The sequence below is a fragment of the Vanellus vanellus genome (genome assembly GCF_965231255.1).
Source record: "Vanellus vanellus genome assembly, chromosome: 4".
Classification (NCBI taxonomy): domain Eukaryota; kingdom Metazoa; phylum Chordata; class Aves; order Charadriiformes; family Charadriidae; genus Vanellus; species Vanellus vanellus.
Genome location: NC_138909.1, coordinates 13,074,353 through 13,216,803, shown reverse-complemented (window position 1 = coordinate 13,216,803; position 142,451 = coordinate 13,074,353). Strand labels below are relative to the sequence as shown.

Genomic DNA, 142,451 nt, shown 5'->3' with positions numbered 1-142,451 from the left:
GACCTGTAGGTAAAGCCACAGACAAGCTTGAGCACCTCACTGCAACTCTAGGCATTAAGGAGTGTGCAAGAGAAGCCGTAGGGACTGAGGGAGAGGTGTGCGTCTCTCTTACATCCACATCTGTTGGTCAGGTACTCTACACTGAGCTGGGAGGTCTGCTACTGGTTATCACTTTGACTTGGAGATGGATTTTTGGACCGGAAAGGAATCCTAAATGTGGAGGGGTGTTTTGCCTGTGTGCGTGTTTGTTGAAGCAGAATTCATGTTAGGAGATGGTGTGCACTTAACATTCATTAACATATGCTTATCTGAAGCTGTGTTCTCTTATCTGTTTGGTGAAAGTTCATCTGCCTACAAGGCCAGCTTTGCTTGCTTCCTTTAGAGCATTTGGTATGGCTGGAGTAAAGGTCTTAATGTGACAAACTGAGGAAAAAAAATGAAACAGCAGGCAGGCAGGCGCCATGCGAGCCTTGCCTGAGCAGCCTCCCATCCCACAGCAGTCCTGAGCTGCAGAACCCTGTTTCTGCTTTCAGAGCTCTCCCAGGCCGGTTGCCAAAGTACAAAGCAGGCACCCACAAGGTGGGCATCAACCCTTTTCTCTCTCGTGACCATCTTAACCCAGGCTTCTGCGGCAACAGCCAGCCCTCTTCCCTAAGGGCTTCCACGCCGGACCTCGTGCTGACACCTTGCACGTGTTGCATTCAATTATATAGTCACTTTTCACTGCCAGCCCTTGGCTCTCATCCCAGCTTCAGACCACAGCCTGGAGCTTTTAACCTGCGTGCAGTCGGTAACTCCTTACCTTCCTTTCACAGACTGTACGTAACCATGGAAGTACTTGTAGCGGGCAAACACATACAACACACCCAGAAAGGAAGCTAATTCTATGAAAGAAAAGATGAATGGGGGGAAAAACAGTTAGAAAGCTAAAAAAATGAGGATCGCAGACAGTTAGAAACTTTAGTTATGTTTTCTAGTTGTACAGCTCTGGGAATTTTCATAGCTAACCATACCCTGGGAAGTTACCTTGGAAAAGAATCATTCAAAAGAGATATATGTATTCTTCAACATTCACTACGTGGCTCTTGACATGGGTTTACAGATGGGGGTGGGCATAGGACTGTCCAAAAAAAAAAAAAAATCGAAAAGCATTCCCTAAAAAGGAGATCTCCAGAACTGACAAGAATCTGTACCTCCCCCCTGCCCCAGTTTGGGGCAGAGAGGGGATAGTGGGTTGGAGCACTGTGGCTTGACCTGGCCCTGTCATTTGGTATTGTTATGGCAGTTCATGCTAAAGGAGAGTGTTTGTTTTGTTAAGAGAATCTTATTTATGTTGTTAATAACCTGCTTTGCATTTATATAGCAGCTTTTATCCAAGGACATGGGAGGAAGCTGTAGTGAAGTTAGCTTTCTGACCTCCCTGGGGGAAGAGTATAAAGTCACCTCCGTTTGATAGATGGAGCCAGTGTGTAGGTCAGTTGTATTATCCAGCCCTAAGCTGGATAATTTTGTGTTCTTTCAAACCGTGTGAGTGAGTATTAGAGAGGACAGCTTTTACTGCCTTCTGGATTAACTCGTGTAAACATACCTATGGGAGATGCTCAGCTGAAAAAAATTACTTAAAGAAGAGGTTAACACAATCCTTCGTTTCTTACATATGACAGCACGTGTCTGTATTGCCTGTTAGCAACTGTGATTTTCCTCGATTCAAGCATCCGTCTATGAGCACATGTACTATCTCATATCCAATTTGTTGACTTAAGTGATGCTACTTTGGATTTACATTGGATTTGCAGTGGAGATGGGACTCTGTGTATAAAAGAACCCTAAACCAAAATCACTGTTTTGGAGCAAACACAGAAAACGGAGAAGAAAGTTAGTTGTTCAGGAAGGAGAGCTATAGTGGGCATGAGCTAGTTATCCTTTTTCCAGCCTTCTGAAACATGCTTCATGCTTCTAAAACATCAGCTGGGGAAGGGTTAATAAAGCAGAATCCAAAGATTAGGCTCTGTCACAAGTTCTGGCTGTAAGAGAGTCTGCCCCATCACTGTTAGGAGATATCACAGCCCCACCTTGGAAAGTCCAACAGAGTGTGAGGTATGAAAGCTCTGGGGCGCCTGAGTTCAGAACATTTGGCCAAAAAGTCCCCCCCTGCTAGGTGCCTGAGAAAACGTAATAGGTTTTCAGGAGGCTGCACTGCTTAGCCGAAGTATAGTATCTATGGCTGGTGATGGCGCTGTTATGACTGCGCTTCAGCGCTCAGTGCTACGTCCCAGAACAAACAAATGAGTCATAGCCCAGTGGCAATGTCACTCATCTGGGGTGTAAAAACCCAAAGGTGTGCTGGCTTGAGCTCCGTCTCCATCAGCCAGGGGTCCATCCACAGACACAAGTGCTCTGACCTGAGTTTTTTCAGGCTGCCTCCTCCCCGGGGACGATAGCTATGCTTGATGTCCTGGGAGAATTGTCCCATGATGTGCAAATAATTGTTAGTGGGAAGCATCTGGGAGCTGCTTTTCTGAATGATTCACCCTGCAGATCCACTGAATGTATGATAAATGTGCCGCGTACTGGCTCTGTGGTTTGCAGAGAGAAGTGAAAGCTGGCGGGGCTATGTGAAATGCTGTGACTAAGTGGGGATTTCAGCATCACTGAGCATTCTTCTAGGAAGGCTATGCTAAGGTAATGCAATTAAAAGAAGGGAAAAAAAGATATATATAGATAAGAACGAAAAGTGTTTATACCTTGATTAAAAAACCACCCTGCAGTCCAGAGGACAGTCAGGAATATTGGGTAAAACTCCACACAGTTTTGTCTGTGGAATAAATTTGAAAGAACATTAGTCTGGAAAGGAAAAGAACTATGGGTGGCATTTTCAAGGAGAATTGGCTTTGGCCTCATTTAGTTGCCACTAAAGTTAATGCTATCAAATCCAGTGGGAGCACAGTCACGCCAGCATTAAGTGTTGTTAAAAATTCTCTTCTTTGTCATCTCAGACACAAGATATTTCAGATATTTGCCTGGTATTTAAACTTAGACCAGGATCTGGATCCCAACTACACGGAAATAAATAGGACAAATAATCCTAAATCAAGTGCCTGTGCAGCAGAGAGAGGCAGAAATTTCAGCACATGGATGTGATGCTAATTGCTTATCTCCATACTCGGCATGCAAGTTTTGTGGGTCAGCGTTCCCAGGACTGCAAGAGGATGCATAGAGCTGTGCAGAGGCAGCTTGGATTTCTCTGCTGAGGCCAACTGCCTTTATGAAGTGCTATCAGGCACAGACAGCACACAATAGATCTTCTTAAGGTGAGGACCATAACATCTTGATTTGTGGACATCATCAGTTTTCCCACCAATATTTTGTTGGGATATCTTTTCTTGGTTGTTCTGAATGAATTTCTTTTTAATGCATTAGGCAACCTTCTATATATAACATATTCTGTTATGTTGTCTAATGTATTCTGTGTCTCGTTATTGTTATCCACTGCAACTACAGTTACAGCAGATGGGATTGTTTGAAATAAATATAAATACGTTTGCATAGGGTCATTAGCTAATCACAAACTGAAGCCCTTTAGGAAAATGCTGTCTTCTCAGGCTATTCCGCCATTATCCGCTGTGAAGACAGAGGTTTCCTGTGCTCATCTTCCATGTGTTTGGTGTTAGCCACAGTCCAAGAACTGACAGCACAGCTTGCTAGATCCAGAACATCTGAATTCTCTAACTTACAGTCAATTAGTGTTCAGCCCCTACTTAGGTTTGGGTAATCTGATTGCCTAGTTTGATCAGAATTTGAGCAGTGACTGTTTTAAATAAGCTGAACTTACCCTGTTATCATTAAAATAATAGCTGAACCGTTTGAAAAGCAATCTGTTCATTATTTTTCTTTTTTTTTTTTTTTGAGCAAAGAATGCAAAGAAAATGTAACGCTTTAAGATAATGTTTTTGCTTCTCTTCTGGACTGAATTGTTATTCATTCCCACCATCTTAATGATCTCGGACTTACTGTGCACGAAATGTTCTGTCAAATTCTGGAGCTCCGGTGACAGCAGGGGGCATGACCTTGTGCTTCATTCTTGATTTCCCCACCAGCCGAGCAAAATGACCTGTAAGCAAAAATAAGGGCTCACGAATTACACAGTTCCTTGGCTCAGTTGCGCCCCTAACACGTCAGTAATTTTTTAAAGAGAGATCACTGTTTTTCAGCTGTTTCCACTTCGTTTGACAGAAAGCAACCAAACTAGCTTTTCCCTACAAAAGTTTAGGTCTCATCTTCAAGAGTAACACTCATGAGGAAGGGGAAAAATTGCCATTGCAGAAGTGTATTTTTATTCTCTTTTGGCATTTGCTACACTGGCTGTGACTTGAATATCCATCCGCCTCATCTGAATCCCAGAAACCGCCCAGCCTTGGAGCAGTCGAGTCGCACTGCAGTGGCAGCGTGCTGCCTTACCATTGTCCCAGTCACCAAATGGCACTGGTGGAGGTCACTTCCCTACTTGCTTGAATAGCACACAGTCATTTTCTTTTAGTCACACTAAAAGCTACGGTGCTTTGAAGTATGGGGCAGAGTTACAATCTTTGGAAACAAAAATCTGGTCGCCACCTTCTTGAAGTTATTTACCCATATCTTACAGTGCATGCTTTTCCATCTGTTATTGTCTCTCAAAATTCAGTACATTGGGAAGAGCAGAGAACTGCAACTGGGGAGGCTGTACCCTTTCCCTGCTCTCCACCTCACCTGCTGGGGAGCTCTGAGAGCTCTCTGCTGGAGGACCTATGCTGTTTCTACCTCCACTGACTATAGCGGATAATACTTACCTGTCTTGTAAAAAGCACTTTTTACAACTGATGCAGTGCCACAAAAAAAAAAACCAAACCAATCAAACACTATCTTTGCACTGCTGACCTGTTTTTCTAGTGTTAATTCTGATGTATATGTATACCTCATTTTACCGATGTCCTCATTGCAGAAGTCTCCCCCTGAAAGTTGAACAGAGGCTCACAAGGACAAAAGGCAATGCACAGACAGAAATTTTCTGTATGCAGCAGAGCTATTGGGCATCACTCTGACTTTAAAACTCTCAGGGTACCTGGAGCTATTTTTCTGGCTGTGTCAGAGCCACCCTGTATGAGAAGCTCACTATCTACTTAGTACCTAAACTTTACCGGCATCCAGAAACCAGGCACCCGCCTGAGTTCACTAAACAGACTTGTCTAAGGGGCAAGCCTGGAGTATACCTTCTGTCCTCCCTTCTGGGAGCAGTGACATTAAAATAAAGCTACAGATATTAGCGGTGCTGCCCTGTGCACCTCTTAAGTCTTAGCCTTGTGGCCAAAGCCTTTTCCCAAAAAAGCATTTTCCCATCTGTCTGCTCCCCATATAAGAAATTATGGGCTGTGTTCAAGTGACCTCTTAACCTTTCTCACCAGGGACTAGTCAGACCATCTCTGATATCTCTCTGTAAGGCAGGTTTACAGGACCTTTCATTGTATTTGCATCCAGCAAGACCTCCTCCACTCCCGCCCGCGCACCTCTTGTCACGCCTGATGATTCATCCATTATTTGACACCTTGCAGCCCTTTCAGAAGAGAAGAATGGTAGCGAGGAGGGTTTAGGGAGCATGCTTCAGGGAGACTGAAACTTGTGGATGCACAAGAATTACCTCTGAGAAATATTTTCCCAGAAATCGTAACTGAAAGGTTGCTTTTTAACTTCTGTCGCCCTCAAAATGATCTATTTTTTTATGACAGATGCAACATGCTTACAAATCCTGCCTGGCTTATGAGTCAAGTGGTAGGTGAGCCATAGTGTTCTGTGCAATGGCACTTTTAGCCAGCAATGGGTTCCTCATTTTCTGGCTGCACTGAGCCATTCAATGCTTATAACCAGTCTGGGACCAGTTTTTTTCAACTGAGGAACTAATGCAAGCCAAGGCGGCTCATGGCATCCAAATCAGTTGGGAAAAAAAAAAAAAAAAAAGCTTTGAACGGATGCTGGACAAAATAAACTCACTGGGGGAAATAAGAAGATTAAGGCCCTGTAGGGGCCAAATCGTTCTTGTTCGTTCAGTACAATTAACCAAAGCAAATCGGCAAATCGGCAAGGCCATGGTGTAACCCTGGTCTCAGCTGTAATGCAATTTGCCCTTGGTATTGCTTGGCCAGCAAGGCTTTAGTTTGAGGAGCAGAGATTTGCACATGGGAGACTCTGGCTAACCATACGCAGAAACAGGTTGTGATGGTACAATAGTCCGGCCGACCATCATAAAATCCACTTCTTTAGTGGCTTCCACTGTGATTGATGGGAGCTTTGCTTCAATTAGGGATGAGCGGGCTTTTATATGCCAATGAAAACCAAGCTGTGGCACTGCATAACGGGAGAACTAGAGTCATGACTGTCACCTTAAAAGAAAAGGTGAGCCCGGTGTGCAGAACAAGACAGGTACCAACCAGTGACTTGAAAAGAGCTCAGGAGGGGAATAATTATTGTATTTTTTGCTGACTGCATAGGACTCGCCTTTTAGTTCCTTTCTGGTGAATGGAAAATAGCGATGTAACTCCAAATTTAAGCTTTGTGATTATGGTTTAACCAAGGTCTAAAGTAAATTATAAAGCAATGGGAGAGCTCTTCTGCCCCACCCACTGGAGGTGCTGTCGTGAGGACTCTAGAAAGCGTTGCAGCAGGAGCAAGGAAAGATTTTCATAGCCTTTTCTTCCCCCCCCATCAAGTTGTGCAATTCTAGCAGGCTAAATTACATGACTGAGGTAGTTACAAAGTACGCTTGACTCGCCTTTGTCTTTTTTTTGCTTTCATCTTCAGGTGGCATTTATGGTTACTGAGTTAATGTCTTTAAGCTGCAAATATAGGACAAAGCAGGCTTTCAAGGAACATTACTCTCAAACATTTTATATGTGTTATAAAGCCTGTAGAGAAGCTGCTACCTGTATTGCAGTCTGTGACAGTGCATGTTAATTTGCATGGCCTGGCCTAACAACCTTAAAAAAAAATTAATACTTTTTAATAATGTCCTGCTGAGTCCTTTCCTATATCGATGACTAGGATTCATTCTGTCCTTTCATTGGATTCCCTTGTTTTCCCATCAGTCTGCAAAGCACTAATGTCTCAAGCAAATCTTAGCTGCTTAAAACTGGATTCATGACTGGAAACCACTTCTTGCATTGTTTCTGCTCTTTCTTTCTACCCTAGAGCATTTCTTGCACAGCTTAATCTTCCACTGACCTGATTCTTGGAATAACTCCTGGTTCTGAGACACTAAATCTTGTACCTCTGATGATTGCTAAGTGAAACCTGACTTCCAGCACTGCTTCAGGGAGGTGGTACTTCCCATTAGCACCTTCCTAACTCAGGACTGGAGGCTCAGCAGACTAAACAGAAGAGCAAAGAGAGCACCCAGTGCTGTGTATGTTGTATTTTGTTCTCAGCAAGCGGCCACACACTGGGCTGCTCCCCTTGCATAAATGGTGCTGGTTTCACGTTCATTTGAACTCCCTTAAATTAATCTGTGTTGGTTTGCCCATGCTAGAAAGCACGCTGAAAGTAAGCCAAGCCGTCATGATTTAAATCAGATCAGCAGATCAGATTTTTACACAGGACTTGATGTCAGGCTGCCACTGTAAATTAAAACCCAGGCTATCTTGTCTCCTCTGTGATTTTAACTAAGATTAACTAATATGGATTAGCCATCACAAGGAAGAACATAGGTGTTTTTCCTCTCCTTTCGCAGTTTCAGTAATTGTACTGCAGTACCTTTCTAGATAAAGTTTGTTTGTTTTTTTAATCCTTCACACTTTTACATTAAAAATCAAGGCATGCAAGTTGAACTTTGACAGAAGTTGATGGGAAATATTGCTAGGAACATTCTGTGAAAGATCATGAGGTTATGTTATAGCTGGTCTGATGACAGAAAAAGAGAATGTAAATTTTAGGTGCTTTTTATTTGCCTTCTGTTGTATTGGGCTCCTTTTAACCTGGAAGGGTCACATTCTCAAGCCTTTTTTCTGCTGGGTACAAATGTTATTTCAGTAGTTGAGGCTTTGAGAACAAATAAGCAAACAATCAAGCCACACAGATAGGTTGCTAGATAAGTTGGCAGTGCTATAGATATTTGAAAAAAAGGCACAGTAATTCTTTTTAACTTGCTCCTAGTCTTATACTAGTGTAGCACAAATGCCTTCAAAATGTATCTGGTTTCCTGGTGTAAACACAGCTATACGAGTCAACATATTTCGAAGAAAATAATGACAAGCATTAAAAATGATACTGCAGTTTTAAACTGATACACAGCAAAAAGAGCATCTCAGACTTGCCTACTTCTTTCCCTAGTCCTTGATTCTCAGAGGCATATCAGCAGGGGACAAAATGAATCCATTTAGATCTCAAAGAAATGTAATGATGAGGACATAATATGGAATATCTCATCTTATTGCTGCCTGGTGTAAAGGTTTGCTCTCTTCTTTCATTTCAGATACTTAGTATATATCTTTATTTCACGAAACAGTTATTTCAGTGCTTCCAGTCCAGCATTAGCATGTTTGATTTCACAAATTTACTCTCACTATAGGTGCCTAAATAAGAATTGAAACCAAGACAAAATGTGGCTTTGGGGTAACTTTACAGCTAGTTACAAGCTCTCACAATAGTACGATTCCAAGAAGTCAGCAAACAAAATAGAATTGAAAACAAATTAGTTTCTCCCACAGGGAAAAGTAATCTGTCCCACTGAGCCAACCCCCTCTCAGACTACCGAGAGGGTAAACAACGTTCTGGTGAGAAAAATCTTAGAAGTTCTCAGAAATTAAAGTTACAGAGCAGCCAGTTTATCGTAAAATAATTCCCAGTACTTCAGAACTGTGGTGGAAACCTCCCCGAGCCCCAGCCACGCCAACCCCACAGATCTTACATTGCTGGAAGGCGGAAAGAAGCGAGACGGCCGCAAGCAAGGTTAAATCACCAGCCATGTTCCCAGCAGCTTCCGTGCACCAGCAGGATGTGTGCGGAGGGGAGAGAGCTTGAGTGAGCAATAAGGAAACACACCAGGTGGGAGAATTATAGCACTTTTCAGCACTGCAACAAAGGTCTGCCCTGGCAATAAAACCGCCAAACTTTTTAAAACAAGGGTGCAAAATTACAGCTGTTTTTCATTCCTGAAAAAGTTCAAGTACAGCCCTGCCTGCCTCTTGCCTGCGTGAAAGCACGGAGAGAACAAAACCAGCCTTTCCTGCCTCTGCGGATTCAGCTGTTCTTTTATGGCTCAGATTTCAGTGGCAATTTCTTTGGGGGCAAAGACTTTTTGTTCTGTGTTTCTGTGTTCGTACAGGGTGTCGCGCAGCAAGGTCCGCATCCGTCGCTAGCAGTGCCACTCCGAAAGCAGCAGGTGCAGGAGATGCAAGGGGGGAGCGGAGTTTTGTGGTGTCCCTACGTTTGATTTACGGGCTTTGCCCAACATGTACAACTTCAGCTCTGACGGGTAACATGACAGCCACTTTACAAGTAGTCAGCATGCAGAAAGGAATTGTTCAGGGTAGTTCAAAGGGTAAAACAACTGAGAAGGAAAGAAATATCTCCTCTCATTTTACTGCCTGGAGTACACTTCCTACAGCTTACGCCTAGTCCTAAAATGGGGAGAGATTCTCTCAAGGAACGTTTTTTCATCAGCTAGCCCTAACTAACAGGAAGCTTAACGTCGTTAGCCTTTATGATCCCGTAAGACCACTAGAACAAAACCCATGTAATGTTTGTTGTGACTCCAGGATTATCTACCCACTTTACCTCCAGCTGATGTTAAAGTGGGATATTTCATTGACTTTAGTCAAATTTGCTAATTTTAAAGGCTAACATAAAAAGGACTTTAAATCAGTTGTTTTACCTTGCCAAATTTTAAAAGGTTATTGCTCGGGTATATATTTCTTGGGTTTCTCAGGTATTTCTCAGTTCAGTATATTGTTCTTTCTACAGATTGGAAGAGTAGATATACTGCAATAACACTAGTTGGATGTTTGTACTTAGTAACTCTTCAATTGCCAATTTATGCGCTTTAATTGTTCTTCTTGTAGTATGGGCTGGCTTTCTGACTATGCAGTCTTTCTCCTGTTTTTAGGGGCTGGCTCAGAAGTGTTCAAAGCATTGTCACCCTCCTGATATAGGGAATTGAATGAAAACTGACAGAGCAGGTCATCTGAAAAGTTAAAACCACAAGGGTTAAACATTTTAAGGCCAGCTGACATTGAACTCTCAGGTTTTTTTCTTACTTTATTCAAAGTGAATTTCAAAATGGCAATGGACATGCAAAATTCAGCAAAGATTGACCTAAAAGTAGGCAGGAATACAATTTAGCGCAGGGGGTTAAATCAACAGAAATATTCTAATTTCCATGTCCATTATGGCTGAGCTAGAGGCTGCTTAAAACTCTGTTCACTTTCTACCAGTAGCAGAGAGTTTGTAGTTGCCTATAGATTTATAATGCTTTTAGTCATACGTAGGCCACAGCCAATGTTACGCTTCCTCCCTCTGTAACCCAGAATAGAAAGTCAGATCATATACAAAACAAGGTTGGGATTATTTATGAATGTGGAAATACAGTAGTACCTCAGACGCCCGGAGTTTTATGATGTGTATAAGCCCCAATATGTAAGTAGATGCCAGGATCAACCAAGAGATTTCTCCATTTAAGTCCAGGCATTTTGACAGCTTTTCTGTGGCTGATTTCTCAGCCTGCTCCTGATGAATGTAATTTGATTTTGCGTTTCCTTCACTTGCATGTATTTCATATGTGCTTTGCTTATCTCTGCTGGGGTAAATGCATGTGTTTTCTGCAGCTGTCCACAGCTGTCTCCAAAACAAGAGGAGCAGAGGCTCTGAGCAGTGAAACGTAATGTGAAGTGGGAGATATTGGTGGCGTCTTACCAGATTTAGGTCTTTCCCATTTGGAAACAGCGGTATTTTATTGCTGCACCATACTTTGTATGTGTGCTCTACAGGGAAAACTAGTTTCTCTAACGGTGATTTACAGCAGCGGAAGCCGAGGCATTGGGTAGGGACAGGACTTGATAGTGTCATGCAGCAGCTGTGTGTCAGAGCTGGGCGTCTGCGTAGCCCCAGGATTTAAGGCAAATTAGTGGTCCTGCCTCTTGCCGACCTGCGCGCCCTTGGCAGACCTTCCCAAAGAGGTTGGCTCTTCTCTCCGTAGAGGAGCTCCTGGTGACCAGCAGCAAAGGCAAATCCCAGCAGGGTGGCAGAACTGCTGCCACGAGGGAGCAGATGGTTGGGGTAGTGAGACCAAAAGCATTTTAAGCGCAAAAATGGACTGACCAAATAAGTTCTTTTAATGGAGTTGCACTGTCAAAGCTGCTCAGATTTTCTCTCTGGAAGAGCTGAAAAGAGCTTTGCAACGGGCAGTGTTCAGTCTGCGCCGGGGTGGAACTTCTTAAAGCCAGTCACGAGTGGCAGTGCAGTATCTGGAAATGTTTACAGGGTAAATCAAGGCTATTACAATGTATGAGGCTAGCTCATGTATCAAAAGCAGTTTAGCTACAGCAGTAACAGTAGTGAGCTCTGCGGTTTATTAATTTACTTCACTTTTCAACACTATATTATAAAAGAACATGGGCCTGTGTGGCACTGGGTCATACCCAGGCTTTAAATTTATCAGAACTATGAAACAGGTGAAGGAGAAAGAAAATACCTTTTTTCCTTCAAATGTTCCTATTTCTACCTCCTAAATGCCAGTTGTAACCCATGTCTGCTGTTGTTTCACATACATTTTTCATGGGGCCTCAGAAGAAGGATGAAAAGTCCATTTTATTCAGTCCATTTTAAGGTCTGGTTGTTCAGAGTCCCCTGCATTGTGGCAGCGTTACCAAATGATAAAACAGATCCTCGTTTTCTACCCCCATCCATCCTCTGGACATTGGTGGCATGAGATCAGACTATTTTTGATGGTAGTGGCAGAATAGATTTAAAAGGATTAAATAGAGAGAAGCCAGAGGTTCGGACTCTTCCCCAATCTGCACCTCTGCAGCCTTATGTCACCTCCATCAATACTGGATATAAGTCAGGAAAGAATTGGTTCATGGTGCTCTCATCTGGCCGTACAAAAGATTGATGTGCCTTAACTCCCATCAGCATTAATGTGAGTTGCTATATGCACATAAATTCCCATATGCCCGCATGGTGGTGAATGGAGTTAAATCCAGTTGGTGTCTGGTCACAAGTGGAGTCGCCCAGGGCTCGGTGCTGGTGCCGGTTCACTTTAATATCTTTATCAATGATCTGGATGAGGAGATCGAATGCACCATCAGTAAGTTCACAGATGACACTAAGATAGGCGGGCGTGTTGATCTGCTTGAGGGTAGGATGGCTCTGCAGAGGGATCTGGACCAGCTGGACCGATGGGCTGAGGCCAATGGTATGAGGTTCCACAAGGCCAAGTGCGGCGTCCTGCACTTGGGTCACAACAACCCCAGGCTTGGGGAGGAGCGTCTCGAAAGCTGCCTGGCAGAAAAGGACCTGGGGGTATTGGTGGATGGATGGCTGAATATGAGCTGGCAGTGTGCCCAGGTGGCCAAAAAGGCCAATGGCATCCTGGCTTGTATTAGGAATAGTGTGGTGAGCAGGACTAGGGAAGTGATCATCCCCCTGTACTTGGCACTGGTGAGGCCCCACCTCGAGCACTGTGTTCAGTTTTGGGCCCCTCACTACAAGAAGGACACTGAGGTGTTGGAGCGTGTCCAGAGAAGGGCTACAAAGCTGGTGAAGGGTCTGGAGGACAAGCCTTATCAGGAACGACTGAGGGAACTGGGGTTGTTTAGCCTGGAGAAGAGGAGGCTGAGGGGAGACCTTATCACTCTCTACAACTACCTGCAAGGAGGTTGTAGAGAGGTGGGGGCTGACCTCCTCTCCCTGGTGACAAGTGATAGGACGAGAGGAAATGGGTTCAAGTTATGTGAGGGGAGGTTTAGATTGGATATTAGGAAAAATTTTTTCACTGAAAGGGTTATTAAACATTGGAATAGGCTGCCCAGGGAGGTGGTGGATTCACCATCCCTGGAGGCATTTAAAAAAAGGGTAGATGGGGTACTTGAGGACATGGTTTGGAAGTGCTTTTGTCAGAGTGGTTAACGGTTGGTCTTGATGATCTTAAAGGTCCCTTCCAACCTCAGCAATTCTATGATTCTATGCCCACAGGCCTCTTGGATTTCCTTATGGCCTTTGGGTATCATTGCATTTTTTTTACTTTGGACATTGCAGGAACATGTCCAGGATACGATTCTGGATTGCAATAGAGATTAATATATTTTTACCTATGTTTATAAAACATAAACTATGCCAATCTTGCATAATATCCCATAGTAATCACAGCAGGCTTTTGAAGTAGCAGCAAAAAGAGGAGTCGAGATTATTATAAGAAGTACCTACGTGTAATTACAGTGTGGGGTTGTTTTTTGTTGAAACGGTGCTTTTCTGTTAAAAAACATGTGTTTTTTTCTTAAAATATCTTCACCTGTTCTCAGCTCTGAGGAACTCAGAAGAGCAGTGGCTTCGGAGAGATCATCAGAACCCGTTCAGGAAAATGGTGCGCACACAAGCACCTCTGCAGTGCCATGTAAGAATGCTGTTTGTATACGGTGATCGGGGAATATCTGAGATGTACAACAGGGTAGAGGCCGAATATTCCTCACCTCCCGTGTTTCAGACCTCCTCCTCCTCCTAATCTGAGTGTTTCTGCAACAAGCGGTAAATCTCCAGAGAAGAGGTAGAGCCTGCAAACCCTGAGATGGGACGTGGTGGGCCCTGCAGTCACATAATACCTGAGGGGAGAGTTAGGCAAAGTCACATTTCTTTTGTCAGTGCACGTGATTAGGTGCCCAAAGATGAGAAGCAACTCTCCCAGATTCTTCATCCTATGGAAATCAGCGTGGCTTACACTCCGCACCTCACTCACAAGCTAAAGCTTCTGCAGACCTATATGATCATCCTGCCTGACTGCCTGTATAATACAAATTGGCAGCATTTCAGCAACGGATAACAGCTCATTAATAAGTGATGGAAGCTGGGAGACAGCGGTGCTCCCAGACATTAGAATCCTTCCTGCATGGTGCAGTCCTGCCGCCTTTGCGTACGGTATCTCCAGGTTGCAGACGGCAGTCTTGGGAGAACTGGGGGCTGGCCTGTGAGATGCAGATCCTGCATGACTTGTGTCTGGATCAAAAGGAGGTTTAAAGATTTTCTTGTTGCTATTGACCAACTGGAAGCAGATCCCCAGGCCAGCGTGACTGCTCTGATATCTGGAATGCAGGGGATTAACAGAGATTCAGCAAGAGATTTGAAGACGTGTTGGTTGTACATCTCTTTTCTCCCTTCGCAACACCTAGTAGGTTTGTGACAACGTAGCACTTGCTATTTTTTAACTTGCTAACCTCGGACAAAACTATTTTAATTAGTGAACCACTTCAGCTCGAGGAAGTCCTTTCATCCATACAGAAGGAAGTTCCATTTCTTCTTTGCAGAAATCAGCTGTGCTTAGGAAGTAGGAGGTAAATTGTGCTCGTGTTCAGCCTTATCCAATGCCTTAGGCAATAAGGCAGATCTTAGCATTGGTGTGGGTAGCTGTGGAGCCAGACTCTCCAGCCTGCCCAGCTCTTCCACGTGGTTTGCCTTCCAGAGAGTCACAACTCTCTGCCCTTACTTATTGCCTGCACCTTCAGCTTTTCCGAGATGCTGTTGGTAAATGTTGGCTGTCGGTGTCAGGGTGATGCTTGCTTGACCCCAGCTGCCAGGGGAATGCAGCAGCCCCAGTCATTGTCATTATTGAAAGACTGACAGTTTTCTGAGGTGCCTGCTCTAGTTATGCATTCAGCTGCTCCCAAATTTCTGCCAGGTGGGATGCCTGATTCCCTGAGATTCACTTGAAAGTCCTGTGTGATTTGGCTGTACTAACAGAGGAGGCTAACGGCAGAGACAGGAACCAGAGCGGGTACCTGGCTGCTGCCCTTGAGCTTTGAATTCCAGACTCCGCACCCTCCTCCCACCTGGCTGGTCGCAGAGTGTGCAGGGACCTAGACTCCATCTCCCTCGAGAAAAATGATGTAGGCACCTGATATTGCGAGTGCCATATTTACATGGGCATGGTTTGAAAAGGCAAAAAATCCCCAGAAAGTATCTGCCTTCTACCGTGCTTCTCCATCTCCCTCTCCAGCTAGGGCAGCCCCAGTCACATCCAGCCCTTCTGTGCTGGAGCAGGGTTTGATCCAAGCGCTGTTGGATCAGCCACGCTCCCAGGTCAGCCACTTTGTCCTGGCTTGGCTTCTGTCTGTCCCCTCAGCTCCCTTCTGTATCCCTGCCTGGCATGATTGCCATTTCTCCTCTAGGTCTCTGCAGCATCTTGCCCATTAGAGGCTCTCCGCTCATCCCTTCTCCTGTTCCCACACTCCGCCCATCTCCACTCTCCCCTGATAGATGCCGTCTTAGCTTTCGGAGCGGTTGTACGTTAAAAGCCATGAGGGTGGGGAAGCTTTGTCTGCTCCTGGGCAGGGGAGGTGGTCCCCCGGCCGGGGTCTCATGTTGCTTGGCAACATATTTCTCTCTCCTCCAACAGTCATCTCCTCTCGCAGCGCCTGCTGATGCACGCACGACAAATGAAAGCAATATTACAGCAGCAGTTGCTTCTGTCACTGCTTACTTGTTATTTATGGTTATTGCCATGAAAGGATTTGTAAACATTTCTTCACATTCTTCCTTGGTCAAAACAGATATTCTTACAGGCTTTTCTGGCATGCCTGCATAATTAATGGATGGTCACTGCATTTCAGGGCACGTGACGTACCACCTTATTGGTGTTTTCCAAAGTGGCTGCTGGTTCTGGATGTTTCTATTTTTCAGCCTCAGATTGAGACATCCAAGGTTTTATACCCAGAAGTACAAAAATCCAATGTAAGACAGTCCGGCTTAACTGCCTCAAACTGTGGCTCTCATTTTTAGGTACACGTACATTTAGCAAATTCTGCTCTGCATCGCTTTCTGTCCCTTTCAAAAGGATTAAGGCTAACATTAGGATTTCAAACTGAAAACGTTGCCAGGAACAGAGATAAAGCAGCCAGGGTTTTTTCCCGATGTCTGAGCCTCCCCCTTATCTGTTTGCCCTTTCCTCCTCTGCACTAACCACTTCCAGCTTAGCCTTTCCAGTGTGCATTTCTGGATGTGCCAAAGAAGAAATATAGCTTTACTTATCTGTTTTATTTAAAAGAGCACAGCAAGAAAGCCAGACCACGTGTGTCTTCTGACCTTACAATGCAAACCCTGCTGAGGCCTTGCCTTACTTGATAGATTTTTGTCACTCGGGACAGACCGGAAAAGCTTTGTTCATGCTGCTGGCCAGTTATGTGCTGCCAGATCTTCTACAGGACCTCGATTCAGCTCTAGGTAGGTTTTATTCCATTTGTTAGCAGGGACTGATTCCCTAGGTTGTGACAAGATCTGACACAGAGAACTTTGTCGCGTACTGTAGGGGTGTTCTGCAGTGACAGATGCATATGTACATCTGCCATTGCCCTCTGCTGGGGTATGCCAGAACTACTGGTGGGTGCCCTCTGCTATCTCAGCCGCAGGAATCCTTTTAATTTCCCGAGTAGAAGCCTCTCCTTTGCTTTAAGAAATTACCTCTTTGGGAACTAAGGCTGCCCGCATGTATCTGGCTGGCAAACAAAGTAGGTGGTTTTGTTCAGCAGGCGATGGTCACACAGAGCCAGTGCAACGAGCAGCATAGGACCTAGCCTGGAACAGGAATGCCCACCTCACCGCAGACCAAGATGCAGAGGAGGATAAAAATCCATCTCCAATGTACAGCAGAGTTAAAAAAGATGGGGTTGCAATTTTTTTTCTCATTCAGCTCTTCTTCTGACTGACCGACTGAGCTGACTTTACAGTGGGTGCGTACATACAGGGTGGGTTTGCTAGTTTGCCACTATACCATATAGGTTGTATATTTAGTTACTGTGTGTATATTTGTGATCTGTTGGAATTGAATGCAGAGATGGTTTCTGGCCACAGCTCGAAGGCACATTGCCTGCTCTACATCCGCTTATTATCTTCATGCTGAGTCTCAGTCTAAAAGCTCTTAGATGGAGACTCTGAATCCACTTTAAAATCTAGTTTTCCAACAGCAGGGGTTATTAAGGACAGCCTTTTCGAAAGAGCTTTATAGAATGAAGACCTTTAAGAAATGAAGGTCCAGTGCTAAGGCGCTACAACAGAGAGGTATAACTGCAAGGAAGAGGCAGCTTGCATTTCTATGGGACTGTGCCACGAGCCCAAGAGAAAGAAAACAAGCCCCAAGTTAGGCTCACTTAGCCTAGACGGGCTGGGATGGAATCGTCTGCAATCAAACCAGGACAGAAGTGATCTCCAGTAATGACCCACTGTCAGCCATTTCTTTCCTGAATCTACAGAGACTAGGAGAAAAGGTATATTCTATATGGTTTTTGAGCTTGGTTTTGGCTGGTTTGGTGGGGGTTTTTTTTCCACCCTTTCTAAGCACAGACTGCTCCATGGTCAAACTGATCAATCTGAGAGAGTTTCCCAGCTCCACCTGCTCAGCAGTGGCTCTGCATCCCCAGCTGGGTGCAACAGCTTACCATCAGGAGTTTTGTGAAACTCTGCAAAGTAGTTTGCAGAGTGCTTTGAAATTCTCGAATGAGCGTAGCCCAGGAGGGGGTAGTTTTCAGTCTTCTTCAGCTTGAAAACCCCTCTGTTTTTTTCTGGCGGAGCTTAAAGCATGACCTGGTAGTGTTCATATGGAGGCTAGCAGGAGTTAAACCAAGTAACGTGGGAGTGCAATTACTGTGTACTTTCATCGGTCACCTTACCCTGGTCACTGTCTGGATCAGCTAACATCCTTGTGCTGGCTGAATTGCCTTTCTCAACTCAGTGAGAGATGATATTGAAGAGTACAGAACACTGCTGATAAATTAGCAGAGTTTGAGAGTAAAAGCCATTCCAATTTCAGAAGGGCCTTATTACTCTTTGAACAACCCAAATGTTTCTCAATATAGTTCATTTAACCAGCTCTGAAACAGGGAATGTAGAAATAGGTAGCGTTGACTTGGGACATTTATTTTTAGGTAACGCCTTTTGTTCCCTTTCTCAGCATAAGAACTACTTTCATCTTCTTCAGAGGCAAAGTTATAAATATCTTCCATTGAGATCCGGGGCCTCTGACACGAGTGTGTAGCACTCCTCCCTGCTGCGCATGGCAATCCTATTTGCTTCCATTCCACAGCACTCTTGAACCCTTCTGACAGAAAAAGCCTCCTCAGCTCCTAAAATCCATTAGTTATTTTCCTGAGGAGGAAGGGGATGCTTGTGAGAAACTGCACATTATGTCTTGTATCGATATGAAATATAACATGTCCCATTTCTGCCTATTCCTAACGAGCGCTGCACACTTCACTTCCTCGGGTTTTGGCAGCCTGGTTCTTCTTTGTGTAATCAGCAGCATGTGCAAACTGCTCCTGTCCTTGCTCTCCTTTGCTTACTGGTGCCTTACGCCACGCAGTCCTTGCCCTTCGCGCAGGCACCCTGACAATTCCACAGCAACAACACTTTATTTGTCAACATGTGTTATAGAAAGCATCAAGCAAGAAAGAATTGAAAATCTGTCAATGGCAAATTTACTTCCAGCTCTCAAAATTTGGCCCAAACCCCAGACAGACTTGTAACTAACTCCCTAGCCTGTTTGGTAACGTTCTCCTCTATGATCCTGGCTGCCCCACTTGCCCAAAAAATGGTGTCTCCTGTGAGGACTAGTGGGAGCTACACATAAATGCCTCATGCATTAGCCGCTATTTTTGACCAAGAACAGCTCAACTGGTCAAGCCGTGTAGCGTGACCCATCTCACAAGACTGGTTTACTGCTTCCACAAATTATTGAAGTGCCCACAGAGACAACGAAAGTGCACAGAGGTTTTCCTTGCCACTTGCAAGAAAAATGTTGGGATTTCCCTCACCTGTGTCTCCAAATGAGATGGGAGCAAAGAGGATGTGAGAGGCTGAGGGTCCTTTGCTGAAGCTGTGGAAAAGCAACGACGCACAGGAGTTTGGTGCAGATGTATTTTGTAAGCACTGAGGAGCTGAGGGAAGCAAGAGGCATTTCCCTAGAGGAGGACCAAAAGGCAAGTTTTTGTTCATTTTCTCTGACTGGTACTGCTTCTTTACAAAGCTTCGCTCAGGTAATCTAAAAGAAAAATGAGTGGAGAAAATAAATAGAGCAATAAACAAAATGGTAGGGGAATGCCTACCTGCCAAAATCTGGAGATGCAGGTAGGGAAGTAGCATTTCCACTATCTTGACTTTCAAAGTGCATCAACATATAAATTGTGCTGGATTTCCCTGGTGGATAGAGCTATGTGCGCATTACCATATGCTGGCATGATGGTATAAGCAGTGTTCTCTTATAAAATACATGTAGCCTGAAATAAGTATAGCATGACCATGGGCAGAGAATATTGGAATATACTGCAAGTTGTGTCGTTTCAGTATCATTCATGATTTATGCTAATTAAAAAGGTAAACAAAAGCATTTTAGGTCATTTTGGAAATGTATCCATTTTTAATTTCCTATGGGCATTATAGTGGTTTTATTTCTTAGTCAAACTTTCATTTCTGGCATTTTCTAACTTAGTATTATTTTAAGATTTGGGTTCTGTTTTTACCTGTCACTTTAAATACCACATTTCCCCAAAGGGGAGTGGAAGGAGGTCAACTCTTTAATGAGCAAAAAAGATTAATATTCCAAGGATTTTTCTATTTTGAAATTAAAACACTACTTCTACTTGGAGAATAGATTTATTTTAATTTGGTTTAATGTGCAATAATTAAGTTCCAATATAAATTAAAATTTGGCCTTTTTTGAAATAGTTTTCCTGCTAAAAGCATACTACTGAAAGTGTTTGGATAAGTGCAAAAAAAAACAGGTATCCCAACAGATACATTGCTTTGTTTAAACCCTGCTTTTTTTAATTTTGAGTCTGTTGTATTGATTATATAAAAAAATTAAGGATGTAGCACTTGTGAGAAATTGTGTCTTTCCAGATGACAAGCTTTGAGAAGGATAAGGCGATTTATACAGGATAGAGAATGGGATGCATTTTGTTTTGAGGCATGTCCCTATATCAACACAAGTTATGAATTCATGTCAGGTCCTCTTTATTTTAAACTTCATGGACAACTTGGAAGCATCCTCTAGAAGGGCTTTAAGGCAGTTCCTTTTCTTTCCTGTGATCCACACCAATGTCAATGTGGCAACTTTCAGTACTCATTTTTTGGAGACCATCTGGCTTTTAAAGAGAAATGAATGATCTGGCATTTTTGGCAATGTATGCATGCTACCTTTGGAATATGTGATGAGCTGGAAAGGTCCATACATTGATTATTGTATTTTGTTTAGTTGACAAAGCTTTGCATCTAAACCAGAAAATAAATGAATGCACCCCAGTGCTTTCCCTCTTTCACTTGACTGTTGTAGTTGCCTAGCATATTGCAAGAATGAAGTGAAGCGAGAACTGGAATAAAAATATACCTGTCTAAAGGAAAAATAAGGTAGTAGAATATGATCCAAATTAAACCATTGACTGATATAACCCGAAACGTTATTATTAGGGTGTTGAGCTGACCCTGCTTGAAAAGCAAAAGAACCCCTGCCTTAGACTTAAAGGCCTTTGACTGTTACACAGCAGTATTCACTCTCTAATTGAAGACAATGATCTTATAGCCTTGGGGATCTGACATGGGGCATAAATTTGCCACAGCTGTAGTTTATAAATGAGCATCGCTATTTTATGATGATAAGAGACCAGGGCCACCTGGCCTACTACCTCCCATTTAAAAGCAAAGTGTGTTCATAACGCGTAGAAAGTCTCCTTGTTTGATTCTAATGGACGATATCTCTTTCTGCTAACCGAAATATATTTGCCATTTTGGCACCAGACAAAGTGAGTACTTTTCACGCTGTTTCCAGCCTCAGATTGGTTTTATTCCCTTGCTAATCTGAAGAGGTACCCTTCAGGCAAGTGAAGGCAGTCTAAGAAAATCCTCTCCTGCTGTAACCCTCTGAGCCTGTATTTAACATTGAAATGAATTTTGTGAATCAGACCAGGAATTAGAAGGAAACCGCTGGAGCGCAGAAGAGCCTCGTAGTCTCCACGTCCGCTGTAGGTGTGTTACAAGACACCTGAGCCGGGGAGCCACGGACTGATAGTTCAACTTTGTCCCCTAGCCCCTTGCTCAGCTCCTTCCAGGAGGAAGGTCACCGGGTGCTTTGTTTGCCTCTCTGCCACTCTGTCTTCTGAAATAACCCACTGTGCCCCACTTAGGGAGCCAAGAGGATGATGGCCAAGTATGGGCATTTTTTTGTTGGTGAGTGGTTGGTACCTCAAGAGCCGTCCCAAGACACTGGTGACTTAGCTGTGTGGCAATCTCTTGGCTGTGTGGCAATCTCCGAAGCACCATTTAGTTCCCGACTTGTGCTCCAGCTTGTCCTCAGACGCATGCACAGCTGCAGGGGGACAAGTGAGGAGGTGCCCCTTAGCCCCCAGCTCTGCATGGGGCAAACCCAGGGTCCTGCTCCCTGTTTGCTTGTGCCAGAGTTTCTCGTTTTGCACCAAGAGGGAGGTCTCAGGCTCGCTGGCTTCTTTAATATTCGCTGGTTTAGCTGAAGGGATAGGGCTCATGCTTTCTAAAAATCAGCTTGTCCTCCAATGCCCTCTGGTGACGGGAACTAATTAGATACCACTGCTCTTATTGAATCCAGTTGCAAAACACTAATGTTATTTTATTCCTATTAAATATTTGAAGCAAATACTGAGATTTAGCACAAACTGAAGTCTGCGTTCACTAGTTTGAATACAAAACTCTCCCTGTAATTGCTACAGTGCTTCCTAGGAGTGGAAAAACAGGCATTTTCTAGAGACACCATAACTTAGGGAATCTCCAAGGCTTATTAGGTTGATCCTTTAAATACTTTAGTCCTGATCCTTACTGCAGAGAAGTACATTTGTGCGTGCATGTGTGTGTGTGCCTGCATGGCTGCAGAAATGCCTTGTGTCACCTTCCACGCTTAATCTCTCAGGGTGGAAAAGCAGTGGCCCCAAACAACTGCTAGGGAAACAGGTTGTTGAAATTATCACAACCACTTGCATAGGCTGGTGCGCAACTTCTGCTCTCTGCCTGGTAGGGCTCGGTGTGAGCGAAGGCACAAATCAGCCAGGCAATATAACCATTTATATATTATATTTATATAATACCTTACTTGGTATTTGAAAGTCAGTCTGCCTGATAAATGTGTAGACACTTTTTAAAACTAGACTTGATAGAAACGGCAACCTGGGACAGCTTATCCACTACCTCTCTTTGTCTTAGTCTGACTCTGCTGTCGGACTATCGTGACAACAGGGAAGCAGGTAGTCACACTGAAATACACAGCGAATGGTGAATGATAAAGAACATTTTTAAATTAGAAATGCAAAAATGCTGAAGTAACTTTCATAAAGCAGGTCACGTTTCCATTTTATGAGCCTAGTGTGCTTCTGAGTGTATCATGGTGGTTTTTTCATTGTTTCTCCTACTATTTGCAATCTCTGTTCTTAAAAAAAAACCCAGCCAAACCTAGAAACAACAAAATGCTCCGAGATTTTGCTGCCACAGTGTGCTGCCATAGACTGAGTGCTTACAGCTTAGTTATTAACCTATGATAAAGAGAGTTTGTAATTGGAACTGCCAGCAGAGCCTTGATTACTGAGGGGGATGTAGACCCAAATATAATTTGATAAGCTACTTGGGCATGCAGATCTGCAGCCATTAGTAACCTCCTCCAGTGGCAACGAACACCCGTGCAGTACATGTACAGCCTCTCTGCGCCTGTAGCCAGCGCTGGTTGCTCCTTGCTCCTGCCCTTTCCCCTGCAGCAAACCAGCTGTGAATGCCATGTAGGATTGCAAAAGCATGCCAAAAGTTGTCCTCCAGCCTCTGTGGTACACTGCAGGAGAGACGGCAGTGAGTATGCGAATGCGAGGTAGCTGCTGGCTTTCAGCACCTGAATTAGGAGATCAGGAGCTTCAGAAGTTACACCAATGTTCCTGGTTTATATTAGCAGAAGGTCCCGTCCAAGACATGTGCATCAAAGAACGTTTGGCCTTACGTGTACCAGGGCAGCGCTCAGGAGGACAGATGGCCAGAACAAGCTAGGGTGTGCATGAATTTACCCCTCCTGCATGGTCAAGGTTTGCAATTCTCCCATATTTGTGCAGTGGCATTTCTGATGGTACACAGGACTCTTACCTCCACCCCCCAGAACAGTTTCCTTCCTTGCCAAGAGAGCCCTCTCCCTGCTCTGAGGGCGATTGAGCCTGTTGCTTTGCATTTTATACATTAAATAACCTTTTGCTGTAGCCATGCATCTGTCTAACAAAACCACTGGGGCTTTAGAAATAAAGACAAGAGCTCAGTATTTTATGAGCTTTTCTAAGGAAGGAGATCCATCTTAAAACTGAGCTGGGCATAAGCAGGGAGTATGATATAAACCTGTGCAGATTACCTCACCCCTATGCAATGGAAGTTAATCTTTTGGAAAAGATGGGTGCCTGTTCATTACAAGCAATTACCATCAGTCATAATCCTTCTAGGAAGTACGTGGAGAATGACTCAGTTCATTTGATGAGTTATACTGCCAGTTTGCTCTGAAGCACTGGCCAGCAGAATTACCAAGGCTGGCCCGAAGCTTTCTGAACGGTAGAGTATATATCAGTGCAGCACTTGGCTTTGCTCGCAGCAACGGGCAACTAATGGAATGGGACTGACCAAGATAAAAGAGGCAGCGGGGAACAGCTCCACAGAGGTATGCATCTCCCAGAGCATGCATCTGACCACCCCATCTTCCTGTACTCTTTTGAGTAGGTCCGCAGCCAAAGAAGCTCTGAGCTACTAGCAATGCTTCAGTTGTATATAACTGAGGAGCTTAATGCTTTACAAACATTAATTTAGCTGCTAAACAGGTATGTGGAGGGTTAAGCACAGGGTTTTCAGAAGTACCTAGAAGTAGTTTACTCCTGCGCAAGCAGATGTCAATGACAGTAAGTAGACCTGATCCAGGGCAAAATGTTATGGAAAGTGTTGCCTGAAATGACTTGTAGTGGACTCCCTAGGGGGTCTGTCACACAGCCAAGAATAGATCCTTCATCAAAGGAGCATTTTGTCTGCCCCTGGGTCCAGTGATATTGCCAATCTGGCATTTCAGAGGAAGAAAGAGATTCATCATCCACATTTTTAATTGAGGGTTAACCCAAATTTTGAGTTATTTGGAGCACTGTCTCTGTGCGGGTGGATGTGTGGATGTCCTTGCTAACAAAGTATGGGCACTCTGAGCAGAGGGTTTCTTTTGATGGCTTCACTGACAGAATTGCATGCCTCCCTGTGCAAACAGATCAGAATGCAGCCCTTCTGTCAGCACTAGATGGGTGCATTAAACTTTCACTACTACATTGGCAGCATACCTTTGGAAGCACCACTATTAAGGAAAAAGTAGCGAGTGTTCTGAGCAATGTTTGAGAGCAAGTAGTGCGCACAGCTGTTCCACAGCAGCGGCTTTCATTCCCTGCATAGCTGATCTAACATTAACTGTGGGTTTGCACAATGTCAGAACAGCCCTGAGAATTTCACAAGAAGGCTCGTGCACATTGAAGGAAAAAAACTGCCAGGGAAAACCCTGCCCAAGACCGGTTGGTGTGAAGTCGTTGGCTCAAAGACCTTGTCCAGCTTGGAGCGTAAGCAATAGGAGGGCAACACCAGTCCCTGCTAACATATGATGCCAAATAAGTTCCTGAGGCATGTTTTCAGCAACAGCATGGAGAGTTTGAGTCACCATAAAGTGGTATGCCACATGATTTGCCTGCTGGTGACTAGAACAAATCCAGCTTTTCGCATGGACTCTGCGCACACAGCTGCAGCTGAGGACTGTGCGGATTCACAGCTGCACTTTGCCAGCCCACCTACCCCAGTACTTCTGTATACATTAGACTTTCCTGAGCATTTAAACGTAGAGTTGTAGACCAAAGATTAAATACAAACATACAGGTTTTTAGTTTCTTCTGGCAACACCATTCTAAATGCTAGCCACGCCTCTAGAAATACCTGGAATAAATTATTTTTGCTTTGTTGAGATCTGCATAGACTCTGTTTCAATGAATTGAAAGGATGTGATTAGCAAGGGAGTATGGCACTATAACCTCGCCTTTCTTTCTTTTCTGTTAGCAACTCAGACTAGTTTCTGGAAAGAGTGGCCCTGTTGAAAATCAGTGAAAAGTGAGGGACGTACGTAGAGATAGAAAGCTTAAGACTGCACACCTGCATTCTGTGAAACTTTGACAGAATTTTATCGTTAGCTGTGTTTAAAATTGGGATTATAAAAAAATGATTTGCTGTAGGAATAGCTGTTTGGGATGTTTCATGCACACACTTAACGGCATGTTACTTTTATCAATAGAAAATGCAGGTGCTAAGTATCCCCATCTGCTTCTCAACAGAGGCAGATTATCAAAAATCACTGTGGTAGAGATAAGAGCTTAAAAAGAGTAGCATCCAGATGCATGAGCACACAAACACATGAACCATGTCAGTGCACGTACACGTTAACCGTGTCAGTATTCATCCTGTGTGACGTTCTGTTGCTTGCTGCATTATCTGTTGACAGCTATGATTCCTTACATCTCAGAGCCCGAGGTCCCACTCCGCAGCCATGTGCACACACAGCAGGTGTTTGTATACCATGGTCTCGCTGTGCCAACCAAACTGTCAACTGGCTCTCAAGGGGGCACGTGCTATTTGGTGAATGTGTTAACACGACGTAGTCAGGCAAGATTTTTATCCTGCCCCATCAGATCTTTACTGAATTTGCCTTTATACATTACATATGCATCCTTTTTTTCTCTGTCCTTTCCCTCACTGCCCTCTTAAATGCCTGTGCATCTCCTTGTTAATTTTTACAGCTGGTCCATGCAGAGACAGGCCAAGGAAGAGCCTACTCACTGCACCTACAGACTTGTGGTCTCTGCATTGTGAGACACGGCTTACCAGAACCAGCAAGGACATTCAGAGCAAGAAGAGTTTCAGTTTGCCGGTGCTGTAAGCTAAAGAGTCAGCAGCTGGAGTCGCATGTGCTGGTGCCTTCAAAGGAGCATCAGAGTCCTGATCACTGGCAGGTCCCAGAAGCGCATACGGTTCCCAGAAACGATGATTGGTACCAGTTATTGAGTCATGTTTGAAAGGAAAGCTACATGTTAACCCCGCGCATCCCGCAGGGAGAACACATTGCAAAATTGGAAGCAGACGGGAACCCATGTTGTTGTTAACAAGTGTCAAAAAGTTTCCGATTAGCATTTAGTCATGCTTTTTACAGTACACAAGTCCAGCATTATTTGTGTGGATCCGCTTGGCTTCCACTCAGGCTGACACAGACGCTTATGCAACTGAAATCAAAGCCTCTGGGTAACATGGGGGGTTCATGGCTTAACAAAGGGATACAAAATCACACAGCTGTGCGCAGCACACACACTTACAAGGGCTTTACAGTAAAACATCTCGTTCAACACAACTTCTTGAAATGAGATACTTTTAGCCGACTTGTCATAGCTTTAAAAATCCTCACTCAGTGCTGAAAATTAATCCTCACTTTCAGATGAGCAAATAAATGTTGGCAAGGGCTTTGTAGAAACAAACAAACAGCAATATCCGAGAGTCCCTTTGGCCTTTTTCCTTTGCCAGAGGATTCTTCTGAAGCTCCGGGATTCAACTCTAGCAAACTGTACATGGAGCTGCGCTGCAGCCCCATCAGTAACTCAGGCTTTGGCTGTGCAACAGGCAGCTGCTGCGCAGAATAAGGGTCACCTGCAAAGCTGGAAGCTGGGACTAAAAATGGGCATGTGCCTTTTCCTTCTTTTAGTCCTCTGCTTTAAAAATGGGTCATTTTTTAAGGAGAAGTTGAATGAGGGGATAGATAGGTTGGCCTCTGAAAGATGTTTCACAGGAGTATCTTTGGCACTGTAGCACTCGAAAAGGCCAGGTAAACGGCTACACCTCATCAGCACATATGCTCTGTTTGACACACAGAGAAAAGCTTGATATAATCAGTCGTGTTTGTAGGACTGAAGAAGCGTGAGGGGTAAGTTTGTATGTCACTGCTAAATAGCTGAGAGTTGAGGAAAATAAGACAGCTTCAGCAGAAAAGAGTTTTTTAAGTTTTTGTGAGATTTTTCCTACTGGGAAAAAGGCTCCAGAGGGGGAAATGAAGTAAGAGTTCTGACTGGCAGAGTGCTTTTCCATAACCATGTGTCAAAAACTTGTCTGCCACAAGACCTCTAAGCCAAGGTTGTGGGATGTGCACGGCTAATTCTTAAATGCCAGGCACTGACTTGGGTTGGTATAATATTTCCATACATTTAGCACTCTGCTATTTTTCTTTAGTGCATCTTTAAGGTAATAGAGGGCAAACTCACCCACTGATATGCTATCCCCATCTCTGCAGACACCTGATATCACACTCAGTGATGTGCACAAGAACACAACCATCTTCCTAATGCCTAATCTCTCCAGCCACAAATGAGACTGGCAGCGGCCAGAAGGACTCCAGCCAGCTTTCACTGTTCTGCTGTTCAGAGGCTTGCAATGGCTGCAAGACCGATCAGGCTTGTAAATGGCACCTCACTGGAAAACTAATGACATGCTATTTTGGGAGAGAAAATACCAAATACCAAACCCCTACTCAGTGGAATTACATGAGAAACCACTATGTGGAGCCAGCCACTAATTATTTGGCTGATGAGGAACCCGGATTCAAACAAGCTTGTTATCAAATTTTCAGGTGCATTTTCTTCCCCATTGCCTTTCACTCTGCCTCTCCCAAAAGCCTAGGCATGGGACAATTTGCTGCAACGTAAATCAGATGCATAAACCCATCGGTGAACTTAGTAAAGTGATGCTGCGGAGACAGAAAGACCCATCCCTTCCCTGTCTTTGGCAGAGAACTCTCCACCAGGTTTCCCCGGTCTGTGTGTGTAGCTTCTTCCTGCGCTTCCATCTACCTTATTCCTTGTTTTGCTCCCATCTAGTCTAAACTCTTGTGGCCTGTGAAAAAATACTACAAGTTTCCCAGACTAAACAAGAGAGCAGAGTATAGCTTGAATGTCATTACTGACAACACACTGTGGTTTGTGTACCTCATCTGGTGGATGCAGAGCCTCTTTAGCCACTTGATTAGGATGGAATTTGATTTAGAAAACCTAATAGCTTCTAGATAATGCATATATTTAAAAGGCTGGGAAATATGATAAACTTCTCCAATCTTAGGCATTCAAATGTTAGGGAAGAGGACAGTAAGTAATGCACACACCAAGGAAACCTTATCTGTTACCCAAGACTTCCTCTACTGATGAGCCGTAATGAGAATTTATGGACCAAAAGTTCAAACTCAGCTTTGCATTGGAAACTTTCCTCACCATTTACTCCATTACTTAATGTGAACACTTGTCTGTGTTTCCAACACTGAGTTTAGAAGGTTTTTTACAGGCAGGCAAATGACTGGGATATAGCAAGATGTAAGCATTTTTTGTTGTGAAGAAACTCAAAGCAAGAAGTAACTCAAGAGTAACTCAGGTTTTTGTAGTTATGTGACATTTATCTGCCTTATTTCTCCACTATCTCCAAGGAAAGAGAGAACTGAAATACAGAAGAAAAAAATTCTGACACCCTCAGTAACCATCTCAGATGAATTTATTATTTGATGTATGCAGCAAGAAACCACAGAGAAAAGATGCATATTGTTGGTACTAGGAACCGTAGGCCATCTACCCCGGACTGTCACTTAAACACAGTAATCTTTTGTAGAGCAGTCAATTGCAGAGGGAAGTCTTCTCTCCATACTGATGAGCAGCTAGAAAGAAGGGTATTTAGCTCTATAAGCAGTATGAGAATCCATTCTCTGGATTTCCCCATCGATAGGAAGCAATGCAACATAGTGCCAGGGAATCGCCCGCATATATTCTTCAAGTTAGTGAGCTCAGGCTGCTCATAAAATTCGCACCTGCAAATGGCATTCACTGAACCTGGTAAACTACCTAAAGTAGCCAGTAAGGTATGGGGGAGGCAAGAGTTGTAAATTATCCCGAGAGTCTCAGGTTTCATGAATAAACAGCCCAACTGCCATTAACCTAGCTGTAAAGAAGTGTCTTGAAAACTGGGCATTCAGGATGATGCTTTGTCAGTCTCTCCTATCAAGTGAAATATTCCCAAGGAAACAATGCTGTATTCATTCAGGATAAACAACTTGGACACAAACTTGTCTCTTCTGTATCTGAGTGTGTCTCAATATTGCCAGGCTGCAGAGCTCATCTTCTACTTTTCCTTAGGCTCAGTGATTCTTCCCCCCCCCCCCCCCCGCCCCCCCCCTTGAATACAAAAGGGAAGTCTTGGGAGTAGGAACTGAAAGAAATCCACTTGTAAGTCCACTGTGACTTGGTGATGAGGCTGGACATGATGCTGGGCTGTACACATCCTTTTTGCTGCCCAGCTTCTCATTCAGTGGGCAGAGAACACAGCTTGCAATTTGAACCAGTCTTCCCTACATCAGCAAGGCTTGACCTGAGCTAGACCAAAAAAAAAAATCAGGTGTACTTTCAGCCCAGTGGGAGCCCTGGGTCTCCCTGTGTTTGATAAGATACTTCCTGACCTAACCAGGCTCTAGGGTTTTAAAAGTTCGGCTTTTGTGGCCTTATTTGACCCTCCCACTGGAGAAACTTCTGTCTACCATCCAAGTAAAATCCATTGTCCCAAGGTGTTTGCACCCAGACAGCCTCAAGGACCTGCCCATCCACAGCAGCCCCGAATTTGGGAGCCTCCTACCAAAATTGGACACAAACGGCTGCCTCTACCTGTGCTGACATTGCAACTTCAGCAGATTCATAATGCTCAAGCCCCTCAGCAGACACCCGAGCTGCTACAGCCCTGGCCAGAAATATCAACCACAGCTGCTTCGTCTCATCTGACAAATGAGCAGTGATAACCAACTTCAGCAGTAAGAATAAAATGAGAGCGTTTCAAACATAAATTGGATTAAGAATTTATATTGCTGCTTTGTTACAGAGATGCAGAAGTTTTCATGTGTCATTCAGCCATTTCTATGTCACAAATGTCCAAAGGAACATTGTTCACAGTTCAAGAATCACCACAGAATCACAGAATGGTGAGGGTTGGAAAGGACCTCTGGAGATCGTCTAGTCCAACCCCTCTGCCAGAGCAGGCTCACCTACAGCAGGTAGAACAACCCACTGTGACTCAATTTAAGCCTTCAAGTACTGCCCTTCAAAAAACAAAGTATTTTGTAAACATGTAGCATTGTAGATTAAATAAGCAATGGCCTGGAGTGTTGAAAGGTTTATTTTTTATTTTAGTATTTCAAGTAGTTTTAGGAAGCAGCCATTCCCTTTTCTGTCTTAATAAAGTTTGTCCTACCAAGAGATGAGGAACCTCATTTGTTAGGAGGTGTGAGACTGTACCTGAGCTCTGCTTAGGTTGCCCGAGGCAGAAAGGGCAGTGGAGCAGGGCACACAGGCAGGCTGGGCGAGAGCTGGCAGGGAGAAGAGAAAGAAGGGGGGGAAAGCTGTAAGGAAGGGGCAGGAAGGACGACCGTAGGGAACGAGCAGAGATTTTAAATCAACAAAACCCACCTCCTTCCAAAATCTCCTTAGAGAGACCCAATCTCTGGATTCCTCTGGCTGCTCTCAGCAAGCAGCTCCCAAGGCCCCCTTGCAAGACAGTCACTCCTCCTCACCCTGCCACCTCCTCCCCATGGGTGACAATGTCCTGATGCTCTCAGCTCCTGCCTTGATTCCATGACCTTAGGAGCATAACTAGGAGTTGCTGTGATACTTTTTGTTGTTTTAACTAGGAGTCTTATGAACTGATGTTAAACGAGAATATTACTGGTCTTCCAAACCGACATGCAAAGGAAGTAAAGAAACAGAGCTTGAGTGTCCAACTTCACCACAGTATTCTGTGTGTTTTGCTGCTCTCTTTCATTATATGTTCACGCGCTTGTTTCCAAAGGATCCTTACCGCAGTCAGAGTAATGGAGGGACATTTAGGCTTTTTTTCCTCCCAGAGGTTAGCATTAAATAACAGGTAAGGCAAGGGATTGCATAAGCAATAATAAGATTAGACCTGCGTTGGATGCAGAGTTAACATTTAAGGCGGGCAAGGCAGCAACAGGCCCCTGCTTAGAAGAAAATAAAAGAGGCAGCCCGCTCCTAGCAGCTGGAACAAACTCGAGCAATGCTTAACCATGTGAAGACATACTGTGAGTCCCAACACGTCCGCTTGTCTGTTTAGCTAGTGAAGGAAGCCTAGAGGTGCCTCTGCAGTCTGCCAAAACAAGTGAAGAAGTCTGAATTGATGAGACCAACCCCCCCAAACTCTGCAGCTTACTCAGGGTTTGCTTGGGATTGCTCCTGTGGTGGGCACATTGGCTGAACCAAACAGTTCGCAGCCGACCACCGGTCGTTTTCTGTTCCACAAGGGACACTTGGGAATAGTCTAGCAGATGGCTGAGCTCTCCTGCAGCAGCCTGGCTGCGGGTAATGCTGCAAGTTGAGTTTTTTTCTAGTTTGATGTTAAATTTTTCCCTATTTCTTAATATCCACCATGAAATCCTAGAACAGCGGGTTTACCATCTTTTCCATTTAGCATTGCTATGCTGTTCTCACAGCTGTATTTGAAGCTAATGGAAATTATGCTTTGAACATGTGAAATGCTGTGTAATGCTAAGAACTCTTAACAACAATCCAGTACTTGATATTTACCACTTTAATAGTTTTAGCCTGAGTCTCTTAGCTCTCCTACTGTAGAAACGATAACACTCCTACTGTAGAAATGATAACGTGTAGTACCGTTGCTGTGCTGCAAAAATAAGTTAATTAATGTGCAAGGAAGCTGGATACCATGGAAGAGCAGAAGCTCTCATAATTGTTACCCTTGTATGCAGGAGAGGATCGTAAATAGAATAAGCGAGGCCTGAGGCTGTACGTGTAATGAACAGGGCAAAAGTCAGCACTGTAATCGTACAGCAGGGCATGGGCGCTCTGGAAAAAGAGGATGTGGTTATGAGTTAAAGGCAGGAGAAAAGCTTCTATATAGAGCAGGACACCTCGCAGCTGGAGGGGTATTTCTTATATTTTAACGTATCTTATTTTAACTTTATCGTATAACTTTCAACCTTAGCATTTTTACTGTGTGATGTTTTTTGGCAAAAGGTGCTTTTAGCATGAATGCTGCTATCCCACATCCTGATGAGCCTCTGCAGGTGAGCACCCACCACACTACCATGTTTAAAGGTCCTGTTGATCTGCACTTTCTTATTTGCGCATGCAGGTCACTGCAGTGCCTGTTTCCTTGCTTTCTGTTGTACTTGCCAAACACTTGTTATCTCTTAGCAAAAAGGGTACCTACCGCATGTTCCAGCGCCCAGCCTGTAGACTCATCTCCTTTCTGCTCACCAGATGTGTTAATAGCTTAAGCACATCGCCTTTGATAACTCCAACACTATGTATGCGCTGAGTATCAATTAATCTCTTCAGAGACTCACAGTTAGTGAAACCAAACAGACACACTGTATAGAGGCTCCTGTTGCGCTAAAACACAATATTACTGTGCTTGAGCACAGTAAACCTGCAGATCCAAGGAAAACAATTACTGTCTCGTTCTCATGCCTCAGTTTCCTTTTTGGTGGGTTGAGATCAGAATTCTTTTAGGTATGTGGGCTTTAAACCACAAATCCTCTCTCCTAAACAGCAAAACTGACTGTCCTTTAGTTAAATTAACCCCCTATGACACAGAAGCAAGCCCTTCTCTTCCGCGCAAGCTTTCTGCACATCTCAATCCTCTCCAAAGCCCTCGAGATTAATATTTTGTAAGTTCTCATGTCAATTAGGTCACATACTGACCTGATTATTCTGCCATTTAAAGATTTCCTAACTCTCTTTCTGCAGACATATCTAACTATTTTGTTTCACTTAAGCTCTAGCTGTCCCATTTTCCTGGTGTGACATGGTCCCGGACTTCAGTAAGCACTGCCTGGCATCACGTGGCTGACTCGGCGTAGACTCACTGAGTCCTTCAGGTGGGAAGGGACCCCAGGAGGTCCCTGCTCAACCTGCTGCTCACTGGCAGGGTCAGCTCTGAGGCTGGATCAGGCTGTTTGGGGTTTATCTGGTCGGTCTTTAAACACCTCCAAGGATGGACAGCCTGCTGCGCTGCTCGGCTGTCCTCACAGGGAGCAAGTTTCTCCTTATGTATGTCATGCCTGAACTTCTCTTGTTTTCAGTAATGCCCGTTGCCTCTTGTCCTCCCACCAGCATGAAGAGCCTGTTTTCTTGGTAGCACTGCCATAAGCACTGGTGGGCTGCTGCTGGGTGTCCCCGAAGCCATCTCCTCTCCAGGCTGAACAAGCTCTGTTCTCTCAGTCTCACCTTGCAGAGCACGTACGCCAGCCCCCAGCTGTCTGGGTCATCTCCAGTGGGGCGAAGGAAATACCTCCTGCACTCCCAAGACAGCCGGCTGGAAGACCTAGAAACACTCTGACTTTCTTTTCAGGTGATCGCTGCTTATCAATCAAGCTGTGGTGGAGCGTAAGGTCCCTGCAGTACACTGAGGCATGCGGTGACAGGGCATCATCCTCACATCCCCTGGGTAAGAGCTCACCAATTGCACCCGTTGCTTGGGGTTGTCACCCCTCCCGCGAAACTCAAATCCAAGAGCCTGTGTGCTTTGGCAGAGTCCTGTTTTGAGCGACACAGGGCTAATTTCTCTTCTAATGCTAGGGAAAACTGCCCTTTTAGAAGACTCCAGTGTCTGAATTTGGGAAAATATTTACTTCATAGTCATCTATGGTACTTGGATTTCAAGGTCTCAGTGGTTTTGGAGCCAGCCAGGCGCAGGGACAAGGAGGAGCGAAACCCGGGCACTTGACCCATGCTGGGCAACAGGATTGTTTCATACCATCAATGGCACATTCACTTTAAATCAGAAAGTTTGCTGGGGAGTTCTCTCTCTCCCGTGATGGCAGCCATCCTGAGAACTCCCTGCCCTGGTGCCGGAGCCCCGAGCCCTTCCCTTCCCCCCGAAGCCGCAGCGCTGGCAGTGCCCCACATTGGCTGTCACTGCTGGGAGCGCACGGCCTCCTACGGATGGGATGGGCTGAGTGCAATCCTCTATATTTCATACTGGTGTCGGGATCAATATTTGTTCTTTAGTATTATTAATGTTAATCATTTAGTCATATTCTATTAAACCTATTTATATTCCAGCCCTTGGTTTTCCTTGTTTTCCCCCGATTCCCCTTCCCGGGTGGGGAGGGAATCATCAGGCGACAGAATAATTGTCTGAACGACAATAAATTGCTGTGGGCTCCTCAGACCGTGACAGGCGGTTAAATCCCGAAGGTTCAAGATCGGTCCTTGGTGTGGGGCAGGAAGAGTGCCGTCACCCTCGTTGGGGCTCCGTGAGGCATTTCACCCGCCGCCTTAGCAACGTTCCGCGGGCAAACATTTAATGGTTAGCCTCGCGCCTCCGCCTCAGCGCCGTGCGCGGCCCCGTCAGCGCGCGGGGGGAACCCAACGCCCGCCGGCCGCCATCTTGCTGCGGGGTGGGGGGGGTGGGGGGAGTGGGGGGGGAGGTGTGGAGGGGGTGATGGTGGTGGGGGCGTCTCCGCCCCGAACCCGCGCGCCTCGGCCACGCCCATACCCCGCCCCTCCGAGCTAGGAGAGGGGCGTGGCTATGTGGAGGCCCTCCCTCAAGGGGGCGGGGCGGCGCGCCCGCGCGCGCGCCCGCCCGGGTTACCGCGGCTGCGCCCCGCCCGCCGCCGCCGCCGCCGCCATGGACAGCGACGAGGAGACGCTGGAGGAGACCGTGGAAGGTACCTGCCCGGGGGGGGGGGGGAGGGAAGAGCCGCCGGTACCGACGGGCAGGCGAGGTGTGAAGGGGGGATGGCGGAGGGGGGGGCGCGAGGTGCGGGGCGGCGGCCCGGGAGGGGCGCGCGGGGCCGGCGGCAGCGCATGACATCAGCGGGCTTATGCAACGGCCGCGCTGCCGCCGCCGCGCACGTGGCGGTGTGTGACCGGCAGCGATGGGGGGGGGGGGGGGGCAGCGCCGTGTCGTGGTGCCGGGCCCGGCGGTGGCGGGGGTGCGCGGGCGGGTCTGTCCGGCTGCGGCCGCGGGCAGGTGGCGTACCGTGGCTACAGGCCGCCGGCCCCGGGAAGCCGTGTCCTTTGGGGCGGTGGAGAGGCGTGTGGAAAGGGGGACCCGTGGTCCCGGAGCCGCGCTGGCCCCCTCGGGGGGGGAATCTCGGGGGTTGCCTGTCCTCTGGAGGCGGGGGGCAGCCTCTCGGGGAGGGTACGGTCCCCCGGGTGCAGGTGGCAAAGGGAAGAGGAGGAGGGCAACCGGAGGAGGTAACTAGCCACATCCAGAGCCGGAGTCGCCCCGTACGGCAGCGGGAATGCCCATCTGCTGGGCAGTGCGCACCCCCTTCTCCGCTCGCCTGTCGTGAGGGGGAGGGCTCCCCCTTCGCGGGTTGTGAGGCCGGGGCGCGGGCCTCCGGCAGGCACTGCCGAGGCAACGCTGGGCCCGCAGCGGCCCGGCCCCGCCGCCCTCCTGCCAGGAGGCAGCTGGGAGCGCGGTCGGCTCTTGGGCAAAGGCGGGTGGGTGAAAGCGCCGGCTCCAGCCAGGGGTTAGTCCTGCCGGCAAGGGCTTTTCAGCCGTTGGGGTTCAGGGCGCGAAGCGAGGGGGTGACGAGCTGCCGGTCGCGCCGCCCGCGCCCTGTGGCGGGGGGGGAGGATGAGGCCTCACCGCACATCTCTCCCCCAAGGAGGCGCCGAGCGCGGCGGCGCGGTCTGACAGCGGAATGGAGCGGCGCGGGTGCTGCTTAGGGTCGGGGTTTATGGCCTTGGGTGTGCGGTGACGGAGCCGAAGAGAAGCTTCGTTGTGTGAAACGGCGGTTGTGAGGGGCGCGAGGTGGTTCGGACGCACGATGCTGTGGATGGGGTGCGCTCTGCGCCCTAACAGGCGCCTTTTTTCCCCTCCTTTTCCTCCCCGCGCCTCAAATCTACCATTGTGTCTCGGGCAAAGAGTCGTAGTTTTGACCCTCGTGTCACAGGTAAAGCATTTTGCCATATCGTGGATTTGCGCGGCGTTTCTGTAGGCCCAAGTAAGGAGTTTTTTAAAGCACGCATTATTCAGCAGTGTATACAAAATATGTGTTTTTCTGAATGACACGGAAGCAGGGCGCTGTTTGGGGGTGAATAGGTTGGCTGGGGGTTTTTTGCACCCACCCAAAGGAAGTTAGAAATACGACAGAAATGAACACAGTATATATATTTTTTTTGGGGGGGGGGGGGGGGAGGAGAGGTTGGTTTATTGTTGGTATTCCTAAAAAATCCATCTGGCGTCTCAGTGGCCAGAATCTTTTATTGATGATGCACACTGTACGTCTTCTGTTAAGTAATAGTAATACTGACAGTAAAGGGCTTTTATCTTTGGTTTGCACACATCAATGGTTTTGGTAAGTGCTGCATTGTGAATTAGCCCCTATTAGTGTAATGCCTTTTCTTGAAAAGTTCGTTGTCTGAGCTTAAGAGATATCTGGAGAGAACCTTAAAGAAGTAACAAAAGTGAGGTTTTACAATAATTTAAAAACATGTTTAGACATTGTGGGTTTCTTTTCACGAATGGAGGGGAGAGGCGAGAAAGGGAAGTAGAACGCTCTGCTTTGCTCCCACTGAAATAATGAGGATTTTTTTCCATTGACTTCATCGGGAAGAGAATTAGAGCCCAAGGCCTCAGCCATGTAGGAAAAGTTGCATCTATGTAATTAAACTTGAAATTATCTTTTTTCCCCTGTTGATTAAGAGATACTGAATGTCTCTTGTTTTGTTGGGGGATATATTTATTTTTTTTCTTCAGTAGGGGAAAATCTCTGGCATATTAGAAGAATTGGATTCTTTGTACTATGGCTGAGATTAAGACTCTGTATAGAGGCCATCGGATCAAAGCTGACCATTTAAATCTCTGGGATAGCCTGTATCCTAGCATGCAAAAGTCCTGACATGCGTACTGTGTATAAGCGTGGCAGCTTTTGTGTTGGGCTTTACATTCCAGCAAAATCTTGACAAAACTGGATAGTCACAAAGAACGAAGTTGGAAGTTTGTTTGTTTGTTTGTTTGTTTGTATAGTATAATATATCAATACTGTCAGTGTATTTTTTTTTTTTAATCCAAGTGTTTTATAAAAGCTTTGCTCCTACAGGGAGAGGAAAACTGGTACTTGTCTTGTTTAAGATCTGTTAACTTACACCAGTATACCCTTCCCGTATTGATAAAACTGAAGCCTTTATAGTTGTTTTTGTTGCAAAAGAGGTGTCCACATCAGAAGTTTCACTGACCTTTTAGTTAAATTGACATAACTGCTAAAAGTTTTCCCTTCTATAAAAAGGGGAGTCCTGACTGAATGGGAGGGAAAAAAGCCTTTCTTCTGTTTGGAGAGAGCAGCACGCCGCCCTTTCTGTTTTAAAGGGTTCTTCTTCAAAGGTACTAAAAGCCTTCAGTGATGTAGCTTTTTTCTCCCCTACTTTTGCTCTCTCTTTTTACTCAGTTAATTCTCTTTGGGCAGTAAGCAGTGTCTGATTGGTTTTATTAACTTTTAAACTTTTAACTGTTTTCAATCTAGCTTGGACTGGGAACTTACATTAAGAACGCAGTGGTGTTTTGTGAGGTGGCTGAACTGGAAGAAGCAAGGTGGGTTGCTACCCCAGAGCGGCACAGGTGGCTCGCAGCCACCCAGCTCTGCTGTGGTGTTGGCATGCAGGGTCAGCCTCTCAAACCAGCAACAAAATGACAAAGGGAAGAATTTTCTGCCAACTTAGGGGCTTGCACTACTTGCAGAGGGTGCTAGGCAAGTGCCAGAGCAGGTGCGAGAGAAACTTTGGGAAGCACATGTGGGAAGGGTGGAGGAGGGAATCTTGGCTCTGGGGTGAGTTCAGATATCTTGCCATTATTTTCTCCTGTACACCTTCTTTCTAGGTGCCTTTCCCTACTTAATGTAACAAGGGCAGGAGATGGGTAATAAACCTGCACAGCCTTACTTGGTTACTTTGAGAAACATTTGCTTAGCTCTTTTTTCCCTTCCTCTATCTTTGTCTCGGTCTCTTTTTCTCTCTCTCTCTCTCTCTCTTTGGTTGGTGTTTATTTTTTTTTTGGTAAATGAAATTTTACTTTGAGATAAAACAAAAGTTTGGAAATGTATCCTGACAAAGCATGCTGTGCTGTATGGCATTCTTCTGTCAATAATTCTAGCATTAAAAGGCTAGGGCAGGTCATACGCTTCATAGGAGAGGACTTCTTAAGCAGATGCTGCCCCACATCCTTACCATGCCCTGTCTGTGATGTCCCTGAGGGGCTGCCAAGCATCCCAAGGAAGCAGTAGTGTATGGTGATGTGAGAAGAACACGTGGGCGTGCGTGTACCCTCTAGCTACCGTTGTCCCCGCAGAACCCTGTGGACTTGTTGCAATCGGGGCATGAATAGATGGATTTCTGAAGCCACGTGGGTGGCTGGCTTTTCCCACTGCTGTCTGCACAGCTTGTTTTCTCTCTGGGCATAAGACTCGAGGTTTGGTAATACTGAAGTGCCTCCTGTTGCCTGCATCAGCCTGGGCTGTAATCACTCCCCCTCACACTAGAGTTTGTTTGTACCTCTCCATATGTGCGTCGAACCTTTTCAATTTAGGGCAAATTTGGTCAGTGAAGAGCTTGATCCAAAGCCTGTAGAAGTGGATGCATGTGCTGTCTCTTATCTCTACTAGGCTTTGTATTCCTCACCAAGAGACTCGGGGGATCAGAGGTCAGGTTTTATTTAGACATTTGGAAGAACATAAATATACGCTAGCTTTTATTTATTCATCAGTTTTCATGCAAAAGTTATACCTGCTAAAATGTCACGATGGGAGCTTGTTATACCCGCACCTGGTGTATCACTGTGCTGAAAGCAGCCCTGCTGAGCTTGAGCATCTTCATTCTGCAGTCGGAGCAATGTTCTGCCAACGCAGTGCTAAGGACTCCGAGTTCACACAGGTAAACTAGATGATAAAAATTGTTTAAAACACTCTTCTTCCATTTTCTTTTGGCTTTGAAGAGGCAGATGGAGATGATATAGGAGTTATGTTATGCTTTCACTTAATTGGAGTTGGCCAGTTGTATTCTGTAAAATGCAGACCCGCGCAGATGAGGAGGATCCAAGCGTGTTGCGCCTCCGCTTTCCCCATGTGCAACAGCTGTAACGGAGAAAACTGATAGGGCTAGGAAGGGGAACAGGTGGGGGGGATGTAATGTGAACACATCAGAAAGGCGCTGGAGAGCAGCATTTAAAATATGAAATAGCAACTTGACTGGCATATTGCAAGGGCATAGTATTATAGATATCACATGCTTTTATTTCTTTAAATTCCTGTGGATATAGCTTTGAGGTGGCACACCCACATTGTTCTAAGACATGCATTTATCTAAAGAAAAAAAAAACAAACCTTTGCTTACTCAGTGGGTTGAAGTCTAAATCTATTATGTTCTCACCGGGAAATACATATTTTAGATAAAGAATTATTATATTTTTGAGGACGTATATTAACACAAGAGTATGAACCTTGTTTCTGTTAGAAACACGTCTTTTTGCTTAGTCTCGTCTCTTCTCTTCTCTTCTCTCTTCTCTTCTCTTCTCTTCTCTTCTCTTCTCTTCTCTTCTCTTCTCTTCTCTTCTCTTCTCTTCTCTTCTCTTCTCTTCTCTTCTCTTCTCTTCTCTTCTCTTCTCTTCTCTTCTCTTCTCTTCTCTTCCTCTTCTCTTCTCTTCTCTTCTCTTCTCTTCTCTTCTCTCCTGACCCTTTTTATTTTTTATTTTAAGCAAAGTGTGTTACACAAGTACAGACTTCAGTTGTACTGAATCTCTGATCATGGTTCCCAACAAGAATGTTGTGATGCAGATCACTGTTTTGCACTAGGGAGCTACTGTATTTCAAACATCTACCTAATCAGAACAGGTTTGCAATTTTATATAATGTTTAATGTGTTCTTTTGCTCTTTGCATTTTGTTTCAGGGCATCTAGATGATGACGGGTTGCCACATGGATTCTGTACAGTCACCTATTCTTCGACAGACAGATTTGAAGGAAACTTTGTGCATGGAGAAAAAAATGGCCGTGGCAAGTTCTTCTTTTTTGACGGAAGGTAGACACTGACTCTTCAATTCTTCCTCTATATTCCGCCTCCTGTTTGCAGTGATACCAAACTAATCTACATTGATTGTATGCTGCTGAGTTTCTGGATAAGCTTTCTCATTAAAACCTGTAGCTGGAAAGTTTTCTCTACTGCCGCTGTAGTCATACCTTTGTGGGCCTGGGGGCTTTGTGTGCAACGTGATGTCTGGAGTTGTTTGCTAGTGGGAGAATGCAGCCATGTGGGCTCTTTTAGCACTGTAAAGTTATGAACTAATTAGAGACCATGAGAACGGGGAGGTGGTCAGAGCTATTGGAAACCGTGCTGACAGCAGCTTGGACTATGAAGTTCAAGTCTATAACTGCAGGTGGAATTGTTTGTCTTATAGCCCTATATGAAGACTGCAGCTGGACTAGGAGCTCCCTGTGCCAGACCTCGTGCACAGACATAGGATCTTGGCAGAGAGGTTTACCCTCTGCTTGGTCTTGGAAATTGTTCAGTGGTTAAAGGTCTGAGTTAAATATGGTTTTGTTCCCAACTCTACCTAATCCTCTGCAAGTTGTTTGTGGCCTGATTTATTTTCAGAAAAGCCCCTATAATTTCCCCTCTCTTCACTGGGAGTTGTGACAGAGAATTTGAGGTAGTCTGTGCCTATGTGTGTGTTTTCTTCTCAGGTCTTCATTATGAACACCTTGTACATCTTCCCCCAACTGCAGCATTTCTCTATGCAGTTGCTCAGAACTTTCTCCAAAGGAGCAGCAGATGTATAAAATGACACGATTCTTCATGGTTTTGCAGCTGTTGGTGGCACTATGAATAGCAGCTGTTAAACTGACAGTCGTGCCGGGTCTACTCTCCTCCTGCTCAGCGAACTTCTGAGCAGGAGTGGAGGTATTGTGCTCAGTGAGTCAGCTCCTTGTCTGTACTTGCCTGTGCAATTGCTTCATATTGGGGATTGTGTTTGGTTTTTTTTTTTCATGAGAAAGATAATATATTTATTCAGTTATGCAGAAACTGATCAGGCCTCTAAGCTTGGATGAAGAAAAATCCCCACTGTTGTTGGTAATGGGCTTATTAAATCTTGTGTGAGTAACTGAAAATCAGTACTGGCCAGCAGCTGACCTCTCTAAAATAGCCTTTTTTTTTTTTAAAGTTGGCAGACAGCATCTCTATGGACACATGTACATAATGCTTCTGTGCTTGCTGATGATCTCAGCAGAGCAGTTGCTGATTGTACAGTCAGAGAAACTGACCCGCTATTTTGTTTGTAGGGCTGCTTCTCCAAGTAATCCAGGGTATAGACAGTGCTCTGTGGGAGAACTCACACTGCTGCCGAGCCTTTTCTGTACTGCTTCAGTGTTGCTAACTTTTCTTTTTCCTTTTTTTTTTTTTTTTTTTAAATTTTCAGAACCCTTAAAAAAAAAAAACGGAACAGTTGGCTACTGTGTGACTTCAGGAACTAGCAGAATGAAAATACACAAAAATAGTCTGTAATATGGTTTTGGAAAACAAGATATTTTTATAAAGTGCCCTAAGCTTATTCTAATTTAGCTAAAGGAGTATTAACTGAGCAGTGACTCTAGTTACTAGTTGTGCAATTTACCTAGCTACGTCCAGCTGGCAAGAGTAGGTTCTTCTTTGAAATGGATGGTGCCGGTGTCGTGATGTCTTGCAGGAAGAATGACCTGGCCTAAAACAGGACGTGCTGTTTCCATTACCTGTGCCACGGGCAAGGCTGAGTGTTTATCAATAAGACAAATTAATCACCCAAATTTCTCAAAACACCTCTCCCCTTACAGTGTTGTGTGCCTCAGTGCAGTGAGTTAGCTGGTTTCGGCATTCCTGGGTCTGTTTCCCTTGCAGGCTGCTGGTAAAGGCTGACAGCTGAACTGCTGTAGCGCTGTTGTTTGGGAGTAGTTGAGCCCTGTCAGACACTGGACTGGCAGCAGTGTAAGCATTCTCATTTTTGGGGTGTTGGGAAATAGGATTGGCTGCCTTGTTTGCCTCAGTGGAAACTCTTCCCTTTATTGGAATAGCTGTCCGTTTCCTGTTGTTTAAGGGAGTGGAAACCTGGAATGAAATATCAGTTGTTTTTTCCTCCCCCTTCAACAATGCAACAAACGCCAACATATTCTTTCAGAGAGAGAAGTTTCACCTCTGGCATACTCCCTGTTTTGGATCATGTGCTTGAGCTTTCATTGGTGCTAAGGCTTGCTGGAGTGCACTTCACAAAACACTTTGCGCAATAACTGAAAGCGTGAGCGCCGTGTTTGGCACAGAGCTGCAGCTGCTGTTCTCCCCTAACTAGAAACTCTTATAAACTGACGTCTCCCAGAACACAGTAGAGAATGGTATTATTTTTACGAAAAAGTTTTCAGTGTTCTCATATAGAGGCAGAGGCTGGGAGATCAGGGAGCGAGGGATGAATGGATCTGGGTTTGTTGATGTAACTTGGTACCTGGAAGCACATTGCAGTAAATATTACCCCCTCTCCCCAACTCTTTATCACTGGTTTATTTTCTAGATAGGGGATACCCTAAAGCCCCTCTAGGTCTGGTAGATAATAGGAAGACAGTACATCTGATGAATCTTGACTTTAGTTAAAACCATGCGTTATCCCAAATATGATAATCTGAGAAGCAAACGGGAAAAGTATGGGCTAGCTCAGGGTTTGTATTAACAAGATTTTGTTTATGCAAGACACAGGAGCTCTTTATTCCTCTTTGTGCTGATCAGGTCTTGGCTGCAAGTACCTTGTCTGGCTGCAGACACCATACTTGGAGACCTTTATAAAAAAAGAAAGAGAGAGAAGGGGAAAAAATAAAGAACTCCAAAAACTGTGAGAAGTATAGAAGTTTTAGAGAACCTGACTTTTTAGGCTAGGTTGAAAGACATGGAATTCTTTCTTTAGGTATCTTTCTGTTGATTTCCTTAGATGATAAAAGAGTAGAAAGAGATGGATCTTTGGGACGCTGTTTGGAGCTTAATACAAAGAAAGAAAACCTAGACATTTGAGTGACAGTAAAAGAAAAGATATTTTTTTACTAGTGCTGAAGCACTGTTGTAATTTAGCAACTTGTGAACTTCAATTAATACCATTAAAGGTAACAAGAAGTTTTTTTGGTCTGTTTCATTACATAAACGGGGGTCGACTGCTTGTTTTAAAGGGTAGCCCTACATGTGGGCTCGGTGTGTGGTGCCAGCTACAATGAAATTCAAATCTGGTGATCTGTGGTAAACTAGAGGAGAAAGCGGTGTGATTTATAGTGGTGTAAGTGCACAGATTTCTGGTGGTTCCCTCATTTGCTCTGCTCCTTCCCTGTGCTGTGGTGCCGTAGCCCTCTGTACAGCTCTGTAGCAACCTGGATCAAGAAATTGATCTGACCGAAAAATAAAACAGCTTTCCTGCCCCTTCCTGCTCTGCATCTGGTTTGCACTGAGGCTGTGTGAGCATTGCTGTGCGACAATGCACAGTGTGAGGAAAGGAGCTGTTTAGAACTGCATTGCTATGAAGGCAGCTGTGAAAAACCAAAGCTGAAGTCTTGTTTCTAAACACGCTATCTGTCGTGGGTAATGTACTTTCTATTACTGTGGTGTGTTTTCCCATGGAAACCTCAGCCAGCTTGCCAAAGTTATGTAAAAACAGTGTGAAGCTTTAGAAGCCAGAAAGTTAATTCTGAGAAAACATTCCTTCTGCAACTCTTGAAAATACATTTTGTAAAGTTTTGTGAAACATGTAGATTCATGTGCTCCCAGACACTGTTTGGGCTTATGCCTTAGAAGTCTGCATCAGAAAAAGAATTACACAGTGAAAGTATGTGTACTGCAGCTGGCTGTTAGCTAAACACGCTGGGGTAAAAGTTAAACGATTTATATTTCCTTATGCTAGTTCTAACCTGAGAAAGAAAGAACCGGGTAGGTCCTCTTTTATAGTTACGCTTCGTTCTTTGTAGTTTCTCTCAGCAGCCTTTTTTTAAGAAAGGAAGTGAAGCAGATTGCAAGATATTATTGCGCCCCTTCTGAAGGGTTTGTGAGACAAAACCAAAGTGAAATGTTTCTTTGTTCAAATCCGAGCGCAGCACTAGTTCTGTTTGACAGGCTGTATTCCATTTTAAAAGAAATACTGAAAAACGCCAGTGCTTTTGGCAAATCCGGTACAGATTGCTGCTAAGTGTATTGCTAGGGAGCTAACGCTACACTGGTAGCAGGTTGCAGTTTGTGCCCTTTTGCAGTCCACCTGTATGGCAGTTCAATTTCACCTCACCAGAGAGATGTCGGTAAAAATCCAAATGTAGGAGGTAGAAAATCCTAATGTGAGAGTAGCCTGCTTGAGCAATAATTTCTCCTTTGACCATGAGCGTCCGTTCGCTGCTGTAATTTGCTACTGCAGCTTGTAAACAAAGCTCAGCAATGTAATTTAGATGAATAATGCTGTGCCCTTGCAGCGCACCCTGGTGAAAGGACAGTGTAAGTTGTCCTCTGCCTTTGGAGGTCTGTAGAAAAAAGTTTCTGTTTTCCATCTTGGCTTCCCAGAGAAGTAAGGTTTACCCTCCTATTCCCCTTCATCTTGTTCCCCTCAAATTTGGTTGAAACTAGCAAACGTGTCAGAGTTTCAGACATGGGGGATAGTGATGCTGGGCAGGGGATGGAGGAGAGATGCTGCAAGCGATGTCCCAGCGAGGGAGCCCCAGCAGCTGCTGCCGAGCCTTTCAGCATACCTTCCCGTCTGCCTACGCGTGGCTCTGCCCTGCGACAGCCTGCTCTCTCGGAGAGAGGCCACTGAGAAAATGAAGAAAAGCTGTGATTGTTGCAGTGGTGGTGTGCTTTTTGGGGTAGGGTACCCAGCAAACCAGGCATCAACAGTTACCTCCTCCTAGGACCTGGCTTTCTTGAAGGTTTCCCCTCAGCCTTTCTGTACCAGTAATACGTAGAATGGCGAGCAGAGGAGCAGGGTTGTGCTGTGCCTCGTGTTGAAGCTTTGGGTTACCCCTTAGATAGGTGAATAGTCTTCCACTGCTGTTTTCTTTCTCTCTTTACCAGCACCCTGGAAGGGTACTATGTTGATGATGCCCTGCAAGGCCAGGGAATCTACACTTATGAGGATGGAGTGGTTCTTCATGGTACATACGTGGATGGAGAGCTGAATGGACCAGCCCAGGAGTATGACAGCGACGGGCGGCTGATATTCAAAGGGCAGTATAAAGACAACATTCGTCATGGAGTTTGTTGGATTTATTACCCGGTAAGCCTGACCACCTGCTCTCTTTATTTCAGAATAGTACCATTATGTAGCTTTCTTTTCTCCCCAGCTGAAACAAATATCCACCATGACCCAGCTATTCAAAAGTCAACACACAAAAATCTGGGTGGAAGATCTGTGCATTTTCATTTTGGATAATCCAACATACAGTTTAACCTTTTCAGCATTGAATGTTTGCCCAGTAGACAGGATTCAGTAAGGCTGCGAGATGGCCTCTGCTATTTTCGTCTTCCAGGGAACTTGGCCCCTTGGAAGTGCATTTATGTGCGCCTCCTTGGGAAGGCTGGGCTGGTGATTTTGCCACTTTGTAGTGCGGGCTGCAGGTGAGGAGCATGGGAGCCGTGCAAGCTATTGCAACCTGCAGGTCTTATTTAGCTAGGAGGGGAGATTTTGTCCGTTTCTGCAGGGTATGTTATGAAGTCTGGCTTCCCCTAACGAATCAGTGTAACTTTTTTTTAAATTTCTATTCAGCCTTACACAACACTGTAGACTTGAACCTTTTAATCTTTACCTTGTGCTGAGGAGGGGGGAACATCTGCATGTAATTAAGCTGCTGGTCAAAACCCAATCTATTTCTATGCTACGTATTACACATACTTTAGTTGCAGATTCATTTCAATCATTTATTTACTGTTTTACATTTATTTACTGCAGATTCATTTCAATTCACTTATTTACTGTTTTTCACTATTGCCATTAAACATGTGTGTTAGAATTAACAAATGCTTGGTGTACCCTGCCAAACAAGTAGCAGTTTTCCGGTACTAGTGTATAAAATGCACACAGCAGACCCTTCAGGTCATATGTCTCCCGTTTCATCTTCCAGCTGACGAAGTGTTGCTGTACCTTCTGGAAATGTGGGTATTTAGAGGTTGTTTATCGTTATCATCTTGCCAGACTAAAGAATACAAGGTGTTTCAAAAAAAAAAAACCAACACCTTTACCATTTGTTTATGCATGGTTCTGTGCATGATGCTATGTGCACAAATTTTTACCCAAACTTTAAGGTTCACTGTTTCTTACTACGGTATGTTTGAAGCTCTTTCATCCTTGGAGTTGAACAAAATGGTGCCACTCTCAATAGAGTCTGTGCGCAGCGATTGTGATCTAAATCAGTCTGTTTCCACATCACACCTGCTGTTTTTGCTCCAGGGCATTATTTGAAGATGTTTCCTTGTCCTTTTTGAAATGAACACCTGAAGTTGTTAGACCTGTGCTAATCTGCATCTCATTCTGCAATTCCATAAATCGACCTAACTGGAGTTGCAGGCAAATCACAGATGGCAAAGCCCAGGGCTAAAATGTATAAACCTTAGAGAGGAAAAGTGTTGCTGATGATGGCTTTCAGCAAACAGTTGTTCTTGTGGAGTACCACCTGACATCACAGGGGGATGCTGGGGACAGAGGAACCTTCCAGTCGTCTAGCAAATCTTTTTCTTTTTCTTTTTCTTTTTTTTTTTTTTTCTTAAATAGGCTCAAGTCTTTTGATGTACGATGAATTAGCAGTGAGCAAGGCAGTGTTTTAATTTTTTATTTCCTCCAGCACAGTGTCACACTAAAAAAACTCAAGACAAAGTTTGTGTGTGGCTTTGGGCCTTGGTTCACGGACTGTTCACGTAAAAATTTTGCCAGTTGAAACTCAGTATTTGTGTCTCGTGGAAGGAAAGACCTTGGGTTTTGCCTATTTCAAACAAAGTAGAAAACCCCGTTCATGTCTTTTATCAGTTTTATCCTGACTGGAATGACTTCACCCACCCTCTTCACGTGTCTGTTTCTCACCCATTTTCATGATCTCACATCTGAACTTACTGTAGCTTAGATTGCTTCTTTAAAAAGTTGGGGAAAATCTTTTTCATTTTCTAAAGAGAGTAAAGTACAACTAAATGCTTTGCATTTTCCTTCTTGCCCGTGCTTTCAGGATGGAGGCAGCCTTGTGGGAGAAGTGAATGAAGAAGGGGAGATGACTGGAGAGAAAATAGCCTATGTGTACCCTGATGGAAAGACTGCATATTCTGGAAGGTTCATAGATGGAGAAATGATAGAAGCAAAACTGGCGACACTGACATCTCTGGAGGATGGGAAACCTCAGTTTGAAGTAGTACCAGGCAGTAAGTTCAGCTAACGCAGAAACTTGTATTCTCACTACTGGCTCTTTGCTGCAAACAGCTTGGTTTCTAAAACATTTCCCATTAGAGACTAAAGGCTGGCTGCGATAAGAAAAGAAGTCTATTAATGAGAAGCCCTTTTTCTCAATGATAAAGTTGGAGAGAAAGGCACCTGGAGCGATCCCTTTGCTCTGGGAACAAAGGGGAAGCAGTGGTGCTGCTGAACTGCATTCCATAATCTTCCTCTCCTACATGCTCATGGGCGCAGTCTTGTTCCTTGCACACACCATTGCCATCGGTGCCAGCATGAGAACCTGCTTAACTGTGTTAGTGCTGGCACAGTTACAGGCTTTGTCTTGTTAGTAAAATAGGGAATAGGGAGCCCTAAAAGTAGGGAGGGAGGCCATGGTTTCGTTGTAGGTCTGTCGGTTGGCTTTGTGCAAGCGAACGTTAGCACTGTGAATATTCTGGCATCTGTGTTACGGGACTGAAAGGACACGGGGACTGGAATTAGTGAACTAGATTCAGCTGTTGTGTAACAGTCTGATTCACCAGCACCCTTGAGTCTGTCTGGTCCTGCTGATAGAAAGTGGCTATGAAATCGTTGGGGTCAGGATGGTGCCTTTGACCCATGTAGTCAGTGCTCCTTCTTCCAGGGCAGCGGTGCCTCGGGCCGATAGATCTGCAGTAGTTTTGCTGCTCTGAGGTGTATGTGATGTTTTGGAAGTGAGTGGGTTAAAGTGCAAGCAGGGCCATGAGTAATAAACAGGGACTATGCTAACACTTTTACCGTTTTGCCAGCAAAGATTGTCTCACTCGATATGAAATAAGAACATAAAACTTAGTGAAAAGGTGTTGAGAAGCAAATGCATGTGACTATTTTTTTAAATCTCTCCGTTGTAATAGCAAATCAAAATGTAACTTAAAAGGTAGCTTGTAAGAGGGTATAGTGGTGCTTTGTAAATGGGATTTAATTACACTCTGGGGGAAGTTGCCTTCAGCCAGAACAGTTCTTGGACACCAGGGACAATGGCCTTTTATCAAACGTTGTAATATTGTGTTTTGTTTTGTTTTGTTTTTCCCATCTTATTTCCACCTGTATCTTAACCTATCTCCCAGATAGTCCTCTGGCAGTTAATTGGAGAGGGATGTAGGGTTATAATTAGAGCTATACTACTGAGTTGCTTATTAATGGCAGGAAGTAAACTATAACAAGTATACTTTGTGATTACTGAACGTGATCTTCTGGCTGAAGTATCTTCAGAATTTGGACTAGAAGACATTTCATATTTGAAAGTTTTTTATAGAAAGTCTTTCTATAGGAAGTCTATAGTCTTTCTGTAGAAAACTATAGAAAAATAGATATTTATTTTTAAAAAAAATAATGTGTTATTGAATATATTCTTTTAAAATTTGCTTTGCTTTTAAGTTTTAATTAGAGACTCTGGGAGGGTCAGTTTCGAAAGACCGTCCAGTCTTCCTTTAAAGGTTAGTAGTTTGAAGAACATATATATCGCCTTTTTGTGCTACTCTAGTATGTTGAGGGGAAAAAATAATCAAGAAACTTTTACAGGTGCAGTTCTGTTGAATACTGTTTTTTGGAAGCATGACGTTTACTTCTCGTAGTCATTAAAATTTAATTCTTGAATCCCTTAATCAAGTTAAGGGTTGCATGCTTTCAGTACTGCCAATTAGTTTATTTCCTTTGTTGATTTCTGGTTGGTTTTTTTTAGGCCCAGTATACAGTTTTGACAAATCTACTTCATCCTGCATTTCTACAAATGCACTTCTTCCTGATCCTTACGAGTCAGAGAGGTAGGCCTTTTTTCTTCTCCACTTTTCCAATATTGTCCATTTTTCTTTGCTGTTGCATATTTAGGGCCTAATTTTGCAAATCTTTTCTCATTTAAAATTTAAAACAAAAAAGTGTGTAAGGGTTTGTGAAATGAATCCCACTACCGCACATCGGTCATCATTTGACTTGACTGAATTTCTTTCTGATTCGCACAATAAAATTGCACTCTAGTGGATAGAACACAGCAATACTTTTTAAAGAGATTAAACTAGGATCATTTCTTAGCATTTCAAAGACATGTGCAGTCAAGTCTTGGGCTCCGCTGATAGCCCACATCTACAATATTCCGTGCAAAAAAAAGTATGATGTTCCCTATTTTCTAGATGTGTAACTGGCTTCAGGTTGCGGTGTGCTGCATTCAGTGTGTCTCGCAGCATGGCACGCATTGTACGAAGTTTTCTACCTTCCCTACAGATGTAGCAAAGTGGCAAGAGTAAATCATCGAGCTGGAGGAAAATGAGATACTGCTTGCGACAGCCCTGTCCCTCAGCAATTGTCTTGTAGTCAGTTGGTGATATCTCTTCCATGGCTACTCCACAATTACACTCTTTACCTAGACTTTTAAGAGGCCTTGCTCTGTAGGTAGATACCTTGATTTTAATCCTTTTCTGATACTCTGAAATATCCAAATAAGTGACTAGTAAAATGCTGGCATTAATTTGCATCAAGTACTTAAAGATCTAGGGCTTCACCTTGAAAACTCTTGCTCATCTGTGCATGTACACATCAGCACCCTCAGTAGTGGCGACCTCTGGGATTCCGGTATGTTATTGAGGGTGTTACTGAGTTGAAGCCGTCATTGAGGAGTAACAATAGATCGGCACTTAAAAAAAATTCATTTCAAACTAATAGATGAAGTCAGCCCCGACTTCCCACCAAATCTCTATTTTGCCAAAATAGAATGTATGGAGGAGAGGAAGGAGAAGAAGTTGCATTTGGAGGTTTTGAATTATTATTATGACTAGTTTTATTATTATATTGAGGTATTAGTTTTGATGCCAGTAGTGTTGTGATAATACTTCTTGAAAGTGAAAACTTTAACCAATCACTAATTCCATGTCCTTTTCCCCTTGTAGGGTTTATGTTGATGTTTCTCTAATTTCCAGTGCTGGAGAAGGATTATTTTCGAAAATAGCAGCAGAAGCCAGTACAGTTATGTCCTTTTACAACGGAGTGCGAATTACACACCAGGAGGTAAAGGAGAGAAAAAAGTCAGTCTGAATTTTCATTGCTCCTTCTGAAATCTTCTTCCTGTAGTAGGATTTTACACCCACCACTTGCCTACCCTTAAGATTTAATATGATGGAGTTTATTGAAAGAAAGTGCATGCTCACCTGCGTATAAATAAAGTGGTCATTGTTTGTTTTTTTTTTTTAAATTACATACATACAGGAAAAGCTTTAGTTGCATATATTTGAATGTTTGCTTTCAAACTGCTGGCAAAGTTGACCCCTCCACACACACACTGGATTTTTGCCTTGCAAACTAGGTAGACAGCAGAGACTGGGCCCTCAATGGAAATACAATATCCCTCGATGACGAAACGGTCATAGACGTGCCAGAGCCCTACAACCACGCCGCCAAGTACTGTGCCTCGCTGGGGCATAAGGCCAACCATTCTTTCACTCCTAACTGCATCTATGACCCGTAAGTAGAGTCCCGTGTTTCGGAGAAGCATCTGTAGCCTGGTGGTCTGGGCTTACAGCGTGTTTCTGGGCAGCCGAACGGGGCTGGGAGTAATGGGTCCAGGCACTGGGAGGAGTTCCTGCTCACCTGGGCTGAGTTGGAAACTGGCTGGCATTGCAGGTGTTTGATGTCTTTTGGGACTTACACCATGGAATATCTTGAAGTTTGCAACTGTGTTAATTTTGCCGTGAACTTTAGGAGCTGCCTCTTGATTCTAAAATGTGTAAGCACAGCTCTGTAAATCCTAGCTTGGCTGGGACTGCACCACTTTGCTGAACTACTTGATCAGCACTATCAAATATGCTGTCATTTCTGAAACTCAAAAAATAAGCGTCTTGGTGGTCTGCAGTTGGTGCAGAGCACTAGAAAACATTTGATGTATACATATGCTCAAGGGTATAAATATTTTCATACCAATGTATAAACTAACACACCTGTGGGGATATATATGTAGAAAATAGTTTTCCTTCATTAAATAAGCCAGTTCCCTTTACTGTGGGACCCTGGGAGTAGGTGTACAGAAGTAAGTTACGATTGTTCGGTAGGTAACCTGTACTGAGGAGATTAAGATGGACAATTTTCCATGCTCTCCAGTCTCTTGTCTATACTGTTTTCCTGTCATGCAGATGTTTACCTCTGCAAGCCCAAGGCATATGGCAGTGATTAACTTTGTTTTATTTACTTAGTACAAGCAAGCAATGTTCCAGGACTGTTGAAAAATTTCAAGTAATAGAGCTACCCAAAGCTGTCCTAATGTATCGATGGTTCTGCCCTTATTACTTAAGTCTTCATAAGATTGATTCAAACAGATTTCATCTGATATCAGATTGTGTGATACTATTCTGAACTGCGAGTGACTTCTGAAACTGTAAATGGGGCTAACAAAATCCGTGAATTGACAGCTAAGCCTAGCAAGGGTGTTTATTCTCTGTCTAGGTTTGTTCATCCTCGTTTTGGGCCTATCAAGTGTATCCGTACCATCAGGGCTGTGGAGAAGGATGAAGAATTAACAGTGGCTTACGGATACGATCACAACCCCGTTGGGCAAAACGGGCCAGAAGCGCCGGAGTGGTACCAGCTGGAACTGAAAGCTTTCCAGGCTGCCCAGCAAAAGTGAAATGGGAGCTCCCTCTCCGTTCAGCAAACTGAAATAGAAACTTGGATCTATGCACTACCTTTATACTGAAAACTGGACAACCAGGGATTGTTCATGCTGTTGCATCATAACTTTGCATTCTGTGTTAAGAGATAAGTTTCTTGCATACTAACTAGGTTTGACTGTGTTACTCATAGCAGACTTAAAATTAGCTAGCGTTGCACCAGTCTTATCTGGAGAAATTATTTAATATTCTATACGAGACGTGATATTCTTTGGTAGCTTCTGCTTTTGCACCATATGCAAAGATGCCAAAAGACTAGACAGGAAACTAAAATGGGTATATCGTTCACTTTTAGTCGGCAGACTTAGTGTTGCTCTCTATCTGCCTAGGCATTATTGTGCAACTGCATTTTGCATATATGCCACTTGTGATGATAACAGTAATATTTTGATATTCTCTAATAGTAGCATAATTTTGCCTTTTTAAACCTTTGATCTGAATCTTGCAATAGAGCAGTTTATTTATTAGCATATAGGAGGCTGGGTTTTAACTCCCCTTTCCTCTTGTCTGAATGTTGTTCTTTCTAAAAATCCTCTTTTGCAGGAGAAAATCCTTTCTAACTAGTGGAAAGGCTTGTGTGTGTATGTGAGAGTGCTGTGTGTTGGTCTCTGTGGCTCTCTAAATAGTATAGCAACATGTCCAGACCTAATATTTATCTAGCCTTTACGGCTGGCTTATTTTATTTAATTTATGATTATGACACGCAAATGAAGCTGTTCTTTGCATGAAGATTTTCTGAAAGGAGAAAACGGATTCACTTTTTGAGGGACTTTTTCAGAAGTACGTGTTCTGGAAGGCAAGCAAATTACTTGCATTAGTGTCCATGAGTTGGTTTGTGTATTTCACCTGTTGAAGTGGCCGGTTCTCAAGGCAAAAATTCTTGCAATGAGATGCTTGCGTCTCACGTGAATTCTCTTAAAGGAGGTGTATGTATTTGAGGGCAGGCTGTAGCACTTGGTTAAGGAGAGCTGTAGCTTTTGTACGTGTTCAGTTGACAAAGAATATAGCCTTGTAGCTGTCGTTTAGTAGTACTGGTTTAAGACACAGTAAATTAATATAGTATGAGATATCAAAATAAGATTAAAAAAAAAGATGTGAAAAGATTGTTTTTGAAAGACAAACAATGAATGTAAAAACATCACTCTCTGCTCATATTTAGAAATAGCAGTCAATCCATAGCTTTGTTGCAGCCAACAGTGGGGGCTTGTGAAAAGTCATCTGCAGAGCTGTGTTCTGGGGTTTTTCAGGGGTAGGGAGATTGTGCATTTTTTTCAGATACTGTACCGGTCTTACCTAATGCTGTATGAGAGAAATAATGTGTCATCTCAATCTGGATACGGGAGCCAATGCTTGGACTCCGATGCTCTCTTTTGGGTTTAGAAGCTTGGGGGGGAAAAAAACCTCAAATGCATTTGCAACACTTTCTTTAAATGTTTGTAGTTTAAAAAAAAAAAAAAAAGTTTGTATATATGTAACATAAATGATTTGGGAATCAGACCTGCCTTTCTATTGCAACACATTTTAGCTGGTTGCTTGAATGGTTGGAGGTGTCTGGCTGTTTGGGGACCTAGACATGGAGAATGTGTTGGGTTGGTACCTTCAAATGGAAGGATGAGGTTGCTGTTTTGTGCAGTCTGAGAATCCTTGCTTTGGTACCTGTACGAGGTTAGGAATTATTAACAAGGACCACTCTTAATTTGGGGCTCTGTTTAGTCTCCGTGACTGATCACAAACCTTTGCCAGCACTTCACCATTTAAGCTTGCACAAAAGCTCCTCTGTGCTCGTGCTGGGGGTGGGGGGGACACGGACACACACACAAGTAGGCTCAGGGCTTTTTGACACTCTTCCAGCAGTGATCTGAATGTGAGCTTTGACACCACCCATCTCCTTGCGCTGGAGGCTCAGGCCACAGCTCCGCTCCTCATCCGAGGCAGGTGGCTGGCGGAGGTGACAGCTCAGGGACTCGGCTGAGCGTGCGGGGACAGAACTGAGCCTCACAGGTTGAGGGAGAGTTGTCAAAGGCTGATTGGCAGCATGGCTTCAGCAAATCAACCTCAAAAAGAAATATGCATGTCTTGATCTTCCCCTGCCCGCCCACAGGTCATTATTTTAGATCAGTGCTGTTTCAGCCGTTGGCAGGAAAGCGTGCCTCTCTGGTCGTAAGCTGGGGTGTGTGTCTTGTGGACTACTCTGCCAGGACCATGAAGTTTGCACAGTTGAGGCTTGTGTTTAAGTGCAGGGAAGAGGAGAGGGAAGATATGTGGCTGAACCCTTCTGTGAATGGATGGTGATTCCTTCCATAGTCTTGATAAGCTGCTTTGGACTGCTGGCCTCTTTGTGCCCGCTAGAGAATTGTGCTTAAAACGTTCTAATCTCCAGAGCTCCTTTGGCTTCGTTCCTCATCAGTTTCTGATTCCTCTGCTATCTCTTCTTCCTGTGGAGCTGCTTATGTTTTAATAGATTTGTCAGTCTTCATATTGCCTGATTTTTGAGATAAATACAGATAGGTGCTCTTTGCACATCAAGTTTGAAGGTTGCATCCTAAAATCGGGAAATGCTGGGGGGGAGGAGGGGGAAAGGCCCCGAGGCATCTTCTGCATGTTCTCAAAAGCTGTTAGTTTGGTGACAGTCAAGCAGATTCTCTTGCTCTTGCGTATGCTTGTAGCCTGGTAGTATGCCACAGCTGTGGCTCTTGTCTCTGTTAGCTCTACTGTCCTTTTTCTCTCTCATCTGTTAAAATCTATTGGTCCTCCTATAGATCCCTTCTTCAGTGACCAACCTTCTATAACAGTTGCGATTATAAAGCTGCTTTGGCTTGATTCAGGACCAAGCCTTTTAATTCTTCTTCGTTCTATTTGTGATCTGTTAGAGTGGAGATGGTGGGGATGGTTTTTACCACTGGGTAGTGAAAGGGCTCAGGGCTCAGTGTGTCCTTCAGAGGTTTTTGAGAGGTATGCGTTGGCGACAACAGGTTCAAACACAGGTTAGTTACAGAACTCCAAATAATGCCTTAACTTGGTCAACGTATTGCAGCTCAGCTTCTGGGGCTCACTCGATAGCAAGACCAGCTTAGCAAAACTATTTATCAGTAGTTACACAAGGCCCACACCAAAACATGGTTTTAATTTGGAGCAGAGGAAACAGTCGTTTTGCAAAGCGATCCATTTGAGTTTGTTGGATGCAGCTGACCGTTGATGAAGATGCAGTAAGTAAAGAAGCTCCACTTCTCAGAGTCTGGCCAAAGACCTGTCCTGTCGGCACAGAAACTGGAAGAAGAGCTGACTCCTGTCAGCTGAGCCTGGGTGAGCAGCTGGCTCTCAGAATACCCATTGTGACTAAAGAATGGCATAAGAGAGCCTGGAACTGCTGCTTTTTTCGGGTATGGATCAGTTCCCAACGTCTGCCTTTGGTCTGCAGTGCTGCACGTGGCTCCTCGGTGATGCGGGAGGGTTGTTTAACCTGAGCTCCTTTATGAGAAGAAGCCTATATCAGCCCATGTTAGAGGCTGCTGATTGTCTCTTTAAAAAAAAAAAAAATCTTCCTGCTTACAGCAGCACTGCATTTGTCACCAAGAATACGGAAACTTAGTTTTCTGCAGAGGTGGTTAATCTTGGAGACAAGAGAGCATGAGAAGTTACAGCTGAGAGCTACCTGCTGCTGGGTCACTCCCCTGGATAAGAGGGGAAAAGGGTGGTCTCAGGTTGAGTCTCGTGCCGTAATTTTACATTTTGGGATCTACTAATACACCTGATTTTCCTTCACAAATCTGAAAAGGCTTTTTTTTTTTTTTTTTGTTGGTAATTAAAGAAACCTTAACCTACATAAATACATGTCAGTCTTAACTGTTGAAAAAGTCAAAGGAAATACGTGGGTATGACTCTTCAGCGATCAGAGTGAGAACTGTGACAGCTTTTTGACTTTTGGTGCAGTTGTGACAATACCCGCTAGGTTGGCCCGTGCTTTTGCTCCTGGGTGACTTGGCACAGGTTTTAAGACCTTTGGGAGGTCGGTTGCACAGCCTTGCGAGGCCAGGTGTTTCAGGAGCGCCTAGGTTGCCTTCTTCTCGGTCCAGCCTTGTCTGATGCGGAGCGTTCGGTGCTGCACACAGTTGGCAGTGGCTGTGGTTTCTTTCCCAGGGCTGTTGTAGCACACTGCTGGTGTGGAAGTGAGAGTGCTGTCAGGGATTTCTCACCCTCCGCTGGGCACCGGAGGAGCAGAGTAGCCAATGTACCCCGTCTGGCATGAGAAACCAAGAAGTGGTGGAAAATCACCCCTTTTCTGTTTCCTTCCCAGTTGGGTGCATCTGTCCTTCAGTCAAAACCGGTGCTCACCACTTCGGTTGCACCAGAAACTGTACAATGTCGCTTCTGTCTCGGAGATCTCTGTGATTTCTATCCTTTCACTCAATTTGATAGTCTTTTTGGAAATGCTGCCGTTGCGATGAGGTAACGGGTTGTACAGAGCTGGTTATCTGCTGCTTTGTTTTCCTCTGGCACAGCAGAATTGCTGGAGCTGTGGGTGCCTGAGGAATATACCTCCAAGCACTTAAAAAAAAAAAAAAAAAAAAAAAAAAAAAAACCCAATTGCTTTGAAAACAATATTGCTGAAGTGTCTCCTTATATGCTGGGGTGCTGCATTAGATGCCTCTTCCTCACTTATACCGCGCCGTGGGATGCTGAGAGCAGTTGGGCGAGGAACACAGGAGCAGCTTTGCCCATGGGTGTAAGTGGGCTTCACGCTCACCTGCACCCCAGGCAGAACTTGGTCCGTTTGCTTTGTGTACTGGAAACATGAGAACTATATTTTTGGACAAAGCATTTTTAAGCAGTCTTATAAGGGATATTTTTTTTTTTTTTTTAAAAAGGTGCAAGATTGAGTGCATGTTTACTTGCCCCAGATCAAAGGTTTTGAACACTAAGGTCACTATCTGTTGAATGGACCCTCCTCTTGGCGCTCTTCTGTCTTCAGGCAATTGAAGCTCCTGCCCTCTTTCTCTACCAGTTTTACTGTAACTATTTTTTTTTTCCAGAAGAAATATATATATACAAAAAATCTAAGCAATTAAATGTTCAAGCCATAAAATCATGAGTGTGGGAAGACCCTCTTCACAAGTTTTAACATATTTGTATGTAAAATGATGTTTGTATGAAATATTTTCATGGTAGAATGAATATTTAAAAAAAAAAAGTTCCAGTAAGATCTAAACCAAATTTAAAAGGATGTCTTTTTGTAAGATGCAAGTGTAATTGATTACCAATAAGTAGACTTTTTTTTTTTTATGAAGGGAGATGCAACAAATGATCTTTACAATTACAAATGGTCGCTTCTGCTATTTGGGAAAGTATTTATGCAGCGTTATGCACAGCTGTCATAAATAATTGCAATAGCAAGGCCAGTCACATCTTCAGGACATACCTCTCAGCTTGTCCCTCCGTGATACTGTACAAACGGACCCACCCCTCCTTTCTGCAGACTTCCTCCCAGAAAACCTTTCCTACTGTAGCTGTACTGAATTTAACTCTTGAGCTAAGATCCAGACTAAAATTGTGTATTACCTAACAGTTTCTGCTGGGCCTTCTGCTATTTTAATACTCTTTAGCCCATAATTACTGGGTGTCTCTGTTCTGAAGAACTAAGTGCTAAAGAATAATCCTTGGGGTAAGCTTACACGTGTGTTAACAGTTAACCCCGGAGTACTTAACTTGTATACAGTACTTGATAGGTGTTTTATGACATTTGTACTCGAACTATGAGCCTTACTGAACATCTGTAGGTTTATTCATGACTTTTAAAAAATGGATAACTCTAAGAAAGATGTTTACATGAATGATGATTGCCCTTCCTTTGATGTTATGAATGAGGTTTTTATAGTGTGTTTGGGTGTATGTGCAAGGAAGTAAGAAAAATGTTTCTGGGGAAAAATAGACTTGACAAACATTTGTAATAAGTGAATTTTAAAGATTGCTTTAATTGCGCTACGAAGGCAATGCAGATATTAAAATATTCAACAGAACTGTCGTCTGCCCTTGTTATTTGGGTGTCACGGTTTTGGGCATCGTCCCACCTCTCCCCCTTGCTTGTGTGCTGTGTGGTTGCTTTGCAGCCACGGTTCTGGCTGAGTGGTGAGGAAAGGGGCAGCGCTTTGGTGCCTGCCCTGCCTTCCTCGGCTGTACTGGGTTTGCCTGGCAAGGTTTTGGTAGCAGAGGGGCTTCAGGGGTGGCTTCTGTGAGAAGCTGCTAGAAACGTCCCCCATGTCCAATAGAGCCAATGCCAGCCGGCTCTAAGATGGATCCGCAGCTGGCCAAGGCTGAGCCCATCACCGATGGTGGTAGCACCTCTGGGATAACATAGTTAAGAACGGAAAGAAAAAAAACTGTGGAACAGCATCCAGGAGAGAGGACAACAACTCTGCAGACACCAAGGTCAGTGAAGAAGGAGAGGAGGAGGTGCTCCAGGCGCTGGAGCAGAGATTCCCCTGCAGCCCATGGTGAAGACCGTGGTGTGGCAGGTTGCCCCTCTGCAGCCTGCAGAGGACCCCATGCTGGAGCAGGTGGGTGTCTGAAGGAGGTTCTGACCCTGCAGGAAGCCTGTGCTGCCAGAGCAGGTCCACCTAGAGCAGGTTGCACAGGACGGCGTCCAGGTGGGTTTTGAATATCTCCAGAGTTGGAGACTCCCCCACCTCTCTGGGCAGCCTGTGCCAGTGCTCTGCCACCCTCAAAGTAAAGTCCCTCCTCATGTTTAGATGGAACTTCCTATGTTCAAGTTTGTGCCCGTTACCTCTGATCTTATCACCGGGCACCACTGAAAAAAGATTGTTCCCATCCTCCTCGCACCCTCCCTTTAAGGATTTATAAGTATTGATAAGATTCCCCCCTCAGTCTTCTCTTCAGACTAAAAAGACCCGAGTCCCTCAGCCTTTCCTCGTACGAAAGATGCTCCAATCCCCTAATCATCCTTGTAGCCCTTTGCTGGACCCTCTCCAGCCGTTCCCTGTCCTTGATACCTTATGAAGGTTTAAGGGGGGCAGACACGCTTCACCGCAGCGCTTGTTTGGGGCAGGATTTGGCTGGAGGCGCTTGGACGGGCTCTTGTGCTTTACCTTCCAAGGCCGAGAGGGCACCTTCTGCCTGCCGGGGCACCGGGGAGGGGGTGGGAGGTGCCGGGGCGGGCGGAGCAGCCGCGTACCCTGCTGGGTCCCCGCCGTGCAGGGCAGAGCCCCTTCGCTCCCATTTTCCCACCCACTCGGAACTTTTCCACCACCGGGAGGAGGAGCCGGAGCTTTCCCCGTACCTGCCCCGCTCCCCCGGGGCGGGGCGGGGCGGGGCGCGGCGCCCGCCGCCACCGCCGCCGAGCAGCGCCGGTAAGTGCCGCCCGGGCCGGGCCGGGTGCCGGTTGTAGCAGCCGGTGGCGGCGGGCGGGGGGCTCCAGCCCGGGCGGGGGGAGGCGGGGGGAGAACGGGGCCGGGGACCCCCATCTGTCTCTCCCGGGTCGGTCCCCTCGGTGCCTCCGGGGCTGCTGAGGCGTTCGGTCCCCGGCAGCAGGGAGGGGGAGAGGCGGGTGTGGGGTGGCGGTGGTACCGGCAGCCCTGTTACGGCCGGTCCCGCTGCATCCAGGCTCTGCCCGGCGAGGTACGGGGTTCCCCGGGGCGGCAGAGCCCAGGCAAACCCCATCCTGCCTTACCGGGTGGCAGAAACCCCAAAGGAAAGAGGTTGACCAACCGGAGGGGTGAAGCAAAGATGGCACGCGTCTATCGCGGAAACATCAGGGGGATTTCTCAAAAGAAGGGCCACCTTTGCTCGCTTTCGGTGCCGCCGGTCGGGAGGAGGTGAACTCTGTACTCCCGGTGAAAGCGTGTGGTCCTGCCCTACCGCCGGCGGTGGCTGAGCGCTGATGCTCTCCGTCACAATCTTTCTCCTGCCCAGGAAAAGCTCCTCTTCCCATCGCTGGAGGGCCACGACGCCGCTTGCCAAGTCTCCGCCTTTTGGGATTTATGCACGGACCAAAGCAGGATGGATCGCTATCGGTATTTCATCTTTAACCAGAGGAACATGGTCGTGCTGGGGCTGTTCCAGTTAGCCTTCAGCACGCTGTGCGTCGTCAGCGGGTTCGTAGAGGCTGTTTTCAGAACGGAGTCTCAGCTGGGCAAGACCAGAGCTCCAGTCTGGGCTGGGATGGTAAAGTTGTGCTTTTTTTTTTATGCTTTGTTTTGTGTTTTTTTTTTCTTCCCCCCCCCCCACTTGCCACTACTAGTACTCAGCTTGCGGGTGGGAGGGAGGCCGAGACTTCTTGCCAGCTCTTCCCTGCTTTGAACCCAGGTAATAAAAGTTTCCTTATCGTGGCATAGGCAGGAGAGCGCAAGCAGGCTTTCCTCTGAAGGAGCTAAATAAAATACAATACAAAATAGATGCAATAATGCAATACAAAATAGATGCAATACAAAATAATGTAGAAAATGGGACAGAGCGGCGACTGACAGGGTCTTTTGCAGAAGCCCAGTGACCCCAGAGAGGCCGCCGAAGGTTAGGAGGGGAACGCTTCATCCTCGCGTCAGGTAGATGAATATCTGGGCGATGATCTGCCACCCACAGCCCAGTGCCGCTAATTCTCTGTACTGCAGGGAGGAGTGGGCAGCGGGCATCCGCGCTCCCTGGCGCCCCGTACCCTGATGTTACTGTTCGTACCCCCGTGAGCTCTCTTCCGTCCGGAGGCTGCCCGTCTCCTGGCAGGAATGACTTTCTTCCATCTACAAGATGCATAAGGACTTGGGAAAGCAGTGGGCATTTTTAGCGCTTTCATCGGACTTATTTAATCAGTTTTATTATCTGGCCGGAGCGGTAAAGCCGGTCAGAGGATTGCTGCCGTGGGGGTGGCGAGTGGGCAAGATGCATTTCATGCAGCGTCCTGCTCCCAGGAGATGCTTCAGAGGAAAACAGAGGGAATTGGCAGTTCTCTTTCCATTTCTGACCTAAGTTACTCTGATCCAAGCCTGGAGGGCTTTTCGTCTGCTCTGTAGTAGTTTATCTTCTGAACCCGATACTTGTCTCCCAGTTACCAACTCCTTTTGTGCTCTGCAGGTGATGGGAGTCCCAGGCGTCCTGGCTTTGTTTTCCTCTCAGAGGAAGAATCCAGTTCTGGTAAGCCTGGGGGGGAGGGAGGGATTGTGTGTGTACCGGACACGGACACACACACACACACACACACACACACACGAAATGTTACTGGGGCAATCGAAAACGTTTTTGGTAGGGGATGAGCTGGCTGGTCCTTCTGCGGGATTGAAAGCTTCTTATTTCCTTGAGTTATCTTCATAAAAGCTGCTGCGTTCCTAAGCAAAAGGAGGCTGCAGCGTTACCTCGGTCTCTGCTGCAGCTCTTTGGCTTCAATAAGCAGCAAAAAAATCTGTAAAAACGCTTGCTTTTGAATGCATTTCTTTTGCGGTTCCTTCCTGTTGTTAAGAATTGTGTGCGCTAAAATAGGGAAGAAGTTAATTGACTTGCATTTCCTAGGCAGGTCTCTCCAGCCGTGTAAACTCCAAGGGTGGGAGGGGGGGGAGGTATTGTTTATAAGCAAGAGACCTCTAAGAACAAAGTCTTCGGGTCCAGCTAGCACCCACGGTTAAGATTTGACACTCATTTGTAGCTCAGAAATTCGGTATCATGGAAACCTTCATGGAAACCACTGTGTTTGGCTTCCAAGTGACTGTTGCTACCACGTACTTTTTAGTGTCATGGGAGATCAAAGGCTCGTACCTACAATGCTGCTTAGTACGTTTTGTCTGTACGAGTTTTAATTCCTGCTCCCCTTCTTTTTCTCCTTTAATTTCTCTGTCTAGGTGAATGTGCTTATAGTTGCCTCCATAATCTCTTGTGTTGCCATCCTCGTCGTAATAGTTTATAGCTCCCTCACACTGAACTACGGCGAAGAGGAGGAGCTGAGCTCTGTCCCGGTCCATGTTATCCATACAGTAAGTATCGACACCGTGCTTGTTGCCGGGGAATATGACTGCCTTAATCTGCAAACATTGCTAGGCATGACCCGGAAAGAGAACGAGACTTCCAGGATGCCTATATTAAAGTTTGAAGTGGTTTCTGCAGCCGGGCAGTAAGTTTTAAAATAATAAAATAGAGTAAGTCTACAGTAGAGCCGAAAAGAAGGAACGAGTTAACCCTTTTGTACCTCAAACCTGGTTCAAGCGATGGCTCCCGGGGGGGAGGGTTGAAGATGCTCCAGGTAGATGAAGCTGCTCATTAGTTTACTGCGGGACGAACGGAAATGTCAGGCTGCTGAGGTGCAAGAAGACATTTCTCATATTCAATGTGAAGAGGAGCAGCCATTCCTTGGGCTTCCACTCATTGTTAAAGCTATTTCCAAACCTGGTGCTGTTGCGTAGCGTCTCACGTTTCATGAGAAGCCTTATTTCACTGCTTGCTCCTTTCCTATTTGAGGTTCACGCTTGGCTTGTGCTTCAGAGCACAGGAAGAAAAGCCTTAAACAACACCGACTCTGAATCAGTATCTCCCACGATGCAATCGCAGCATCGGTGCAGTCATTGGGATATTCTTTGGTGGAGGGCTTCACCTTTCGAATAGGGCTTTAACGGTTTTTGGGGTTTGTTTTTTTTTTTTTTTCTGCTTGCAGAGGTTCGTACTTAATAAAGTAGTCAAGGGGGCTAACGTCACCATGCTGGCTGCATCGATCTGCAGCGCTTTTGTTGTGCTGGTGATGGCTTATTTGGGATGCCGGAGTCTTCCACGCTGCTCCTGCTACGACAGCGAAACCGGGATGGTGAGTGAGGAGCCCGGGGGCACCCGTGTAATTGTCCGGAGTGTGGGTAGGAGGGGGAGGAACTGGGGAGAAGTTGTGTTTTTCTGCTATAAACCTAACCTCAGCTCCACCTCGGTCATCCAGGGCTCATTCTAAGAAATTTAGTAGCTTTTGCACTTTTAAAAGTTTTAAAACTTTAAGGGGTTTGTACTTTTTTTTTGTATTTTTCCTTTTACCACTCCCCTCTTTGTCGTGGTTTGGGCTGGGCTGGCCACGGAAAGGAGCGACACTGGTATTTACAGTCTTGTGTAGGACCTCGCATAAGTTATCTCCGCTTTCCAAACCATTAGCGCTCAAGCTGCTGTGGCCCCGTTCCCTGTGAAGTGCTGCTCTCCTCAAAAACCGCTCCTTCCTCTCTCCCCCGTAAACCAACAATTTCTCCTGGTACAGCATCTCACCGGTACTCGCGCACCAAGATGCCTTATCCCCGGACCTACAAATTCAATAATAAAAATAATAGGAAAAATAAGCACGTGTGAAGTGTGCGTGTGGGACACACACACACACACACACAACGCACCACGTTTTACTGCTAATTTACGAGGGCTGTACCTCAAGTACCGCTGCGTGTCTCTGCTGAGTGAGGTTAGTGAACACCAGCTACTTCTCTACTACTAGAGTAATTCTCATGCTGCATTAAACGTGGTCATCCGACCATCTCTTTTAATTAATTAACGGGTAGAGGTTACAAAGCGGCTGCTCTTGACCGGAGATACCAAGTGGGCAGTGCGAGGCTGCTTTAAACTTTCAAACTAAAACTTGTTAGGAGGAGTGGACTACACAGACTTTTTAAATGAGTTCAAGTGTATCTTCTCGGACAAACTCACGGATGAGGGTGGGTTTTTTTGGGTTTGGTTTTTGTTTTTTTTTTTGATGGCGTTGTTTCATCCGTAGGAATGGTTGCAACCTAGTGAGGACCAAAATCAGGCCGTGGAAATGGTTTGCGCTGTACAAAGTGAGTAACTCCTTCCCTCCCGTGCATTTGGATATTCACCGGGGACGTGGAAGGAACACCCTGCGTAAGCTTTACACCTCAAGCCAAAATCCTGATAACCAAAATACTCCGGGCCAAAAGGAACTCAGGATTTTGTGCGCGTGTCTACTCCAGCTTTAATGGTTTCCCCTTTGCTTCCCCACACAGGTCCCGGGGGCAGAATTTTTAACTTCCCAGATCGCTTTCCAGCCCAGGACTTGGATGCAGAGGAAGACGCATCCAAACCTCCACCATATGTCAGAATGGCTTGAAAAAGTGGTCGGACATTCTAAAGGCACTAGCCTAAAAATGTGGCAAGACAGATGTAAAGGAGTTCTTCATCTTTAAAGATGGTTAAGCGCTTTTCCTTGGCCTTTTGAAAAACACACACAGAAATAGAGAACTATGGAATGCCCAACATCCAGCGAAGATGACAGCGCCAAGGGGGAGATCTGCAGATGTTTTGGGACATTCAGACCTTGTACAGTTAAAATACCTCATTGCCTCCGGAAAGCCTGAGCATTTTTTCCCTCCATCTTTTGTACTTAAATCGTGTTTTATTCCACTGGAATTCATCATGCAATTTGTCTAGCAGTGCAAGCCTTAGGCGTTCAAATATTAAATACAACTAATTTTTAAAAGAAACTGGTTGTGGAGTTTTTCCCCCCCACCAACTGCTATCTCAATTTCTCCCCCCCCCACACACCTGTCGAATTATCTGGATGATATGATAATGAGTGAAGGCTAATGAGGGACCCACTTCATTATTGAGCTTCAGAGCGCTTTCCCTCTTCCTCTTGGGGGGGGGGGGGGGGGGGCAGGTGACGTTTATGACACAAAGCCTCGCTAACGCCGTTCGGGTACCTCTGTCAAAAGATGGATTCTGTGGGGTGTACGTGCGTGGGTGCAATTAGTTTTAGAGCTGAAGTGTAACGCCAGAGCGTGTAGGAACTGGGGTTGCTGTAGCTCCTCTTACAGAGTAACTTAGATGCTCTGAATTCAATTCAGGTTTCTCTATTTCAACTTCGGAGACTGAAAGGTTAAAAAAAAAAAAATGCTCATTTTGGGGCCCGTTCTGCTAACATTTATTATAGATCTAGACCAAGGGCCTCAGTTGGAGGTTCTCTAGAGGACCTCTTGGTCCTCTCAACCAAGGAACTACAGCTTCCAGTCAGCTTCAGAGAACCCCTGTGAGGAGGGTCCTGGCACCAGCCGAATACCCAGCCCCTTCCTCCCGGCCACGCTTCGAAAGCGGTCCATCAGTGGCATTTAGGGACAGGCAGACCGCTGCCGGTGCTGCCGCCTTTGGCTGTGAAATAGCCTTGACAGCAGACGTTGACATGTGAGCGTGTAGAAGAGAAGTACGCTCTATGCTACGGCTGAATAAAGACGTACGTAATTGATTCGGCAGCAGCTATAAAGCCCTTGATGGCCGTATTTCTTTATACGGTCCTTCCAGCGGTGCCGTCGCAGCATCGCCGTCGCAGTACCAGCGCCCAAGAGCGCTTACAGCCGCACAATTTCACCAGTTCTTTCTACAAAAAGGGAAGTAGCTAGAAAAGAAACAGCTGCGCTATGGAAATCGGTGGAAACTGAACGCCAATTTAACGTCGCGCCCGCTAATTGGTTGGCATTGCAGAAAATGTATTCCCCATGGCAGCTTCCAGCGCTATATTTAGCAGCCCCTTCCACATGCTCGTTACGGTGCTTTCCCAGAGCTTGCCCCTATCTCCGGGGACTTTCCATGGTTTGCGTCACCCCCAGCGCCTGCTGATGGCAGGCAGATGGATTTTTTTAAAATTATTTATTTATTTATTTATTTATTTATTATGCGAACGCGCACCTCCAGTAGAAATGGCCCCGTCATTTGTTCCCCACAGGCTTTTCCTCATTGGCAAGATCGCAGGAACCGCGCCGACTTCTCCGTTCCTTCCCGGCACCGCCAGCTCGCCCCGTCGGGGTGGGCAAAGCCCCGTTGGAGGCTGCTGGAGGGCGGTACGGTGACAGGGTGGGTGTAGCAGCAGGGACACGGCTGCACAGTGCCTGGAGATTAATGCCAGCAAAGCCCAGGGTGGGGGTGGGGGTGGGGGAATAGAAATTTCAGGTTCCACCTGAGCTCAGAGCTTGTTCCGCACCGAAACACGCCGCACACAGGGATGCTGCACCTTAGTCACCTTCACCTTGTGCTTCACCGCCAAGAAGTGGAAATAACTGGGCGTTTTGAAGGGGGAACGCTAGATGTAAAAGTGCCCCAGGTCTCCTTGGGGCTAAACATCCAGCTTTTTTCAGAAATCCTTACCCCGAGCAGCCGTTGGGCGGGACGGCAGCACCTCGCCTTCGCCGGGGGTTACCGACCCCCGGTTATGCGGTCCCGCACTGCAAAATTACAGGGACACCGAGCGCTTGGCGCTCGCCCTGTGTCGGCATGAGTTGCGTGACGTCAAAGAGAAGGCATTGACGTCCAAAAGCGTTTTTCTATCGCGGCGAGGAAGCTCAGCCAAACCTCGCCCTATTCCCCCGCCGCACGCAACAAGGAGCACGAAATCCCCGGGGGTGATAACAGCCATTAGCGGCGGCCAGCGCTAATCACTAATCACGGGGCGTAATCAGAAGGTTGATCAGGGAAGTACTGTGAGTTAACGTTCAACTAAGGGCAAAGTATTTGCTGAAGCCGCCGTGGCTGGAAGGTGCTGGGGGAGGAGGGCAGGAGGAGGGGTGGTCTTCATCACGGTGAGGATCAGAGAAGCGTTTCAGGTATGTTTTTGACAACTAGCTTGATTGGGATTTCTTTTCTTTTTATTTTTTTTTTTTTTTGTAACTTCACTTCCAGTTTTGTACTCCAACACACGCATGGTGCTCTCTGACAGGAACATTTTTATTTTTTTTTTTTTCTTGGCCTTGCTGATTAATACGAATGGTTTCAGACTGCTGCGGTGCGCGCTGGACGCTGTTTGCTATCACCGTGTGGGTTTAGTCTCGCCACCCCCTCACCCCGAAGGCAGTTTTCGAGCTCCGGATCTCTACGGTTGGTGCGGTTTCTCCCCTCTGCTGGTGGTGCTCAGGATCGGGGCACTGGAAGCCACTCAGCTTTGCTGGGCACAAATCTCTTCCCCCTTTGCTGGTAAAAAGGGGATTGAAAAAAAAAAAAAAAAAAAATCACAGCGCTGTGTACTCTTTAGCCCTGCCGGGTCTAGCATGAAGGACTTAAAAATTTAAGCCAAATTTCACTATAGGTAGATGAACCGCCCTAAAATATTGGGGGGGGGGGGGGGGGGGGGAGGGATGGCTCCAGGAATACACAGGTCTTGCTCGTTAAAGAAAACACATAAGCCATTTACTACCCAGGGTTACCAGTGTATAGCAAAAGAATTATTTGGCTTGGTAAATCAAGAGTTTCTCCCCAAAAGCCTTTGCTCGGTCTCGGTGGCTGTGGGACGGTGGTTTCAGGCGTGAGGCTCCCTGGCTGGCCGCTGGCTTTTCGGCCGGCAGCCTGCGGCGCGTGCGGACGTGCTGCTGGGTGAAAGCAGACGGAGCTGGGAAAGGCCAGGAGCAGAAGTAATCGATCAAAATACGCATACCTTCTGAAAACAGAAAGCGGCATTGGCCTTCAGCTGAGAGGAGGAAGGTTTTCTTTTCTTTTCTGGAACAACAGCAACTGCTGCGTCCTGCACCTCTTCAGGTGAATCTAACTGAAAGACACCACAAAACTACATAGTTTCACTCGCGCTTTCCGAGTTTCATAGAATCATAGAATGGTTTAGGTTGGAAAGGACTTTGAAGATCATCGAGTTCCAACCCCCCTGCCATAGGCAGGGACACCTCCCACTAGACCAGGTTGCCCAAGGCCGTGTCCAGCCTGGCCTTGAACACCTCCAGGGATGGGGCCTCAACAACCTCTCTGGGCAACCTGTGCCAGTGCCTCACCACCCTCAAAGTGAAAAACTTCTTCCTAATGCTTAATCTGAACCTGCCCTCTTCCAGTTTAAAGCCATTCCCCCTCGTCCTATCCCTACACGCCCTTGTAAAAAGTCCTTCCCCAGCTCTCCTGTAGGTCCCCTTTAAGCACTGGAAGGCCACAATAAGATCTCCCCAGAGCCTTCTCTTCTCCAGGCTGAACAGCCCCAACTCTTTCAGCCTCTCCTCATAGGAGGAGTGCTCCAGCCCTCGGATCATCCTTGTGGCTCTCCTCTGGACATGCTCTAGCAGGTCCATGTCCTTCTTATGTTGGTGACTCCAGGGCTGGACGCAGTACTCCAGGTGGGGTCTCACGACAGTGGAGTAGAGGGGCAGAATCACCTCCTTTGACCTGCTGGCCATGCTTCTTTTGATGCAGCCCAGGATATGGTTGGCCTTCTGGGCTGTGATTGCACACTGCTGGCTCATGTTGAGCTCCTCGTCAATCAGCACCCCCAGGTCCTTCTCCTCAGGGCTGCTCTCCAGCCATTCCCCACCGAGCCTGTATTTGTGCTTGGGATTGCCCCAACCCAGATGTAGGACCTTGCACTTGGCCTTGTTGAACTGCATGAGGTTGGCTTGGGCCCACCTCTCCAGCCTGTCCAGGTCCCTCTGCATGGCATCCCTCCCCTCCAGCGTGTCTACCTCGCCAAACAGCTTGGTATCATCGGCAAATTTGCTGTTGCAATAATTTATTTTTTTTTTTGCGGTTATAGTTCCTGTTCTGAAACAGTACATGCAAATCTTGTTAAGCCCCTCTCCCCCCCCCCCCCCCCCCCCCCCCCCCCCAACTATGAGACTGATTTAGGATTAGGGCTGGTGTTCTCATGTGCTGGGTTCTTTGCCCCAACCGTATCTCATAGGAGGCACATCAAACACCCCCTTCACCGGTAAAGCCTGAGAGCTGGAGCTTTAAAGCAGATGCCGGCGCTGGACTCCCACGAGTGTCATGTGCCACTTGGTCACCTCATTGCCGTAACAAAAAGTTTGTAGTTGTGCACAACCCTCCCTTTCCCCACAAAGCGTTGCATTACATTGCCAAAGTAGGCATGCTTACGATGCCAAAAAAATAGATATGTGAATAGATGTCATCTCTGGTCATCTTTTTATATATATATATATATATATATATATATATATATATATATATAAAACATAAATCAAATCTATTTCAATATCACCATCTATCGCCATGCATAAAAATGAAATGTAGCTATTTAATGAAAGCTGAAACATGCGAAAGGAATTATTTCACTTTGGGTTTGTTTTTTTTTTTTGAGACAAGCACAACTACTGCAAGCCTTGGAATCACGCGGGCTGCCGTCGTTGTGCTTTTCAACAGCAGCAGCAGCAGCACAGTGACTCGCATATTCACTCGGTATTGAAGTTAGTACTTCGTGGTAGTGATGAGGATGAATAATCACATACAGGAAGTTGAAAACCCCCTCTGATTAGCAAATATGTGTTATCTGCAGATGAATCTTTACTTGCTGAAGCCCTTTATTGCGCCTCTGATTTATGACCGAGTTAAAAATATCTCGAAGCAAATGGAAAAGCTGTTGCACGTGTTTTCGGGTCAGTTTAATCTTTTTTCTCATTGTGTGCCCTTCCTGGACCAAACAAAGCACCGGGGGACGGAGGGCTAGAAAGGACAAGAAGAAGAGCAGCACCTCAACATCCCCGAGCAGTTCATGTTTTCCTGCATGGGGGGGGTGGTGGTGGGGGTCCAGGCTTTTAGTTAAGAGCAGCCAAGAACATCAACCCATACCTCCACCTTTCTGCGCCGGCCCCAAAGCCGAGCCTGCCTGTCCCAGCCCGGGAGAGGCAGGGCTGAGGGGTGTCCCCTGGGCAGGCGGGGGCTGGAGAGAGAGGCTTTGCTGGCCAAAAGCCCAAAAAATAATAAAAAACCCCAAACACCCCAACCCCAAATGCTTAGGAACGAGTGTAAGTGCAGGGTCAGCACATAACACACGTTCCCCTACTCCATCCACCCAACTACTCGTAGCTTTAGAGCCACCCGCCCACGTGTTTACTCAACAGGCAAAAAAGAAATTCTCTTCCATTAACATGCATAGGGTTTTTTTTTGGTAAACATTCAGAAAATCCTCGCAATCCCACACTTTAACCACAGTATGTAAAAGACGACATTAATTTTGCTTGAACCTGTTGTCTGCCAGCTTCACCCAGAAGCACTAAACTCGCTTGGGTTTTTTTTTTTTTCCCTTTTTCCCCCCCTATGAAGGCTGAAGATGGGGATTTACAGCGCCTTCAGCAGCCTGCAGGTTACCGACATCCCGCTGTGAGCCTGCTGCCACGCAGGGAGGGGGGCAAATAAGAGAAATAAGCCTCTCCAGTGCCGGGGATGGGCACTCAGAGTGACAACCGGGACTCGGATAGGCCATGGGAGAAGAAAAAAAATGGTCTGCGAACATGGCCTCTGCTTTACGATGCGTGATTTAGATGCACAGGTTGATGTTTTTTCAAGTAAATAAGTAAAAAAATATTCATTAAGAGGGAGTTTACCCTATTGCCTCACAACAGAGCCTTCCTTCTGCCTGTGACCTTCTCAAAGGGGCAATACAAACAGCAAAAATATTAATAAAAACAGGAAGTACTGAGCTAAGATCATGGTCTTATGACTCTTACTTTTCATACGCTCACATGCACCCTAGTTCCCTCTTGCCTTTTAGTTAATACCTGTGTGTGTGTGTGTGTGTGTGTGTGTAAGAATACAGGCTGCAATCACACAGGCTCCACGTTATTGTGACTTTTATCGTTGTGATTTTTGCACGCTTACGGCTGAATCCATGCAACACTTCTCTGTTCTTCAGGGGTTTGGCGGCATCTGAAAAAGAAAGGCTATTTAAAAAGGAACTTAGGAGCCGTTAGAGAGACAACGCTTAGCCTTCTTTTAAATTTGACACTGAAAAATATTAGTCTTAGGAGAAAGAAAAAAAGACAACCACTGTTAATCCCCCAAAACGGAGCTCTGACTGTCTAACGTACCGCTTTTAGGCTCAGCGAGAGGCAGGGCTGCTGCTTCAGCTCGCACTGGCAGTGCTGTACAGAGTGACTTTTTTCAAACCAGGACCCGATGTAGATTGACCGTACGGAAAGATGGGTTATGATGAGCAGATAAAAGAAGAGAGAGGCCCCTTGAGCTCGTCGGCGTTGTCAAATCTCCTTGCTTTTCCTTGATTCTCTGGGAGCACCTGAAGAGTCTGGTGGGGGTTTTGTTGTTGTTGTTAAATGCGTACGCAGAGCCTGGTTTTGAACTCCATCTCTCAATGGAAACACAGACCCTGAGCCCCAAGTGCACCCCACAGGTTTCAAAATAAGGCGCAAGCAGACAGGAATCCAAAACATGCCCCCCCCCCCCCTTTTTCCTTTTAAGATGCTCATTTTATCTCAAAGCCAATCTTTTTAAAATTAATTTTGGGGAAGAGAGAACAGGTTACCTCTTTCTGAACGTTTGCTGCTGGCAATACCAGCTCTCACACACCTGGCGGTAAAGTAAGTTGCAAGTTCTGCTACCCCCCAAAATAATAACCAAATTAAAAAAAAAAAAAAGGGGGGGTGGGGGGTGGGGTGGAAAGAGGGAGAGTGCAGCACATTTTGCTAAATGTTCAATAGGTGTTGGCCTCTGTGATGCTGATTTTGCAGCTGGGAGGCTGTGCAGAGCCCAGCCAGTCCCAGGACATCACTGGAAACCAGTAGCAATTCTTTCCCTCTCCACATTGCTTCCCAGCCCTCCCTGACACTGCCGTCCAGCCGGATGAACAAGAGGCCTCCTTTGGGCATCCAGTGTCAACAGAGGGGAAAAAAAAAACAATCCTCAAACTCAAACCAGCATTTTTTTTGTGAGTCCTAGAATAACGCTGATTTCTGATGTCATCTCCAACTTTAAATTTAAGGTTACGTGTCAGATTTCTGTGATTTGCATATAAAAACAGACTGCCATTTAAAAAGTAACATTGCTATTACTTTAAAATGACACGTGGCCCTATTTTTTAATCTGGCAATCGAGATGTTAGGAAACATCAATAGCCTTGAAAGCAGGACTCCGAAAACAGAAGACCATTAGAATTACATATTCTGGTAGGGAGATTACAGCACACATAAAAATCCCATATATTTTGATGCTTCTCAGCTATAGTGTCATGATGAAGACATGACATGAGACACAAAAAACCCCAAGAAAACCCTAATACTAGGACAAATCTTGAGTTCATACGTTGGCCTCCTGCCTTCCTAAGTTGAAAGTTGGATCCTTCCTAAGGAGTTTGATGAAATAGCTAGTGTCCATCTGGGACAAGGGTTCACAAGGGCATCACACCATTGGTAGTCTACCAAGGTCCCCTCTGGTCACTCCCAGGATCCAAAAGCACAAGCGCATTCATAAATGCATTCTTTTAATCATTCAGTGCACACACTGCCTGTGTGGGCAGTGATGACTGCAATCATATTTAAAGGCATAAATAATCTCTAAAAGGTGCTTTACCTTTCTGTTTTTAATACATGTTTAAGTGTGGAACTAGAAGAGGAGCATAAACAGGACAGTCATGCAACAGTATTTAACACAAATGATTTGAGAGTTCCTTTGTGGGGAAAGGGCTGTGATATTTACCAAAAAGCCAGGTTAACTGGAATTGAAGCCTTGCTCTGTGTATGTGTAACAAAGAAGTCCCACCTACATGGGAAGTTAAGAGTTTTTATTTCTGAACATGAGGTGAGACTAAGAGAGGAGTAACGGAGAAGACTCCTTTAGGGTCTTGACATATATTCAATGGTCAGTAATTCCTAATTTTATCACTGTTGTATCACTTCCCATTCTTCTGGAACTCCAAATAAAACCCAAAGATGCCTCTGAATCATCAGGTGGATGCTTCAGATGCTCCAAACAACTCTCAGCCATCGCAAGAAAGCACTGACAGTAGTCCAAGTATTGTGACAGTCTTTCACAAAACTGTCACCCACACACACAGAAACTAGAAACTCTTTTTCCTCCCTTCATGTTTTTTTTATGGATTTTACCATAAGAAATTATATCATCATTCTTAGTATAATTATTGAAAACAAGTGGCAAAGTTTGTGGCAAAGCCAGTTTATTAGGTTTCTGGGATTGTGTCTTGCCCTCCCCCCAACACAGACAAAATAACCCAACTTTACAATCTGATAAAGTGAAAATACATACACAAAGTATTCAGTACTTTTGACATCAATTCTGTGGGCAGAACATTACCACGGAAGTATACTGAATCCTGCATTAATGACCACATTACCTTCATGGCAGAACCATTAGAACATGCTTTGTGCTGAAGACAAAATTACATACTTGAACATTGTTTCCACACAGTTTTAATGACATGAGGGCCCTTATTTACAGGTTGTGATTAACTCAAATACAGCTTAACACATTCGTAGATGTTTGACATCAAATTTAACAGTAACAGTGTAGCTACATATTTTCCTTACCTCAACCCCCAACCTGACTGACTGACTTTGGAATTCTTCATTCTGTTTTTATTTAAAAAAAAAAAAAAAGAATGTTTGTTGACCTACTTATTATACAAATAGTGAAGAAGAAAGGATTAAGGACATGAGTGAAAAACAAATTGTCCAAGAGGACTGTAAACCATATTTATTTACAATAGTACGCACATAAATTTAAGATCAATCATTTTCTTTAAAAATGATTAAGGACACTAGTGTTAAAAAGCTGATTGTTTCTGAAAGGACTGTAAACCAAATTCTAGTCGTGTAAGGTTCAGAGTGAATACAAAAGTTCCCTTTTACAAATGTCTCCTAAACAAAATTCCTGTCACAGTTGTAGCAGCTTTATATAGGAAAAAAACCATTATCTTTTGTTTAGATTCTTTTTAAATACCTTAATCATATTAGACCAAATTGAATGCTCTTTCTAAATCTAGAAAAAAGTCAATGCATTTTTCTTTTGTCAGTAAAACGTGCAATAGAATTGCATCTTATTTACTGTAATAGTTTAAATAGTATTAGTTATCTTGTTTCAATAATTTGTTTCTAATGTGATCACTAGGGTGGCAGCTTCTGAACTGGTCCTTCTGTTTAGTTTCCAGTCAGCATCATACACTACACATCGCAAATCAAAAATCTTCATTTTTACTTCAATTCCTTTAAAAAGTAAGTCACAAAACATTGTTTGACATAGCATATGAATGAAGTCATAGATTGCATTCTATGGCTTACATATCGCTTTCTGTAATTATGTGCAACCTAGCACCATTTTTATTATGAAACTTGACTTTCAGACAGAACTGAAATTGAATGGTTGCAATTACGAGAACAAAGAAGATGGTCCTAGAGGAGTAATCCCCCTCACCTGATGCAGCACATTACTAACTCACATTAGTAATGCCAAGGATGCCCAACATACAGTCACAACATTACATAAGCAGGTTTTAGCTCAAAAATCTGTAAGAGATTATGTATTTGGCAGATTTTCACCATATTTCAAGATCTAATTTATTTTGTATTCAGAAGTATTTTAAAGAAGTCCCAAATTCCTGATATTCTGTCCTATGTGTTTCCATCCCTAAAATATCAAGTTGATTCCAAAAAGCTTTTTCAAGATATTTCGAGAAGCATTCGTTATCACTAAAATCCTCTGAAACCCCAATCTTTGAAAACCTGTATACTTTTTCCAACTTCACTCAACCTTTTATTTACTTAAGTGCTTTTACTTACACTGGGACACTCAGCTCAAATACAGCATTGTTAGAAATACGTCCTCATTGAAGTTTTAGTAAGGTCAGAGAAGCTATGGGCAGTTTATAGTCCCAAATTTACCCCAAGTCTTGTGCTACAGTACTTTCCATAAAATGCATAGTTTAGATTAACATGCTAATTATGAAAAATCAATGAAGTTTTAAGTAGCAAACAATCGTCTAGAGGTAGGGACAAGTTTGTCAATTCTCTTACCATTGCCATGAAGAAACAGACAAAGTTTACAGTGGAATGACAGCCCAAAAGCTAGCAGTTTGCACCTACACTGACAGCCCAAGCTTTATCTGACAGTCCTGGGTTTTGTTTTTAAAATAAAAAGGTACATGCTTAGCAATTTGCTAGCAGTCACCAAACATTCCTTCATACACCAAAAACCTCCACACTTGCTGACCCAAAAATCAAGCTATCTGGCTGTCACGTAACACTTTTTCTCCTACATTATTGCAATGCAAGTAGCAACCGAAAATGTTAGTAACCTGGCTTACTATTTAGAACCTTACCACAAGTGGTGAAAACAATCTCAGGCAGCAAAAGCTCAAGCAGAATTGCTTTGCCAAAACTTCACTTGAAAGTTTACTTTCCCATATATAGTGAAACTTCAGTAATTCACGACCACCAAAAAAAAAAACCAAAAAACCAACCAATCTACATTAAAGTGCCAAAGAGATTCGCTATAATTGCTACCAAAACCTGGAACTTTGCCAAGATCATAATTTTGAAGCATTTGCAAACAAGACAAAGTGGTAGCTGATTTAACACCAGCAGGTCCTGACATATTTTGGCTCAAGCTTTATACGTATTTCATTGCGATCTGGGGGTTGAATAAGCATTAATGACTTGTGATTTTTAAGCTTGTGAGCCAGTGTCATAAATATGGCCTCCACATGGTCATTGTCATCGGGGTTTTTGGCAGAGGTTTCAAATAATGGCATACTGTGAGTATCGGCAAACTTCTGGGCCAAGTCCGTAGGTACCTGAATAGCACTTCTCAGGTCACATTTATTTCCGACGAGAATCCGTGGTATATCATTGGCAAGAAGGTGTTGTTTGCATTCCTCTATCCATGACGGCAGACTGTGAAAACTGGCCATGTTTGTCATATCATATACAAACACAACAGCATGTACATTCCTGTAATAGTGCTGCACCATGCTCTTTCTGAACCGCTCCTGGCCTGCCGTATCCCATAGCTGGATCTGAAAAGGGAAAGACAACAAGAGGAAAAAAAATGATTTATTACTCATGTTGGAAAATAATACAAATCACCTGTTGCTAGGGGGAGTCACACCATCACAGAAATCACTCTTCAGAATTAATCACAATGAAAATTGTGCTGAAGAAAACTTTGCTTTTACACAATTTCAAAAACTTTTGCTTTCAAAGCTGCTACAATTGAAGTCAGGAAGAAATGATGATGCAACTTGATCACAAATACAAACTTCTGAAACTTTACTGGAGCATGTATTTTGTAAGATTTTTACAAAAACAAATCCTGAAGTCTCAGCAGTAGCACTTTTATTTGAAAAAAAACCAACATGTATTTCATAGCACAACTCTCAGCTGACACGACTTTTCTATTGCCAACAATAACGTCACCTTCCTCAAAGTTTTATTCTTAGCATGAAGTTAACTGCCTATTGTGGTACTATATAAAAGTAGGAAGAATCAAACCATGCATGAATAACCTCACCACCAACAAAAACAGGACAAAGAAATCTTTCTCTGCAGTGTATCTATTGGAATCGAACCTTCCTGTGATGAACCTCTAACTTAAGTTTAATGCTTAAACTAGGCCCATACTGTGGTTTGTATTATCAAAGCACACATAAAAGGAAAAACAAAATCAATTAAAAAATGCATAAACCTCCTGTTAGCCTGACATGTTACTATTGTTTCTAGGTACGCATCATTATATCCCAAATAGACTGAACATACTTGTTTGAAGCCTAGTCAATGTGACAGACAAAAAAAAAACCAAAACAAAACATTCAGAAGAACTGAAATACTTTCAAATTTCTCGAGTTCAGATTAAAACAAAACAAAACAAGCCTTGAAACACAAGCATTTTAAATGCATCAGTCATCCTGGTATAATGGAAGCTTGGAGCGTAGAGTATGCTACAGAGTTGTGCACTTACTGGACACAGTGATATTTTAACAAACTTGCTTTTCAGGAGACATGGGACTGGAATATACAGCAGTCAGAACAAATTCACCTACAACGCTAGAGTAACCGTGCACTGTAAGAAATAATCCAGTGTGAGGCTCTATCATGCATGCCTTAGTGATGGTGTTAACACTGAAAGACAATATTCAATTTTTTGGGTCAAAGCTGAGTCCTAGCTTCCTGTCCGTCCTGTACAGCTGATCACTGACGGCTGAGGCTGTCTGATTAGTACTTCAGCTTTTAACTTCTGAGCAGGAAATATCATAAAGAAATGCATCCTCCCTGGGAATGAAAGGAGAGAGTTTCTTTCCAGAATCATAATTCAATGAATATTAAATGTTCTGTAAATGATGAAGGTAAATTTAAAATTCAGTCTGTTCCCATGAAAGGTATAGTCGATATCTTCCCTTGATGAAATTGTTCTCCCACTACCATAGTTCTGCGTTCTTTTGATCCAAATGTTTCAGTAAAATTTATTTAGAAATTGCAAAAGTGTCTTGAAAGTTGCCTTATTTGCCATTTTTACCAGTGACTTTGATATTAAAAAAAGGAAACTGCAGTGCCAGGGAAATTTGCTAACGGCAAGACACTAAGACGCATCACTGATAGAGAGGAGGATTACAGTATCGCATCATTTTATTTTTTTTTTTAAACTGGGACAGTAGAAATAGGGTGAAACTGAATAGAAGCTGATGCAAAGTCTTGATAACAGTGACTAAAGACTTTTCCAGTAAGTGCAGGATTCATCAGTTTGGAAATTATTGAAACGGATGACAATCCAGATATCCAAGTCAATCACAGGGCATTAAGAATCACTAGTGTGATAGAGTGAAGGAAAATAAAAGAGTAAGTGATGTTTCAGGATGGTGTGACTTTTTCTGCAATATTATGTTCAACACCAGTCACCCATCCTCAAGAAAAACTCAGATTGGAGCAGGTGGAAATGACAGTTACTGGTTTGATCAGGGGAACTGAGAATTTATATGAGAACATCAGGACCGCTTGGCTTCTGTAGTCTAGTCCAGTTCTCTGCAGCTGCTGATCCACAGACTTACAAAGATCCATGTACTGCTTCTAAAATGTCATTAAGATTACTAATAAAAGCAAGGCAAGTCACCCTCCCCTGATCGCACAGAATGGTAGTCAGTTGCAATCCATCTCATTTTAGAGCAAATATCCGCTTTTTTGCCAATGGTATTACACTCTAAACAAAATTGACTGCATCTCTGTGGTCTGGTAAGAGTCTAGACAGTCAGATTAAATACAGGCACCTAAGTTTGGGTAAGACTCATTCAGCTACCCACGTGAGAGATACTTCCAGTTCTATGCACTTATAAAACATTATAAAGTCAGGAGACTCATGGAAAATCTTCATTAATTTGGAATTTGACAAATTAAAGAGACAAAAGAAGCACAGAGGTAATCCTTATGTTTCAACAGCATAATGTTAAGGAATCACTATGTATCATCTTGGAAAATGCTGTATCAAATTAATTTAAAGAGGGAGCTCATTTTCACAGGCAGCTGTAAGCTTAACACTTCTCACCACATTCAGAAAATAGAAATCAGTCATGCTTCAGTCAAGCACGGATCTGCAAGCGTATTGGCAGCCTTGGGTAGAGAAGGGGAAATTAAAGATTTACATACCTGCCAAGTTAAGCTTAACTACACTTCCTTTTAAATTTTCTTTACATGCAGCTTTCAAGCTTGAAGGGTATTACCTCAAATTAAAAATATTAATATTATGGGCATGGAATCATTTGCACAGAGAGGAAAATCCTTCCTGAAGACTGAGAACTTCACACTTCAGAAGTTTTTTTTTTCCTCTTATCAAGTGAACTTGAGCAGACCATTCCATTTCTTTCCTCCCTCCCCCCAATTTTTGCTGTACTGAAAAACAGCACTAAAAATGTTAATGTGAACAGATGTGCGTTGATGAATTAACATTAAGATTACTGTTTCATTATTAGTTCAAAACCATCCATCTTCAAGGAAGCACATTTTTTATAATAGCCTTTTTAAATGTGTGATTTGAAAATTTGGTTTAACAGCATAATTCAGCTAATAAAACTGTGGACAGAATCACTTTGTCACACTCCCTAGGAAGACAAATGGTTCTTAAATATATCCACTCAGCTATCACCTCCCACCTTCTGACTCCTTTTTGTGGATCCAGAAAGACTGTTTTCTAAACAAGGACTCCCTTAGCATGCATGGTTTATAACACACTGGTAAAAACATAACTGGCATTTAATAGAGATAAAATGGTAAACTATATTTCCTTTTATAAAATGTGGGAAAAAAAAATTGAAGAGCTCAAAGGAGTAGAACGTGTTGTTTAGACTTTCTTCTCTGAATTTCATTTGCATCCTTTGCTCTTTTAATGTAGGTCAGTAAAGACATCATTGTTTTCTTCGATTTTCAATGCTTGGATCAATTTAGGAAGAGCAAAATTCAGAACGCAAAAAATTCGTTTGTCATCACATCCAGGCATTGGTGTTTCATACGGAGCTGTTAGCCTACTGTACAAGCTACAAAAGAATACACTCGTCCCTATGTCTTGGAATCGTACACAATTCCTGTGTGGAAGACCCCCAGTGAGAAGAACTGTACTTGTGTTCCTGCCAATGACACAGCATTTTTCCAGCTGTGAGGGAAATGCTCGGTACTGTAGCAGCACAAGAATGACCATCCAGCTGGCTGGGGGAAGGGAGAAGACAGAAAGAGAAACCACTATTTTATAATCTCCTTCAACGCAAAAGGGAAAATTCCTCTGCTCAGCAAGCCCTGAAGGGCACAGCAAGAACCACAGTAATTCAGTTCATCCGCGTTTCTCTCTTTCCTGGCTCAACAGGCACTGCTGGTGCTCACTGCTACAAGCAAGAACAGTAAAGATGAGTGAGAGGAGGTGGCAAAACCCCAAAATTTGTGCATACTTGATGACACACAGCATGCCCCTAAGAGCTATAGTCCTGACTGCGATTATAAAGTTTACTCCTTTTAAAGCTGAAACAGAACTTCCCGGAAAACGACATGTCTCAAAACAGCCTCCTTCAGTTCTCAGCCTCCCTCAACCTGGACTGGTATATTCAACAGGTAATATTCTCAAAAATGCAGAAAAAAAACCCTACCACAACATATATAACAGAACGGCATAATAACCTATGCAAAGCATCTCAAAACTCTGGATTAGGCTATACTCTTCTTCACTTCCCTCCAAGAAAGGCTGGGCATAATCCAGAGCTGGTGAAAATGCCAGTCAACAAAATGGTACTGACGAGAAGATATCCCTCAGGAGGTTCTCCTTCATCATGGACAGCAACAGACTAGGGAGTACAGAATCTCAGCTATCAGCCAAAGAAGTGCTATTCAGTGGTTTTATCAAGAAAAATAGTAACAGAAAAATCTTTTTTTTTTTAATTAAAAGAACGATATGAGGTGATAAAAACACAAGACAAGAAAAGCAAAGGGACTTATATGCCCTCTGCAATTTCTTTAATTTAAGTAAGCAAGTAAAAACTACAGCTTTCGGCTACATGACTGTATGCCATAATTACAAAGCCTGGTGACAATAAATGCAAAAGTACAATTCCAAAACTACTGTTACTCCCTTTTTCTACACATTATTAAACTTTGCTCATAGAAACAAACTGTAATACAGAAGGGGATTCAGTTTAAAACCATGTTACTCCTACTAAACAAACTGCATTTGTAAGCAGCTAGTAATGTAATCTGCAAATGACTAGCATTTATGTATCTACCAGGCAGACTAGGTATATTTCATATACTTTTAAAATTTGCATTACAGTGCAAAAAGGCAAAGAACCATTTTTCCCTCCCATCCAATTTTTCATTAGATTTAGTTTTGTAAGACTAAGCTTTAGCTAAACCTGTAATCAGAGTAAAAACCAATGGTCAAACATGAGCTAGGTATCCAACCTGTCACTGTCCAGTTCTGTATCACATCTGCCTAAACATGCAGCCATCTTAACAGAATCCTAAAAGAAAAAAACAAATTAAAAGTTGTAACACATTGCTAACACTAATGAGCAGTTCACTCCTGAACAACGTTCAATTTCTTAACGGGACATTTTTAAAGCAAAACGCTCTTAACAGTGACATCTGCATAGCTTTGTGGACTTGAGGGTTAAGCCAATTAAGTGTGATTCTTGATAAACACAGAAGTAGAATCTCTGGGAGGCAACAAGCTGCCGAAACCAAGCACAGCCAACGCTAAAATACTGGTAGGAGATCTACCTAGAAATCCCTTTTAAGAAGAAATTACTGATTAACACCCGACAAAAGCTGTGTAAAGGTTTGGCCTATGGCAGAAATTTTTCATCGTCACAGAAATTACATAGTAATTACATTCCCAATAGGAGCAAGGCAAAACAGTTTTAAACAAAGTTGTCGAGCAGATACAGCCGAGGCCACTGGATATGCGACACAACTGTGCTGAACTTCTGACGTACGGAGGTGTGACACGAGAGCCTACGAACCCCACCGCGCAGCGCCACACCTGCTGGAACAGGTTACCCAGAGAAGTTGTGGAAGCTCCATCCCTCAAAGTCTTCACGGCCAGGTTGGATGGTTTGAGCGACCTAGCCCAGTGGGAGGTGTCCCTGCCCACGGCAGGGGGGGTGGAACCCGATGATCTTTAAAGGTCCCTTCCAACCTAAACCATTCTACGATTCAGGAGGGGCCGGCAGAGGCTCCTCGGCCCCAACCTGTCAGCACCCCGTCGCTGCCTACAGCGCTGCTGGAGCCCTGTACCAGCCGCCGGCTGCTCCCTCCTGTCAGCGGCTGGGTCGGGGCCCGGCAAGGCCCACAGCGGCGCCAGCACCAGGCCGCGGCGGGCAGCGCTCCCGAGGCCGGCGGCCTCGCCGGGCCGAGCACGGGGGCGGACGGGGCGGGAGGCGGTGGGAGGGGGCGGGTGCGTCGGCTCGCCCGGTGCCGGCGGTACCTTGATGCGCTCGCCGTCGATGGTGACGGCGCGCTCGCGGAAGTCCACGCCGATGGTGGCCTCGGTGCGGTGGGGGAAGCGGCCGGCGCAGAAGCGGTAGGTGAGGCACGTCTTCCCCACGTTGGAGTCCCCGATGACGATGATCTTGAAGATGCGGGAGCGCGCGGGGGGCAGCGCGGCGGGCAGCGCCCCGCTGCCCGTCAGGCTCAGCTCCAGCGAGGACTCCAGCTCGGCCGCCGCCGCCGTCGCCATCATCGCTCGGGGGGTCCGGGCGGACCGCCTCGGGGAGAGGGACACGGGGACGCGACCGCCCCGCTCTCCTCTTCCTCCTCCTCCTCCGCTCCCTCCCGCCCGGTCCGTTAACGGCCGGCGGCGGGGAGTAACGGCTGCCCCACGGCGCGCGCCGCCGCTAGCGCCGCGACACGTCACGTCACGGGCGGCCGGCGCGGCCCCCGCTGCCCCCGCGGCAGGGCGGGGAGATCTCGCGAGATCTCGCGGCGGCGTGCGCGAGCGAGCGGCGGCGGCCGGCGGGGGGAGCGGCTGGGCGGGGACCGGGCCCCGAGGAGGGAGAGCGCTGCTCGGGCCCCATGGGTGGCTGTGGGGCGGCCGGTGCGGCCTGGCAGGCCGTCTGCTGAGGCGGCGTGGGTGCGGTGGGGCCAGTCATGTGCTTTGCTCCAGCCTGACACCCCCCCCCTTTCTTCATCGAAAGGGTTGTCAAGCGTGGGAACAGGCTGCCCAGGGAAGCGGTGGAGGCACCATCCCTGGAGGTGTTTAAGACGACGGGTAGACGTGGTGCTGAGGGACCTGGTTTAGCGGTGGTTGTGGCAGTGTTAGGTTAATGGTTGGACTTGATGATCTTAAAGCTGCCTTCCGGGCTAGATGATTCTATGATTCCTGCTGTTATTTACAGTAATGAGACAGCAGTAAGTTCGTCCCTGACACAGAGCCACTGCAACTGAAAGTGATGGACCTATCTCACAGTAAGAAGGGAAGTGTGGCGTTGCTGTAAGAACCTGTTAATAAATAAACTCACCAAGGGCATCAGCCTAGGAGAGAGGTAAGGTGTAGACATTAAGTTGAAGCGATGTCCACCAGTAAACCTGAGAACTCCCTGCCCCGGTGCCGGAGCCCCGAGCCCTTCCCTTCCCCCCGAAGCCGCAGCGGTGGCAGTGCCCCACATTGGCTGTCACTGCTGGGAGCGCACGGCCTCCTACGGATGGGATGGGCCGAGTGCAATCCTCTGTATTTTATACTGGTGTCGGGATCAATATTTGTTCTTTAGTATTATTAATGTTAATTATTTAGTTTTATTCTATTAAATCTGTTTATATTCCAACCCTTGTGTTTCCTTGTTTTTTCCAGATTCCCCTTCCTGGGTGGAATAATTGTCTAAACGACAGTAAATTGCTGTGGGTTCTTCAAACTGTAACACCTACACTAACAAGCAAATGTAGATTGCAGTAATTGAGAGAACAACTATCCTAACGTTGGCTCTCTGGTCTGCAAACTGATAGCTGAGCCATTCCTAAGGGTTGGATCAGGTATCTAATAATAGCCATTGGGAGACCTCCTCTTCATCCTGTTAATACATGCTTCCGACCACTCGGGGCTTCTGCCTGCACAAATAAGAAGTGATCCTTGGATCATTGCTCCCTATGGAGCAACTGTCATGTGGTTCAAGGACAGTACTTTCAGCAGCCTGCCGTTGCTCATCTGGCAACTTTAGTTACAGTGCTCATCACAGTGTAATGTAAAAAAAAAAAGAGGCTGTATGGAAACCTTGTGCACTGAGAAAGAAGTTGCTTAGTGCAGTCAACTTCAGCACTCCAGAGAATGTTTATATCTTAGTTGTTGTCATTCCCCTCTGCCCCTCCCTGGGACCAACCTAATGGCAGATTGTAGAGAAGTGCCTCCACCCTGTAGTCCTTTTCTGGGATTAGATGTCTTCATCTATGCTGCCAAATAATTTATTCTGTCAAAGAGGAGGAGTAATTTTGTTCCGGAGTGAAGGTAAGGTTAAAGGAAGGTGAGGAGGTTGTGCCACCTTTGCGTTCTTACTGTCCCTTCTACAGGATTGCTCCTTTTTGCAGCCAGAACGTAAAACGTGTTTGGCTGAGGAGAGTGAGCACAAGCACGCATATCTCTGTAGCCTAACGGTTAAAGAAGTGGAGAAATCCTACTTCCAGTGGGGGTTGCTCTGGTTTGGGCTTTGGCTGGCACGCTATAAGGAGAGTTTAACAGCTGCTTGGCAGGGTCTGCCAACAGCTCATTTAACTGAGTTTGATCTCGGTTATGCCGAGAGGGCCAAAGTGAGTTATAATTAGATCTGAGCTCTTCAACAGCTCAAAACATCTTTTATTTCAACAACTAAGACTCTTTAAATGGCAGAATCTATACACCATCTAGTGGCCGAAGGCATTCTTAGTTGTTAGATTTTTATACTCCGCTAATTTCACACCTTGCCCGTGAATTTGTCTCTCAGTACTGTCCACAGCCACCCCAGCATCTGTTCTGTTAGCTGTGAGACAGGTGGAACCGCCTTCACAGGGGTGCTCTGGAACACAGCTGGCCCCTGAAAGAACAGATTTGAAGTAAATACCTTCTGAGAGTTTAAATATTGTCCCAGATGTGGGCAAAGATTTTGCTCAGAGTTTCTGGGTACAGAAAGTAAAGCACTCTTTACTTAAAGAGTAAAGTATGCTTTAGTTAAAAAAAAAAAAAAGCACAGTTTTACCAGGGGTCAAAATAAAATCCTGAGTGTAGCTAATGAAGCTCTTAATTTGCTTAAGGTTTCTTGGTGGTACTAATTATTTGTCTGCTCTGTTGCAGCAGCTTGCCTTCGCTTGAGCTCGTAACAGCGCACGTGGGAGTTTTAACTGTCCTTTCTGAACTTCCCTCTGACTCCAGTCATGGGACTTCCTGATCAGCCATACCACATCAGTAAGAAATTGGTGATTTGACATGAGGTGACTTCACCCGTCCCACCCACTCCACCTTTCTCCTGTAAAGCTGTCCCTCCAGAGCAGGAGTTTTGGGGGAAGGTGGCTTCCCATCGAGAGGACAGCTGTCACTTACCTCTGCTCTGCACTTGGCAGCCAGACGCCACTGCCCTTCGGAATTGTGTAAGGTGGAGATGGAAAGATCAGCCAATGTATACAGGCAGACATGTACAATCATCATAGTTTCAACCAGAATTCCAAAGCTGTGTAGAGATTGCTTAAATCTCTAAATTGTGTACATACCAAAATTCCAGTTTGTCAAAATTGATTTTTTTTTTGGTGGGATTGTATATTCAGTGTCTAAAATTTTCCCAGGAGAGTGTTCTGTGATTCAAAATGTCATGTCTGGTCAGATCGAGAGCGGGAAAGGTAGGAATAGGCGATGGCTAAAATGCACCAGATCCAGAAAATCAAACTTCATATTTCAGTCCCACCACAGGGACTTGCCCCAGGGTCTCATGTAGTGGGTAAAAGCCCTGAGGACAGGGTGGCTGCCAGTTAGGGCAGACCTCCCTCTGTCTCCTCACGGAACTGCTCTAAGGCCAGGCTGGATGGGGCTCTGAGCAACCTGGTCTAGTGGGAGGTGTCCCTGCCCATGGCCGGGGGGTTGGAACTGGATGATCTTCAAGGTCCCTTCCAACCTAAACTGTTCTATAATTCTATGATTCCACGGACACCGCCAGCTGGACCAGAAGTCCCAAGATCCTGCAGAACAGCAGGTGGAACACGCACCGTTTTCAAATCCAGTGGAGGCGGAGAGATACCTGTCCTACAGTGCACAACAGTTAATTGCTAGCCACAGGTTTCAGCTGAAGGATAACAGGATGTTCATGTGTGCTGGGTGTGCTACTCCTCCCTTAATGGCAAAGCTCAAAGCTCTTTGTTCTCCAGCCCAACGTCCTTCAGTACACGTCATTTAGTCCACCAGGAGGACAAGCTATGTTTCTATCAGGTGTAGCCTTAGCAGCATGAAATGACATTACTCATGAAGAGATTTGTGTAAACAACTGCTTTAAGTTTGTGGCCCGCTGAATTTTGGGTACCTAAACCCATGCAAAACTGGTGCAATGCTGTTTTGGTATGACAATTATAACTGTTCTGGCTTTGGCTGGAGCAAAAATCCAGCTAGTCTGCTCTCCTGCCTGCTGTGGGAAGGGGAAGCTGAAGGGAAGACTACAAGAACAAGGGGACCCTGTTTTTACACCCTCATGGCTGCTGCTGATCCGCGGTGAGGGATTTCACCAACAGAAAGCGCATCAAAACCGTTCTGTTGAAAGTCTGCCTTTGGATACAAACAAATATTCTTGATACGCTTCACCTGTAAATTAAAAATCATCTTAAAACTTATTTTAAAGTTGATCCTCTAGCTGATTTAAAGTGCTCTACCAGCAGCTGAAAAGTAGAAAAATCTATTCCTTTTCAAAGCACAATTTGAAATTAAAGTATATTGCAGCATTAGGAGTTCTTTTTTTGAATGACTATTACTTTGCAATGCCTATGTAAGAGCAGTTTTCAAATACACTTAATAGCTTGAAGGATTTTTAGATCAATCCGTGCGGCTCTTACACGGAAATTCTCACTACAGCTAAGCCAGAAGTACGCTGAACTAGGTCACTCTTGCTTTTTAAGCATAAAAAAAAAAAAAAACCCAACCCAAAACCCGTATGACATTGAGCTCCAAAGAGAAGTGAAAAGTCAATAAACAGTGAAAGTTATTGGTACTTAGTAAAATTTCTTTCCAGCTTTCTTTGTGGGGACCACTCACACTAATATTTGAATAGGAGTCGTGCGTCTTCTGTTACAGGTTCTTCTCCCTGTGAAAGTCCTTTTCTTAGCGCAACAAGTGCACAGGAGTTATTCTAAAGTAAAAAAAAAAAAAAAATCATCAGTAAAGCCCAATAGTTCAATTCTACAGCAAGGTGAAGTGTCCAGATTGCTGTCCCATAACTGATGCCTCCACAGCTCTGATCCACAGTGACTGAGGTATTCTGTTTGCATGGTGGTTTTCGACCTCAGGATATTTTACACCACTTGGTTGCCCTGAGGTTGCCCTTTTTTCAGTGGAGAAAGCCAGTCCTGAATAATATGTGCTCAGTTACAATGTTTTCCAAATACGAGCCAGAACAGCACTTTCCAAAATTTTGAGAGGTGTTTTCAGTGCTACAGGAAAAAGGTCAGTTCACATAGAATCGTAGAATGGTTTGGGTTGGAAGGGACCTTGAAGATCATCGAGTTCCAACCCCCCTGCCATAGGCAGGGACACCTCTCATTAGACCAGGTTGCCTAAGGCCACGTCCAGCCTGGCCTTGAACACCTCCAGGGATGGGGCATCCACAGCTTCTCTCGGCAACCTGTGCCAGTGCCTCACCACCCTCACAGTGAAAAATTTCTTCCTAATATCTATTCTAAATCTCCCCTCTTCCAGTTTGAAGCCAATACCCCTCATCCTATCCCTACATGCCCTTGTAAAAAGTCCCTCCCCAGCTTTCCTGTAGGCCCCCTTTAGGACCGCTATAAGGTCTCCCCAGAGTCTTCTCTTCTCCAGGCTGAACAGCCCCAGCTCTCTCAGCCTGTCCTCATAGGAGAGGTGCTCCAGCCCTCGGATCATCTCTGTGGCCCTCCTCTGGATGCAGTTCAACAGGTCCATGTCCTTCTTATTTTGGGGACTCCAGAGCTGGACGCAGTACTCCAGGTGGGGGTCTCACGAGAGTGGAGTAGAGGGGCAGAATCACCTCCTTTGACCTGCTGGCCACGCTTCTTTTGATGCAGCCCAGGATGCAGTTGGCTTTCTGGGCTGCGATCGCACACTGCTGGCTCATGTTGAGCTTCTCGTCAGTCAGCACCCCCAGGTCCTTCTCCTCAGGGCTGCTCTCTATCCATTCTCCGCCCAGCCTGTGTTTGTGCTTGGGATTCTTCCCAATCGCTCTCCCATTTGCCCCTGGCTAGGGGCACGGCAAGGGATGCAGCCGCCCGGTTAGCGCCGCGGTGGGCGTAAAGCCCCACGAACCACAGTGCTCCTCGCTCTGGCAAATACAGGCATGTGGCCGAGGCAAGTTGGAGGCACAGTAGTTCATTGCAAATTCTCTATAAAGAGAAGGAGGATGATACAAATTCCTTGGAGCCGCGAAACGGTAGGCTACAAGGCCAGATCTTCTTAATTAGGGATGGGTTAAAAAATGATGGCTAATGCGGTAACTCCCATGCAGGGCGATCTCAGGAGAATCTTGTGGATTTGAGTCACTTCTATATGAGCTACTTGAGTGTAATACTGGAAATTTCATCACTTCTGATATATATGTAGGGATAAAGGTGTTGATTAGATCATTACGTTTCATCCAGCACAGGCTATATCTGGAAGTTCCTTTCTAATATACTTGGAGACTAGCAAATCCAGTTCAATTCATTTATAGCAACAGAATAAATTAAAAATACTTCTTGCTATACAAGCGTTTGAAAACGCCTTCCTTTTTCTTCTCTTGCAAGGACAAGTACTTTTAACACGCTATTCGGATGTGTTCGGTGAATGAATGTACAAGAGCATAAGTTCACAGTTATTTTTATTTAGCAGATGTAGGAGTTTCTGGGGAAGGGGGATTCTGAAAATAGTCGCAAGTCTCTGGACTTGCTCAGAGTTTCAAGAATAGTTATTTCTGTCTTCCCTTGAAAACATATTTTAACTTGTCAGTCCCATGAAAATGGGAACTGTTCGATATCTAAAAACTATGCCCACTGGGTTTTAAGTTAAGAAACAAATTAGGAAAACGGTGTAAGTCTAAGACTCTCTCATGTTGCTTGTTATCCTCTGAAGGGATCAAAAAGTTTCCAAGTGTGTCCTTTCGATCCTGGTGGTTTACTGCCAGGCAGTTTAAAATTGCTCTTCATGTTTCTGTGGAGATATTGTACCTCTGACTTCAGAGTTCCTCCGGGGGCTTCGACCTTCCATGCGAGGCCACGCATCCTCCGTTTTTGCAGGGAAAAGTCCTGTGGTTTAGCAAGGAGAAGGTCCGCCGTTGCAAGACCCGACTGTGCAAGTCTAAGAAGAGTTTGACCTCCTGTTAACATCTTCCTGTATGATAAAATACAGATGGCAGAAATCTTGCAGTGATGAAGGACAGCCTTTTAGGAGACCCGTATGCCAGGTTCTCAAAGCAGGCTGAAAAAGCAAGTATTAACATACCCCGTTGAAATCACAAAGCCAAACGTCTCACCTATCTTTGCATTGAAATAAAGTTTTGACACAGCTGCTTTTACTGCCGGTTCCTGGAATGTGACCTTCACATTCACTTCACTTCACTTGGTCTTGTCCAAACTACAAACCTAAAAGCTTTAAGGAAATGAAAAGAGAGGTTTTTCCAGTTCTGGCTTGTGCTCAGATTTTATTCTCATTGTGTGCCCGGGGAGAGGTTGGGGCTTTAACGTTCAGATCAGTGTACGTTTTAGGTTCTCTGGATGATAATAATAGACCTCATCCACCCACTGTAACATCCCCTGCTGTGAGAATCCCCTGCCAAACGCTGGCAGAGAAAAACCGGACCTTTCGTGCTAAAGGCAGCACCTGCAGCTTTAGGAGTGATCGTTTAACGGGAGCACCCACTTGACATCTCTGCTCATCGGGACCGGAACGGCTGCAGGATTGCGTCTTCGGTGCTTGGAACACCACTTGGGTCTGCATGGAAACATGATGTCGTGCAGCTCTTGGATGGCAGCACCTGAAATAATGACCTATTTGGCCTATCGAGGGAGTTGAGGTGATAACCGAATGGCTTGTGCTCTCCACGCATCCCAAACCTGCGCCTCCGCATCCCCACTCTGGTGCCGGTGGAGCCCGTTGCCTCCTTGGGCTGACTCACCCGGGGATGGCGGGGAGCAGGGGGGATCAGAAAACCGAATGGGGAACATCTTGTCAGCAGGGGCGCAGATGGCACCAGCGGCCAGCAAAGCTCTTCTGAAGCGTTTTGATCCACCCGGCGTGTGTTAAAACCGCAAGCCGCGTCCCCGCTTTCTCTCTCCCTGCAGAACTGTACGCGTTGTGCTCAAGGGCTTTCGGCGCGTCCCAAAGCAGCGCTGCAGAAAGGTTCATCAAATGTCACGAAGCTTCTATATTTACCTGCCTGCACCGTGGCTTCCCGTAAATCATTCCCGGGCAGCAAACCAATCCACTTGTACTTTGGACTGTGCTCTGCCAACCGTTTACCCACATGTGTGAGCTCCAGGTTGGAAAGCCCTTGAGCCCCAGGACTTTGTTCCATGCGAGGATATATTGTGTATTATTTTATTTTCTGGCGGCAGGTTTTTCTTCAAATAGTACGATCTCAGAGTGTGGTTTCGTTGCTTGCTTCTGCAAGAATAAGTTTGCCTCCTTCTTCTCCCAGGCTCTCATTTGTCATCAAGGGTATAGTCCTATTCCTGTTTCAATTAAAACATTGAATAAAAAAATCCCACCTATGAACAAAACTGGGAACTGTCCCCAGTTCTGTCCCTTTTGGGTAAAATCCCACTTACACCAGCAACACCGGTTTTGTTTTCAGCAGGAATAAGATTGGAGTCTCCGATAAAATCAACGTTAACTTTATAAATAGCAAATCTTTTCTCTGCTCCCCTCCTGCCCGCCGCCCCCCCCCCCAAAAAAAAACCCCAAAACATTGCAACTGGCATTGCTCGTTGGTTCCTGTGCAGAGGCTGGAAAGACCCCAGGGGCTGTGGTGACTAACCTGGCTCTTTACCAGTACCGTGGCTCCAGAGCCGCGCTGAAGTGCTGCTCCAAGGACGTCTCCTCTGAAGGAACAGCAGTCTTCAAGGTGTTGGCCACACAAATCTGCTTTTTAAGAGGACTACGTGTGAAAGGATGTTGGAAAGAGAATGCTATAACGCATTTGTGCTGTCGAAAATACTATGATGTCGCCAGGAAGAATAATTTATGAAGTATATAGAAAAAGCAAAATAAAACCCCCAAATAGATGGAGCCTATGCGTCCGATAATATCGTTAATACCAGAATGAGGCAAAAGCTGTATTTTCCTGGTGGTTTGCTAAGATGTCCCTTCTGCCATCAAACTTTTAAGTTCCTCACTCTGTTCAGAGTTCCTACTTGTACTTATTCCAGTGGCATCAGTCTTCCCTTTGCCCTTTCTTGACCTTCAACATCAGCCCGTGCCTCCAGACTCAGCGCTCACCGCCCTGCGCTCCCATCACTTTGCTCCCTCAGTTTTGAACCCATCTGCGGCACAAGGTTTTCCCTCCATTCCCTTCTCTTTCAGGGGTTTACATAAGGGTAAATTTAAGTCACCATGCATTATTCACATAGTATGTGTGCGTTTTGTGTACCTGTCAATAACTTACAAAAGGCAGAATGGCTTCACTCCCAGTTGTCCTTCCCAACGCAACCAAGCCAGGAGATTTGGTAATGCTCTCAAGTTGTTCAACAGGCTGCCCAGGGAAGTGGTGGAGTAATCATCCCTGGAGATACCTGGAAGATGGGTAGACATGGTGCTGAGGGACACGGTTTAGTGGTGGCTTTGGCAGTGTTAGGTTGATGGTTGGACTCGATGACCTTAAAGGTCCCTTCCAACCTAGACAATTCTGTGATTCCATTATATTTTTGTCTGTCCTTGCGTCCTTTTGTGCACTCTGCTGGTGGAGGTTCTCCCTTACCCACACATACCGCCTGGTGCGGCGATTCCAACTCACCTCTGCCGAGGGCATCCCCCCCTGGGAGGCACAACCCCAGAGGCCGGGCAGAGGGAACCGGAGAGGTAAGAGCTCAGCTGCCCACTGGTCCCCATCTCCTCTGGTCTGCGTGGCGTTCCCGGCTCCCTCTCCATCTCTGGCTATGATCGCGGTAGAAAACACAGAATAAAACCATGAGAAAAGACAGAGATAATCGGAGAGCCCCACCGTGATTGGCGCTAGCCAAACCAGCCGGCAGGGGCTTTCAAGACACGGTCGCGCACTGGGGCTGGCAAAAAAGCCAGAAGGACACACGGGGAGTGTACCCAGTTTGAAAGTGCTCCGGGGGTCACCTGGGCAGGGGGAAAAAGCTCAAAGTGACTGTGTGCAACAGGAAATTTCTTTGCCTGAGAGCGACAGGAGCTAAAAAAAAGTCGTGTTTTCTTCACCTGCTTTCTGTATTTTCATTGGGAGCATCCGGGAATTTGGGGAAGAGTCAGGCCCACTGCGTCCGAGCTGTTGCAAGAGGGGGGTTTCAGAGAGGTGAGGTGGCTCAGAGGACAGCCGGCGATGCCACTCTGCGCGACGTACGGCAGTATAAAGAAGTCTCAGCCCAGTTTCGCCCATCAATTTAAAAATGTAATTGAAGGGAGTAACCATCCTGCAGCATCAGGGTCCTGCAAAATCAAACAGAAGGTAAAGGGCACGCGGCGGAAAGATGCTCATCGGGGGACAAAATAGGAATTGCAAAGCACAAACAAGTTTACTGTGCAATAAAGCAATGATTGCTTTCCCGGCTCAAACGCATACAAAATATTTTCCAGTTACATTCCATGAAGACATTTATTAATAGCGCAAGTGAAGTGAGATGCAGAATTATGAACGTTTGGTGATTCCTTTGAGAAAAAAAAAAAACAAACGCTTGAAACGCATCACGTAAACGGCCAGAAGCCAACATTTTCCAAAAACTTTATAAAAATGCTTCTAGATGAAAAAGAAAACGGCAAGAAAAATTGGCAGACAATTAATAAAAGCATTCTAATACGTTATGAGGAGGGTCTGGTTTTAAGTTTCATATTTTTGTGCTAAAATCATACAAAGCACATGCAGTGAAACAGAGCCGTTCCTGTTCTCAGGGGCTGATTTCTGCGGGGCGATGAACGGAGCTTTTGCTTTTGAGGAATTCAGGAGAAAATGCCAAACACCGCGAGGTCCTGATAAAGCCCTCACAAACCCACGACTTCCGCTTACTTACCGTGGGAGTTGTACTGCACGGACCACTCAACAGCCCCATCTTCACTCATCCTTTACTTTCCCCTAAATAAAGGGCATTTACGCGTCCCTTCAGCTGCGTGAAGGTGAGATGGGAAGAAAGGAGGAGCCGGGTCCAGTTTTGGAGTCCCACTGCTTGCTTCATCTCCAGCACAGCTGAGTCGTAGATCAAGCGGGATTCCTCCTTCCTCTGCTTCACAACAGTTTAGGCGGCGCAGAAGCCACGTGATCCCAATGAGAACGTTACTTTTGTACATATTATTTAAAAAAAAAAAAAAAACAAACCAAAAAAAAACGGAAAAATTAAAATAAATAGCACAGAACCCTGACATTGCTTTGCCAACTGTACAATGAGTCAATGGGTTGGTTTTTCTTTGGTTTTAGAACCAAATTCACCTCCGGTAGCACCTGGTGAGGTTTGATAGCTGCAGGGGAATCAGCATGTGTCCCAGCAGTGTTTTGAGGGACAGAAAGAACGACCACAAAGAGCTGTTGTCATTCTGCTGCTGCACGTGGGACCTTCAGAACGGTTTCCAGAAGCATGATGACCAGGTAGGAAGATCCTTCATACCTGACGGAACAGAGAGGTGCTGATGCAAACTCAGTCCTGACAGATTTATGCAGATAAGATGACGCATGAACCGCCAGACTCCTCCTAAATCTTCTGCGCTTTAAGTCCTCTTGCAGACAACCATGAGGTGCTGTTCCCAAAATTGGAAGGGTGACGTCTGAAAGTAGTAAAGGTTCGAGGCAGGCAGTTACCCAGCGTGAACGCCCCTCCGCTCTCACAAAACTAAAACGACGTTACTGAGGCTGTTGATAAAGAAGGGATGCTACTTGTTAGGGGATGCTGTGTTCCCGTAGGGTACCGTGCGTGCAAAGCAACCCGTACTGCAACAAGCTCCCCTTTCCCCATCCAAAGGGGTGAATGTGAGGATATTGCTGTAATCACTTCAGTATCCGCACCCCCCTCCCCCCGGCAGTTAATCAGAACTGTTACTCATTACACACTGTACTTAACAAATGATTTTTTTTTTTTTTCCCCCCCCAGGTAATCTTAACTGTCGCGTTCACAGCGCGCTACTGGTTATTATTCTGCTGGGTCAGCTGCTGGCTGGTGACTTTTGCTCCAGTTTGTCAGCGTTACCGTGTTAGTTTGTCTGCTGACCCATTAAAACCACAAGACACCCGGGGATGGGGGGTCGGGAGAGCTTTGTGGGCTTACGGGCAGGGAAGAGAAGGCTACTGAGATTTATTATTCCCCACCTCCTCCCCACCCAAACCCAGATCTGAGGAAAACAGCAAATGGTCCTTCATCCAGCTCTCCTCCCAACGCCCTCTGATTCAATCCCTTCAGTAAGAGCGTTTCCCAAATCCCCATATTGGGTCTTTGTAGGCTGAAAGAGCAAAGGGTCTTTTTATCGGTACGCACCATCAGCCTGTAAGGTAGGAAAGGCGGCTCCCCGCCAAAGGTGGTTCTTTTCCAGCCCGACTCCGAAGGGAGCCGCGGCCTTTCCCTACTGTTCTTCCTCCCGTTGGCGAGACCCGCACCCCAATTCACCACCCGTCAGCGTGGAAGGAGACGATCGGGAATTAAGGGATCGTTTATTACAAAGCTAAGGAGGGCGCTGTACCCTGCAAGGAAACACTAGCACTCATTTACAAACAGAACTCAGCATTTTTATTCATTGATTGACTTCCTGCCAGTTTTGATATTTGCTACCACCAGAGAAGAGCGTAAAAACACAGTACAACATTGTTAACCAGTTAGGAAGGCTGGAAGGGAAAGCAAATCCCAGTACAATTGCAAGTAACTTGGTGGAGTTTATAATTAAAGATTTTTTTTTTTTTTGGACCGGATCAGCAATGAAGCAATAAATATGCTGCTGCACTGAACCAACAGGACTTTCACTAAGTTTGTGGTTTATTGCATTACAGTTTAAAACTAAACGTTATCCGTCATCGTACATTTGTTCACCAACCAGGTAAATGACACTTCTTTTTTTTTTTTTTTTTCCTATGTTATATGCTAAATGGCTAAAATTATGCAGTAGCTGAACTAGACTAGGACTAGTAGAGGTAGATATTGAACGGGCAGTGCCAGGCAGAAGTATTTAGTAAAAGTACTTTTTGTCTTTTGTTACGAACAGTTAGCAGATGTAACATTTTTCAATTAAAACAACATCTTAGGAGAGCTATTCTAAGATGCTTTGGATTTTCTAGTAATATTTCTCTCGCAATATTCTTACAAAGCCTTTGATACGGTCCCTTGTAAACTGGACGCTCTTTGTCCTCCGAGTTTTCTGCCACAATTTACTTGAAGACCAACATACAAAGCGAGAATCTTTGTGAACGTACGGCTATTTGCTTGTACCACTCTAAAAGTAATACACATTTACAGCTTCCTTGGCACGGGAAGACTGCATTTATAGTATTTACAGCTCCGGTAATCTTTCTAATAATAAAAGAAAAAGCTATTTTATACTTAATCTAAAACGGAATTTCTATTATGCCACCTCCTTACAACTCACTTCAGTCTCCTTTTGCTGAGCCGCTCTATCCGTTGCTCCTTGCCATTCCCGCTGCTGGCTGTGCGCTCTTGGGAAGAAGAATCTCTGCCCGAAACAGGCATTAAAACTGGTGTTTGTAGACCGCAGCTTTGATTTCCAGGAAATATACTCGTGACGGCACGACCACGAGTTTTGTAAAAGCATATGCCCTTTGCTCCTTACAACATCTGAGAACAGTTCACAACTGGAACGCTCCTGGAAGCGAGAGTCTTTCCCCCAAGCTCAGTAACCATTTTCCTCCATCCCGGAACTTAAATTTCCATTAATGACCTTATAGACGGCCCAATTCCTTACTGATATGACTGTCTAATTATACTACATTTGCATCGTTTTCCTCCACAGAATCCCAGAGCAGTATGTTGTCGGAGAAGCGTTAACTCTTAACTTCCACGTAGTTCGAGCTATTTTACATTACCACTTCAGTACAAACTGCCTTTTTAGAGCAAACTTTCTTAGGGGGAAAGAGGGGAAAGATTTCAAAGGTAGCGAGCTACCCGGTGCGGAACACTTACAAAAATATTTAAAGCGCTCATGAAAAGGGGAAAAAAAAAAATAAAACCATGTTAATTCAGCCGGATTATTCTATCAAGGGGTTTTGTTAGCGTTAGTGGCACACGTTCAAAGCGCAACTGCGGCGTAGGGGATTGCTAGCGCTGCAGGAACGATGGCACCGTTGCTCGAACCCTCAAAGGCATCCTGTTAGACAAAGATCTTAAGTTTTCTTATTTGAACTTGCTCACGTGATACCGCAATTGGATTTGGACCTCTGGTTTCTCAGGCCTGATCTCACCCTACTCTCATCAGTGTTTTCTTTCTGTAATGACAACGACAATTGGATCTGGCTGAAGAGTAAGGTGCTACACCAACTTCCAGGGTCTACTCTACAGCTGGAGCACCTCCAGACCTGTAAAAACAAAGCAAAGCAAAGACTAAAGGAAGATTTAGCAGGCTAATTATACATACCTCGCCTAGCCCTAGAGAGCTCCCTGTGAAACTTGGAATTTTCTCCCTACGCTACGAGGAAAACTGAGTGACAAAATCCATTCCGTCTTCTGGCTGACACACCACGTGAGGACATGATTCCTCCCCTACGAACACGGAAGTATTAAGACCTCTACTGACAAATAACGCAACTGTAGAAGAATATAGAGGCTTTTAAGGCATTTAAGATGCAAATAAATAAAATGAGTTACTGAATAGATCATTTTGAGACTATTTTACCTGTTTGTTCACAAATACCACACATCTGAATGCGCTGGTCTCCAAATGGGAAAAAAGCAAGTACCTCACCTATCCTCTTGGGGCAAAGAACCGCTTTCACTTACTTACAACTTAAGTCCACTTCCGACTCTGGCGTTGCTTTACGCAATGTGCATTTGCACCACCTACAGTCTCTACCTAGGGGAAAAACTGTTGTTTGAACTTTTTTGTTTTCCCCCAGCAAAGATACCCATGGCATGCACCATCACCAGTGGCTCCCCTGATGGTGAAAACATCTTTATCCATTGAAAACCATGAAGAATCGACCCAAATCACATCATTAAGGACATTCTTGGTCACTCTGACCAAGACTGCAATCTCTGCTCACCTGCTTGCGCAGCCGAGCACCAATGATTACAATTTTGGATCTCAGCATGCCAAGGGAAGTTTTCACTGTAGCATGACACTCTGTGCTAATACTGAGCGAGACTCATCACATTGGATTGTAACTTCGTTTCCAGCTCTTAAAAACTCTTCCTCAGAAGTCAGCATTGCACGTAACAGGAGAGATGCGAAGATGAAGGAATAGCAAATCCTTTGCCAATTAAAGAACCTTCTTCTTCAGGTAAACTTGAGTTTCATTTCCTGGGACTGCAGTCTTCTGGAAGGGGATGAGGAACCTCTTTAATCCGAAAGCATCATCGCTGAAGCAATAGGGATGCCTTTCAGCAAGGTTATGAAGAAGTGTCTTTGGGGAAATCACAATAGACGTGTAGATGGAGGCTTCTGGAAGGCCCACAGAAATATCCTTTCCCGCTTGCATAATGAAAGAGAACAAGTAACTTCTTGCTTTTAGTTCATCTGTTTCAACACAAAAACAGGCGGTGAAAAGGGAAATAATCCCATTTATAGGCAGCACCCAAAAACCAGAATTTGGAAAAAAAGGAAAAAAATAAATTGCTTGATGCAATTCACAATCTGTTAAAAAGAGTGAGCGAGCACTCATCTGCCTCCAGCTAAGCATCAGAAGCCAAGGAAACGGCAGCAATACTCAGAGGCAAGGCCAAAAGCTCATAGCTTGAGTAGGCAAGATTGAACCATCTTCAGTAGTTGCAGAAGACATGCAGTCCAAGTATCTCAGGCTGCAGAGAAGACTGAGATCTAGACATAAATACCAGAGTCAACGAAGGGCTCCATAGGTATTCTAGCCTTTAAAAGCCCAGCAGATTAAATATACAAATATAGCAATACAACTTACATTTCCGACATGAACTACACTGAAAACATACACAGCGATAGTCTAACCATGAAAAGAAAGTGGTGCTGAATATACAAGAAACAAAAACCTGTTCTTCTGACAGTTAGAAAACTACAAATGCCAATAAGTCTTCCTGGATCTCTCAACTGTCAGGCGCGTCAATCACCGAATTCCGTGATGTGGAAGAGGAAGGCTGTGTATCCACACAACAGATACTCTGTAACTGAACTCCTGCAGCAAAGAAGGCACTCACTTTATAAGCTGTAGTTTATTTTCTGCTCTGTTTTATATGATGAGCCTATAAAAAAAACAACCACATTTGAGCACTTATCTATATTATTAACACAGTCGACTTGTAGACTGAAGCTTGACTTGGAAAATAAAATTCAACGTAACACTGGTGGAACTTAAAAAGCCGAGTAGTAAAGCATTCTGTGTTCTAGGACTTCCCAGACATTCAGTATTTACATATAATGCATTTGCACTTTATACTCAACAACCACCCATCAGCAGTGACATTATCAGCGTAACCGGACAGCACAGTAAGCCAACCCTGAGCTGCACTCCAGTGAACCCACTCGTTTTCAAAGTACAACAGAGATTGGTTTAAATATTCACACAATTGTTTTTCAAAACGTTTTATTGCATTATATTTGGTACCTTATGTTTGACAAAGGAAATTACATCTGTAACTGCAGGAATAAGAAGCTGGTCTGTTATTGAAAAAAAATCTTGGGCCCCTTAAAAGTTACAAAGTCTTGGGCTTGCCTGAAACAACTGAGCAAGAAATATATTCTTAGAAATGTAGGGCTTCAAGTATTACAAACCTGTGACACTGTGGAAAAGTTCCAGAGGTATCTAAACTGCAGCACTTTTTTTTTTTTTTTTTTTTTTTTTTTTTAATCTGCATAACGTGAACAAGGCCTGCTGAGGTTTTAAACTATTAGTCTCTTGATCAGTCAAAATGGTAGTCAGGAGTTCTCCTCTTTGCAACTTCCAAGCCATAGTATGTTCTCATTGTTTTCACTCTACGTGAAAAATGCATGCTATCTTTCTAATTAGTTGGTGCCACATCACAGTGCATAATTTTATTTGGTTCTTGCATTACAGTTTTAAAAAGTTTGGCCAACCTATGCTGACAGGTTCATCTCAAGAACAGCAATGTTGATTCTCCCCACCCCCCCTGCCCCACGTTTCATTCAAAGAGAGAGTTTTAACTGGTTCCTTCAGTTAAAAACTGTGGTGCAAGAACACCAAACTGATCGTGTACAGTGAATTTCAGAGACACAACAAGCTTATTGAACACACTATGTTTCTTAATTCAGCCTGATATCCGTATGTCCCAGCACCCACAACGGAACACGCGTGTTGCGGGTTTCTCTGTATATTCTGATTCACATTGCGTACTTCCTATGGACGAATCATCCCCGTATCAAAATCAGTCAGATGCTAAAGCCCCAACAACTCTTTGTGCTCAGTGAAAGAATCCAGTGCTAAAACAGCATTTTTGCTGTCTGAGATAACAGTAATCTCACAAGACAAATTTAAAGTAATATTTCTGCCACACACCTGCTCCGAGGGCTATATGCCTCCAGATTTCATATAAATTAGTTTAAAAACATGGGTAGGTAGGTAAGGAGAAGGGTTGTTTTTTTTTTTTTTCTTCAATTTTAGCAGCTTTTAATTTTTAAGAAACCGAACAACCTATAACCAGTAATATGTTAGATATTTTATATATATACTTTGTCAGCAGGATAAAAAAAAAAAGTAAAACTATTTGAAGGCAACATTTTTTTTTTTCCTTCTGTTCTCTGTGTACGTTAGAACAATTCAGCAGGTGCGTGACAAAAATATTATACACCAGATATGGTCCAATGTCATTTTTTTCCAATAAAGTTGTTCATATTTCATTGGCCAGTTCTTCAGGTTCTGCAGAACTATCTCCGTTAACTGTGATCTTCATATCCTCTTCATATCCAGGGGGCATGAAAGCCAAAGCATAAGGGAAAAGCTTATGACAATTTGCTCTGTAAGTTTCAGATGCTTCTTTACAGTCTCCAAGGCTACCGTCACATAAAGCTTCTAAAACCTCCATACAAGTCTAATTAAAGAGAAAAATAAAGAAGTGTTATGGTTTCTTAAAATATTCAGCTGAAAGCTCACAAGCCAGAAATACAATACTACAAAGAAAACAAACTCCAAGTATTGTTTTCAGGTTTCTATCAATATCAAGGGACATTTTTTTTAACCAGACACAGCGTGAAATACCAGCGTAGTTTGATTTGAAATAATGCGGTTTTAAAAGGCATTTCAAAAACAGCTAGAAAACTTGACTGAAAATGAAAATACTCATTTATTTCTTATTTCCCTAAAAAAAAAAAAAATCTAAAAAAAAAAAAAAATCACTATTCTTACAAGTTGGCAACCAAGAACCAAGCTTACTTGCAACTAAATGTGTCTTTTGGGTTTGTGGTGTATCCCCCCTTCCCCCCAGTCTTGGGATACACCGAACATTTCAAGTAATATATAACATGCATTTGAATTTTAGTGTTCCCAAATAAAAACAATGAATCCAGAACATATACTATAATTTCATCATAATGACTTTTGTGAACGTGCTTTCAAATAGAATTAGAAGAATTGTGGAATTTTAAAATGTAAAAACAGCATCAGCTGAATAACTATAATTAGATGTGAAAACATTTCTGGAAAGGGAAAAAAACCCCACATTTTTAAGCTTAAAGATACGCGACTTGATTAATTGTGTCTGTAACTAGTGAATCAAACCAAATTACCCAGATATTTTCATATCCTTCAGATATACCTGCAGTTTCATATCAATTTTTGTTCATGATTGAGAAGAGAAAAAGGACATTTCTGGTTTGCTTTTTTTTTTTTTTTTTCAACTTGCATTTCAAACATGAGAAACCGACCTACTGCGCTTCAGTAAAGCCTGGCAGCATTTAACATCTGTCCCTGTCATGTATGCTAGCATAGCAAATTAGCTTCTCTCGAACACTTTGAATTGCAAGTCAGAACTGAGAGCCTTCCCAGATGACGGTGGGGGAGCAGGAAAAGAGGCACGGTGGCAGCCGGACAGGGAAATTATTCCATGAGCACCAGAATGGAGCAAAATTTGGTAAGCTTTTTACTTAACTACATACTAAGGCAAAAACTTACATATGCACCTTTTATTAAAACTAAGATAATTCCCACAGCTTGCAGAGGGGTGGATATGGAAAGCTTTCATGGACCCTGAGCCACCCCTAAGTCTGTCTTTTTCTTGTGAACACACTTGCCTGTGTAACAGCTAAAGCTCGGACGGACTACAATCTTTTCTTACTGGGGAGCTTTAGCATCTTTTGCCACATGAATTCTCTATTGCGTTTAATAAGCTTCCCCACTACCTGTGGCAATACCATGGTTTCTGCTGCTAGCTAGCTGTTTTCCATATTATGACAAAACTAAATTAATTTAAATGTGCGAAAAGGACACTAAACATCTTCGTTCAGATGAACCTGATACCCCCTTTCTCTCACATGACAACCCAACCTCCTTACTGGAGGTCACAGCAATCATTTCAGCTTCCTCTTACCTCTGTAATTTGCATAAAGCTTCCATAGATATACCAGAATTTGTTTACAATTTATAAATATCTGTTACCTGAAGATTTCTGTTAATGAGGGATTCATCCAGGGTCATTGCCAGCTCCACTGCCCTTTTCTGACTGGAAGGATCTAAATAGTACATCATTTTGGCAGCTACAGGAAGAAAAATAAACTTCATCACTCAGAGGATAATCAAACCCGTCTTATATACAACCATAAAACAGAGATAATATGACTAAGAGGGGATAATGAACTCTACAGTAGCAGTTCAAAACAGAACCACTTGGAGCATTAAAGCTCGACACCCGAGCAAGTAGAAGGGTAGCTTCAAGTCTGCTATTCAATGCCAGACAAAGCATTCAAACAAACAGGCATTGTCTACACTGCAAGCTAGGAGCATTTCGCAGCGTACTGTGGAATCCCAGGCAGTGAAGATAACAAACAGACCTTCTGCAACACATCACAGTCCCCTCCAGCACCGCTGCTCACATCTCCTTTGCGCAGAAACTGGGGCACGGAAGACATGTGCCCACAGAACTCTCATTACAATATGGTGTCAGGACACAGTCCCCAGTCCCACGGCACAGATGCAGTTGAAGGGACTTGATGCCAGCAAAGATGCAAGAGTAAATTCACTGCTTTTTGTTGCCAGGTCTGAGCCCAGACAGTGCCACAGTTATGCTGCCCCACTGGGTGGTCCACATCCCGTTTCCCACGTGGTACCCACTGTTCTGTGTGGTCCCTGCTGACAGACAGCCTTTGTAACAGATAACCAGCACCATCTAAGCTCTTCTTGTTAGGCATACCAACAGCTCTGGGTGTTACCTGGCTTGCTGAGCACTCGGTGATTTCTGTTGGCAGTCAGCCTCTTCAAATACAAGTATCAAAAAGAACTCTGCAACTCGGAAATACTGCTTCGCATACCTTAGCCCATACAAGCTATTTCACACATGCATTAATACAGTTACAGTCTTATGATACATTCAGCATGCATCAGAAATGAAAACAGGGCAGAGAGGTGCAAAAACCTGTATTTTAGCAGCATATTGAAATACTTAAAGAAAACCACAGACAACCTGGTGGTCACGTTGTCACAAAAACACAAACCGAGAGAAGAAAAGCATTCCTGATGGAAAAAGTGATTTTTACATCACTGGTGCTGATACTGAGATGCCACTGCCAGATAAGCACAGAAAATACAGAAACAGGGCAGGAAAAGGATAAAGGACAAAGACAAAATACCTGATAACCTATGTGGTAGTGAGTCATAGTTCTTTTTAAGGAAAGCTTCATTGAAGTTCTTTGGATTAGTTGCTCCAAAAAGCCGATTCATTTCTTGGTTTAACACTGTTCTAACTGCATCGGGCAGATCCTTACTTTCAGATACTATTAAATTGGAAAAAAGAGCTTAATAGAGAGGTAATCACAATGAAGTTTACTTTATGCATTTATTTTAATATTTGTCATGTTCCATCCTTAATATAATTGAAAAAGATCTCAAAGAAAGATACATGGAATTCGAAAAGGTAAATAACTGGATCTGGTTGGAAAAAGCTTAACTGTGACAGTTTTCTGATGCTTAGAAAAAGCCAAAGCCTTTTAAACTCCCCCTTACTGAATAAAATCTATTAGGGTCAAAGACTGAGGTCATACATGTCTGTTCTTAAATGTATCTAATCTGTAGCTATCCACAGGAAGGGTGACCCTGGGGGTAAGGGAAGGGAGAGAATCCTTCCAACCTAGAAGTTGGACATAATTGTAAGCCTTCTCCTCGCACACTGACACAGGCTGCCAGCAGAAAAGCCAGATTCCTCACTCTGCAGTTTCCATTTCTTCACTCACTCGCTCTTTCAGGGGTTCACCATACTACTCACAGTCTCAGAAAGACTTACTAATACTTGTTGGAATAACTACTAAATCCAGCTGCAGTCATCATAAACGTACTTAATTTTAGCATGAATCAGTTGTTTAAAAAGCTGTCCGATATGTGTATTAAATATTTTGAATTAGTTGTGCTAACAGTCTATAAACTAAAAATCAATGACCGTACGTGGGCTGGGCATCATCTGGAAGCGTGTACAGGTGAAGGCACATCAAATAGATACATACCACTGCTGAAAAGATGAATCATACACTCATGAAGCCAAGGATGACTGGGATCAATAGCAAAGGCTCTCTTCACAGACTGAAGCATCAGAAGGAACTTCTCTGGAATAGAAAGCGTTGGCAAATGGTCAAAACCCTGTGGTTGGAACTCACTGCATTACGTTGCAGGAGTATTAAATGTTTGAAATTAGAACGATCACAAGAAATTAAAGCTGAGTGTACTGCAACAGCCATTTTTTCTAATATGCGTTTATTTAACCAGTGAATTAAGCCTGTTAAACTAGGAAGTAAATTTGAACATACTAAGTTCTTAAAGCATAATATTTAACTGACACAAGAATTCAAAAGTGTTTCAACAGACCAGTTCTCATTAGCAACCGAAAGCCACTTCTTTACAGTGTGTAGTTCTGTGAGCTATAGATAAAACAAATAACCAGGGCAAATGCAAGCTGGGAGAATTAACTACAGTCTCAGTGGTTATAGATTTAAACACAGCAAAGAAAGTGTATAATCACCAAATGTTCAAACTTTGGTTTTCACAGACTGCTCATGGCTGCGGTGTCGGTCCAATGAGAAGTTGTGTCTCTCAACAGGGACTGACTCCTCATATCTCATCAATAATTTCTGTTTAAATTCTAACATATGTCTTTAAGAACTTCAAATTGCTTTTATTAGTTTTCTCACCTACCTTTTCGAAAATAAATCTCGAAGGCAAAAAGATGCGTCTCTATTTTGTTCTTCACTAAATTCTTCAGGGGTGTTAAAAATTTAATGGCTTCTTCCAAAGGTGCTTCAACCTACAGATCCAAGGAAGCAACACACAACTAAGTCACAAAGTTTAAACCTAATAACTCTACAACAACAGTTTGCTATTTGAGTGACATCAGAGTTGCTCTCATAAGGCAACACATAAGATGCTCTCATGTTACAGATTTTGCATCTTTCACTCAATAGTAGCATCTAAACACAGACTGTCAAGTCTAAAAAATTGCTTTGTGATGTTACAAATCTCATCTTCCTATAGATACAAGTCTTTTGCCTTCTATCATACATCAGTAGTAAACACAAATGCAGCTGAACCCACACTGTAACGGGCAGTACAGTACCCCATGCCAGTCTACGCACGTGGGCCCGAGACCTTGGCAAACAACTACTTTATGCCCACGACAGTCTGCTCATGTGGATTTCAGACAGGTTCCTGAGAGCTGCCAGGTCACGGCGACGTCCCCAGCCAAGATATTAACAGGAAGCTTGAAGTAACTAGATATTGATCACGGTCTCTGGGTCTTAGCTAGCATAATCCAGTAAGTGGACAGCTTTAACACAAATTAATTCTGTGCCAGGACTCTTTACAGACAGATCTCTTGCATCTAGAGATGAGGGGTTAATTCGAACACGAACTGTCTGCAGTCCTTCAGATTTACGTTTTTATGAACATAAGCTAGTCTCTAAGAATCAGATACAAAATTTAATTGTTGTCTGCCAATAACAATTTAGTAACGTTGAAGTAATACACTTCATTGCAAATAATGATGGAAAACAATGATGGACCTTATAGAGTTCCTGCTAACCATACGCTCCAGCAGTTTTCATTAAAAAAAAATGCACCACTTATATGTGCTGTTATGAGTTTGCACACACCAGTCATAGCTAAACTATTTGGAACCTATAATAAAAGTTTTCAAAGCTATGCCTTTAATGCCAAAGCTACACACCCACCAAAGAGGAGCAGGGGCAACTGTTTCAGGAAAACTGTTTGCAAGTGACCGGCTATGTGAGAAATGGTCTTACGGCACTGGGAACCAACTGAATTTGGAAATGGCTGCATCGCGATTCTGACATTACATTTGGAATATTATTAGGGAATATTTGCCAAAGGAACGCATTATACAGCTACAACTATTCTCTATAATCTTGGGGACCGCCTAGATTTGCCTGGAATAGCCCACAAAATCCCTCTACTCCAGAGCTCGATTTCAATGGATGCCATTGTGACCATTTCAATCTTAACCAGCCCCGCAATTAGCGTGCTGCTTCTTGCAACCAGTGAGCTAAACAATGGGAATACTGACAATATTCTTAAATGACCAGTCAGGTTTTTAAAGTCACTTGCTTCCTGCCTACAAAGCCAAGTTCTCTATCTCAGCTTTCAAATATCATCTCCCCAAGACCCAATAATATTCATTATACGCGTAATGTGAAAAACACCAAATAGTGTATATATCAGTACTTTGATACCATACTACTGTTAGCAGAATTTTTTTTTGTTCCAGTGTGTATTTTTCCCTACATTTTTCGAACACTTTCCTGCTCCTTACAAATACAACTTTTAGCACAAGAAGAGTCTTCTGGGTCACATCCCCTTTATATATCTCTACAGTTCACAATCCAGATCTCAAAATACATCTCAGTCTAACCTACCGTTATTTCCAATCAGCTTCTTCATCTTTTCCCCCCCGGCCCCCATTCAAAACAAATGCTGTTAAAGCATTCAGTGTTTCAATGTCTCCTCTTTCACAGACTGTCTATGCTTAATAAATAAAAAATTATTATGGGACATAAAGAGTGAATGATAATCACCTTACATACAGAATAGAAAGACTTCCATCCGATCAACTAGAAACAGGGTATAATCAACAAGTTAGTGCAATACACACATGATGACAGTTCCACCTGCAGCAAATGTCTACGACTTCAATTGCTGCCTTTGAGAACTAGGCACAAAAGCTTTGATTTCATCGCATTACTGACAGTATACCCAACAAACTATCCCTAGAAAAGAATTCTTTTTAAAATGCTTTCTGTGAAGAGAAGCCATATGAAAAATAAACAAGTTATCAGAATAGCTTTAAAATTGTATGTGTGCTCACTGTAACTTTTCTAGAAATGTCTATGAATTTATTATTACATTAGTAAGCACCTTTGCCAATTTCTCAGGGATAAGTTCCTCTTTCGGTCCTCCAATTTCTTCATCATCATCATCTTTCTTCTTTTTCTGATTCCTCTGTTGCTTCTCTTTCTCAGCATTCTTCTTCTCCTCCTCCAGCTGTGCTTTCTTCTGTGCTCTTCTCTGCTTATTTCGTAGCTTCTTTAGCTCCTTGTCAGACATATTCGCTGTACACATGCAAAGGGCAAAACCAGACAATGTTGATGTCTAATATTAAGTCTCCATCAGCTGTCAGATACCATCACCTTTTTTAAACCGTATCTACTAACTAGTAATGCTGCTGTTACGTTTGTAAAAGTTGGTTTTAGATTATTTTACAGTCTATGCTGCTGCTTCATAATTCACAAATCATTTTGTGAGATCAGGGCAACAGGAACTAGAACAATAGTGTAACATGCTGAAGGCAGGACAAAGTAATTACTGCTTGACTCCACAAATCCAGTGCCGGGAGCAAAAGTGCACACCAATACACATTGATTTATTCCTTACACACTACACCACACAAGTTATGTTTAACATAGTAATTAAATGATCTAACAAAAATAAGGTGAAGTAGTCGCACTTTGGCATAGACAATTCCAGCTTTACTTTTAACGCCCTACAGACATCTTACATTTGATTCATATCCAGATCCTCTCCTCCCTCCAATTAAAGCACGGCATATTAATTTAAAACACATCAGAAAATGGCTACAAGAAATTCTATTACACTTCTACTTGTCTTAATTTGAACCTGACACCACACAACTTAACTGAGGCAAGAAATATTAAATATTTAAATTTAGATATTAAAACTTGACAAATTCCTCTTGAAGGATTCAGTAGCCTCTATTCATACCATTTGAGGTGCCCCAAGCCATAACCACTTACGTTGGTCTCCAGAGATGAAAAAAAAACAAAACCGATGGATTTAAACATTTTTTTTTTTTTACATCAGAAGCAAGAGATGATAAAATTTAAGTTGCTACCTAGTCAAATTTTTGCATACTGATAAAACGCTTAGAAAGAGCTACCACCAAGCACACCTGCTTCAATCTGTTATTTCATGGACCAACAACTATGAGAATTCTGTATTTTCTCAGCCATTTCATAACACAAACTTTTTTACTTAAGAATTACAAATGTGACTACAAAAATCATCACTGTTTTATAATAACCGTAACAATAACGCATTAGTTCAACTTTCAGTAGAACATCTACTTTTACATGCAGGCTAATTTACAATTTGCCTGCTCTGAGTTGTGACAAAACTCTTATTTTTGGCTACTACAGTTGACAACTATAAGCTTGTTGGATCTTCATTAAACATCTACTAATTAGTGAAACTACGTATTTAATAAATCCTGAGGGTTGAATACCTGTATCAGCCTCATGTTCTTTATTTTCATCTGTTAAGGGATTATCATGAAGTTTCAAATATATCTCTATGGCAATTCGTGCTGCTTTGAAGTAGAACGGATGTTGTCGAAGTACATCTTCTAGTTTTAACAAGTCCACATAAGACCTAAGGGTAATCTTCCTCATACAGTAAGTGTGAAAGTCAAACTGGTCATCCGTGATTTCTACAAAATGCTAACACAACATAACATAATGTTAATTAGCAAGTATTAACAATCCAGTACTAACTTTGACTTTTCTAATGCACTCTCCCCAAAGGAATAATTTAGTAAAATCCTGCTGTTTGACAAATACACCCTAACTTTTAGAAATGTGAGTTAACAAAAAGCTCCAAAAATAAAGTCATAGTGAAAAGAACAGAAGGCATCTTAGGTCAGAACCAAACTTCTCTTGTTTCACAATCTCTTAACAGTAATTACCCTCTGACAATCTGCAGCTTAAGGGACAAAGGTTCTTCTACATTTGTTGTATTTAAACAGCACTTGAAGAATTTTTCTTCTATGGACTCATCTTAATTTTTTCAGTCAAAAGTATAATTTTGACTTCCACTAAATACTGTGGCAATGAATTCCGCACTTAAATCACACGTAGCGTGAGAAAGTACTTCCTTTTATTCAAGATCCGCTTTCCTCACTGTCACCTGATGTCCCCTTGTTTTTGTTTGAGAAGCAGTGAAAAGTCATTCCCCTCTTCAACTTCTCCATGCACTTAGGATCCCATACAACTTCATCCTAAACTCAGTTGCTGCTTGTCAAAGCTGAGGATAAAATAGGTGCGACAAGCTAATAGCAATCTCTTAATGTCAAAGTTACTCCATGGCATGGATTTTACTAGCACATTTTTAAGGAGGTGCGACATTCAGATGTAAACAGTACAACAGATTTATATAATGGAAGAAAACTACTACTTCTCTAGTCACTTAATTCCCAACACTGTCCTTTTGACTGCTGCTCTGCACCAACACAGAAGCTTTTGCAGCACTGTCTCTATAAAGGTTCCAGGATTTCTTTCCTGAGAGCAATAGTTAATGTAAGACTCTTTACTACTTATGCATAGGCAAAGAACTCTTCTTGTCTCTCCTTCAGACTATACTGTTGAACATAACGTTTCATGCATCATTTTAACATTTAGTATTGAGATAGCGCAGCTGTTGTTCTTGCACTACTCGCTCCCTTTCTGTGATAATTTATTGATATATCAAACAATCGAGACCCTGGAGAGACGCCTTAGTAATCTCCACGATAAACTCATTTTCTTGTAAAAGCCAATTATTTGCTCCTACTCTGCTTTCATGTAAGCTTTAAAGTATGCCTTAAGAACAACTGGCACCTCCAAAAGACTTCGGAGGCACAGCTTTTTCTTACAAAAGCTTTGCTGATGGTTTCCAAATACAGCATATTTGTTTATTTCTGATCTTTACTACACCTTCAATCAATTAATCCAATAAATAAATTAAAAATAGTGACTTAATTCCTTAGAAATGTTTTTAAGGGTGGCCTAAGTCAGCTCTTCATTTGCTGACCTCTTCTGGTACCCAAGACAATTTACAAGACTAGTAGTTTCTTACACAAATTCTTTTAAAAGGATTTTTATATAAATTTATTTAAAGAATTTGTGTGAACAGAATATGATCCTGACGAATCACTTTTTGTTCTAATTTGAGAATATTCCACAGACTAGTCCCCTCTGCAGAAAAGCATCAGTGCTGAAATCTCCTTAAGCCTCTCTACTTGCGAAGAGGCAACTTCCTACTAAGTTGTCATGGTTTAGGCACATTTTTATGTCAAACCAGGACATAAGTCCTCCTCTTTGAGCACTTCATTTACACCCTCAGCCATCTGCTGTTTTTTCTATAACCTAATGGGGTTAAAAAAAAAACAACCAATCCATACGAACTTTCTAAGAACTTGTGCATCCAAATTTTTTTGTTTGCCTTCCTATGGATCTGCATTTAATGTGCAAGTATCCTCCCCTTTTTGGATAAAATTTCTGCCTCAGGAAGTCTTAATATTTCTAATAGTTTCTTTTAAACTGTAGCTTAGTATTATGATTTTTTTTTAAAGGAGAAGATATTTAATATTTTTTTATAGTTTTTTTACATTTATTCTCTTCCTCTAAAGTATAGTGGTTTAACAATAACCAAGGCAACATCCTTCCTTTACTTTAAGGCCAGGCTTGTCAGCTCAGCCATGTTCTTTTAGTACACATACTGTTGGTTTGTAACAGATTATTTCTGAGAGTTTTCCCGTTTTTCCTGGATCTTCAAATGACTTTATAGAATCTCTTTATAATACACAGTTTACAATGGTATCTTAAAGAGGAAATGCAATTTAATCAACTCGCCAGTAGCCAACATGAAACAAAACCTCTCCTGAAGCTACATTTCTTACTGCTCAGAAAGGAGATATATTAGTGCAGTAAACTTAAGCTGGTGTTTCCCAAGCTAGGCAGCTTAATTAGATACGTACTCTCTCAATTTCATGGCATTTCTTAAGTGCTTCTCCAAATTTGTTCATTGCTTTGTAAGCTTGCGCACATTCTGTCTGAAACCACATGCACTGCATTTCATTCAAGTTCTCTACTGCCGAGGTTCCTTCCTAAAAGCAAAAACAGCATTATAAGAAAAGTAAGTCTCATTCAATTTGTTAACTGCCATTTCTTTTATCTTGTTCTAATTATAAGCACAAATCAAGAGGCTATCAAAAGAACGCTAAATTTCAAAACTCGAGTCCTGAAAATCAGAAATGCCACAGTTATGGTGGACTTGCTTTTGTTCATTACTTAAAAAAAACAACCCCAAAACCAACCCTCCTCTATGTTCCACTTATTTGAAGAATCAGGAATACAAAATGAATAGCCAGGTAGTGACCATTTAACTGTGACAGTTCCGCATCTTTAAGATAGGAGAAACACTTATTCAGTGCTTTTAATATTGTGTGCACGAATAACATGTTGCAACATGAAGAGAAATGGCAGAAAAGTTCTAGTGTGTGGCATGACACTGACACCTGCAGGACTTTTTTTTAACTTTTTTTTTTTAACCAAAACTGCCTTCCAGAGACGTGCTGATTGCGCCAAGTATAGTAATTGACAGTAGTAATAGGTTATTTCTCATGTGATCAGTACTAGAGAGCAGTGGCAAAACAAAAGGAATACTGGTAGCTTTGACACCTTCTGATTCAGAAAAGGAGATTACAGTTGTCTCTCAAATCTGGTATTTGTATATACTTGCATACATCTGTAGAACTTATCATATGGCTTTCAAGCTTAATGTCAAAGCCACTTGGGGTGGATGCAGCCATTCTGACTTTACTCTGGTCAGGCAAAACCCAGGCTATTCAAGAATCGGTCAAGAGCCAAAGGTGGGAAAATGACAGATAATATTCAAATGGAAGGATAAGGAGAATGCCCCAAATGAGACAAAAAGGCAGTCTTCAAACCAGTCTGATTCAGGCAGCTAAAAACCAGAAGAATTGTTAGTTCCATTTTCCTTATGCTTAATTTAGGTCGTCTTTTTTCTTTTTTCCCCTCCATCAAGAAGCTTGTGTTTGAGCACTAGACATAAGATCAAAAGAAGATGAAAAAGATTACATATTTTTAAAGCTCAGTTTCGGGCAACTGGTATGCTTGCTTTTTTGACATCATCTTAAAGCTGCTTAAGGCATTGAGAGAGGTCAATTAACCTAGATTCATGGCAGTTTTGCATCAAAAACGCCACATAAAGCTACTGAACTTATATAAAAAAAAAAAAAAAAACAACAACCAAACCCCAAAACCACAACTGCCCCTCCCCTCTGTGTTTGCCTGCACACAACCTCCATTTCACAAAAGTCCTTCAGCTTCCCCCTGACCCCGGGCTCTTCAACCTACTGTCCTGCTCTTCAAGAATGAAGAGAAAAATGGGACAACAGACAAAGAAGGCTTTACTTTTGCAGGGAGGTCCCAATAGCTTGTTGCCTGCCTCCCACTGACAACACATCAGTGATATTGCCCGTATTCTAAAACTATCATTTGCCAAATATTCTCAAAAGAGACTACACTAAGCTGTTTTGACTTTTAGTTTTGAAAGAATAACAGCAAGAAAAGTCAATTAAAAAAAGGAACTAACCTGTGAGACCATCAAACCTATTAGAATGGGTTACTGCAGGGACAAAAGCCGATGCACGAAATTAAGCCATCTGCATAAAGCAAACTTTTTCTGCCAGCTAATTGGTCATGGGTAAGAGGGAGGGAAAAAATACCACAAACAGAATACGCAGCTTCCCTTCATCACTGTTAAACATGGCCTTAGGGATGAAAACTTGTTCACAAAAGAAAGACATCTCAGAAAGCCTCTCACCTAGTAGCCACACAGAAATTTTGTTCCAAGAGAAGTCTGAATTCTCTTACTACCATTAGAAAAAATAAGAGACATGGGAACTTTATCAGATTTTTCAAGGATCCCATAGAATCAACGTTATCCCAAAGACTACTTTGAAAAAAATAATTTTTCTGAGATTATCTCTAAAACAGGCATGCCGTGTTTTTCCTACCTGGCAAAAATGATCAAATCCAAACTCTAGATCTAGTTTTCACTTAATACTATGGAATCCTGCTTATCCAAGATTAATTCAAACCCTGATATTGACTACCATTAGTGAAGCAAACAACCACAGTTGCTCTGAAACAGAGCTTAAAGATTATAGTGAAGGTGAGTGGAAAGTTAACACAAAAAGTTACTCCACAAAGGATCAGACCCACTTTATTCAAGAGCTATAGTTAAATGCAACAAACCCTCGTAAACTTCGAACACATTTCTTCTGCTTCTTTAATGGAGTTTGCTTTCAACATATATTTTGCACATTTGGAGTTGATAAATCTGTCTGCTGTGTCCAAAGCCTGAGCCTCATCCATCCACCTTGCAGCTTCTTTAATATTTCCAGCATGCTTAAAGAGACAGAAATTCAAGTTACATTCAGTAATTACAAAACACGCATGTTGTATCTACTCAATGTTTAATGTAATTAGTTATTTTTTTTTTAGACATTGTTAAATAAATAACTTTATGAAAGCAGTGCATCTTTAAAGAAAAAAAGCAGAAAAATTACTTTCCCTCATTACGGAATTACAGGTCTTGGCACAAAACGTTTTTCCTGGAAAACGCTTAAAGGACACTGGATAATCCCAATCTGATACAACACCATAGTGTAGTTGAGAAACTGTTTTCAAGTAGTTAAAAAAGTGGGGGGCAGGGTAAAAATAGTTGGAAGACATTTAATATGTCAATGAAATGTATTAGTATGATTTTTTAATATGAAAAATGTAATTGTAAACTGAAAATTCACATTTTGCAGTGTCTTTGTCCTTTATTGGCTTAAAAACCTTCACAGGGGCACATTCATATGCAGCAAAAAATCAAAGTAGCCAAACAATACCCTTATATAGAAATTCACTAAGTAATTTTCCATGGATTCTCCATGTCTTGCCTAGTACAAGCTTTACATTTCAATGTTCACATCAAAAACATTACAGAAAACTATAAGAGTATGTAAGAGTCTTCCATCATAACAAATGAATAACCAAGAATAAGCCAATAAGAATAAACGGTCACTAAGAATAAGCCAAACTTACCTTATAGATTTTTGCCTTCACAAGAAACAGTTCTATCAAAGTGGGAGTACTTTCTATAGCAGCATTGATATATTCTAGAGCCAGGGATGGCTGTCCAATTTTATCATAATGTTGAGCCAAATAATACTGGACCCAGAGTAAAGTGGTTGGAGGTTCTTCTTTACCATCATCTGGAGGGAGAAAAACGGAGGGAGATTTTTGGGGGGTTCAGTTTATTAAAACAACGTGCCGGAAGCAGAGTCCTATAGATATAGCCACTGAAGTTAACTCGGCCTCTGTATCACGCTGTCACACCAGACTTGGGAGTGCTTCCAAACACCTGGGTCCAGGTAAGTCCATTGATTTCTAAGTCTACGGTTTGACAGGACCTGAGCGCATACTGTTCCCTTCTCATATTGTGGTTTTAAGGGAAAGGAAAAGTGAGCTAGTGGGTCAGAGGGGAGTTGCATTTTGTTCCAACTAGACCCTTAATCAAGGCAGCCAGATGTGCAAGATTGCATTGCATGAAGCAGAGTTCTTATTTAAAACTGTTTCAGATGAAGGGTATAGCAAAGAGTCCTGCTTAACACAAATGTTGCACAGTAACAACGCAAACGATTTCAGTACATTCAGCATTTACATGTTATCAACCCATAGACTTAAGTATTTTCAAACAAAACAGGCTGTCTGTTCCAAACCCTAGCTTTAAGAAAAATTTCTGCCGCCACCTTTGACAAATTCATCATCACTGTTGGCCTAAACGTATCCTGGACAACATTCCTATACACAAGTTGGTTCTGAAAGTTAAAGAGCTCTGCTTGAAATCCAAAAAACTACTTAAGTCTTAAAAGTTAAATTCACTACTCAGTTTTAATTATGAAGCATAGCACCTTGCAGGGGGAAAAGAAGGTATGGGGGCTCTAGTCCTGCCAAAAGGTTCTGGTTCTTCAGTTTATGATATAACTTAACCATGCAATTATATGCATGCATTCATTCTAAGGTAGCAGAAAATTGTTTATTTGAATGAAATTTACTATCAAAGCAAATATTGAACTGCAGTAACAGTAAGCCATTTCCTTAAACCAGAAAAGCACAAATGTGTTTGAAAGGCTTGGACAAATTTAAACAGGTATTAAAGTGGCTATTTTGTAGCCTATAGCAATAAATTCAAGGGAAAAGTTTAACAGGCAACTTTGGTGATAATTTCATAACACAGTATTGCATTAATGTTTCTGTAAAGCAAGGAAATAACTGATTATAACGTCAATAAAAATGTCTTTAATAATTAGGATTATCCTATAAAGCATGAATGACACTATACATTTAAACTATCTTGATTATTACAGCATTATAATCCATCTACCAAAATTTCAAGACTATCCTCTGTTGATATTCTATGCAGAAAATATTTTTCTTGTAGATCTTCTGTTACAAAGCAGTTGGGCAAATGACTAAAAAATCATCATAAAGCTACCAGAGAGGAAACTGTAAGGCTTGGATTCAATACCTGTAGAACTATACCTCACAATATAACTGGGAAAACATTTTTTTAATTCTCAAACAAAACCCCCCAGAAAGACTAAGCCCCCATCAAAAGCTCAAAAACCTCCCTCACCGGAAGACTGTGCTATCAGCATCTATTCTTTTTTGTTTGACATTTCTGTAATTTAAGATTTAACATAGCTTTCAAACTTCAGTTTCCTGGACAATGATCTACTCAAGTCTTGAAAATAGAATACTTGACCTTAAAACTGAAAAGAGATGACCAAATTTGTATATCCAGGAAAAATTTCTAGAACAAGTGACTAGATTTTGAATACAGGCTTTATATTTGTCAGCTTAAATCCACTCTGAGGATGGCTATGGTTCAGTTCAGTGTTAGGGGAAAAAAAGGAAAAAAAAACCATGACGCTGATTTCTTCACTCCCCACTGATTCCCTGCCTCTGAATGGCCATGTAATGCTTACACCAGGCACTACTTCCATTAGGTATGACAGTCTTTGCACTCACCATTTGGGTTAAATAACCTGCAGCTTCTTAGAGAGGTTTCATAACCTATCACGAGCTCTTCTATGATTGCCACCTACACATGCAAGACAAGACAAAAAAAAAAAAAAAAATAAATATATATATATATCTGTGGGCAAGATGGTATTTCATTTCAACTTGAACTACTTGGTGTTACCTAAACTATTTTTCTATATATTTCAGGAATTCTGCAATATCCCGAACAGCAATACCAATGGGAATGCGCTCAATCTCACCTCTCTTCTTAACAAATTAAGACCAAGCCTCCCTTAGTTAACCTGTATGCAGCTTATAATTAGTAAATCTTAGTTTTCTGCATTTACCAACTTGGTACAAGGCTATGTATGCTTGTACTTGATTTTTTTCTAGATATACTAGGCCATAATATACAACAGTACTGATGGAGTGAGCCCTGAAGAAAGGTTTCCTTCATCTCTTCAATGCATCACAGCTACAAGGTAGAACATGGAAAAAGTGGGAGGAAAACCTACCTTCTCCTTGTCTTTATACAAGGACCTCAAAGTATTGAAGACTGGTGGGCAACCTTTGCTGAAATTCATCCTTAGAAACTTGTCCAGACATTCCTTAAACTTTTCACCTTGAGAGGAAAAAGACCTGTTGATTTTGTTTTACCACACATTACTGGTCAATTGCAGACTGTTTATGCTGTTAAAACATTAGTATGTAAGAAACACAAGCGTTGACCACTACCTGCTCAGTAAAAATGCACTTACCCGACAAAAAGTTTAATGGCAATCTTCTTGGAACTAGTCCCCTTGGGTATTTAGTCCAGGCCTCTTCATAGATCTTTAACCTCTCCATCATATTAGCTGGAACGGAATTTTAAAGTTTACTTTTCCCCCCCTTCCTTTTAGGCAAGAGGGGAAGGGGGAGGGCAGGGGGAGTGATTTAAACTTAGTTGAAAAAAGAATCAGAATATACAGTAACGAATGGCTATATACATCCTAAACATTAATTTCCATTTCGTTCTTTTTAAGACTGCCGTACTAAATGATTTAAGGCATTCAGCATCTGTAAATTCCTCTTCCAGCAGCGGAAGACTAACTGCTTATCTCTCATCTTAAAAAGAGTTCCTGCCTTATCGCTGTGCTAAAATCTTCAACAAAGAAAACCATTCAGGAGAATCATGCCCGTTTTTCCAAAACCTGTATTACCTACAACACAAGATAAAGGTAACAGAGACAATAAAAGAAAAATTCTAAATTAAAACTGTCTTCTACGAAATAATTCTCTTCTTTCAACCGTGCACAACGATTACTGCATTTTTTTTTTGTTTTGGTTTTAAATAAGACAGGGTAACAATACAAGAAATACTTCAAGCCTTTCTTAAAAAAAAAAAACATTACGTCAATATGTACACACTATGACCAACAAAGGCAAAACTTAAATGGGGACATTTTTAAATAATAGGTTTATTTTTTAAAGCAATACAAATTTTTGATACATACATAAATTACAAATGCGCAGAAACAGCTTATTTACTACAACATATCAAATCAATACCTGGTTTAAGTGCCTTTTCTAGGCCTTTGTAGTAGGCCCAGTTTTCAGGATTTCTTTCTTGCAGTCCTTTGTAGACTTCAACCGCTTCTTCAAGTCTGCCAAGCTGAAGCAGGAGCTCTCCTGTGTGAAATCCAAGAAGTTTTAAATTAAGGTAACAAGATACTGAAGCAGCGTAACATTAATCACTCTACAGCAAAAGATTAGATAACCCTTAACTCCATACAGATTCTAATTTCTCAGAAAAAAAATGATCACAGTGGCATCACAAACTAGCTGACAGATATGCTTTTACTTTGACAACAGGTGCAATTAACAATAAGATTCTACAACTCAGCCAGTAACTCTTGAAACTTACTTGAAAATTTAATGTTAAAAGCAAGATGCACGTGTTTTTTTCTCACTTACTGAAGTGACTGGTTACTTTAAGCGCAGTTTTTACTACAGAAGGCAATTAAAAGCAGTACACGGTATTTCATGTATATAGCATCTTGAAAACCAAATTGAAATTGCAGAGCTGCAAATAAAAGAATGTTTCTTCAGTCTGGTATTTCATAAAACTAACTTCAATGTTTTAAATCAAGCCATTGATCTGATTAACGAATTCTCAAGATTCTGCAAGCAAGTTTCCTTTTAACGATACTGCATTACAAGATACAGCTGTAAAAGGTAAGTCTAGATCTAACAACTGTATAGAACATCTTTGCTCATACTGGAGTTGCAACAATAGCCAATTTCCCATTTCACAATGGGAAACCATGTTTTAAAGCTTTGTTAATGGCAAATGTTAGGCACCGAAAGGTTACACACCAGAGATGATACAGTGTCATTCTAGATTAAGGTAAGATCTTCTCGTCCGGTTTCAAGAGGAAAATGCGAGTCAGCACTACCTCTCTTCTTCCCTATGCCACACAACTGATGCAATTTTGTCAACAGATGCTGCTTCCCACAGGTAGGATAACCCGGGGACTACGTGCAGTATCTAATGCCAGGGAAAACATCAATAGTTCACTTACTGAGAATGACAGAATCTGGAAAATACACCTAAATTCTTTCTCCAACGTGAAAGTTATGATTTTTATCTAATGGTGGCAAATGCCAACACTATTTTCAGTGTTTCGCAGTTGTACTTCATCCACAATAGTTTTTGCACATAGATTTAAAATTCGTAGACTACACTCATTTATTAGCAGGTTTTTCTGTAATATGCACAGCAGCTAAGATAGACCTAACAATGCAACAGCAGCTGTGCCCAAAAAAAATTAATCGGTTGTACCCTGTTAAAGTGCACCGACTGCAGAGTATTTCTGTCCTTTTTTCCTAGTAACTTGCTAAAAGGTTTTGGGATTTGTTTTTTTTTTTGTTTGTTTTTTTTGTTTGTTTTTTTTGTGAAATCCAACTTGAAAAATACTATTTCAGTACCAGCCCCAAACCCTCACCAAAAACTTAAGAACACAGAGAAAGCCAAAAGATCTTTCAAATAAAAGATTAAGTCATAAAAAAACCTCCCCATGCCCCCAAAAGAAAACTCCTGCTACTATGGCTGAAAAATGGTCTGTGACAGTGTAATCCCTATATCCATTTCCATTTATATTCAAACCCAGTAACATATTCAGCGACAGCGGAGAGTTGCCTGCAATCATTTTCCTTGAGGAAGTACCACGCACTTCCCATAATACTGTCACTACTCAATTCCGAGGTTCTTTTCGCAAGACAGTGATGTCACCGTTAGCAGGAATAGGGAGCTTGCTACAACATCTACATGACTGATATCACAGAGTAAAAAGACGACTTCTTTTTGCTTCAAGCAATCATCCAAACAGATTCCAGTGCGGGCCATGTACAAACTAGCTTGGATAGATTGGAAGTTTTACAGGAGGACTGCACAAGCCCCATGCAGAGGAGGAACAAAGCATGCTTTGAAAAAGTGCACCTGTTGACAGGGCTATAAGAATGAACTTCTATCACTCTGCAATTCCAGCTATGGAGTATAAGATAGAGCATTCTGTCGCTCTGTTATAGTATTACACACTAGAATTCTAGTCATACAGTAAGAGAAGCCTGTGTTGGGCTGCCTAGCTAAAGAGCCTACTCCCATGCACTGCAAGAGTGACTGAGTATAATTAAAAGCCTTCTACTTTGCCAAAGATGATTCTGCCCTTTCTGCAAGCGGTCTCCCTGTCAGGACCACTATCAAAGCTATAATAGCACGGGTCTGGGTACGCTACCCAAACAGAATTTCAGGACATCGGTTCAGGATCATCTGTCTGAAACGCTCATCAGCTCAAAAGTTTCAGAACAGTACGTCTGTACTCTACCGATGTCTTACCAACCTGGGAGGAGAGTACCATAGGCACTGAACAGCTGCAGGCAAGCAGTCCTTTACCGCAGCAGAATTAAATAAATTATTCTAAAACCAAATCAAAGATGAAGTTCCAAAAGATGGGAAGAGCTGACAGTACAGGCATTCCATTGTATACGGTGTGTTTAAAGGTACCTTCAAAAAGTAATTACCTTTCGTTTCTTCAACAGCCAGTTTATCACAGATCTGCTTTTCGTAGGTACAAAGATGCTCCAAGGCTTCTTTATATAGTCCTGCCTCCCGGAGGACTTGATTTTGATACAGCAGCAGTTCACTGTACTCATAGTCCACTTTATCAGGTGATGTCTACATAGGAAAGCAAGACACATGAGAAAGTTCAGCCTTCTACAATGCATTTGGGTTTTAATTCATTTGTCTAAAGAAACTGCATAAAGTTTTCACATCGTGAAAGGAAGAAGTGTTTTATTTTTGGCTTAAGCAGCAATCCATACAGGAATTTCATGTTTTCCCTCTTACCTGCTGTGTCTTCCTAAATTCCTCTAAAATTTTTGCTGCCATTTCATAGTCTTCCAGCAGATGGTAAGCGATAGCATAACCAATCCACGATGCTCGCTGTGCAGGTCGGAGCTGAAGCAACTGGTATCTTGTTTCCTGCAAAAAAATAGCTATTAATTTTCCCGACTTTGTTCTGATGCTCTGTAGAATCCATTGGGCAATACCCTGTCTTCAGTATTCTAATATTTAAGGACTGTCACTAAAAATTAGTTTTCCATATGCAAATGTATTTTTTTTAACCAAAAGAAAGAATAATCTTTAAAACACTACAATGGTCTTGACTGAATAAAAAACCACCCCCCCACAAAATAACACATCATGACCAATTGATACTGATTAGTCAGACTAACTTTGTTAATGTATGACACGTGTTTTTCCTGTCTTACCACTTATGAACAGAATGCAATTAAGGATACTTTGGTTTAAGTTGCAGGAACATTTACTATATACTCGTGTTTCAAATTCACCTTGAAGTACATGTGTATTAAATCACTACGGGCATTGTCAGGCAAAATAGGTCATGCAAGTGCATCCCTATTCTTTTGCAAGAAGATAATTACAGCTGGAAAATGCAACAGATTTGCTTGGTATTGTGCTGTTTTAATCTGAGGGAAAAGTTACTACTTGTTTTGTTACAGACTCCTGAAAGGCATCTTCAAGTAATTTAAAATAAAGGAAAAAAGTTACTACCTACTAAAAAAGCCCAGTCAGAAGCAGGGGTTAACAAAGAACTAAAACTAGTTACAGCAGTTTGATTAGAATGTAGATCGCTCAAATTATTACGAAGTAGGAGAGAGTGGAAGTTAATGCAAGAAAAAAAAAAAAAAAATAATCCCGCAACCTTATTTTGGGTTTTGAGAGTAAATTTACATTTTTCAGAAACCAGCATTCATCAGTCATGAAATACTGGCTTCTAAGCATGTTAACATTTAATCCTTACCGCATTCTCTAACCACGTGTTACTCGTATGTTTAGCAATTATGCATTTGTACTCACATTTATCCAGATGCCAACAGAACACAGATTTGCAAATGAATTTTGGCACCTATGCTAAGTTTTGGCTATCTTGTCCCAGCAAGAGAGGAGTCAAATTTCTAAATTACTAATATGAAAAAACCCCAGTGATTAAGAAATGGCCTGACTCAGCAATAAGTTCACAGAGGACTTATATTAACTGATGGTTCCACACGGCTCTGAGAACAAAACTTGTTCTTGGCATACTAACATTACACTAATTTGTAAAGGAAATAATCTATGAAGAGACCAACTAACGTGCTTTAACAATCACAACTTTAAAGGCCCGAGGAAAACCTGAAAAGATGAAAAACTGTCATAAAATATTATCGGAAGCCTCTCAGGTAAAAATCTCAAAGGTTTTTTTTTTTGTTTTTTTTTTTTTTTCTCCCCCAGAGAAAAGGAATACTGTACTACACTACTACAACTACATCAGTTGAAACACAGACATGTTTTCATGCACAAAAATGTAACTTGGGAGGAACTAAGGGGTTGTTTTTTTCCATTTAATTACTGTTTGAATTATAAATACTTTGGGTGACCATTGTTGTCTTTCCCTGGATGGCACAGTAAGAAACGAACAAATCTTCTACAGTCATTGTTCTGTCTAATCCTAAGTGAGCCGTGCATTGATCACGGGCAGCAACTGTGACTTAGCCTGAACCATACGAACACCTCTGCAATGTGCGTACTAAACAGAAGCTGCTACTTTTTAAGAAACGAAGGTATTGGCAAACTAGACATCATCTTACAATTCAAGAAGACAGAAAAAAAAAAAAAAAGTAACTACATTAGGAGTAGCATTTGTAGAGATGATAATAGAAAGTTTGTATTCTTCTTTAGAGAAGTATCACAGCCGTGATGCTACCCCCTGGTAACGGTTGGTCAGCGTGGAACAACATCTCACACGGCAAATACAGACAAGGCATGACGCAAGGCAGCAAATAACCGGGTGCTGCGCTAACAGTCAGAAAGAGGGTTCCAATCTAAGTTACCAAACTGCATTCAGCTTTACCACAAAATAAGCAGCAGGAAACAAGATAGTAATCTAAACATTTTAAGTATTAAATCCAGAAAGAGGAGGAACATTCAAGAGTTCCAATCGACAACCTTACAGCTCACAGGAAACGTAAGGAAATATTTGGACCCAAAGGAGCTGTCACTAATGCCCAGGTTGGCTGGGAAGCAAAATATGACGTTTCATGCAGCATACTGCTTGCTTTGTACTGTTACCCACTGCCAAGAGAAAGCTGGTGGTCACTGGTTTAAAGGAGGAGGGATATACGGTAAAAAGTTATTAAAAAATAGAAACTCCTTTGCCTGAATAGCAGTCACCTTCTGAACACATTGTCTTTGACCTGCAGGAATCCTTCCAAGAAAATAATAAAAACACTGGGGATTGTCTACAGCTGGGTTACACAAAAAGAGCAAACAATTCTGCACTGAGCTGAAAAAGAATCATTTAATACGCCATTAAATCTGTGTAAGTTATAGAAACTGCCGAGTAGCACATCTGCTTTTTACCTTCATAAAGTATTGAATAGCATATAGTTTTAACACTCCGGATTTACCTCTGTATATATTTTTTTAAGCATCGTGAAACAATTTGCCACCTTTGCTGGAGTTCCCTAGAAGTTGCTAATAAATGCAGTACGTATACTTACCCTGTAACCTTCAAGATCCCTCATTTGAATCTGTAGCAGAGAAAGATCTCTCAAGATTTGAAGATTGTCTTTATCCCATTTCAGTGCATTTCTATAGCATTTGATAGCTTCGTCATACTTCTTGTCTGACCTCTGAAGAAGGCCATAGACATGCCAACCTGGGAAACTCTGTTAAGGATTCTACTAAATTTGAGCAGGGAGAAAACAGATCCAACATGGCAGTGAAAGAACAATTGGTAAAAACTCTTAAGCTGTCTTATAAACGAACAGTAACATTATGACAATCATTACAATTCTTTTCCTCGGTTGTACAAAGAAACTGCTTGCAAACTGGAGACAGAGAACTGGTTGCCAGTTATATGTACTGGTTGCATAAAATATGCTGTAAACTTTTCACGTAGTGGGGGAGGAAATAAAAGTAATAGGATCTCTGAAAGGGCTATCAGGCTTACTCAAACACATTGACATATTAGTTAAGTGCTTGCACTTCCTGCATTTTAAGTATATGACAAGTCGTTATCAATGTAATGCAATTACTGTTTTTAAAGCAAATCACATGCTTGAACGCCTAGTTCAGCCCACCACAAGTTTAGAGTTGCAGCGCAATGATAAAAAAAAATACAATGCGAGTCAGAATAATATTTGATCTAACTGTGACTGCAAGGAGAGCTGCAAAGCACCTGCCCTTTGGACAGCTTAGACAAAATACTCTTATGTATGGGAAACAAAATTTAAAATTCTGAACTTCCAGTTTGAAGCCTAACAGTCACAGCTTTTGTTGCAATTCTATAAATTAAGCAGTTGTAGAAACAAATGTTTCCCATTCATAAGCGAGAGCCCTATTTCAAAAAGGATACAGACATGACTCTTCAAGTCATTCCTTAGGCCTCTACGCACAAGTTCATAAGCTTCCTCTTTCTTCCCTAGACAGTTTAATGTTAGTCCTTTCATTGCCAAAGTTTCTGGGGGGGAAAACAAAAGATTAAATAACTATCAGTTCTTCATTTTCATAGGTTTTTAAGCTTAATATAGCAACTCTAAACATAGTATAAACGCAAATTTAGACTCACTTATCAGCATCAAGATTTTGCATTCTGTTTCACGTGGAAAACTATACTAGCAGATTATTCGCTTAAGTGTATCATACCCGACAAAAAAACTTTATGCATTACTTCCACCAAAACGTGAAAAAGTGAAGCAGTGTTTTATTTTAAAGGCACTAAAAACTGTCTGTGCTACAAACACTTGAGAAAGATTTGTTTTTTTTTAGTTTGAGGGAGCATTATAACTACTCAACTTTTTATTCACAACACTGAGACATCAACACATCCACCAAACTAATTGGCAAAGAGAAAAACAAAATTCTGGACAGCGGACAGACATGCTCAACCCAGTATTAAGAAATGATTGAAAATATAGCAAGGGACAAATACCTTTTTCTTCTTTTACAGTAAGATCAAAAAACATAGACCACAGAGCTGACAGACGTACAGTACTGAACAATATTCAATCTCTTCCTTTTGTCTTTCACTTCTACGTGACTGAATAACAATTTCTCCTGAGAAGTGATTTAAGCAATACATACCAGTATTCAGAAAGTTGCACCACGCTATAATGAATATTAGACTTGCAGCATAAAGATAAAGAACGGCAAGCTATGACTACTGGTAAGACCAGTCTAAAATTACAAATCTTAACAATAATAAGTGCCTAACATGGTGCAGGTTTCTGGACGCTCTTACTGCTTTATGGGCAAAATGTTAACAATAAAGTGCTATAAATATAAATCTTACAAATTATTATTCTATCCTAATATATGGGGGGGGGGGAGGGGAGAGAGAGCACATGCCATTTGAAAACTTACCTCCATGTTCTGCAAACTTTGGGTTAGAAAGGATCTGTTTACAGAACTTCAGCCCATTTCTATACTGCTTATGTTCGTAACACCTCTGTTGAAGAAGAACAGAGTACATTTATTCAAAAAAATTTAGAGTGAAAGTATTTCTGCACTCCTGAAATTAAACATCAGTGCAGCTAGGGCTTTTAGAAAATGTGCTAATATTTTAATGAACTCTGTTTAATGAGCTTACTGTGATTAAAAATTCTTTCCATCACCAGGAAAAAATAGTGTATGTTAGTAAGAACATGAATTTAAACGTATAACAGAAGACACATTATCATACAGCAATTTCTTAGATAAGATACTGCAGGAAGCATAAGTGCCTACAGAGATTCAACTCTCCTTTATCATAAAAGCAAACCTTATGTCATAACGTATCTTGGTAAGCATTCAACTCACTTTGGCTCAATTATCTTTCACAGAAACACCACAAGAAAACCTCCAACAACCATATAGGCAGGAAAGAAAATGAAATCACTGGAACTTGGCTTAAACTACCTCTGAAAGCAACCTCTTACGATCAATTTGAGTACCACATGTACCTCGTATACATACAAACTTTTTAAACTGGTATACACTAACAGTATCTTGCCATACTGGAAATTAAAACATTCCTCTACAGTTTTATTAAATCCAACTCTAACAATTTGCTTGTGTATGAGTCTCATTTCATTACGCAAGGTGACTGCAATGCAAAATGGCACACAGCATGAACTTTTAAAACCAGTTTTAGTATTTTATTTCTGTCAATCCACTCCCCGTGTTAATGGTTAAATAGAAGCCAAAGGAGAAAGAAATGATGTTGTAAACACCAATTCATACACTTTAAGTCACTTAATCAAATGTTAGGAATTTCATAGGCTTCATTTTACTGTAATACCACTGCTCCGACTGGAGTATAAGAGTAAAGAAACACGCGTTGCTTCAGCAGACCCAAACCCTACGGTAAGTAGGAAGTCATTCATAGCAGGATCTCACTGACTCTAGCTGACCAGTTCTGGTAGCAGAATAGCTGATGGGAGTGGAAAATTTGGCACAGCCAACAATTTTCAAGTCCTCCTAAATAAGTTGTTGTTCAAGATTCCACCTTTCCTCACACTGCTCCAAATTAACTACACAAAAGCATTCATAAGCATATATGGACACCGTTTGTCCTCCAAGCACTCCCATCAAAAAAAGTCAGGAGGTCTTCCCATCAAGCAGAACCTTCTAAAGATAAAACTTTTAAAGATACATGAATGTTATGGAAATGCTTAAAGAAAACAGCTTATCTACCTCAGCTTCTCTGCTTTATATTGCTTTTGCATCGTGAAAGGTGTTGTTTAGCATCCAGTTTTCTCTTCCAAAGCACAGATGGAAACACCAACAATAAACTTCAAAGGTGTAAAAAAACTGGTATACCACTAAGTGCATGTATTATTTTCTAGGTACTGAAGTCATACAGCTGAAACATCAAGGCTGAAGATCAAGAGGCATCACAAAACAAGGATCTTCCTTCTCCTCTTTCCTTTCCTGATTCCCTTTCTCCAAAGGGCGGCAGCAGGATAAGGGGAGGAAGATGCTCAGAGAGAGCATCCAAAGCAAGATGGACTCAAAGAGGAACCTCTCAACAAAAGAATGATAGAATGGTTTGGATTGGAAGGGACCTTAAAAGATCATCTAGTACAACGTCCCTGACGTAGGCAGGAACATCTTTCACTACATCAGTTTGTTCAAAGCCCTGTCCAACCTTGACTTGAACACTTCCAAAAGACAACTCCCTCTATCACCAAGGACAGGAAAAGTCAGCAGGGCAGCCACCTAGCAAAGGAAAATTAAGGGTTAGGTAGGAGGAAATCTGTAGAGGTGTCTTTTTTTTATTATTTATTAAACTTAACTGGTTATTATTTACACCTTTTAGTCATTACCTGCTTTCAAGTAGTTGGCTGAGTCACTTTAATCAGCCACTGGTCAGAGCTGACAGAGAGCTTACAGGTGACAACACAACAGGATCAAGCCTTTTTTTTTTTTTTTTAATTGAAATCATCAGTCATAAAAGTTACCGCCCAGGCCTCCTCCCTGAAAGTGGAACCGTCATTTGCTCCCACCTAGATAGGCGTGAAAGCAGCAAAACCTGTCACAAAAGTGGTGCAGCCACAGGAACTTCAGAATGTCTCCAGTGTAAGTAAGGCACTGTCACATGCAGGAGGGGTACTTTGGGGTTTCGCAATTTGCCTTTAAGTACAGCTGCTCAGATGCTGGCTATGAACATGAAATCTTATCTCTAAACAGTTCCGTTTTACATACTCTAGCAACCAGCCTTTCACCTTGACGTTTAAGGAAAGTCAGCCAAGACAGTATATATGCTAGAGACAGGAAATATTTGCACACAGATTTTTCTCAGAGTAATGCACAACTTACGATGCAAGGTACTTTATAACAGAGTAAACGCACCGAGAACTTTAAATTCTCCCTTTAGGCTCTAGAGGCGAAAAAATTATGAGTTTGTATCCACCTACATCTACGAAAGGGTTCCCATAAACCCACAGAACACTGGGTAGGGCCAATAAATTAACAGGAACTGATCATGTACTTGTATCACCTGAAGTACCAAATGAAGAACTAGCCATAGCTGCGTATCTCCCCCAACAAATTATGAGAGGTGTCCATTTTCAGGTGTTTCTAGATCAAGACAAGTTGGAGTGATTTCCTAATTACAATTTCTCCAACCTTTCAGGTTAATACTTCAAGCCTGTTTCATTCTGTTAATGGAAACATTTCAAATCGTGTCACTGTATGAGTTTCCTTATTGTATGTACGTATTCCATATACACATTGATGTTTTCAACAGTGGAAGGAAGGGAACAACTGAAATCGAGGTCACGTTTCATTCTTCTTCAGAAAAGAAGAGGAAATTGTTTCATCAAAGTAGGTCCAACAGCATCACTGAGATTCAACCACTTGAAGCCATGCCTATGCTTATCTCCTTCTCCAAAGGGGTTACAGACTAACGAGCTTAAATAAAGGTGTGAATGAGAGAGAAGGAAGTCAGGAATGCAGCATATGCCACCACGGCTGGTACAAACCTTGGCGAATCTGTGGCTTCAAGGAAGAGGAACATGAAAGAAAAATCTTTTAAGAAAAAGGAGACAGTAAAGGTCGAGAAGGGGAAAGGAAGAACAAAAAGAATAACATGAGGAAAGATGAGCGTGAGTAATACACAGCCACGGAGAGAAAATCCTTAACAGAGTCAGTAGCTTCTGAATAAGAGAGGAAAAAAGAACCAGTAATAAAAAAATAATCACAGAAGCAGGAACGGTGACCTCTCAAGTATTCTTGGGACATAAAGATGCAGGCTTGCTGGAAGCAGAAATAGCCTTCATCTGGGTAGTATGTTTCCTTCAAGATGAATAGGTTCTAGTAGTCATTCACAGGCTTCCAACCCCTACTTTGGGACAGCTGTTCTGCAGAAGTTAACATATTTCTCTGCTCCAGAGACCACTAAACGAGCACAGTTTCCTCCTCTAAGCTAAACTCCTGCACATATACACTTCCAAAGCCAGCAGTCAGAGCCTGCTTGTGATGTTTGACAGACAAGTGCTCCAGCTATGGCTTGTGACATCATGCAATGAGAGAACATAAAAGCTAAACTTCTAAAAAGTAAGGTTAAGGCTAATGCTTTAAAAGAAAATAATCTGACTCTCCATCAGCACTGAATCTCTATTACACATTTGCTGCCCTTCAAAGCCTCTCCTTTAATAAGTTACCAGATGTTTTAAGACATCTAACAAGCTTTTCTATACATGCTGTGGCCAGAATTACAGCCTACTCTGAACACACCAAGATTCTTTTCATACCCTTTAACTCATTTTCTATATTTATAGCAAGGAAATAGCACCTGCTTTAATACAATTCTTCAAAGAATTAGTAAGACAAGGCAGACAGAGTATGACTGCTTCAAAATCATGCAAGACCACAGCAGATAGGAGAGAATTTGCATTTGCACTGCTCCCCCACCAAGTATTTATTCAACGTATTTGGATGCGTGGCGATTACTAGACAGAGACTGACAGTGAAATTATAAGGAACAGAGCTAGCGCATATTCTCTAGAACGCCAAGTCTGAGGTGGAAGGAGGGCTCCTGTTCTGGTGTTCGGATCCATAAACTGTATTAGGGCATCTGTGCAGAATCAGTCTCTGGCCAGCAGATGTCTTGCACACGCACATGGCTCAGCACGCCAAGCGTGAACGAGTTCCTCCGCGTTTCTTCCTTGATGGCTGCCATAAAGAAAGGTGAAAAGATTTCACTATCTACAGCTTACCTACACCCAGACAGCTAACTGCTAGATGGGGTTTGTTTCCCCCTCGCCCCAGTTTTCCAGTTTTGAATCTTCCCTCTTGAGTCCATCTACTTTCTAAACCTCGTTATCAAAGGTTTAAACCTACAGCTAGGGAGTAAGACTGACTTGGATTCTTAAGCAACTACTCCAGTTGCTCACGAGGCTATATACAAGGGCCACGCTACTGATCACAGTTGCACTCCTAAGGGCTGCTGACAATAGCACAGAGACGACTTTTACCCAAACTTAATTCAGCATCGTTTTCTTTATGTATTGTATAAACAAATATACTTTCACAAGGGCATTTCAGACATTTTACAGCTGTGAATTTGAAATGTACAGAAGTAGGCTCTCTAATTGTTTGCTACCTGTAAGCAGGCAGCACATTTTACCTAGGACATATTCCTTCTCTCTCAAAAGAGACATTTTAATGGTCAAGTACATGCGTTTCCAACTAAAAAGCAAGGATAGTAGTCAAATGCAGCATTTTGACATGCAGGTATGTGTCTCAGCATCAAACACAAAGCACACAGCAGACCAGATTCTGCCATTACACATGAAATATTTTGCACATATTCACTTCCAGAAGTGTAAATCCTCTTTATCACAAAGCAGCCTTCACATCCTGCAAGCATTTAATAACTAAAGTAAATAATTTAAGAGCCATCCCAACTTAAATTTGCTATTTGTAAGGCATTTTATAATCACTACATCGCAGATTAAAGTGTCCTGTACGTTCAGTAACATCAATAGTTACCAACAGCTCTAATTCAGTGTTAAAGCCAGGAGCTACACAGGTCTTACTAGAAGCTTCATAGCACCGGGAATCCACACTGCCACCATGTATGACTCAACCTAAGCAAAGAATCACCTAAATCAAAACACAGAAAGCAGAAAATCGCCTTTCTAGCAGGGGCACTTGAGAAGATGCACATGTCCAATCTAGCTGATTCAAGAGTGTTTTAAAACCACTTTGCAGTAGTAAAAATAAAAAATAAAAGGGTCATAAGAGTCCATCCAGGCTGGATTTTGCAGCTGGTTAAACCGTTGAGAAGCAGACCCAGAAGTGTCTCATGAACAAGCTGAAGAGAGTCATAGGAGAACAGCATAAAGGAGAAGTTGCCTTTTGTCTTCTTACCTAGAAGCACGCAAAACTAGAATTTTTTCCTCAAGAATAAGTACCATAGCAAAGAAGGTACTGTTTGCTCGTCACGATTGGGAGCGCTGGGGTGTTATTGACTGCTTTTTTTTTTTTTTATTCTTACTTGGACCAGCACAGCTGGTCATAAGAAAGAGCGCGGCGAGAGTAAAAAGAATATAGCAGACCCAAGTGTGTGGGGTGGGATCACATTCCCAATTGTTATGCCCTTTGAACTGGAACAGTAACAAAACAATAGAGTGCAATTTCTATCAAAAAGACAGAATTTTGCAAAAAAAATGGTATGAAGAACTTTTAGCTGTTTTCTCTTCTAAGATTATGTATTTTCCCAGGTCATACTTTTAACTCCAATTTTTTTAAACTCCCATACCTGCAAATTAATGGAATTACACCAAACACAAACTTGAGTACTTTAAAAAAACAAAACAAAACCAAAAACACCACCAAAAGCCCCACAGGAAATCACTTCTCACTGACGGTAACTCCATTAAAGCAAGCATCCTAATTTAGTCAATGCTGTGATGGACTAGCCAAATATGATTTTTTTCACCGAATGAGTACCAAAATTGGACTTAGCCCAAAGAGACTATCCCCCATCATATAGAAGAGTTATCAGATAAGACAACTGACCTACACATGGGCACAGGTAAATTTTTTACTTGCATCTGAAAGTCCCCAGGAGAAAGTACAATGGAGGATGGGCTGCTCTGCCAGAACAATTCCGGGATTCGACACTCTGCTATCCTCTTCCCTGAGGGTTTGCGAGGCTTGAGCAGAACCAAGGTGGACACATCCTTTCAGCTACAGCAATGTGCTCCTTACGGGACTTCGCAGTTTCTCCCAGTAACAGCCATGAACGCGTACACTTGCGGCATCACACAGCAATGCTGGCAACTACAATGCCGTGAGACCTTTGGCAGCAGAAAGCGTTAGCATATTTGGCCTTAGCATTAGCCAAGGTGTGCACTTACAATGCATGATATGCGTATCTGCCACCCAGATGCTATCTATTTCTTCCAGCACAGTTCAGACGCAGCAACTTAAAAGATAGGAAAGTACAGGCACTGTGCTGCTCAAGGCTGTTTTCCAAGCACAGTTACTCTCTCTACAGCTAGACTAGATCAGGTCAAGTCACTAAGGTGCACTAATTCAAGCTAAATGTAGTAAAGAAGATTCTGAAAGCTGGAAGCATTAGGAGCAACTACTCACCATGAATTAGTGGGTCTTTTGAGCCCTAACCATATCAAACAGCTCAACAGCTCTAAGCAAAAGCTTCCACCACACTGATTCAGTTTCATGACAAATACAAGATGTATAAACCTGAGGAATTAAAAAAAAAAAAAAAGCCACAAAAAAAAACCAACATCCCCACCCCCCCGAACCTTACAGATATGTTAACGCTGAAAAACTCTGGGGCAAACTTGCATAATGTTTTGCTGTCAAATCAAAACCAACCATCCTCTTCCATTGCTCGGCGGTGTTCATTAACAGAACTGTTTTGTATAAGAAACAGCTTTAGGAATTACCTAATTTAAGGGACTAAGAATTCCTCCTCCTGCACAGCTTGCCCTACTTTTGGGGAGTGATCGATACCTTCATAACTAGCACTGCTTAGTAAAAGCAGGTTCAAACTGAAAATGGAAGAAAAGAAATAAGTGTGCCTTTCCATTTGAGGCATGAAAAAAAATCTGTATATGCTTCTGAATTGGCCTCGTTCCTGTATTTGACAAAATCCGGCTAGAAACAGCTGCTGACAAATAGTTACAGCTCTTCTAGAAGCAAAACTAGAAATCCTTACTCACTGAAGCAAGACTCTTGCTGAAAAATCCATTATTCAACATCAGTTCTGTTGGCCGCTACTTGCTTACTTTAATCTCTCCTTCTTGGGGAGAATTATCATGATTTAGGCCTTGTTAACTAAGACTAGCTGACTTCTGGCCATTAACTTGGAACCCCTATCTTCAGGCTTCACCTCTGGATTTAGCGTGAAACTGACTGTACCTCATAAAAGATCCAATATGCATAGGATATACTTGTTTTTCAATGATCATCTGAAACAACTAAGTAAATCAAATCAAATTCCAAGATATGACATGAAAAGGGCTAAAGGAGCCCACACAATAGGTTGTTCTGGACTCACACGGACATTTAAACTCAGCTGTATCTCGCACAATAGCCCAAGACACATGGTGAGGCTATTGATATTTTCTACCCATGTATTATGTCCAGAGTACTCTTCACCCTCAGCTCTGAGGTATGTGAGATGTTGTCTTGTAGCACTGAGCCATTGCAAAATAGTCAAACGTGGCTAGTAAGATAAGAAAGGTTGTTCTTCAACATTACAAGGTTTGCTAACTTGATTGCGTGGTATCACAGACGCAAACAGAAATCCTTGTAAGAAGTCTCACTGACTTCAGTTTTAGGGGTGGCAATGAATAGTTGTTCATTTTCTCTAAAACCTCTATCAGCAAAATCAGAAAAGACGTAACTTCTTATCACCAGTCTTGTTGGGCTGACACAGTGCTGCTGTGTACAAGGGATTTAAACTTGATGTACCCAGAAAGTGCAATCAACAAAAACTCATTAAGAAAACCTTTGAAAAACAGGAATAAACACAACCGGATCAAATTTAACCAAAATAAAGGGTAGTCCCATATAAGCTGGGTTAAGTCCATTGCCCCAAATAACATTAGTTTCAGATCATTACAAAAACCACTTTGGGTTCAGCAGAGAGTATCTATAGCCATAATAACACAAGACTGGCTATGATCTTACAGCCATGAAGAAATTAGGATGTGTGTCTATTAATAAAGTCTTTTATTTTCCTAACTATAACAGGTAAGGAGCAAAACTATGCTACTCCTCAGAAATTTACAACAGGGAATCCTGTTTCTACAATTTCTGACAGCCCCAATGACAACAAATGGCCTAATTTGGTGAACAGGCTCTAGTAACAGCAGTATTGCTCAAGTGATTCCTTAATGGTATCCTAAAGTCTCAAATAACAATAAATTTCTTTAGCAAGCTTGAGAAATATTTCTGAAAAACAAGACCAGTGACTCTGCTTAAAGCAGCAGGTCTGTTCTTTGCTGTCATTCCAATGTCTCAACCAAGACATAATTTTTCCTACTACTTTTGGCAAAGCCAAGACAGGTGTTCCTTCTGGGAAAGGAAAAACAAGTGATCGACATCTCAACAGCCAAGATATTGGAAAAGCCTCATTAACAATTCCACGTTTCAGATGAGATAGCACATGGCGAAACTCCAGTGGTGAACATACTTGATTACTGTACAGCCATGCAAATGCAACTATGATCGCATACAAAATGTGCTAATTTATTTGGTTACAGATAAAAGTGAAATTCTGGAAATCAGTCTTTAATCTCGAATCAAGATCACTTAAAAGGAGATTGCCAAGTCTGCCACCTCAGCAACCTTAAAGTCAGCACCTGAACTTCTATGAGACAGAACATTATTTTTAAAGGACTGGTGCTGCTGAAAGTATTAGTGAAGGAGAAGCACAGGTCTGTCAAGTTTGAAAGTGGAGGGACAGGGAGTAGATTCTGGAATGAAGAAACAGGAAGATGGCCCAGCAGGAGGGACTTGGCATATTTACAGCAGAGGCATTGAAGAGACGCTGTTCAACAGGCTTTTTTATCATTAGGAAGTTCCTGTATCTTTTAGTAGAACTCTTGTCAAAGCCAGCATGGAAAGGAAGAAGACTGGCTCAAAGATAAATACCCTCACCACAGCAGCACTACCGTAGGAAAGACCAACTAAAGGCGAAATTTAAACCCCTCTCTCCTTGGTTACTGCAACACCCCACTGGAGGACACAGGTTCTGGCCATGCCTCATCAAGCCTCTCCAGCATATAAGGTAACTGATACAGAGATCAAAGATGCGTGGCTCTTCAGACATCATGAAGACCACAGATAATCACCAGTCCTGAACTAACTGAGCAGCTCTGATCTGCATACAATGTAATATACACAAGCCCAGACCAGCATGGCATCTCGCTTCTTCAGTATGCTACTTCTACAGTACATACTAGAGTTATACATCAGCAAAACTATTTAAACAAGGCCTGAACCTAGCTCCTCACTTGAGCTGTTTGTTTGCATCATAAAACACAACGATGTTTCTCTTCTTAAATACTTAGACTTTCTTCTCCCTCCTCAAACCATGTTCAACTAGAGGCTAAGCCCACTAGCTATGGTGAGAAGTATTTGCACCCATGTACCCTGCCAGAACATCATGACTCCAAGAACTTTATCCTCTGCTGCTTAAAAGAACTGAAAAGCTCTTCCACCTAATATATAGCAAGTTCAATCGCTTTGCATTTAATATTTCTTCAATACATTTTCAATATATTTGATTAACTTTTGTTTGGAGGTAGAAGTTAAATATTGTCTTTGGGATTTGTGAAATAAAACTGAACATATTTGATTAATTGTATCTGACTAGATACAGTGGCTGAATAATTAGGCAAAATGCCAGGAATATTCATCAGTTATATTTGATTAAAAAAAAAAAAAAATCAGTTAATCCTACTTCCTACAACTACTAGTTTTATACTTATACTGTAACGGTGGGGGGGGGAAATAAGAGTAAACTGCTTCTTCCATTACTTCATAGTGCATCCAGCCTTCTGGGTACCAAAAAGTCAACTTCTCCATTCCTTCAACTCCTGTGTCTGCTATTCTACCCTCTCCTCTGCCTCCACCTGAATTCTTCTGCAGTAATCTCTGGACTGCCTAGAGATTATGTGTGCCCAAAAGAATGATACGGACTCAATTAATTTTAAATTTTCAAGTGGATCAAAACCTAAAAGGGAAAAATTTAGAGATCCACTTTTCTTCTAAATTTCACAGAACCTCTGAGCAGAAGAACAGGAATATCTATCTTCAGGCTTAGCAGCAAATAGTTAAAATGGCAAGAACAGTATAAACTAGAAACTTTCTTTTTAATGGAAGTGCATGTTTAAGCAGAATGGTGATCGATAATCCTGTGGGTGGTTTTTTTATTCAAACTAATCATGCAGATCCCTTTCCCTTTGTACTACAGGAACACTAAACTGTAACATGCCTTTCAGATGGAAAAATGTTTCCATTAGAACCTCCACATACCTGTAAAGTGACTAGAAGAGGTTAGTCTAGTTAGTGTGTTGCAACACGCAAAGGCAAAGTGCACACGCTTCTGAACTCAGAATTTGTCAGTTAAGTGGAAATGCCGGCTTGCAAACAAATCCATACGCACAAGAAATTTACTGATCACGTAAGATGTTTACTACAAAGCAAACAAAAAAATCAAACTCTGAAAGCTAATTATTGCCTTTCGCTATGGAAAGCTGGACAGCTTGTGTAGCTTTCACAAGACCTTAACATTTAACGTTTGTGTTACAGGCACACTTCTTAAAAATAGCAAAGAAATGAGGTCTCAAGAGCTTAAAACATACACTCAAAATCAGTTTGCTTTTTTTCATTTTATGCTTCACTTGCAAAAACACAAGGCTGTTACCTACTTAATTCCTGTGTTTACTACCTCCATGAAAATCAGAATGTGAATATTTCTGCAAACAGCCTGTGTACCAGTAATTATCTATTTGAAGGGTAATGCATCCTTTCAATACCACATGGGCTGGTTCCCAAAGCATCTGCTGAAAAAAATCTCATCCAGGCATGCCCAACTGAACAACTCTGTGGTCTGCCCGGGCCAGGAGACAGCATGTGCCGACCCAGGGCCAGACAGTCAGGCCACCTTATTAGCTGGCTGGTGGCTCAGAGGTCGCTTCAGGGAGACAGCTGTCAAGGCTCCTCTTGCTGCTGTTCAGCCACCCGTGGGCCAAAGGAAGAGGTGACAGAAGATATGGCATAACGAAGGGTTACAGTCTCCTAAAAAGAAGGCATAGATGGAGGAGAGGTGGCAGGAAGAGAGGTGGAATAAAGGCAGAAGAGGACTAGGGAAGCAATGTTTCTTTGACTTGCATTGATAAATGGGACTTTCTGAAAGACGCCTCACTAATTCAAGTCAAACACGTAATCAAAACTTTACAAAGAAGGGTCATTACCCATAACAAGGCAGACAAGTAGTTCATTAACCAAATTTTCAGTGTAATGAAAACCAGCTTCAAGCCTTTTCTGTTCACCACGTGTTGCAAATGCACATAATCACAGGGCAGTCTTAATACTAGACTACAGGTCACAGGCTCATCCCAGCAAGATACGGGAAAACATCAAAATGCTGGAATAACTTTTAGTCTCCCCAGTACATTAAACTCCTGTATTTTTCTTGAATATTTTCAGTTAAAAAAAGGAGCAAATTAAAATTGCTTCAGTCTAGAGAAATCTGCTTGGACTGGGGCACACCCTTCTCTTTTCCGACCTGAACCAAATTGCGAAGCTTTATCCAACTCATATGCGCTGAGCCAGCATTTTCTCCAAAGAAACTCTTATTCTTCCCTTCTTCCTGCTCTCCACACAAATACTCAGACAGCCAAGCACCAAGCCCAGAAAAAAAAAAAGAAAGCAAAACCCCAAAACAGTCAGTTTTAAACACAGACAGGCTCCTTGATTCAGTTCTCTTTAACCACACAAACCATCGTCGATGCAAAGAAAGATGAGTGAGTGAGCAAGAGGCTACTACTTTCCCAGCTCATAACACATCAAAAATTACACACTTAGTATAAGGCCATACCAACTCCCAAGCAGGACTGAATCTTTCAAAGCAGAAATAAGCTTTACAGTTCACCGTATCTACTTTTTAACCCCAACTGAAGCTGCACGTCTCATGGCGAGATGCCTGCACTCAAAGATCTCTAGTTCTACAGATTTATTTCATTTTCATAAAATATTTTGAAAAAAGAAGTGACCAAAGATTACACACATCCTGCCCATTAAAGTGGCAGAAATTTACAGAGCTGTAAGAGTGCTGTTACTCTAAGAGGGCTACAGTACTCATCTTGCTTCTGATCTCTGGAAGGATCCAAAATAGTAGTCTAAGCCTCTCTGAAAGAAGATTTTAAGACAAAACTGACTTTTTTTTTTTTTTGAGATAAAGCAAGAAAGTGCTCGACCCAGATGACAGAATCTTCTACGTAAATCCACTGAAGCTGCTCGCTAACATAATTCTGTCATTTTCAATTTCACCCTAAGTCCTTAAGAAACACAGGGTGCCTACATCACCGCACCAAAGCTGAAAGAAGTTCCTGAAGACACAACTGAACGGTGCACACTTTGGTAGTGGTTCGGACTGCACGCTACCTCAACCTCATCCTAAAAACCAGGTTTATTGCCTAAATTCCACTGCACTTTCTTTCATCCGTATACCGGTTGCTGCCCCAGACAAAAAAAAAAAAAAAAAAAAATCGATTGTCAAACTTCACTGAGAGTTAGCTGTAAGTCAAACTTCGGAAAGACTTCAAAACCTTCATCCTCCTTCACTTCCTCCTTTGAAAGCCATCTTCCCCACCGACCAACAGACCTGGTTACCGTCTACGGCAGAAATCCGAGTTATAAAAAGAAAGAATACAGACAAGCAAGGCAGGAGGGTTTAGCGGCGCGGCCGCAGACGACGAGCCGATGAATGAAGCGGCCAAGGGGGTATTTTCGGGGAGCCGCCGGGGCACGGGGCGACCCCCCGGGGCCCGGCGACGGGCAGCGGCCCCGGGGGGGGGGGGGGGGGGCGGCGGGGAGCTGCGGCTGCCCCCGGCCCCGCGGGTGACAGGCGCCCCTCGGCCCGGCCTGCCCCGGCGAGAAAGCGCCCGACGGGCCGGGGCGGTGGCTCCGGGGCCTGCGGGGCGTCGCCGGGGCTCCGCTCGCCGCCGTCCCGGGGAAGGAGCCGGGTTAGGGCCCGCCGCGGCCGAGCCCGGGCCTCCCGCCCCGCCACTCACCAGGATGCGCTTGAAGAGCGCGTTCTCCTTGGGCGGCAGGCTCACCGACGGCATCCTCCCCGCCGCTCCCGTTCCCGCCGCCGAAGGGCTCCGGGGAGGGGGGTGGGCGGGCGGGCTGCGTCCCGTCCCCGCTGCTCGGTCGTTGCTACCGGGAGCCTCCCCACCGGAGCCTGGCTGCCGCTACTGCTGCCGCTGCCGCCTTCCCACCCCACCCCCCCGCCCGCCCTACAAAAGCGCCGCGCTCTCGCCGGCCGCCGGCCCGGCCCTTCCCGGCCGCCGGGCTGCCCCGCGCCGCGCCGCGCCGAGCCCCGGGCGGCGGCTCACGTGGTAACCGAACAGGCCGGAGAGAGGCGCCGCCAAAATGGCCACCGCCGAGGGCTTCCCCAGCCGGGTCACGGCGGCCGCCGCGCATGCGCCGCGACCCCGCGCCGGCGCCGGCCCCGCCCTCGCCTTCCTCCCTCCCGCCCCGGGTGTGGCGGGCCGGGCTGGGCTGGGCTGGCAGCGGCGCCCCGGCCCGCCCGCTGAGTCAGGGCCCGGCCCCGGCCCGCCGGGCCTCCTGTGGGTCGCGGTCCCCCGGGTGGGGGTGTGTGTGTGTGTGTGTGAGGCGGGGCGGGACGCGGCGGTACCGGGCGGGAGCTGGGCGGGGCGGCCCCTCCCCCGCGGGCGGAGCCGGGCCGAGGCGACAAGATGGCGGCGGCGCTGAGGGCGGTCAGGCGTTGGCGGCTGGCGGCAGCAGCAGCACCACCACCACCGAGTCTCGGTGAGTGGCGGCCTGGCTGGCCGTGCCTCGGGGTGGCGGGGACCCCGTTTTGGTTTAGGCGGGTCGTTCTCTGCCCGGGGCGCTGGGCGTTAGCGGGCGGTTGCCCGCTGATCGATCTTAGCCGCGGCCCACCGTGCCCTCGATGGGGCGGGGTGGGGGCGGGAGGGGACTGCCAGGGAACGGGAGCCTCCTGCAGGGGACGGCGGGAGGCGGCGCGGGCGAAAGATGAGGTTAGGGGTATGGGTTTGGTGGCCAGAGAAAAGGGAGAACAACCTGCTCTAGTGAGAGGTGTCCCTGCCCGTGGTGGGGGAGTTGGAACTAGGTGAGCTTTGAGGTCCCTTCCAACCTAAACTACTTTATAATTTTGTGGAAGAAGCAGTGCCCCATCCCTGCTGCCCTCTCCCTCGCATCAGGCAGGGCGTCTGCAAATGAGTGAGGTATAGCAGCATTATGGGGACCGCTTATACGCTATAATTGGATTTGTTTGGGTGGTTTGTTGTTGTGGTTTGTCTGTTTGTTTTTTTTTTTTTCCCCTGATTGTACAAGTGTCAGTAATTGACTTGATAGTCTAATAACGAGAGACATTAACACATTTGTAATCTTATGCCTTTTTTAGTTTTCACTCGTTCTGCGTTTGTTGCCAAAAAACGTACTTATGACCAACCGAATTGGCTTGGAGTTGGCTTGGCTTTCAGCACCAGTGCTGCCTTGTGGGCTCTTGTAAGTGTCTTTGTTTGGTTTTGTTGAACTTAACTATTCCCAAACCATAGTGATATGAAGGCAATGACTACCACCTGCATAGTTGGTTGGGGTAATGGATGGTCATAGCAGTTGTCAAGACAGAAGCATGATACGATCATTCATTATGTTTTCCCAAACCTATGTTGTGCTTTCCTTTGTAAAAATGAACAACTGATTAACCTTCTCTCTGTTTCAAAGTTAAAACAGCTACAACAGAAGAAATAATTATTCAACCCTGTTGGTTTAAGGCTTTAACATTATTTTCCCCAATGGTTCTTTAAAAAAAAAAAAAAAAAAAAGACTTAGGGATGTGGCTAAATAATGTGTTTATCAGACTACCAGTGCATTCTCTTCTCATTTTTCAGCTGTAGTCAAGTGATTAACACCCCCTTTTCCTGACCAAAATGCAGATGTAAGGTGTTCCCTGTTTCAGAGAACTTGGAGGCTTGAGGCTGATGAAGCAAGCAGGGTGTAGTAGCTCTCATGAAAAAATGTGCAGCATAAGCAGCGCTCCTGTGATGACAACACTTTTCAGGGTGTGGTTGATTCCCTTTGGGGTTTTCCCCATTTTGGGGATGGTGGAGGATTGATTGACAGTAGGAACGTCCCCCCCCTCAATTGGCCAGCAGAAAATGTGTGAGAGGTGTGGAAAAAATACCTTGCTGGTTCAATACAGAGTAAATTATCAACTGTCCAGTTATGCATTGGTTTGCATTCTGATAATAGGAATTTTATGTTCTGTAGAAATCTTTGTTTTCTGTTTCCATCTGTGCATTGTATAGCCATTTATCATATCCTGCTATTTTATAGCTTTTCAAGCAGCATAATGAAGACGTAATGGAATACGAAAGGAGAAAAGAAGAAAGACAACATAAGTGTACAGGATGTTCATAGTAAGTATGTACATACAGATGCTTTTGACTTAGCTGAACACAAATCTGCAGATCTTTGGCTTATGTTAGCAATCAAGAGATTGGACTGACTTATCTTCTTCCCTTATTATTTTCCTTAATCTTGGCTTTTGCTCTTCTTCTAACTCATTCCCAGTTTTAAAGTGGTGACTGATCTATATTTTCATATATTCATTTTTGTGCATATTCACTACCAGCTTTTTGCCTAGAACGCGCAAACATTTGGAAAATAACATATCTCTTACAATGTCTGTAATAAATTTAGGTTGCAAAGAGAATACCTTATAAGTGCTTTAGTGGCAAGGAGATCAGGGTCACTAAAAATAGCTTGTCTCTGCCTCTTTTTGTTATTTTAACAGGTCTACACTTTTCTCAGTTTCATTTGTATATTACACATAAGAATGATGTAAAGTCAGTGCTGTAGACTTGCATTATAGTGCAGATCATATGTGGTCGTCATTCTTTTCCATGTAAAAAAGCATAATTTTGTTAGTGCCAGCCAAAAATTATATTGGGGATTATGGCTGCAGAGCAATTAATATGCCACATGAAAGAATTGCTTAAACTAGGCATAGAAAAACTTGTAGTGCTGTGGTTATTTTTCCCAAAAATATTCCTCTCCAGCTAAAAATACAGTCTTTTGTGAGATGTTTCTAATCGTATTTGTTGTAGCTCTTCCTTGTTGCTGAGACTTTTTTTTTTCCTCTTTCTTAGGTTGATGGTATACTCAGTAAGAAGTAACATGATCACCAGTTGACCGACAAATGAACGAGCGCAGTAGAAGTACAAAGTATCTAAATACTTACATGTTCATACATTTCATGTGCAGAATTATGAAATAAATTACGAAGTCTGGAAGAAACTTAGAAAGACTCTTCTCGCTGTTGATAATTCATTCCACTGGTCTTGAAATTGTTTTATGTGGCATTTCTGTTTCATAGTTTATCAATGTTATTTTCAAAGCTCTCATTTTGGAAGGTATATTACAAAATTAGATATCAGTTCGGAGAAAGTTCAGCAAATATTCAAGAAGTTAAGTGTACTCTTGCCCTGCCGTCATTTTCATTGCTAAATTTATAAAATAAGCCATAAGCAAATATAAGAATGGGATTTATGGGAAACCTAATAGAACTAATCTGTTCAGATGCTGAAATGTGCATTTGCTGCGTCACACATCAAAGAGGAAACTTTCAACTCAGTCTTGACTGGGTAGACTTTTGAAGCTTGACCCAGGGACTTAAAGAGATGCCATAATTAACATTACACATCTGTTTGCAGGCTTGATCTCATTCCTTGAGTGCTGTTGTTCTTTAGTCCTTTGGGGTCTGGATTGGTGGTTTGGTTGTTTTATTTTTACCTAGAGCAGAAATGAAGCTTGGTCAGAGACAACAAAAATCGGAGGTGGCCAACTTTTAAATTCTCTGTGGGTCTCTTATTACTTTTCCTTGCCAGGAATCTTGCTTTGGTTGTGCTACTGCATGCAAAATGGAATTGTATTCCCTTTTCAGAGAGGGAGGATGAAAGCTCAGTCTTGAGTCTTGGAGGCTGTTTAACTGACCTGTGGCTCATTACTCTGTCCCTTCCTCAGTGGCCATTAGGTATGTTCTCCCGGGCACAGCTTCGTTTCTGTCTTGCAGCTCTTGAGACTGGTGGTAGATGCAGCCATACCCTGCTAATCCCCAAGGATCTGTTCCTTGGAAGTGCAGCAGTTGTCAGTTGAGGGGACAGTGTGGGTTCTGTGTGGTTTGTCAAGGGGGAGTGTGTGCGGTGCCGTACCCAGGGCTGTGCGTGTGTGCTGGAGGAGAGGCTGGCCTTCTGCTGGCCGCATTTTTTTGGAATTGCTCCCTGCCTCAGGGGTGAGGCTGCACAGCCAATGTTGGTGAGCACTGCCTTCTGAATGCTCACGCCTTCACCTTCTCTTTGTGTGTCAAGGTCAGTCAAGGACAAAGGATGGAAAAATGGGATGATGACAGTATGTGG

General features: G+C 43.3%; 6 protein-coding genes across 7 annotated transcripts in view; 3 read left to right on the top strand and 3 right to left on the bottom strand.

Moving 5' to 3' along the window:
* The window catches only part of MGST2 (microsomal glutathione S-transferase 2), a gene marked incomplete at its 5' end in the record, with an annotated part of 9,510 nt that extends 523 nt beyond the window's left edge, over positions 1–8,987 (bottom strand). Inside the window, 4 exons of the mRNA XM_082482327.1 lie at positions 803–884; positions 2,745–2,815; positions 4,012–4,111; positions 8,930–8,987. Coding sequence (XP_082338453.1) covers positions 803–884; positions 2,745–2,815; positions 4,012–4,111; positions 8,930–8,987 — 311 coding nt within the window. The remainder of the gene's footprint in view (positions 1–802; positions 885–2,744; positions 2,816–4,011; positions 4,112–8,929) is intronic.
* Positions 8,988–34,935: 25,948 nt separating this feature from the next.
* SETD7 (SET domain containing 7, histone lysine methyltransferase) lies at positions 34,936–58,447 on the top strand. Its single transcript, XM_082482821.1, has 8 exons — positions 34,936–35,029; positions 40,250–40,379; positions 45,408–45,609; positions 47,546–47,735; positions 49,466–49,547; positions 50,664–50,781; positions 51,077–51,234; positions 52,210–58,447. The coding sequence occupies exons 1-8, from the start codon at positions 34,990–34,992 to the stop codon at positions 52,388–52,390; spliced, it is 1,101 nt and encodes a 366-aa protein (XP_082338947.1). The 5' UTR covers positions 34,936–34,989; the 3' UTR covers positions 52,391–58,447.
* Positions 58,448–58,918: 471 nt separating this feature from the next.
* Positions 58,919–64,840, top strand: LOC309671245 (uncharacterized protein; the record flags this gene model as incomplete). The annotated part of the gene is made up of 8 exons (XM_082482451.1): positions 58,919–58,984; positions 60,357–60,576; positions 61,509–61,568; positions 62,074–62,129; positions 62,267–62,398; positions 63,073–63,219; positions 64,153–64,213; positions 64,400–64,840. The coding sequence occupies 8 exons, from the start codon at positions 58,919–58,921 to the stop codon at positions 64,501–64,503; spliced, it is 846 nt and encodes a 281-aa protein (XP_082338577.1). The 3' UTR covers positions 64,504–64,840.
* Positions 64,841–73,273: 8,433 nt separating this feature from the next.
* On the bottom strand, positions 73,274–82,396 carry RAB33B (RAB33B, member RAS oncogene family). The gene is made up of 2 exons (XM_082482492.1): positions 82,077–82,396; positions 73,274–76,143 (listed from the first exon to the last, which is right to left on the bottom strand). Exons 1-2 carry the CDS (start codon positions 82,329–82,331, stop codon positions 75,700–75,702), a joined length of 699 nt encoding a protein of 232 aa, XP_082338618.1. The 5' UTR covers positions 82,332–82,396; the 3' UTR covers positions 73,274–75,699.
* Positions 82,397–98,662: 16,266 nt separating this feature from the next.
* On the bottom strand, positions 98,663–138,183 carry NAA15 (N-alpha-acetyltransferase 15, NatA auxiliary subunit). Its single transcript, XM_082482342.1, has 20 exons — positions 138,060–138,183; positions 124,657–124,741; positions 123,650–123,754; positions 122,793–122,950; positions 120,076–120,210; positions 119,751–119,904; positions 117,240–117,359; positions 116,450–116,545; positions 116,207–116,313; positions 115,698–115,770; positions 113,709–113,878; positions 112,872–113,024; positions 110,567–110,695; positions 108,059–108,272; positions 106,675–106,868; positions 104,443–104,551; positions 103,758–103,856; positions 102,891–103,034; positions 101,704–101,801; positions 98,663–100,141 (listed from the first exon to the last, which is right to left on the bottom strand). Exons 1-20 carry the CDS (start codon positions 138,111–138,113, stop codon positions 99,941–99,943), a joined length of 2,598 nt encoding a protein of 865 aa, XP_082338468.1. The 5' UTR covers positions 138,114–138,183; the 3' UTR covers positions 98,663–99,940.
* Positions 138,184–138,608: 425 nt separating this feature from the next.
* On the top strand, positions 138,609–141,406 carry NDUFC1 (NADH:ubiquinone oxidoreductase subunit C1). Of its 2 annotated transcripts, none has more exons than XM_082482943.1 (4): positions 138,609–138,819; positions 139,436–139,539; positions 140,371–140,457; positions 141,186–141,406. In XM_082482943.1, the coding sequence occupies exons 1-3, from the start codon at positions 138,747–138,749 to the stop codon at positions 140,452–140,454; spliced, it is 261 nt and encodes an 86-aa protein (XP_082339069.1). In that variant the 5' UTR covers positions 138,609–138,746; the 3' UTR covers positions 140,455–140,457; positions 141,186–141,406. The 2 variants fall into 2 exon arrangements, with proteins under 2 accessions (XP_082339069.1, XP_082339068.1); XM_082482942.1 differs by having other exon boundaries at positions 138,620–138,819; positions 140,371–140,453; positions 141,186–141,387.
* Positions 141,407–142,451: the final 1,045 nt, after the last annotated feature.

Excerpts from the sequence above, each read along its gene's own strand:
- RAB33B (XM_082482492.1), bottom strand. The coding sequence starts at position 82,331 with ATGATGGCGACGGCGGCGGCGGCCGAGCTGGAGTCCTCGCTGGAGCTG. Across the intron at positions 76,144-82,076 it reads TCGACGGCGAGCGCATCAAG|ATCCAGCTATGGGATACGGC; the intron begins GTACCGCCGGCA and ends TTCCCTTTTCAG.
- NDUFC1 (XM_082482943.1), top strand. The coding sequence starts at position 138,747 with ATGGCGGCGGCGCTGAGGGCGGTCAGGCGTTGGCGGCTGGCGGCAGCA. Across the intron at positions 138,820-139,435 it reads ACCACCACCACCGAGTCTCG|TTTTCACTCGTTCTGCGTTT; the intron begins GTGAGTGGCGGC and ends TGCCTTTTTTAG. Across the intron at positions 139,540-140,370 it reads GTGCTGCCTTGTGGGCTCTT|CTTTTCAAGCAGCATAATGA; the intron begins GTAAGTGTCTTT and ends GCTATTTTATAG.
- SETD7 (XM_082482821.1), top strand. The coding sequence starts at position 34,990 with ATGGACAGCGACGAGGAGACGCTGGAGGAGACCGTGGAAG. Across the intron at positions 40,380-45,407 it reads TTCTTCTTTTTTGACGGAAG|CACCCTGGAAGGGTACTATG; the intron begins GTAGACACTGAC and ends TCTCTTTACCAG. Across the intron at positions 51,235-52,209 it reads CCTAACTGCATCTATGACCC|GTTTGTTCATCCTCGTTTTG; the intron begins GTAAGTAGAGTC and ends TTCTCTGTCTAG.
- NAA15 (XM_082482342.1), bottom strand. The coding sequence starts at position 138,113 with ATGCCGTCGGTGAGCCTGCCGCCCAAGGAGAACGCGCTCTTCAAGCGC. Across the intron at positions 124,742-138,059 it reads CGCTCTTCAAGCGCATCCTG|AGGTGTTACGAACATAAGCA; the intron begins GTGAGTGGCGGG and ends CTTCTTCAACAG. Across the intron at positions 115,771-116,206 it reads TGTATAAAGACAAGGAGAAG|GTGGCAATCATAGAAGAGCT; the intron begins GTAGGTTTTCCT and ends TTGCATGTGTAG.